At 56.5% G+C, this 104562-nt stretch overlaps 4 protein-coding genes and 1 long non-coding RNA gene across 21 annotated transcripts; 2 read left to right on the top strand and 3 right to left on the bottom strand.

Annotated features, from left to right (window-relative positions):
• Window positions 1-3150: 3150 nt before the first annotated feature.
• On the top strand, window positions 3151-46635 carry ASCC2 (activating signal cointegrator 1 complex subunit 2). Of its 13 annotated transcripts, XM_070065792.1 has the most exons (21): window positions 3232-3289; window positions 6626-6700; window positions 8754-8851; window positions 15864-16022; window positions 16391-16561; window positions 18872-19001; window positions 24190-24257; window positions 25124-25234; window positions 27367-27479; window positions 32047-32121; window positions 32284-32391; window positions 32599-32667; window positions 32816-32890; window positions 33998-34190; window positions 36123-36337; window positions 37455-37574; window positions 42894-42987; window positions 43068-43189; window positions 43789-43891; window positions 44873-44952; window positions 46210-46635. In XM_070065792.1, the coding sequence occupies exons 3-21, from the start codon at window positions 8771-8773 to the stop codon at window positions 46379-46381; spliced, it is 2259 nt and encodes a 752-aa protein (XP_069921893.1). In that variant the 5' UTR covers window positions 3232-3289; window positions 6626-6700; window positions 8754-8770; the 3' UTR covers window positions 46382-46635. The 13 variants fall into 13 exon arrangements, with proteins under 13 accessions (XP_069921898.1, XP_069921888.1, XP_069921889.1 ...); XM_070065797.1 differs by lacking the exon at window positions 6626-6700 and having other exon boundaries at window positions 3151-3289; window positions 15937-16022; XM_070065787.1 differs by lacking the exon at window positions 6626-6700 and having other exon boundaries at window positions 3151-3289.
• LOC138847378 (uncharacterized) lies at window positions 20349-21162 on the bottom strand. Its single transcript, XR_011385143.1, has 2 exons — window positions 21061-21162; window positions 20349-20760 (listed from the first exon to the last, which is right to left on the bottom strand). It is a non-coding gene; the product is annotated as an uncharacterized lncRNA (long non-coding RNA).
• Window positions 46636-68159: 21524 nt separating the features above from the next.
• On the bottom strand, window positions 68160-70532 carry UQCR10 (ubiquinol-cytochrome c reductase, complex III subunit X). The gene is made up of 2 exons (XM_002721165.5): window positions 70125-70532; window positions 68160-68432 (listed from the first exon to the last, which is right to left on the bottom strand). The coding sequence occupies exons 1-2, from the start codon at window positions 70272-70274 to the stop codon at window positions 68388-68390; spliced, it is 195 nt and encodes a 64-aa protein (XP_002721211.1). The 5' UTR covers window positions 70275-70532; the 3' UTR covers window positions 68160-68387.
• A 38-nt stretch (window positions 70533-70570) lies between these two features.
• On the top strand, window positions 70571-94083 carry ZMAT5 (zinc finger matrin-type 5). Of its 5 annotated transcripts, XM_008274688.4 has the most exons (7): window positions 70605-70720; window positions 74211-74351; window positions 83197-83329; window positions 86018-86080; window positions 87876-87956; window positions 89621-89732; window positions 93884-94083. In XM_008274688.4, exons 3-7 carry the CDS (start codon window positions 83203-83205, stop codon window positions 94011-94013), a joined length of 513 nt encoding a protein of 170 aa, XP_008272910.1. In that variant the 5' UTR covers window positions 70605-70720; window positions 74211-74351; window positions 83197-83202; the 3' UTR covers window positions 94014-94083. The 5 variants fall into 5 exon arrangements, with proteins under 5 accessions (XP_002721210.1, XP_017206178.1, XP_069921887.1 ...); XM_002721164.5 differs by lacking the exon at window positions 74211-74351 and having other exon boundaries at window positions 70571-70720; XM_070065786.1 differs by lacking the exon at window positions 86018-86080 and having other exon boundaries at window positions 70598-70720.
• A 142-nt stretch (window positions 94084-94225) lies between these two features.
• On the bottom strand, window positions 94226-103903 carry CABP7 (calcium binding protein 7). Its single transcript, XM_051826692.2, has 5 exons — window positions 103646-103903; window positions 96880-97023; window positions 96137-96249; window positions 95728-95881; window positions 94226-95561 (listed from the first exon to the last, which is right to left on the bottom strand). The coding sequence occupies exons 1-5, from the start codon at window positions 103752-103754 to the stop codon at window positions 95434-95436; spliced, it is 648 nt and encodes a 215-aa protein (XP_051682652.1). The 5' UTR covers window positions 103755-103903; the 3' UTR covers window positions 94226-95433.
• Window positions 103904-104562: the final 659 nt, after the last annotated feature.

Here is a 104562-nt window from a genome sequence, read left to right as displayed (position 1 = left end):
TGAAAAAGTGAGATAAAAAATGTATGTTGCCATAAACTGCCAATTGTGCAGTAACTGGTTACTCAGCAGGGTATAACTCATCTAGGATCCAAACCCTCTCATCCCATCTCGGATTTAAAGCCCATCTCCTCTGCTTTCTTGGTACCCTGCATCTATCACATTGCCTTGTAGAGGTTGGTTTTCTTGTGTCCCTAGAGGACAGGCACTGCACTAAGCACTGCTGTAGCCTAAGACGGGTGGCAGGAGTTGGCACCACGGAGGTGTTGGCTGGATACTATTTCATGATCCCCAGGGTTGTGTTGTGTGCTCCAGAATGAGCTTCCATAACACCCTAGGGATAATGAGGGTCGTTGTTTTTGAACTCTTACTGTATGCTAGGTGCTGGGATGAAAGCAGGGATGAATATTCCTTTTTTTTTTAAATTTAAAAAGAATGTACTTATTTTCATTTTATTTGAAAGACAGAGAGAGATCTTCTATTTGCTGGTTCACTCTGCAAATGCCTGCAACAGCCAGGGTTACTTCAGGCCAAAACCAGGGGCCCAAAACTCAATGGATGGAAGATTCTATCTCTTTTTCTCTCTCTTTCTCTCTCTCTCTCTCTTAAATAAAAATAAAAATAAATAAATAGATTAAAATTTAAGATGGCTATACTCAGTCTTCCTGATTCAAAACAAAACAAAAAATTCAAACCATTTTGTTGCATGCCTAAAGAAAAAGTTCATGGGGCAGTATTGTTGTGTTAAGCCACTGGCTGATGCCAAAATCCCATATGTGTGCTGGTTCGAGTCCCGGATGCTCCACTTCTGATCCAGCTCCTTGCTAAGGCACCTGGGAAAGCAGCAGAAGATGGCCAAGTCCTTGGGCCCCTTCATCGATATGGACAACACAGATGAAGTTCCAGACTCCTAGCTTCAGCCTGGCCCAGTCCTGGCCATCGGCCATTTGGGGAGTGAACCAGCGGATGGACACTCTCTTTGTAACTCTGCCTTTCAAAGAAATAAATCTTTTTTTTTAAATTGCACAATCTGATGAATTTTCAAAAGCACATTAATGTAGGCACCACTGAGACGAATGGAGGGAGTATCCCCAGCCTCACTGCAGCCCCTCCCAGTTCACTAGCTTCAGAGGAACCTACCTTGTCAACTCCATCACCACTCATTCATTAGTTTTGCCTGTTCTAGAACTTCCTATAAATGAACTCACAATCCACACTTGTTCATCTGCCTTCTTTCACAACATTATGCTTATGCTTCTTGACTGTGTAAAACTTCCATTTGGGGGCTGGCCTTGCGGCATTGGGCTAAGCTGGCAGCTGCGATGCAGCATCCCCTATGAGCGATGGTTCAAGTCCCGGCTGCTCCACTTGCGATCCAGCTCTCTGCTAAAGCAGCAAAAGATGGCCCAGGTGCTTGGGCCCCTGCCACCCACGTGGGAGGCCTGCAAGAAGCTCCTGGCTTCAGCCTGGCCCAGCCCCAGTGGGTTGTGGCCATCTGGAGAATGAACCAGCAAATGAATGGTCTCTCTGTCTCTCCCTCTCTCTAACTCTTTCAAATAAATAAATAAATCTTTTACAAAAATTCCATTTTGGATGAATTGTGTATAACGATGTCTTCGGAGATGGTATCCCGGGCTGACAGGGGCTTGCTCTCGGTCTCACAGGGCACAGTGTTGCTTTAGCCTGCACCCTCCCCTGCCTCTGCCCTTGGGGTGTCTGATGGGTGTCTGGTCATATCTACAGTCGTGGGAGCTGAGGCCTGTCCCTCCCCACCCTGGTGCCTCCCCGACATGGTACCAGACGCTGGTCTCTTGGACCGGCTCCCTTGATCCCCCCTTTCTCCCTTTCCAATCCCTCAGCCCTGTACCACAGCAACCTCAGTGTTTGGCGTCTGCCGGGCATCGGGGCACAAGGAGGCCTTGGGGATGTGGAACGGCTGCTCTGCAGAGTTGACCCCCAGCCAGGGGGCTGCCATCCTCCCCCCAGGCCTCCACAGACACCCCTGGAAGGGGAAGCCCCTTAGGAGTGGGAGGTGAGAGGGGGAGGGGCCTTTTCTTTCTTTTTGTAACATGTTAGGAGTTAATGTTGCCAAGAGGAGTAGTTTCCATCTTCACTTCGTGCAGACACCTGAATTTAGGACCAATGTACCTGGGACTAGCAGGCCAGGAGCGGCAGAGCCCGCGGGCCTGGCCACTTTACACCCACTGTCCTCCCCCGTGGGGGCCCAGCACCTGAGACAGAACCACAGCCTGCTCACCCATCCCACGATCCCCAAGGCTGGTCCATGCCAACACGACCTTTGGGCCCCAAACATCAGAAGGTTTATGTTCTGCCCTGAACCTCGGCCCACGCAGAACCTGGGAGCCAGAGAAGGGTCACCAGCTCCTGCCCGGGCCCGGACCCCTGGGGCTCAGAGGTGCTGACCCCACCCCAGGTCAAAGAAGGGGCAAGAAGACGGCTGGGGTGGGGATAGGGGTGAAGGGATTCATTCATTATTCTAGTCCTGCTTTAGTCCTTTGTAATTTGTGATAATTATGCTTTTCTTTTTAATACAAAAAATGTATAAAAATAAAAACTTGGGCCAGCACCGTGGCTCACTAGGCTAATCCTCCGCCTTGTGGCGCCGGCACACTGGGTTCTAGTGTGTCGGGCGCCGGATTCTGTCCTGGTTGCCCCTCTTCCAGTCCAGCTCTCTGCTGTGGCCAGGGAGTGCAGTGGAGGATGGCCCAAGTGCTTGGGCCCTGCACCCCATGGGAGACCAGGAGAAGCACCTGGCTCCTGGCTTCAGATCAGCGCGATGCGCTGGCCGCGGCAGCCACTGGAGGGTGAACCAACGGCAAAAGGAAGACCTTTCTCTCTGTCTCTCTCACTGTCCACTCTGCCTGTCAAAAAAAAAGGAAAGAAAAAAAAAACCTTGAAAAGGCAAAAAAAAAAAAAAAAAAAAGAGAGAGAGAATGGGAGGGCGGTGGAAGCCTGGGATTCAGAGACGCTGGCTCGGGCATTGCACTTGGGTTTTCCAAAAGGTGGAAACCACACCACCCGCCCTGGGCTGCTCTTCGGAGCGGGCAGGGGGCGTGGCTACAGCCGGATGGCCTCCGTGGACTCGGAGTCTTAAGGATGGGGGCGTGGCCCAGAGCCCGGCTTCACGGGGCCGTTGGGACCGGGGGGCGGGGCCGGGCCACGGCTTCCTGTCTGCGCCTGCGGAATCGCCGTTTGACCCCGGAAGTGCGGCCGCTCCGGCAGCTGTCTCCGTGGACGGCGGCGGCACGTCGCCGGTGGTGGAGCCGGCTAGGTGAGTGCGTGGCTGGGCCCTGCCGGAGCCGCAGCCGTGTGTCAGACGGCCCCGGCTCTCCCACCCGCAGCCTCCACGGCGGGGCCTAAGCTGACGCTGCTCCTGGGGCCGCGAGCCGCCCCCCCGAGGCTGATCTGCTGTAACCTGGAGTCCTGGGTTCGAGGTTCGGCCTCAAGGTAGTCCTGGACGAGTCCTGGTACCCCCGCCCCGCTTCATCGTTTCAGTTTACTCGGGGGTCACTCATTTGTTCAACAAATAACGCGTTTCTCGCATGTCTGCTAGACCCAGCCACAGATGTAGGCCCTTGAGGGATACTTAACCGAGCACAGACAGACAAGACTCCGCCCTCTCGGAGCTTATACGTGGGAGGAGACGAGGACATGCACAGGGTAGTTGAAGATGACAGGTGACTGGGCGAGTGCCTGCTTTACATAGAGGGGTCAGAAGGAGAGAAGAGTGATGACAGAAACAGGCAGCAGGGGCCCCGGGGGACGCTCCCAGGCCATCCTGTCCCCAGCGCTTGTGTCCTGAGCGCTGCTCCCAAACGGAGCCCTTTCTGACTTTGACTTCCGCTGCCCCACCGTGCACACGGGACACAGCCGTGGGCTGTGATTCTTGTCCTAGTCTTCTGGAATCTAAGGTCTAGTCTTTGCCGAGTCCGTGGAAGAGTTGAAAAGTCCAGTCTCCCTTGACATCTGTCTCCTCGGGGCGTTCTCTGCGAAAAGCTGCCGTACCCCCAAGAGCGTTACCCAGGCAGCATCCATCATGGCGCTGAGGTTTCGTATGTGTGTGGCTGTATTCGACTTGCGTGAAGGCTGTCAGCTCTGCTCTGTTGTTTGCTCACCTTAGTACTCGCTGGGCTTCAGCGACTGCCGCACACCAGGTGCTCGGGGGCCTTTGCATGAGATGAGTAACGCGGTGTTTGCGCTCCAGGAGCTCATTAGCGGCCAGGTTCTGGTCATCTCCTTCTGATCTTGACTCTTCCCTGTTTAAATGGCTCCTTTTCTGCCGTCAGGTGAAAGGCCAGACTCTTAAAGACTGGGAGCCTTTGCTCTTGCTCTCTCCCTGGTGGCTGTCTTCAGCATACGGGTTTTAAGTCGCCTTTGCTCTTGCTTGGGTTGCCCGTATTTTCCTCCCGTCTTTCAGCACCCAGATGGAGGGATCTCCGACTCTCCTCCTCCGTGACATCCTCCCATTGCCGGCTGTGCACCCGTCACAGCTCTAGCCCCAAGCGGTAGTCATTTCCAAGGCCAAGAGCCCAGAACGCACTGAGGCAGCGTTTGCTGAGTAAATGAGGAAAGCCCGAAGCACTCTGCCTGTGGCTGCAGCTTGAATTGACTACACCTGGGCATTTAAGAGTTCTTCTGATTGTGTGGAATGCTTAGCGTTGATTACTTTGCAAGGCAGCTGGGAGATCATGTGCAGATGAGAGAGTCGAGGGTTAGAGAGGTTAAGAAACTGCCTAAGTATGGTAGCAAAGAAGAGCCAGCATTTGAGTCTAGGTTGAAGGACTGTAAAGCTGTTTTCCTTTCTCTCCTTTAAATATTCATGCTATTTATTTGAAAGGCAGAGCCACAGAGAGAGGTAAAGAAGAAAAAGAGATCTTCCTTGCACTGGTTCCCTCCCCAAATGGCCACAACAGTTGGGGCTAGTTCCATGCTGAAGCCAGGAGCACATAACTCCATCCGTGTCTCCCATGTGGGTGCCAGGAACCCATGTGTTTGGCCCATCCTCTGCTGCTTTCCCAGGCACAGTAGCAGGGAGCTGGGCTGGGAATGGAGCAGCTGGGGCTGCAGCCAGTGCTCTCCTATGGGGTGCTGGTGTTGCAGGCGGCGACTTAACCCACTGTGCCACAGCATCGGCCTCCGCAGGGCTTTTTTTTTTTTTTTTTTTTTTAAATTTTTGATAGGCAGAGTGGACAGTGAGAGAGAGAGAGAGAAAGGTCTTCCTTTGCCGTTGGTTCACCCTCCAATGGCCGCCGCGGCCAGCGCGCTGCGGCCGGCGCACCGCGCTGATCCGATGGCAGGAGCCAGGAGCCAGGTGCTTTTCCTGGTCTCCCATGGGGTGCAGGGCCCAAGCACCTGGGCCATCCTCCACTGCACTCCCTGGCCACAGCAGAGGGCTGGCCTGGAAGAGGGGCAACCGGGACAGAATCCGGCGCCCCGACCGGGACTAGAACCCGGTGTGCCGGCGCCGCTAGGCGGAGGATTAGCCTATTGAGCCGCGGCGCCGGCCCAGGGCTTTTTAACCACTTCACCAACCTGGTCCTGAGTTGCCCTTATGGGCTCTGGCTCGTAAGAATGAAGTTCTTCTAAAATTAGGTGCTGTCTCTACCTGTGTAGGCCAAGCCTCTGGGGCCCCGGGTTTCAAGGGCGGAGAGCTGCCTCTTTCCCCATCCTAGGGCCATGCTCCTCACACTGCTGTTTCTGTCTTTGGTGGGTGAGCCTGGGAAGAACTGGGCCTGTGAGTCTTTTAGCCTTCTGCACTTGGGTGCAGGCCACTGGTGTTTCCAGCTGTCCTCATAGCATTGCTGCGGGGTTAGGACTACTTTTTTTTTTTTTTTTTTTAAGCATGTTCAGCACATGAGTCCCAGGTACCACGGCAAAAGAGCTGAGCTTTGGTTTCAAATTGGTCACTACTATACCTGTCTTGAGCAAACCAGGGCCCCTCTTTAGGCATCTGAGCATTTTAATCCTGGTCATCCTCAGGTTCTTGTGAGAGGTCGGTAAGAGTCTCTGGAGTGAAAGTGACATACACTCCCAGGCAGGCGCTGCCCGCCGTGGGTCTGTGTATCTGCTCTCTCCTGTGGTCTCTGCACTCCGCAAAGCTGAAAGAAAACATCTTGCCGCATGCCCTTTGTTACTTTGCCTTGTGATTTTTTTTTCTTTCAGGCTGTACCATGTGTCTGACGCACACATGGAATGCTAGAGCTGAGACCAGCCTGGGGCTAAGCAGACTGATCTCTCTTTTCATCCTGCTACGGCGGGGGTCTGCACGGTCTTTAAAACAGACCAGGATCCACCCTCCTTGTGTACCCATTTACTTCTTGCCTTTGGTCATCTGTTTTGGACCTCTGTTTCCTTTCCTTTCTTTCTTTGTACTTTCAAAAAGATTTATCTTATTTACTTGAAAGAGTGACAGAAAGAGAGGGAGAGACACAAAAGAGATCTTCCATCCACTGGTTCACTCCCCAAATGGCCACAGTGCTAGGCCTGGGTCAGGCTAAAGCCAGGAGTGGTCTCCCATGTGGTAACAGGGGCTCAGGTCCTTGGGCCCTCCTGGTCTCCCATGTGGTAACAGGGGCTCAGGTCCTTGGGCCATCTTCTGCTTTTCCAGGAACTTGAGCAGGGAGCTGGATTGGAAGTGGAGCAGCTGGAACTTGAACTGGCTCTCTGAAATGGGATGCCCCATGTGAGCCTGTTTTCTCTCTGATAAAGTGAGGATGATAACAGAACCACCCTGGGCATTCCACAGACAAAGCAAGTTCCTGCATGGGAAGGCACCTGGAAGAACACGCAGCTTCTCCTGAGTGTGTTGCGGCTGCTTCTGTTGTCCTCATCCGTCTCCTCCTGTCACCAGGGCCCGGCCTGACACTTGAGATAGGGACACCCAGGAGCTCACTGTTAACCATGGCCTCGGATGTCTGTGAGGGCTCAGGAGCTGAAGCTTTCTTGTCCTGACTTTAATCTGTCCTAGTGCTGTCACCAAGTCTGTGCCAGCCTTTTATGATATGTCATTTGAGCAGCCTAGTTCACTTCTGGTTTTTTTTTTTTTGTTTTTTGTTTTTTGTTTTTTTAAGATTTATTTATTTATTTGAAAGAGTTACACAGAGAGAAGGAGAGGCAGAGAGAGAGAGAGGTCTTCCATCTGTGGTTTACTCCCCAACTGGCTGTAATGGCTGGAGCTGTACTGATCCGGAGCCAGGAGCCAAGAGCTTCCTCAGGGTCTCCCACATGGGTGCAAGGGGCCCAAACATTTGGGCCATCTTCCACTGCTTTCCCAGGCCATAGCTGAGAGCTGGATTGGAAATGGAGCAGCTGGGATCAAACTGGCCCCCATGTGGGATGCTAGCACTGCAGGCGGTGGCTTTACCCACTATGCCATGGCAGCTAGTTCACTTCTGTTTCATGACTTAGCCAGGATGTGTGTCCCTCTGATAGGTCACGCCTGTCTTTGGAAAGAACACTGGACAGGAGGATGGGAGACGGATCTGCCACTCAGTGGCTCTGAGGCCAGTTTGGGCTTCTGAGGAGGGAGCTTGCACTGACAGGTTTCTGTGAATTCTCTCTTCCTCCCAGGCGCTGCCTGTCACCCAAGTCATCCTCTAAAGCCTAGAGAGGTTGTCCTCTACAAGTGGAGACAGGTCCTTTACGCCAACCCTCGAAAGACTTAAAACCCGATGAGTGATGAGAAGAGTGTCCTCTTCTTTTTCTTTCCTTTCTTTTCTTTTTTTTTTAAGATTTATTTTTTTAAGATTTATTTATCTAAATAAATTTTAGATTAATTATTTGTTGTGGTATAGTGGGTTTAGCTGCTGCCTGCAGGTCTAGCATCCCATGTGGGTGCCAGTTCGAGTCCGGGCTGCTCCACTTTCAAATCCAGCTCTCTGCTAGTGTGTCTGGGAAGGCAGCTGAGGATGACCCAGGGCCTTGGGCCCCTGTACCCATGTGGGAGACCTGGAGGAGGCTCCTGGCCCAGTCCCAGCCATTTCTCTGCTCTCTGCCTCTCCGCCTCTCCTTCTCTCTCTAACTTTGCCTTTCAAATACATAAAATCTTTTTAAAAATTTTTATATATTTGAAAGGCACAGCTATGGAGATCTTGTATCTGCTGGCTTACTCCCCAAATGGCTACAGTGGCTGGGGTTGGATTAGGCTGAAGCCAGGAGCCTGGAGCTCCATCCCATGGGTAACAGGGGCCCAAACACTTGAACCGTCCATCATCTGCCACCCTCCTGCGTGCATCAGCACGAAGCTAAATTGGAAGTGGAGCAGCCAGGTCTCAAACCGATGTCCACACGGGATGCTGGTGTGGCAGGGCAGCAGCTTAACCTGCTGAGCTACGACACCAGCTTGAAGCATGTCCTCTTCAGTCATCATTAGACATTTGATCAGGCCACTCGTGTCACAGGCCTATGCTGGTCACAGGAAAGGTAGCAAGAGAGGGGAGCCCCAGGCACCGTCCTCAGCTCACAGGCTGCAGAGCACATGGGTTGGGGGCATAATAGGGAGGGTGTAGGTACCTTTACCAGTTCTTCTCAAAGGGGGCGGACGTACATCCAGAAACCAGCTGGGAAGCATTTCCTCTGCAGCGGAGAGCCTCTGCTGTGGGCACAGAAGTGACAGGCCCACAGCACGAAGGCCCGCAGTCGAAGCTTCTCTCCTGGCCCTGGGGTGGGCCCAGGGCCGGCGCTGCCCGCAGGAGTCTGTGTGTCTGCTCTCTTCTTCCCGTCCCTATTCCTTTCAGGAGGCTCACGCAGCACAATGCCAGCTCTGCCCCTGGACCAGCTCCAGCTCACCCACCAGGACCCGAAGACAGGAAAGCCGAGGACTTCACCAGCACTGGTGAGCCGGTGCCTGGAGGCCATTCAGCCCGATGGTATCAGTCTTGCAATTTCCAAAAGCAAAAAAGGAAATTCCTTCTTTATCTGTCCCGAGAACTGAGCTGAGGGCCACAGTAGCCGAGGCCCAGGGTAGAAATTTCCCTCTGAGCGACAGCTTGAACTTGAGCAGTGTTTTCCATGTCACCACATCACACCCCACACCTTCCCCCACAAAGCATTTAATTTTGAATCAGTCTGATGGCAGCTGTGACTCAGCCTGAGCTGGGCTAGAAATGGATCCGGCCCAAAGCTGGGTTTGTGGACTGGAGACCGCAGGGGTGTTCAGGTTTCAGGTAGGGACTCTCAGAGCCAGCCGCACATCAGTGGGAACGCTGCCATCAGAGCAGGGCCATCTTTTATCTCAACCTGGATAAGCAGCAGCAAGGAGAGAGACTCCGGCAGGCTTGGGAGACTGAAAACTAAGGAGGCTGTGAACGTGCAGGTTCCCAGCTGCAGAGAGAGATCAGGGCCGTGGAGAGGTGCCAGCCCTGCTGAGGAAGGAGACAGACGCTGGGATCAGAGTCCCCGAAGCCACTTGTTGCTTTCCCAAGAATATGAGCTTACTTGAGCAGGGTGGGAGGAAGGATTTTCGAGGGGCTTGGGTGAAGTCGTGGGAAACAGGCACTTGCTGTTTTATTTCCTGCCTTCTGGGTGGTTTCTTATTACTTCCTAATTTATTTATTTATTTATTTATTTTTTTTTTTTTGCTAGGCAGAGTCAGAGAGAGAGAGGAACAGAGAGAAAGGTCTTTCCTCTACTGGTTTACTGGTTTACTCCTCTAATGGCTGCCATGGCTGGTGCTGTGCCGATCCGAAGCCAGGAGCCGGTACTTCCTCCCAGTCTCCCATGCCGGTGCAGGGACCCAAGCACTTGGGCCATCCTCTGCTGCCCTCCAGGGCCACAGCAGAGAGCTGGACTGGAAGAGGAGCAACTGGGACCAGTACCCGGCGCCCCAACCAGGACTAGAACCCAGGGTGCCGGCACCTCAGGCGGAGGATTAGCCAAGTGAGCCACAGCACAGGCCCCTAAATACTCTTCTAATAATAGTACCTAATATTTGTAAAGTATGTGCCCTGGGCCCGCCCATTCTAAACACATCACCTGGGTTGTCTCGTGTAAGCTGCATCACAGCCTCGTGCAAAGGTATTTTGATTGTTCTCATTTTACAGACGAGGAAACAGCAAGTTCAAGGTCACAGAACTGCAAAGTTGTGGGAGCCAGGCTGGTAACCCATGCCCTTGACCTTTCTGCTGCTGTCAAGCCTCTTGTTTCCTTTTATTACCTTCTTGCGTGTGGAGGATATTGATCAGAAAGTCCAGAGCGGTTCTGTTGAGCATGGCAGCCATTCACCTCGTGTAGCTACTGCAGCCTTGTGCGCCAGCTCCAATGACAGTGTAGTGCTTGAAATGAGGAGCAATTGGCTTTTTAAAAATTGAATATAGTTAATGTGCATCAAACTAGCCCCATGTGGTGAACACCTGCCGTGCTGGCCAGCACAGAGAGAGAGCAGTTCCATTTTCTTAGACAGTCCTGCCAGACAGCACCTGGAGAGACTGGCTCCTTGGGTGGTGGTTTCCGTTTTTCCACCTCATTCCTCCCCCACGTGCTGAACGAGCACCTCTGTTGTTCGACTGTGGACTCTGTGAGGCCAGACACCTACCTGGTCCCTTCTCACCACTTCTGGCACGCAGTACTAAGCATTCAGTATGTGAGCCACGGACCACAGCCAGGCCTTGTGCTAGATGCGGAGCTACTGAGAGAAAAGACGTGGCCCTGCCCTTGAGGGGCCCATGGCACGAGAGAAAAGCAGTGTGATTAGGGTTGTGATAGGATGAAGGCCAGGCTGTGAGTCCAGAGCTCAGGCCACTGATCAGACCAATGAGGTGTGTGGGGATAGAGGGGTCTGAGGGCCACTGGGAGGGCTTCCTGGAGGAGGGGGTTCTGACTTGGGTATCGAAAGGTTAAGTAAGCACTAGCCAGGCAGAGCCATGGGAGGAGGGATGTGGCTGGAAGACCTGGCTGTACAGTCCTGGAGTCCTGAGAGAGCCCGATCTTCCAGGAACCACGTCACTGGAGGTGGCAGCAGTGTGGCAGGGTTACTGCCTGCAGGCTTTGTGTTCATCTCCCCTGCACCTGGCTATGTACCTTTGGACAAGTTACTTAAACCTCTCTAAGCCTCAGAATCCAAAAACGGAGAGAGTAGGACCACCTTTGTCGGACGGTGGTGAGGATCAAGTGAGACGTCTGGATCAGTGCTGTGCCTGGAATGTGGGGAGCTCTCAGTGCGTGGTAGTTGAGATGTAGTGCTGACAGTGGCAGTGGCAGCGGCACTGAGTGGGGGTGAGCTGAGAGAGGCAGCTTCCTGATGAAGAGTGCATTACCCTGCAGGCCATGAGATGGCCTCAAAGACGGTCCCAACGTATGTACCCATCACATTTGTCCCTCTGCTCTCAGTGTGAGACAGAAAGACCTCAGCCGAGAGGCAGTCGCTATGCTGCCTTTGCAGGGTGATGGACAGAGTTAATGTTTGCTGACGAGGCACTATTCTAATAGCACATACTTGAAGACATAAAAGAAGTGAAACAGTTGGAGAACAGTGGGAACCGGATTCTTATCAAGATAAATAGAAGTTTGATGGGCAAAGAATGTTCTAGTAGCTTCACAAAGCAGACCTAAGCCAGGCTTAGATTCTAGGAAGTGTGGGTTGGGCTAGGGCAAGAGAGGGAGCCTGCCGCTCCTCTGCCCTGAAATCTCTCATGCCCTTTATTACCTCCAGAATAAAGTCCCCTCTCTTCAACCTGGCATTCAATGCCCTTCAGAGATGTGGGAGGATCTGGTCATTTGTTACCTCCATTCATTGTTTTGTCCAGGCAGCAAATGCAGTCTGGAGAGTCTGCTTGGCGCCTCCCAGGACCCACAGCTAGTGGGGTGACCATTGAGGACGAGCCATCCCTTTAATATAACTGTTGAATTAAAGTGTACAGTTGTATTGGTCTTGACATGATTGAGCATTTGTACTGCTCTCAAGAGTTTCCTTGTACCCTTCCTTAATCCGTCGCTTCCTCTCTCCTGGTCCCCAGCAACCATTGATCTGAAAGCACTGTTGATGCATTTCAGCCAGTGCTTAGAGTGCATGCAGGTGCAGTGGGGGAGGGGGACGCGCAGATGAATTTCTGATCGACTTGGAGTGGGCATCTGGGAGGGTTCCTGAGGACCTGAGTTTGCGGCTGGGGCCAGAACTAAGACCAGGCTAGCACATGGGTACCACGGATCTCTAAGTAGGTCCGCATCCTGTCTCAGCTGCCTCTCTAACCCTGTGACCTTGGGAAAGTTCCTGAATCATATTTTGTCTTTGTTTCCTCCTCTGTAAAATGGGGAGAATATTATCTCCCTTATAAATAGATGCTGTGGATAGGAAAGAAATAGGCTGTGAGATGTGCCTCTGTACTCTATAGCCTGTGGCACAGGGCGCGTTCTCAGTGACTCAAGGCTTTCATTATCACCATGCCAGCATTCTCCAAATCTGCTTCCCACCAGTGCTATCTGTATTCCTTTTATAAAAATTTTTTTTTACTGGAGCCAGCACTGTTGTGTAGTAGGTTAAGCTTCTGCCTGCGGTGCCGGCATCCCATATGGACACCAGTTTGAGTCCCAGATGCTCCACTTCCAGTCCAGCTTCCTGCTAATGGCCTGGAAAAGCAGTGGAAGATGACCCAAGTGCTTGGACCTGGAAGAAGCTCCTGGCTTTGGATTGGTCTAGTTCCAGCCATTGCAGCCATTTGGGAAGTGAACTAGTGGGTGGAAGACTTCTCTCTCTGTCTCTCCCTCTCCCGCTCTCTCTCTTTTTTACTCTCTCTCTGCCTCTCAAATAAATCTTCAAAAATATTTATTTTAGGCCAGTACCATGGCTCAATAGGCTAATCCTCCGCCTGTGGCGCCAGCACACTGGGTTCTAGTCGCGGTCGGGGCGCCAGATTCTGTCCTGGTTGCTCCTCTTCCAGTCCAGCTCTCTGCTGTGGCCTGGGAGTGCAGTGGAGGGTGGCCGGAGTGCAGTGGAGGGTTGCCCAAGTGCTTGGGCCCTGCACCCGCATGGGAGACCAGGAGAAGCACCTGGCTCCTGGCTTCGGATCAGCGTGGTGCACAGACTGCAGCGCACCGGCTGCAGTGGCCATTGGGGGGTGAACCAATGGAAAAGGAAGACCTTTCTTTCTGTCTCTCTCTCTCTCACTGTCCACTCTGCCTGTTAAAAATATATATATATATATTTGAAGGGCAGAGTGATAGAGATATGTTCCATCCACTGGTTCACTTTTCATATTCCCTCAATAGCCAAGGCTGGGCCAGGCCAAAACCAGGAGTCTGGAACTCCACTGGGTCTCCTGTGTGGATAGCTTGGACCCAAGTACTTGAACCATTATCTGCTGCCTCCCAGGATGCATTAAGCAGGAAGCTGAATCAGAAACAGAGGAGCTGGAACTTGAACCGACACTCCTGTGTGAGATGTGGACATCCCAGTAAGTGGCTTAACCCACTGCACCACAATACTTGCTGTGCATTTTTTTTTTTTTTTTTTTTTGACAGGCAGAGTGGACAGTGAGAGAGAGACAGAGAGAAAGGTCTTCCTTTGCCGTTGGTTCACCCTCCAATGGCCGCCGCAGCCAGCGCGCTGCAGCCGGCGCACCACGCTGATCCGATGGCAGGAGCCAGGAGCCAGGTGCTTTTCCTGGTCTCCCATGGGGTGCAGGGCCCAAGCACCTGGGCCATCCTCCACTGCACTCCCTGGCCACAGCAGAGGGCTGGCCTGGAAGAGGGGCAACCAGGACAGAATCCGGCGCCCCGACCGGGACTAGAACCTGGTGTGCTGGCGCCGCTAGGCGGAGGATTAGCCTAGTGAGCCGCGGCACCGGCTTTTTTTTTTTTTTTTTTTTTTTTGACAGGCAGAGTGGACAGTGAGAGAGAGACAGAAAGGTCTTCCTTTGCCGTTGATTCACCCCCCAATGGCCGCTGCGGCCGGCGTGCTGCAGCCGGTGCACTGCGCTGATCCGATGGCAGGAGCCAGATACTTATCCTGGTCTCCCATGGGGTGCAGGGCCCAAGCACTTGGGCCATCCTCCACTGCACTCCCTGGCCACAGCAGAGAGCTGGCCTGGAAGAGGGGCAACCGGGACAGAATGCTGTACTCTTTGTAAGCGCCCATTTTTATGCCTCCACAAAATGCCGTTTCTTCCATCTGAAAGCCCTCATCCTCCAAGGCTCGGCTCAGATGCTGCCTGCCCTGGGGAGAAGCCTCTGGTCCTCCGGGCGCTGGTAGTTCCCTTCACTCCCACAGTCCCTCTGCCTCTGTATGCTCACTGGGTGGCTGGCAGGTTCATCTGCCTCTACCGAGTGGGAGCCCTGGGAGAACCTGGGTGCTTTTCTTCCTGTGCCCTGACACCTCACCGGGGGGGTCCCCAGTAAATGGTTTATAGGATGGCAGAATCTCGGGGGGGTGTATCCTTCTGTGTCTGCTGGGGGACGAGTAGCCTGGCCCGTGGTGACCTAAGACGTAGGATGGAAGAGGGAAGGGAGCTTGGAAACCGCGGAGGTGAACTTGGGCTCTAGACTATTGTTCTGCCCTTGTTTCAGTGGCACAAGTCCTTTCTCAATAGCTTTGTACCTGGAACCCCACTAAATAGATCTGATTGAAAGGGGAGGGGTCCCATAGACCCACGTGCTAGGTGGCACCAAGGAATCCTTAAGGAACCCAGCGACTTCACAGTTTGAAAACTTGCATTCAGCAGCAGGAAGGCATAGCTGGTCCTTGCGGAAGCTGACCCAGCCATCGCAGTTTTTCTGAGCCCCTGGAAGTGGGTGGGCTGTGGTTGGTAACAGCTGAGCCATTGCCTGGCCTTCCTCCTATGACCACTTCCCCCAGAGACAGCAGCCCTATGTAGTCAGAGGAGAAAGCTGAGCTCATCTTCCCCTCTCTATGGTGAACAAAGTAAGGTTTGTTTGTGGCCAGGTGAGGGCTGGAAGAGAGACCTTGTGATACTAAACCGAGACCTGCCGTTAGATGATTAGAATCTTTTCTTTAAAGAGAAAAAAAGATGAGGTTTGTTTCTAACCCTCTGGTTATAAAAAGAATGTAGCACAGTGATATGAATGTGGGGACTTCAGAAAGCTCATGCAAAATGGAATTAAGGAAAAGGTTTATTTGATGCAAAAAAACAGAGATCCACGCATAGTTTTTTTCTCCTAATGTGCATTTTCCATGAGCTATGAGGCAATGATATAAGGATGAAAACATAGCCCCCCCCCCCAAAAAAAAAAAAAAAAAAAAAGCTTCACCTGAGTCTGTTTTAATGGAGACGCCTAGGAAAGGTCTACCTGGACACCCCACAGATGGTGAGTAGGTCCCTCTGGGTGGACAGGGACAGGGAGTGTGGCCCCCAAGGAACTCTTTCTTTGTAGCACAGTCAGCTTTTGAAAGAAAAGACTCGCATGCCTCGCTTGTGTAATTAAAATTGATTTAAAGAGTAATTCCTGTTCATTTTTGAAAAATTACAAAACATGGTCAAGCCACAATCCCATCCTCGCCAACTGCTGCCAGAAATAATCGTATTAGCTTTGGGGTATCATTTCCCCAGCTTCTTGGTTTAAATCTGTACCAGTGTATGAATGGACATACTTTTTGGGGAAAACAAAGCAAGACAGAAATTGATTGTATTAAGCAGAGAGTTCTGTGTCCTGCTTTTGCTTCCCTTGACCTTTCTCCATGTCAGTAAATCCTCTCCAAAAACATGGTTTTAATGACTGCCTCGTGTTGCCTGGACGCAGCCGTGCCCCTTTGTTAGATACGCTTGGTTCTTTATGCCTGAAAGCTCCCTGGAGGGTCCCCGGTTGGAACAGCCAAGTGTTGTCATTGCTGTGGGTTGGCAAATGGGCCCTCGCTGACTAACCTCTGCCACGTTAACACGTGGTTTTTGGATCCGTAGCACCCCGAGCAGAAGGCAGACCGGTATTTTGTGTTATACAAACCGCCCCCTAAAGACAACATTCCCGCCCTAGTGGAGGAGTACCTGGAACGCGCCACCTTCGTAGCCAATGACCTCGACTGGCTCCTGGCCTTGCCTCACGATAAATTCTGGTGCCAGGTAACATTCTATCAAATTCACACTAAGACAAAGCACATGACATGCCGTTGGTTGCTGCTGCTGTTTTTCTTCCCCTAGCAGATGCTTTTTTTGTCTTCTACTTACACTGGATCCTTAACAGCAAATTGTGGTTTGGATTGCTGCTGTGTCTTGTATCACAGTCTTCATGCTGTGTACACACCTTCCAGAGTGTCACCTGTAGAACCTTGTGTTTAGCCCTCACTCATTCATGCCTCCTTGGTCTCTTGGGGTTGGATTGTTTGCAGTAGGCCAGCGCTGATGATGGGCCATGAGCCCCCTGCGCAGTGTACTTGCAAGACCTTGGGCCTTAGGGATAAATCCTCGCCCTCTTCTGTCGCCTGGCTTAGGTTATCTTCGATGAGACCCTGCAGAAGTGCCTGGATTCCTACCTGCGCTATGTCCCTCGGAAGTTTGACGAGTGGGTGGCCCCAACCCCTGAGGTTGTTGACATGGAGAGGCACCTCCACCGGAGTGTATTTCTCACCTTCCTCCGCATGTCTACTCACAAGGAATCCAAAGTAAGCCCAGTCCCGTGATAGGTCACCACTGACACCTGATACCTCTGGGCCAGACTTTCCACCCCTGGGAAGGAAGGCTCTGGCGCATTGAGTTGCCTCTTTGTCTCCTGTCCACCTTTATCCCCACCGTTGGGGAAGAAATCGGTGCCACCTCCCTTGTCCTCTAATCCACTGAGCCGGGCTGTGTTACACCCAGTGTTTTCATCAGTGGGAGCCCAGAGCCCTTTGCCAGGTGACGCGTGACTCTGCCTTTGCTTGTGCGTCAGAGGGTGAAGACATTGATTTTGACTTTCTAAAGGAACGTGTGTGCTCTTTTAAAAAATCTGTGCTGCTTTCTTGTTTCCTGATTGTCAAAATAATAATGCTGTTATTAAACAACTCAAGCATTGTAGAAATATTACATAGTGAATGTCACCCACAAAATCCCCTGTCCCCAAAGCAAACCTGTGAAGTCCATGTTCCTTCGTTCAGGGCATTTTTTTTTCCCTATCAGTGTGTGCTTGTGTGTGTGTGTGTGTGTGTGTGTATTTGAAAAATAGAATTTTGCTTTCTTAAGGAAAGAAAAATAGTATGGAATTTTTTTTTAAGGATTTATTTATTTATTTGAAAGATAGTTGGGGCCGGTGCTGTGGCATAGTGGTAAAACCGCTGCCTGCAGTGCTGGCTTCCCATATTGGTGCTGGTTCAGATCCTGGCTGTTCCACTTCTGATCCAGCTCTCTGCTATGGCCTGGGAAAGCAGTAGAAGATGGCCTAAGTCCTTGGGCCCCTGCACCCACGTGGGAGACCTGAAAGAGCTCCTGGCTCCAGATCAGTGCAGCTCTGGCTCTTATGGCCAAGTGGGGAGTGAACCATCGGATGGAAGACCTCTCTCTCTCTCTCTCTGCCTCTCCTCTCTGTAACTCTTTAAAATCCCCATATGGGATTCCGGCACTGCAGGTGGCAGCTCTAACCGCTATACCACAACACCAGCCCTGGAAATTTTCAAATATACACATGTACAGAATTTTCATATACAAAGTACAGTGAATCTCATGTCCCCAGCTTCAGTAATTACCAACATTTTGCCAGTCTTGTTTTTATTTCCCCTCCTGAGTTTTCTCATTTTTCATGGAGGATCTTGAAACACTGTCAGACATCTTGCCAGTTTACCTGTAAGTATTTCAGAGTAAATCCCCCGCCCCCTGTGATAGAGCGCTTGTGCTGCTTTTTACGGTAAAATGGAGACTGGGGCGAGTGTTTGGACTCGGATTAAGGTACCCTGGGTTTGATTCCCAGCTCCAGCTCCTGCCTGCAGCTTCCTGCTGATGCGCACCCTGGGAGGCAGTGGTGATGGCTCAAGTAATTAGGTTCCTGCCATTGAAATGGATTGGATTCTGGGCTCCTGGCTTTGGCCCCCAAAGGATCCATAGCAGGCCTTTGGGGAGTGAACCAGCAGATGGGAGTGGGCTCTCTCTCTCATATAAATTTTTTTAAAGATTTATTTATTTATTTGAGTTACACAAAGAGAGGAGAGGCAGAGAGAGAGAGAAAGGTCTTCCATCCTCTGGTTCACTCCCTAATTGGCTGCAATGGCTGGAGCTATGCCAATCTGAAGCCAGGAGCCAGGAGCTTCCTCTGGGTCTCCCACACACTTGGGCATACCTCCACTGCTCTCCCAGGCCATAGCAGAGAGCTGGATCGGAAGTGAAGCAGCCGGGACTTGAACCAGTGCCCATATGGGCTGCTGGCACTGCAGGCGGCGGCTTTACCCACTACGCCACAGCGCCGGCCCCATTTTTTTTTTTTTTTTTTTTTTTTTTGACAGAGTGGACAGTGGGAGAGAGAGAGAAAGGTCTTCCTTTTGCCATTGGTTCACCCTCTAATGGCCACCGCGGCTGGCGCACTATGGCTGGTGCACCGCGCTAATCCGAAGCCAGGAGCCAGGTGCTTCCCCTGGTCTCCCGTGGGGTGCAGGGCCCAAGCACTTGGGCCATCCTCCACTGCACTCCCGGGCCACAGCAGAGAGCTGGCCTTTAAGAGGGGCAACCGGGACAGAATCTGGCGACCTTTCCGGGACTAGAACCCGGTGTGCCAACGCTGCAGGCAGAGGGTTAGCTTATTGAGCCGCGGCACTGGCCCCCAATTTTAAAAATTAAAAAACTTGGGCCAGGTCTGTCCATGAGGGTCAGACATGTCCATGTGTGGATAGAACATCAGTGACAGCCGGTCCATGGTCGGTGGGCCCACGGGTTTTCATGGGTTTGCTGTTACTTTGCAATGTCCGAGCATTCCAAAAGTCTCCATCCTCTCTCTCTGCACTTTTCCTTAGGATCACTTCATTTCCCCCTCTGCGTTTGGAGAAATCCTCTACAATAACTTCCTCTTTGACATCCCAAAGATCCTGGACCTCTGCGTGCTCTTTGGAAAAGGCAACTCTCCACTGCTTCAGAAGATGATAGGTGTGTGTGACGCACAGAGACGGCCCCCGCGTGCCAGCCTGGAGGTCACAAAGGCTGGTGCTTAGATAGCACAGGGAGAGTCAGAGCAGTGCGGACAGGCAGTGCTGGGAGCTTCACAGATAGGTGAGCGTCTGCGCAAGCAGCTGGTGGCCAAGGGGGGGGGGCAGACGGAATGTGTGTCAGGGTTCTCCGAGGAGCTGGGGCTCTCAGTACTAGGCCGTGTGTCAAACAGTGAAAGCCTGGGGAGGTTTACTTTGGCCAGGAGACTCTGTGCTGGGTCCCGGCATGCCAAGCCTGCCATGTAACGATATTCCCGTTGGATCCTCACGGCAGCCCGGTAAGCACTGCCATCGTCCCTGTTTACAGAGAAGGAAAGCGACTTGCTGAGGACACATGGCTCACAGCGGTCAAGCTGGGGTGCAGGGCCGTGGTGCCCTCCCTCTCAGTCCCCTGCCCTGTGCCACTCTGCTTCCTCAGCCGTGTCACGGTCTGCGCTGTTGCAGAGCGCAGATGGGGACAGAGTTCAGAGAGTTCTCTTGGGCTGTGAAAGGAATGGATCCCATCAGGAGGCAGAGGGCTGGAAGGGTCAGTCAAAGCTGGGAACAGTGTTGGGATGCTCCAGAGGGAGTGCCCCAGAGGATTCCTCTGGGAATTGTAGCCATGGCATTGAACTTGGTACAGAGGAGTGTTCACCCTGGACACCCTTGCCGGCCCTTCTCCCCCTGAGATTACAGGGCACGGCCTCCTACATACCTGGCTACAAAGCCAAGTTACTCCTCTAGTGAGCTGCCTGCCTTCTGTCTGTCCATCCATTTACCTTTTTGCCCCTCATAACATAGTCTGTGTTAATTTTGTAACTTTTGGAAGGATAGAAAAGGTAAAGAATCAGGAAAGCCAAATTCTTGGAAGAGACAACTGCTTGTTTAATATTTCTTTCCAGTCTTTGTGTATTTTTTTGTAAGCATAGTAGATCGTAGTGTGTATGAAAATTTGCATCTGGCCTTTTCACTGGAACAGCCTCTGGTTTCTCACTTAAATCTAATTACTGCCTGATCACCAGTTAATCTTTGTAAATGTTCCCAGGGAAAGACTTGAATAATTTTACTGCAGACTGGGAGAGAGTGGGCTGAGTGGGCAGCAGAAGGCATGATTAGTGAGAGGAACAGTTGCTGGTCTGGTCAGAGGGAAGTGTTCCAGGAGGGGGAGGGGGAAGCTTGAGTCAGATTGGGAAGAACTCCATGCCAGGCTGTAGCCCTAGGGAGCAAGTGGATTGCTCAGGGGCTGAGAGAGCAGGCTCTAGATTTGAGCTGCCCAATTTACGCCCCAGCTCTGTTCTTGGCCATGTCATTTTTTTTTTAAAGATTTATTTATTTGAAAGGGTTACACAGAGAGAAGGAGAGGCAGAGAGAGAGAGAGAGAGATATCTTCCATCTGCGAATTCACTCCCCAATTGGCTGCAACAGCTGGAGCTGAGCCGATCTGAAGCCAGGAGCCAGGAGCTTCTTCCGGGTCTCCCTCATGGGTACAGGGGCCCAAGGACCTGGGCCATCTTCTACTGCTTTCCCAGGCCATAGCAGAGAGCTGGATTGGAAGTGGACTTGAACCGGCGCCCATATGGGATGCTGGCACTGCAGGCAGTGGCTTTACCTGCTACGCCATAGCGCTGGCCCCAGGCCATGTCATCTTGATCAAGTTGAAGAACCACTCTAAGCCTTGGTCTGTCATCTGGAGAATGGGCGGACTCATGACATACAATCCTCTGAGAACAAATGTGGGGAGCAAATAGTTGGTGAGTCGTGTGCTGCACATGGTGCCTGGCAGTCATAAGCCCTTGGTGAGCAGAGCCCTCACTGTGAGGAGGCCTTGGAGCAGGGGGAGGAGCCGTCTGCCAACAAGGTTAATCTGGCAGCCTGTAGGTGGGAGGGCTGAGCCAGGAGGGTGCACCTGCGTGGGTGTGAAGGTGACAGCCCAGTGGTGCTGCTGGAGTGGAAAAGGACATCGAGGAGGCAGATAAACAAACACAGGCCTGGGAGCTGTCGGCTGGGCGGGAAGGGCTTACCAGTTCTAGGGAGAACTGCGGTCGGTTGCAGAGAGCAGGCCTTCAGGAGCTGGGGGAGTGGACTGTGAGTAGGGTGAGGTCAGCCTTGGATCTGCTGGGTGTGAGATAGCTGTACGTGCCCAGAGGGAGATGACGTGGCCAGGGTGGAGTGAGAAAGCTCCGCCTGCTGCCTGGGTTCGAATCTTTTGGTTCACTGACAACTTTAGAAATCTTCTCTCCAGAAAATGTGCTCGTTGTGGATTTGGAGTGCTCTCAGGCCTCCAGCTCGAGAATGCTGAACTGCCTTGTAAGGGAGTGGACCAGGCATCAGGAGCCCCTCTGTCTCTCTCTCTCTCTCTCTCTCTCTATATATATATATATATATGAATAAGCTGGGGCTAGGTTGGGGTGGTGTGGTATGGAGAAGGAGCCTCCAGTTCCTGTCTCTCTCCTCTCAGTCTCTGCTTCTCTCTCTCTCCCTCACACACATACCCCAGCTCTCTTTCCAACTCTTGAGCAGTAAGCACAAGGCGCAGTCTCCCCTTTCTATACTGCAGAAACTTTGGGCAAAGCCGTCACCACTTGGAGGGCTGACCAGGGAGAGGGGCAGGCATTGTAGTGCAGTGGTGTAAGCTGCTGCTTGGGACACCCACATCTCATCTCAGAGTGGCTGGTTTGAATCCTGGCTACTTCAAACTTCCAATCCATATTCCTGCTGATGCACCTGGGAGGCAGCAGGTAATGGCCCAAGAACGTGGGTCCCTGCCCCCCGTGAAGGAGGACCAGATGGAATTCCTGGCTCCTGGTTCTGGCCTGGGCTAGTAGACATTTAGAGAATGAATCTGTGGATGGAAGATCTCTCTGTGTTTCTTCCTCTGTGTATGTTAGTCTGCCTTTCAAATAAATAAATAAATCTTCAGACACAAAGGACAAGGGAGAGAAAATGGGAGGAAAAGAACTGGTTGTTCATCCTGTGGGCGGAAGCCCCAACCTTTCCCTGCCCTCCTCTCCTTGAAGCTTCGAGGCTGGTTCGGTGGGTCCGCGGAATAATTCTGAAAGCACAGCCTTTCGGGTCGGGTCTCTTGCAGCTGTTCTGCACATCAGGAGTGAATTGGGTTCTTGGCCCTTTCAGGAACTGCTCTGATCTGCGTGGCAGTGTCTCCCCTCCCCGCTAGGTTTCTCAACTGCGTTCACTTGAGGAGGGACATTTCAAAGGATGCCATTGCTCTCTCTCACCTTTTTATTATTTTAAGAGATCAAAAGTTAGATCTGCAGTCATTGGATGAAGGAGAGGGAAGGGACTCGGAAGACCCCAAGGGTGGATTGTGTCTGTGTGAGGCTTGTAGAACCTCAGTGGTGCGTAGGACTTGGCACTGGCAGGATTGTGAGAGTCCCCCCCGCGTGCCAGGTGGTCCAGGTTCCACGGTGAGCACTCTGTAGCCCTGGGAGTTGTGGGAGGAGACCTTTGCTAACCCCTGGGTGGAGGAGGGGGCACCTGCCCTGTGGTGGAGTTAGCTCTGAGAGGTCATTGAGGCAGATGAAAGGCATAGCGCTTGTTGTCTGAGGTTGAGGATGCAGCGGGGGCTGGGGGGCAGCAGCAGGACTGCAGTTTAGGGAATGGGAGGAGGGTAGCCCAGGATGCTGGCAAGAGCCAGGTCTCGGAGGGCCCTTTGTGCCGTGGTCAAGAGTTTGGACTGGACCGTGGGGATTTATGAGGAAGAGCAGAGGTTGCTGGGGAGATAATTCAGTCAGTCCTTGCCTGTCAGAAGGGAGTGGGTGCAGATGGGCCGGGCGCCTCTTCACAGGTTGTAGGATTGGCAGAGATAGAAGGCACTGAGCCAGCCCGGCTTGGTAGAACTCAGCTTTCTGGAATCAGGGACTGAAGTGGCATCCAGAAAAGTATTTACAGAAAGTCTAGTCACTCATAATTTGCTTCCTCTTCCAGCCCCATCTTGCTTTTAATTCCCATTCATTTTCAAATTCCCCAGCATCAGGCAAGGGCTGCAGAGTTACCCTAAAGGAGCAAGGCTGGACCTGTCCAAAGCCAGAGGACGCTGGCGCTCTGAGCATGCTCACCATCAGTCTGCCTGTGATGCCTTGGAACCCAGGCCGCAGGCGGGGTGCTGGTACAGCAGGTTAAGCCTCCGCTTGGGATGCCCATATTCCATGCGGGAGTGCCAGTTCGAGTTCCTGCTGCTCTTTTTGCCACCCACGCCTGAGACTCTGATGGAGTTCCAGGCTCCTGGCCGTGGCCTGGCCTACCCCTGCCTGCTGCAGGTATTTGGGGAATGAGCCAGTGGCTAGATCTCTCTCTCTCTCTTTCCATTGCTGTGCCTTTCAAGTAGATGAAAAAAGCATTAATAAAAAAGAGCCCTAGCCTTTGAAGGGTGTTGGCGTTTCACACTGTCGTGTCCTCCAGATATCTCTGATTCTCTCCCTTCTTCCCTCCCTGGCCACGTGGGCAGCTGGAACACTTGGTTTCTGCTCCAGTTACCACGTGTTCTCTCTGCACCCTCACAGCAGCAGCCCTTGGAGTGGCCTTCGTCTCTTACAGGAACAACAGCAAACGTGGGGTAACTCCAACTCCAGGTCCCTCTCAGGCCTCTCCCCCCGGGGTGGGATGGGTTTGCATGGCTAGCGTGCTCAAAAGCAGAGAGTGAAAATATTTCCAGAGAAAGTGCTCTGCTCCCTAGAGTGTCCTCACATTTTTGAAGGCGGGACCTGGCCAGAATTCTGGATTGTTGCATCCAGATTTCTGGAGCAAAGAGATCGTGTCTCCTCATTTTCCTGGATGACTGACTCGCACTCCCAAAGCCGATGCTGTCATCCGAGGCGTGGTGCCGAGTGTGGCCACTCCCCCGAGACATCAGGGTGAGCCGGTTTGACCAGAGCAGGGCTTCTAAGTCATTCACTAGACAGAGGTGCTTAAAAAGGTTAAATTGTATTGAGCGAGGCCCCTCCCCAACCCGGGGGAAGTTTCTAGGCTGGGCCAAAGCTCAGTGCAAGCAGGGCCTGAAGCCAGGACTTGCCCCAAGTCTAGCTGTAGACAGGCTTAGGAAAAAGAGGAAAGGCCATGAACGCGCTGGCGGCTGTTGTAATGTGTCCTCTCCACCCAGCCTTCCCAATGCTTAGCTTTCTCCTCTCTTTCAGGAAACATCTTTACCCAGCAGCCGAGTTACTACAATGACCTGGATGAAACCATGCCCACCATCCTCCAGGTACCGGCCCTCAGCCCTGCCCAGGGGAGAGAGACGCACACACAGGATGGTTCTCCTTGACTTCCTGGAAGAGCCAGGGAGAAGTGTTTGTGTCTCCACATCTCCATCTCCCCAGTGTCTCTGTAGGCCTTGCCCTCCTTGAACAGGACTGAAATCTAAGATTGTGGCCTGCATTTTGTGTTGTCTGCCGACAGCCATGTACCTTTATGCTGCCCCTCTAAGAGACCCGTGTTTCTCAAATGAGAGAGCTTTACAGTTTTACAAAATCGTTTCCTGAAATACTGGTGCTCATTTGTGGGAATTTTGGGAAACATTAAAAAGCAGATAGAGGCATATTACTATTCCCCCATAATCTCACCACAGAAAGATGTCCACCCTTCAGAGTCCCTTTCGGGAAAGTTCCATGGTAGCCTACCCAGAGATGGTGCCGTCAGTTCAGTACTTCATGATTTTATGTAGGGTTCTGTTTCCCCCCTCACTATTGATTTGTGTTAAATATGGTACCCATAAATCACCATCTACAGGGTTTCAAACGCCTGCTGTGTATCCTGACGGCATATCTTAAACGTCCATTGCCATACGCTTGCCCAGACCGTCCAGGCAGGTAATATCTGCAGGATTTTTAGTAGCCTGTCACACATGACAGCACAATCCTGTACAAAGGATGTTTGTTCCGTCACTTCCACTTCACAGTGTCTGCTCCCACCACCCTCTGAGAGGGTCCTTGTCTCGGCTGATACCCAGGGGTGTGGATGCATATCCCAAAGATTACAGGGCAGTTTGGGGGTCACCCAGCCTTGGCTACAGGCTCTGATTCCTAGCCTTGTTCAGCAGGATATGGGAGAGTCCACTCTTGCTTCTCACAGGTCTTCAGCAATATCCTCCAGCACTGTGGTCTACAGGGGGAGGGGGCCAGCACCACGCCCCAGAAGCTGGAGGAGAGGGGCCGGCTGACGCCCAGCGACATGCCTCTCCTGGTGAGCTTGCCCTCTACCCAGCTCCAGCCAGCACCTCACTGCCCTGGGGCGAGGCAGCAGCTGCTGCTCCCATCACCACCCTGTCCCTGACTCGGCGAGAGCCATGGCTTCCCTTCACAGATGTGGAGCACAGGCAGGAGCTCGCGTTTCTCCCTGGGGGCTTCATTATGGGCCAGCAGAAAGAAGAGGGAATAGAACTCAGCCGGCGGGGTCTCAGCCTCACTTACGTCAGCTCTGTGGGCTCATTCGTGTGTTGTTCATGGAGCCAGTCATTCATTCAGTGGTTTTATATTGAGCCCCCAGCACATGCGAGGCCTCAGGCATGAGGCAGTCGGCAAGAGCAGACATGGCACTAGCTCTTAGGGAACTTAAAAAGCTATTTCAGTAAGTCTATGGAAAATGGAATTCAGTATCTTCAAAAAGTTCATAGAAAATGCACAATATAAAAAAATGCATGGATTTTAATTTTTTTTTTGCACCAAAATAAACTTAAAAAAAAAAGTATTTGGGGCCAGAGCTGTGGCACAGCAGGTAAAGCTGCCACCTGCAATGCCCTATATCCCAGTGGGGCGCCAGTTGAACTCCTGGCTTCTCCACTTCCAGTCCACCTCCCTGCTAATGTACTTTGGAAAGCAGCAGAGAGTGGCCCAAGTGCTTGGGCTCCTACTCCCACATGGGAGACCTGGAAGAAGTTCCTGGCTGTTGGCTTAAGACCAGCCCAGGTCTGGCCATTGCGGCCATTTCAGGAATGAACCAGCAGATGGTAGATCTCTCGATCTCCCCTTCCCTCTGTAACTCTGCCTTTCAAATAAAATAAAATCTTTAAAAAATATTTTATGTATTTTGAGAGTCATAGAGACAGACACAGAGATCCCTCTCATTTGCTGATTCACTCCCTCAATGCCCATGATGGCCAAGACTGGGCCAGAACAAAGCCAAGAGCCAGGAACTTAATCAGGGTCTCCCACGGGGGTGGCAGCCATCACCACTGCCTCCCAGAGACTGCATTAGCAGAAAGCTTGAGTCGGGAGCCGGGACTCAAACTCAGGTACTCTGATATGGGATGTAGACTTCTTAACCATGAGGCTCAGTGCCCACCCCAGATAAACTTTTTTTTTTTAAGATTTATTTTATTTATTTGAAATACAGAGTTACCGAGAGAGGTAGAGCCAGAGAGAGAGAGAGGTCTTCCATTTGAAGATTCACTCCCCAGATGACCACATCAGCCAGAGCTGAGCTGATCTGAAGCCAGGAGCCAGGAGCTTCTTCCAGGTCTCCCACATAGGTGCAGGGGCCCAAGGACTTGGGCCATCTTCTACTGCTTTCCCAGGCCTTAGCAGAGAGCTGGATAGGAAGTGGAGCAGCTGGGTCTCGAACCAGCACCCATATGGGATGCCGGCACTGCAGTACTTCTAGAGTTTTAACCCATTATGCCACAACGCTGGCCCCCAGATAAAACTTTTAATTCCATTTTCCATGAGCTTTTGAGAATCACCTGCTTAGAGTCTAATGGGGCTGATGGACAGAAGACAAACATTGAAGGAGCCTGGGTGTGTGTCAGGCACTGTGCTAAGCACTGGAGGTAGAACAGGAAGAAGGCTGCTGCTGCAGGCTGCCTCTGTCGAGCTTGGGACTTCTGGGAAGATAGCCGTCGGAGAAGCTTTACACAAGGGCCCACGCTTCCCCGTGCTGTGGAAGCGAATCGTGTTACCCCCTAAGCCTCCGTTTCCCTGCCTGCCACAGCCACCCCGCCTACACTGCCCCATTGCCGTGAGACTCAGGAAGGTGAGTGACGAAGTACCCCATTTCCACATGCCCTCTTCAGAGTGTGCGCTTAGTATTCTTGTCTTCACGGGCACGTTCCTTTTCTGTGTGTTGTCTTCAGATTCTGAGGCACTTTTCTTCCCGCTTAGAAGGGAGATCTTATTATAACCACAAGTCACCGCCACGGAGCTGTAGTGGTGAGATGTGAGGCTTGGAAGGCGGAGTGGCTTACCCTGGTCGCCCTCTTAGAGGTGGGCCAGCCACTGCCCAGGACCCTCAGGGTTCACATCCCCTTCGCTGTTGGAGGTCTGACCTCTGCAGAGCTGTCCTGGGGTAGAGAATAATGTAGTGTCTTCTGTGGGCCACAGGAACTCAAGGACATTGTTCTCTACCTTTGCGATACCTGCACTACACTCTGGGCCTTTCTGGACATCTTCCCTTTGGCTTGCCAAACCTTCCAGAAACACGACTTCTGCTACAGGTACGCAGTATTTCTGGCTGTTGAAAGTGGGGGGTGTGGTTCTCGTGTTCATTCAGATATTTAGTGCTGAGAATGTGCCAGTGCCTGGGGACACAGCGGTGAGGACAGCAGAGCTCCTGATTGTGTGGATCTGCGTGTCAGCAGCGTTCCCATTTTTGGCTAAGAACAGGACCAAGAGTGGAAAACCAAAGCAGTGCAGCCAAGACAGACCAGTTTGAACTCTGCTGTGTTTCAAAGCACCTACCGGGGGCAGGAGTTTGGTGCAGCTGTTCAGCTGTCACTTGGGATGCCCACATCTCCTATGGGAGTGCCTGCTGCTAATGCCCATCCTGGGAGGCGGTGGCTCAAGTATTTGGGTCCCTGCCACCTACATTCCCATTCAGCCTGACCCAGCCTGCTGTGACAGGCATTTGGAGAGTAAACCAGTGAATGGAAGATCTCACTTACTCTGTGTGTGTGTGTGTGTGCGTGTGTGTGTTTTTGCCTTTAAAATTAAAAAATGAAAAAAAATTTTTTTTCAAAGTCCCTCAGGGCAGACTCAGTGGGGACAGTCAATAGGAAGTGGCCTGAGGACTTCAGCCCAGAGCAGGACACACGTAAGGAAACAGCAGAGGTGCTCCTAACACAGGGCTGGGAGGTGACCCTTAAAAGTGATCCTGAGGAACAAACAGGAATCTTCCAGGCCAAGAAAGGGTGCAGTGATAGGAAAGCAGGTGAAGCGATGCATGCAAAGCTCAGGCCGTGTCCTGGGGAGGGCCAGGGAATGGAGCGTGACAGGAGCCAGTGGCGGGGGACTCCAGGGCCAGTGACAACAAAAGCCTGGGTGAATCAGTGGAAGTCAGACCGAGGGCTTTGTGAGGAGCCACAAATGTGCTGGCAGGGGTGGGCTTTGATTCTGGAGGCTTTTGTCCAGAAGAGTCAGAGATCCTGCAGGGATGAAGAAAGGCAGGGAGGAGACCCCCTTTGCCCACTAAGCACCGTGAGCCAGCCTCTCCTCTTCAGCAGTAAGACAGGGTGCCTAGGCGTGGACATTCCCAGGCCAGTGTGAAGGCGCCGGCAAGCCTGCACGTTGCCTGGCAACAGCAGACGCTGGCCCGTTCCCAGTGGTCTCTGGCTGTCACTCTTGCCAGACGTCTCTCACCACCATTTGCACGCAGAGCTTCTGGGAGCTGCCCAGCACTGTCCACTCACCCGGCCGGCGCTTCATTCTGTCACTTACCCATTCAACAAAAACATTCATCTGGTGTGGATGCGTGCCAGAGACGGCTGCTGGTACTGACCCCTCCGTGTTCTGAGCTTGTGAAAGGCAGCTGTTAGGATCGACCATGCTTCCAGAGGGGGTTAGGATTTGGTACTGGTCAGCAGTCTCCCCAGAAGAAAGGGGTTACAATGGGACTGGAGCTGGCCACTCTTTTAAAAGGGCGCCTTCTGTCAGGCTAAAAGTTGCACGTGCCTATTGGAAATTTGGAAACTGCAGAGAAGTAGGCAGTTAAAATCACCAGGAGAGAGCGTACTGTTCTTAGAACGTTGTGCTCTGCTCTGTTTTTACTTGCCCTAAGCATTTTCCCATTTTGTCAAGGTATCTCCCCAGGTGTAACACGGATGAGTTGAAGGGCCTTTGGAGTTGGGGGTACCTTCCTGTAAGGGACAGTGCAGGTGGGAGAGGCTCTACCCATCTCAGTGAGGAAGAAAAAGAGGAGACACTTATCTTTTTAAAGATCAATTTATTTACTTAGAGAGGAAGAGACAGATCGTCCATCTGCCATTGTATTCCCCAAGTGGCCACACTGACCGGAGCTGGGTCAGGCCACAGCCAAGGTCTCCCACATGGGTGGCAGAGGCCCAAGGACTTGGACCTCCCTCTGTTGCCTCCCAGGAACATTACTAGGAAGCGAATCAGAAGCTGAGTAGCCGACCCTGGAACCAGCACTCTGGTAGGGATGCATGTGTCCCAAGCTGTGGCTAATCTGCTGTACCCAGCACCCACCTGGGAGATACTTTTGACTGAAAGTAACTCTGCCTTTGACCCACAAACAGCCTGGGGCTGGCCCAGCCTGTTCCAACTGTGCTGGAGGCCGGAAACGCCCCGCTGAGCAAATGGAGCAGCCCCAGTCCCTGTGAACTCTTCCCGATCCGTCTCAGAACCCATCCCGTCTTCCGCTCAGAATTGCTCACTGCACTGGAGTGCGTTTCTTTCTGTTCCTTTACTTTATGAATGAATAATACACGCACATGGTTCAGAACTCAAGATGTATAAAACATACCGGTGAGAAGTCTCCCTCTCCTCCTTCCACTTCCCCACTTCTGTTCACACACCACCATTGTCAGTTTTTGGGTAGAATTTTCCAGGGCATATGCATAGCCACATGCAGCTATAAGCAAACATGTACATTGGATGTCTCTCCCCTTTTAAAAAAATGAATGCTGGCATATTATGCATGCAATATGTAAAAGAATATTTTACTTTTTAACAATGATGCTATGTCAGTGTCTAAAGTACCCTATGTCTTGGGGTCAGATTCCTCTGTACACATGGAGTATCAGATCCCAGAGGTAGCCTTGTAGGGTTCTGTTAATTGTTTGCTGTTACAAATAATTTCTGCACAGAACAACTTTGTACTCATCATTTTATACCTTCGCAAGTGTATCTGTAGAATAACTCCCAGAAGTAAGATCTCAGGGACAGATGGTATGTGTGCTTTTAATTTTCGTAGATCTTGCCAAGTCACCCTCCATAGGGGTTGTTCCAATTTACCCTCCCACCAGCAATGTATCCTGGCAACCACTGAACATTTCTGGGCCAGACTGCCCTCTCTGTCCTCTTCTGGTACCATGCCGAGTAAGGCCTGCCTCTTTTGGCCTGGTTGTCCTCTGCTCTGTATAGCCCCACAATGGAGTAGACGTTGCCAGAAGCACACTGATCGGTAGGTATTTCCAAAGCGCACACTCTGCACCGTCCCAGGTACTTAAGCTGTCATCCGGGCTCTGGAAGCTCAAGATGCTTGGAGGCAGAGTGACACTCGGAAAAGGGACAGCTGCATTTCATCTGCTAGGGCATGCGGTTCCAGAGAGGAGGAGTCCCGGCCCGGGAACAGGAGGCGGAGGGGAGAGACTGGGGAGGTTTGAGCCTGTGAGGAAGGCGGGGCGGGGTGGGGGTGGTCTGGGAGGATGCTGAGGGCCTGTAGGACTGGGATGGAGTTGGAATTTGAGTTCAGAATGGCTGGGAGTGAGGACCCTGGGGTGAGAAGGTGGCTGTGCTGTGCCAGGTATGGTGTGCCTGAGAAGAGCTGGAGTTGATTGTGTTGGACCTGTTATTTTGTTTGGTCTTGTTTCATTGGCATAGTTTTACTTACTTGAAAATGACAGTATTTTTCATTTTATAAAACTCATGGAAAACCATGCTAACTGGCTTAACTCATAAAACCAGTGTAGAAAATAAGCTGCACGTAGATCATGTGAACATCTGGGGCCTGTTTGAACAAACACAAATACCATGTGATGTTTGTATGTTAACATTTTTGAAATGCCAAATCATGTCAAAATTAAAGCTTTTCCTTTATAACTCATAGCAGAAGGAACAAAGGTTATTATATAAATGACTAATTCAGTACACATAAAACTAACAGTGTTTGAGCAAAAGAATACTCTGTCTCACACCAGAGGCGTGGGTGACCTGCTGGCTGCTCTCTTCGAAGGATCTGGTCTGGGCCTGTGCCACGGCTCACTAGGCTAATCCTCCGCCTGCGGCACCGGCACCCAGGTTCTAGTCTTGGTTGCGGTGCCGGATTCTGTCCCGGTTGCTCCTCTTCCAGTCCAGCTCTCTGCTGTGGCCCGGGAAAGCAGTGGAGAATGGCCCAAGTGCTTGGACCCTGCACCTGCATGGGAGACCAGGAGAAGCACCTGGCTCCTGGCTTTGGATCAGCGTGGTGCGCCAGCCGCAGCAGCCATTGGGGGGTGAACCAATGGAAGGAAGACCTTTCTCTCACTGTCCACTCTGTCAAAAAAAAAAAAAAAAGAAGGATCCATCTGAATTGGGGGAAGCCTTGCTTCCCCTGGGGCTGTCCCTGGGAGCAGCCACAGCAAGTCAATCTGGGGAATCTGGGGAATCTAGGGAATCTAGGGCGGGTTCTGGGAGCAAACCGTGTGTGAGGGGAGGTGTTTGGCGTGGTGGTTAACACGCTGCTTGGGACCCCACAGCCCATGTAGGACTGGCTGGGTTCGAGTCCTAGCTCCTTTCTGATTCCTGCGTCCTACTGCTGCACACCCTGAGAGGCAGCAAATGACAGCTTAAGTAGGTGAGTCTTTGCCACCCGTGTGGGAGACACAGACTGAATCCTGGGCTCCTTGCTTCAGCCTGGTCAGGCCCAGCTGTTATGTCATTTAGGGAGTAAACTAGTAGATGGAATGTGTGTGTGTGTGTGTGTCTCAAGTAAAAATAAACTAATTGAAAGAAAACTGTTGTGGGAACAAGAAGTATGCCCTCTGCTCCCTATGTTTGCTTTGGTTTTCTCGTGAAGTGTGGCCCTTGTGAACTGACCTAGATTTTCACTCATGCGTGCCTGCACAGACTAGCTTCCTTTTATGAAGTGGCCATTCCCGAAATGGAGTCTGCAATCAAGAAGAGGAGGCTTGAAGACAGCAGGTGAGGTGGGGACAAAACTGAAAATGCCGTTGTGGGAAAGAAGGGCCTAAGCCCCAGACAAGGGGTGGCACCTGGGACGGCAGGTGCAGGTGCCTGGGAGGAAGTTCTCTTGGTGCCTTTTGTCTCTTAGACCTCTTTGTTTTTTCTCTCCGGCCCTCAAAGGCTGCTGGGAGACCTGTGGCAGAGGCTCTCCCATTCCAAGAAGAAGCTGATGGAGATTTTCCACACCATTCTGAATCAGATCTGCCTGCTTCCCATCCTTGAAAGCAGGTAAGCTCTCGGGAGCTGCCTTCCAGTGCCTGGGCCCAGCAGGGGCGTCTCACCCCTTCCAGGGTTGACTGAGCAGAGACGGGAAACAGAAAAATGCCTCTTGCCTTGCATTGGCCAGACCCTCACGCAGGGACAGAGTTGGCGTGGGAGGGAGCTTTGGACCATCTTGTGTCACCTGGGCTCATCTTCCCTGGTGTCCTGTTCCAGCTGTGACAACATTCAGGGCTTCATCGAAGAGTTTCTTCAGATCTTCAGCTCCTTGCTGCAAGAGAAGAGGTGAGTGTGGCGGAGCCGTGGGACAGGCCTGTGTCCTCCCACTCGTGCTAGAAGACCTTACATAATGGAGCCCCTGCCACTCACCACAGCCCTGAGACTGAGGAGCTGGCCCCAGCCCTGTCCCTCCTGTCTGTTCTCTGCCCTGCAGGTTCCTGCGGGACTATGATGCACTCTTCCCTGTGGCTGAAGACATCAGCTTGCTGCAGCAGGCCTCGTCAGTCTTGTATCCTTCTACCGCGGCCCACTGGGGCAGAGATGGCCTGCGGGGGCCCCAGAGGGGCAGAGTCAGGGCCGACCCACTACTGTCTGTAGACGCCCACCTGGATCCCGAGCCCCCTTGTTCTAGGAGATGACTGCTCCAATGCTCAGGGCAAGGAGTCCTGCATTCTGTAGCGTCTGGGCCTCTGTGACCTTGGCCTTGGCCCTGCCTTCCTGGACAGGAAGATAGGTGGTTAGGTAGAATCTCATGTGGGGAGAACTCAGAGGGGGAGGGTGTCAGACCAAAGCGATGTCCAAGCCGAGAACAGAGCGTGCTCCTCTGAGGAGCCCCAGATGTGGTGTGCAGAGCCAGGGGTGCAGCCCTGGAGGAGGAGCAGGTGAACTGGGGGCCAGTGGACCTCACTTGGCCCTGGGGTGACCCTCACGGAGGAGCCGGGGCTCGGGCCTGCAAGTGCAGGGGTGTGTGGGAGGCTGTAAAGTCTGAACCAGGAGGGGACCTGCAGGTGTGTCCTTTTACCAGCTCTGGCACAGGAAGGAGATGCACTGCCCTGGAGCCTTCTGGGAGGCCCAGGGGCCTGAGAGGAGGCTGCTGCTGGCATCCCAGGGTAGATGGTGAGGGTTTGGACTAGAAGTGGAGTGAGGGAGCTGGAGGCGACTCAGAGTCTGGCTTGGCAGTGCCCAGAGTGGTAGAGAAAGAGGCCCGTGAGCTACCTGGGTGCTGGGGGTAGATTGTTCAGTCTTCCTCCAGGACATCCCTTGGGCCCCCAGCCTTTTTGCAAAATGTCCTCTAGTGGATGGGCAGAGCCCAGTGCCACCGTCCTGTCAGGCCCTCTTCCCTGGTGGTCTCTGCACAAGAGGAACCACTGACTCATCCAAGCACCGTGTTCTAGGTCACTGTCATTGCAGCTTCCAGCCTTGCTCTGCTGAGTGGCAGGTGCTGGGTTGTGAGGCTGTACCCATGATGCCCCTTGGTACAGCCCAGGAGGCCCCTGGCAGGAGCTTTGGCATCAGATGCTGGGGGGTGGGGACGGAGAAATTGTGTAGCCTCAGAGCTGGGGTGGAGAAGGCCATGGGAGATGAGCGCACGAGACCCCTTAACCTGCCCTCTTAGGGACGAGACGCGGACGGCCTACATCCTCCAGGCAGTGGAGAGCGCGTGGGAAGGGGTGGACAGACGGAAAGCCACAGACACTAAAGACCCATCGGTGACCAAGGACCTCAATGGGGATTCTCATGGGGTCTCAGTGACAGCGGAACCAATCAGTGAAAGACCATCATACCCAGAGAACTCGGAGGAAGAGGAGGTGTGTGTCTGGGGTGCCTTCCCCGGCCCCATGTGAAAGGGTGGGTGTGGGTGTGGGAAACCTCCCTTCTTTGGTCCTGCACTCATGGAAAGGAGTTTTGGGGAACTGACAGATTTGAGCTGCTGGTCAAATCTGTGGGTCTCAAGCCAGGGGCATTCCAGGCCAGGCAGGAGGAGAAAGCAAGGGCTTACGGCATCAAAGCCTCAGCTTCCCCTGGAAGATGACAAGGAGGAAGTCTTTCCCGGGGAATCCTTCCCTGAACAGATAGAAGCGAGTCCCCTTGCTTGCTGCTGGAGCTGTGCCGGGTCCCACTGCGTGGCCTCCCAGGGGCCCTCTGTGGGCCTGCAGGGCCCCGTAGAACAAGTGTGGAACCCTGGATCTGGCGCTTTTCTCTCCAGCTTTTCCAGAACAGGCTGAGTCTCTGGCTGTCCTAATTGGCCACTGAGCCCAGGACTCTCCCTTTGTGTTGGGAGGCAGCAGGATGGAGAAACAAAAACCACCCAGCAGGGGTTGGTGTTGTGGCATAGTGGGTAAAGCCATTGCCTGAGCGCCGGCATCCCATTACGGCTGCTAGTTCAAGTCCCAGCGGCTCCACTTCCAGTCCAGCTTTCTGCTATGTTCTGGGACAGCAGTAGAAGATGGCTCAAGTGGTTGGGCCCCTGCACCCGCATGGGAGACCTGGAAGAAGCTCCTGGCTCCAGACTGGCCCAGGTGCAGCTGTTGTGGCCATTGGGGAGTGAACCAGTAGATGGACTGACTCTCTCTCTCTCTCTCTCTCTCTGCCTTTCAAATAAATAAATCATTTTTTAAAAAAAGAAAATCGTGCAGTAGGGCACTCATAGGTGGACCGTAGATCTGCTCACCAGCTCTGAGGCCTTGGAGGCGTCACTCCCATCAGCCTGTTCCTAGTGAGTAAGGTGGGGATAGACAGAACCTCCATGGGGCTGTTGGAATGCTCAGAGCCACCACCTGGAGTCTCTGAGCTGGTCTTTTTTTTTTTTTTTTTTTTTAAGATTTACTTATTATTTCAAAGGCAGAGTTACAGAGAAGGAACAACGGAGATCTTCCATCTGCTGGTTCACTTCCAAGTTTTCACAATGGGTCAGGTGCCTAGAACTCCATCCGGGTCTCCCACGTGGGTAGCAGGGGCCCAAGTATTTGGGCCATCTTCTGCTGCTTTCCCACACACATCAGCAGGGAGCTGGATTTCAAGTGGCACAGCCAGGACTCGAACTGGTGCCCATACGAGATGCTGGCATCGCAGGGGGCGGTTTAACCTGCATCACAATGCCGGCCCCCACTGCTTTTCACACCCCAGCCCCCTGACTCTCACAGGGCCTTGGAGAATGACAGCCCCTCTACCTTTCTCCACTCTCTTCCCCATTTGGCTTCTTAGTCTGAGGCATGAGAGCTTTGGGCTGTTTCGATTTGTCAGTTTCCTTAAGCAAAAGGCCTAGCAAAATTAAGCCACACTGGGCAGTACAGAAAATGAATCCCCCTCCCTGAAAAGAAACTCGGTGAAGGGGAGCATCTCCATGCAGTCCCCAGGGTCAGCCAGCTTGGTGGACCTGTGGGCCTGGACGAGCATCTTGGTCAGCAGAAACCTCAGCCATTCTCTGCGTGCCTGGTCTCCACCAGGGACGGTGCTTGGTGGCTGCTGGCTGTCGTCTCGTTGAATCCCACAGGTGGGTGGTGGAGTGCCCGTTTTAGGGGAAACACCCTGCCCACGGGCAGGCAGTAGGAGGCTCAGCTGCTGAGCCCCTTTCCACAGAGGGGGAAATGGAGGGTCCTGGAGACCTGAGTCACTTGACCAAGGTCCCACAGGCAGGGAGGGCAGGGCTGGGTCCCTGGGTGCTGAGTCCAGCACTGTTTGGGGCCTGCTGCCCTGCCCCCGCCCAGCTCAGCCTTCCCTTCCCTCTACTCCCACTGCAGTGCCTGGGAGCAGCCGCTGCCCTGGCGCCCGCTGTGAGCGGCGTGGAGCTGGACTCGCTCGTCTCCCAGGTGAAGGACCTGCTGCCAGACCTCGGCGAGGGCTTCATCCTGGCCTGCCTGGAGCACTACCACTACGACCCAGAGCAGGTGATCAACAACATCCTGGAGCAGCGGCTGGCCCCCGCCCTCAGCCAGCTGGACCGCAGCCTGGACAGGTGGGAGAGACCAGGGGAGGAAGCTCCCGGGGCAGGCTACTTCCAGGACAGGCTCCTCTTGCCTCCTCCTGCTCTTGCTTCCCTGTGGCCCAAGACTCAGCTTGCTGTCTCCTCCCCACAGCCACGTTCCCAGGCATTTACACTAATGCCTGCTTTGGGGAAGGTTCTCACATGCAAAGCCCCCCCCCCCCCCCCCCCGCACCTTGTGGGCAGGCCAGGGGACGTGACAGAGGGTTGCTGAGTTGCTGAACCTTTCAGCCTCTGCTGTCACCACTTTGCTAATAGATCCTGGAGGGAGGCCAGCCAAGGCCTCCAACTTCCCGACTTCCTTCACACCTGCGCCCCCCCCCCCCCCCCCGCCTTTTAAAGATTTACTTACTTGAAAGGCAAGAGTTCCACAGAGATTGATTGATCTTCTAGCTGTAGTATTTGGTTCACTACTGAAATGGTCACAATGGCTAGGGCTGCGCCAGGCCGAAGGCAGGAGCCTGAACTCCCTCCGGGTCTCCCACAAGGGTACGGGGCCCTATGCACTCACGTCATCTTATGCTCTTTCCCAGGCACATGAGCAGGGAGCTGGCTTGGAAGTGGAGCAGCCGGGACTTGAACTGGTGCTCCTACAGGATGCTGGCATTGCAGGCAGCACCTTAACCTGCTGTACCACAATGCCAGCCCCACACCTGCCCTTTTGGAGTTTGGCCCACTGCTGCCCTGAAGGCCCCATAGGACACCAGGAACAAGTACACGAATGGGCGTTAGTTCCATGAACAAACGATGCTTACCAAGTGAATGAGCACGGTCAGCTCTGCGCCTGTTTGAGACACTGAGGCACAGAGATGGAGTGATCTCTGGCTCCCTACCCCAGGGGGCTGCTGTGGGCAGTAAGGGGGGGTGGGAGGAGCTTAAAGAAACAGAACCCGCGTGAGTGGCACACAGGCCAAGAGGAGCTTCCTCTGAGGTTTGGCTGCCCACCCCACTGGGGCCAGCTGGGGCAGTGCCTCGTCTTCCCCCTAAGGTTTTTAGATCATGTCCTGCGTGTGGCTGCTGAGAGGAAGTGGAAAATCTAATGGCGGGCAGGGAGTGGGGGGCCCGCATTGATTTCCGTGCCACCTCCCAGACAGGTAAAGCCAGACCCCACGCCCCTGCTCACCTCTCGTCACAACGTCTTCCAGAACGACGAGTTTGATGTGTTCAGCAGGGACTCTGTGGACCTGAGCCGGGTGCACAAGGGCAGAAGGTGAGTTCCCGATGCGACGGCGCTAGAAGGGTGGAGAGGAAGCAAGCGAAGCCCGTTAGGAGAGCTGGCCACGGGGCTCAGCTCGCGGCTTCCCAGCAGGGGCGCAGGAGCTCGCATGATTGTGCTCCTGTGGCCAGCAGAAGGCCAGGGGGGGCCAAAACGAGCCTTCTGCCGGCTTCTCCGGCCCTTTGATGTGTGGCCGTCAAGTCTCCAGGTGGTAGAGCGAGGCGGGGCCTCCCACTCTTTGTCCCAATTTTCCCCGGGCTGTGACAAAAGGAGAAATTGAAGGACTTGCACCAAGCGAGCTTTCTAGCAGGCGAAACTACCCCACTTCCAGGCCTTTCTCCTTGTTTTGGGCGTATGTCCTCTCTACTGTGATGGCATTGAGAAGTCCATTCACGATTTATTCATTCATTCCACAAATATTTGCTTGGTGCTTACAGTATTCCAGGCCCAGGATTAATTAGGTTCTGGGCCGTAGTGAAACAGCCTGGCCCCTGCCCACGTGGAGTGTGCATTAATCAACTGGTCAAACAAGCTATTGCAGCTGTAACAAACGTGACAAGGTGGGGTCTCGTAGATTCTACGCAGACAGGAAGGCTCATAGAAGACGCCAGGAGTTGAAGGATGAGGAGGGGTTCGTTCTGCCAGGGAGGGGGAGGAGGCCTCCCAAGCAGAGCAACAGCAGGAGACGCGCCCCTCTGGAAAAGGTCCCCTGCGATGGGAGAAAGCGCCTGCCAAAACAAGGCGGTGGCAGCATCACGCCAGGCCCCCGGAGTTACGGTGTGGTGTTGGGTCATGGGATCCGGAAACCTGGGCCCCTCTGGCCAAGTGTGGCCTGCCCGCTCCCCCATTACATAGACGGGGGGCCCCAGCCCCGTTCTCGCAGAAGGAGCTCCAGTGGTAGAGGTACAAGCCACTGCTTCAGCGAGGGCTCCCTGGTGTTGCCCTTCCCTAGGGCTGGCCAAGGGCTTAGGGAGCAGCCTCAGGGCAGCCGTAAAGCCATCAGGCTGGCTGGACAGGAAGTGCTTGCAGACTGCTTAGTCACACACATTGCAGCCTTGCCAGGTTCCAGGCCAGAGATGTTATCCTGCATCCACGGGCGCTCTTCCTGGCCAGCATGACCTTCCACAGCTCCTGCTGCAGGCACTGGGCAAACCAGGGCTCCCCTCCCCCTCCAGCCCCGGGAACCTGATTGAGCTTGGGCATCTCTGGACCTGGCCTTTTCATTGACCTTGATCTGTGGGCTTACCCATGGAATTTTAAGGGACCGCTCCCAGCTGTCCTGGTCAGCACAGGGACTGGCACTGAGCCAGCCAGGTGTCCGGGAGCTGTGCCCCTGCTCTGGGCACTCAGGCCTGCCAGGCAGAGAGACTGGGTGGCAAATGTTTACTGAACTCACTGTGTTGTGCAGTCGGGGGCAGACGATTGCAAAGAGGCAAAGCCTTCATTCGTGTGTTCATTATCTGCCTATTAATTCAGCAAATATTTATTAAGCGGTTTACTAGCACCAGATACTAGGCTAGACACCAGAGGAACAAGGTGAGCCAGACACCTGGGCCATGCCCTCAGAGGGCACAGAGAGACCGTGGGAAAGCCGGAGCCCATGAAATGGGCAGTGACAGACTGGCAGGCTGCTGGGATACTTGTCCTGTTAGGGGCAGGGCGGAGGGGCTCAGGGCCCATCACGCCGGAGCTGAGGTGTGTGTGTTGTAGGATCAGGGAGGGCACACAGTACGGAAATCTGTTCTTGGCGTGACCAGGAGCTGCAGCGCAAGGCCCAGAGGGCAGGTTACCTGAGCAGCAGCCTGGCCCCATCCTCTCAGCCTCTGCTTGGCGGTGGTCAGTGTGGTTCCCTTGAGGCTGCAGGAGGGCTCTGACGGTTTCAGCTTGGGCTTCTCGAAATGACCGTGCCAAGAGCAAGTCTAGAGCCGAGCTTCCTGGATTGCTCCAAGACGAGGAAACCCTTCTGGGCTCCCCTTCCGTCTCACAGGGGAGAACTGAGTTACAGGGCCAAGGCCTGGGGCTCGAGTGTGGAGTTGGAAAGACCTACATGATGCGGGTTGGTTAGGGGTGAGCTGGAGGGCAGACACCAAGCACATGTACTGCAGGTGTCATGGCCAAGGAAGGAGGAAGCAGTGTGCATACAGTGGGGGAGGGGGTCCCCCAACTCCTTGGTACTGGTGCATGGTGTGCCCCCTCATCCCCCAAAGGAAAGCTTCTGGGCCAAAAACATCAGTGCTTCCTGTCTGCCTCTTGGTGAGTCACAGAGCACATTAGAGACCCTGGTAGGTCCTGCAGCATGAGCAGCAGGATCCACTCTGCCTGTGGCCACGCAGCTCAGGAAGTGGCCCGGTTCTGCCCCTCTGGATCCCCTGACTTCCCACCTGGAGCAGGAAGGGCTCCTTCCTCCTGAGGGTCAGAAGCGGGAGTCGCCTTCCGGAGGGGCAGTTTGAGTTGGGTCTTGAACAGCCTTGAGGGCACGAGGAGAGGGAAGGTGGTGAGATTGCAGGGGAACTGCTTGTTCTCAGGACTCCCTGTCGTTCCCAGGAGGCCGAGGAGGTGTCCACCCCTGAGAGCTAGTCTCAAAGCCCCAGTCACGTGTCCAGGCCCAGCTGAAGCCCAGGCCCTCGTATCCGTCTGCACCTGCCTAGATGGGCTGCCCAGGGGCCAGGCTCCGCTGTCCCTACCCATGCCCTCTCCCAGAGTGCAGCCGGGGTGGGTGGAGTTTGCCAGGCTTCTCCTTCTGGGCCTGCCAGGGAGCCACAGACCCAGAGGCCACACAGCGTGAGATGGTTGCCCCACTGCCCAGCACCAGCCACCACAGGTTGTGGCAGGAGGGACAGTGATGCTTCGCGTTTGTCTTTGGTCGCCGGCACTCAGGAGGCCCTCAGGCACTGTGTGTTGAATGCATGGGTGTGCCCCTCACAGTGGCACCAACCACCTGGACACGCCGGGGCCCCTTTCACTTCCTGGTCGATACGAAGGATCCCTGTGGCTGAGGTTTCTCCTGGGCCAAAGCCCATGCACCATCCTCTGTGCCACGCCCTGGCGCTCCTGCACTCCAGCAGCCCCTGCCGCTGGAGGCTGTGGGGCCCCTCCCTGCAGAGCCCCCACTCCGTTTCCAGGGCACACGCCTCCTTTCTGCACATTTCATGTTGGCTGTCATTTTCCTGTCTGTCGCCCCCACTCCGCTGTTAATTGATGAGGGCAGATCCATATGTTACCCATTTCTCAATCTCCCTGCCTCAGCCTGCATCCCCTTAACAAAGACTGTTGCAGAGGGGCCACATCCTGGCCTGCCAGCAGGGGGTCTGCTGTCCCGACCTGTCCCCGGCTGACAGCCAGACAGACCCAGACACCTGCCCCTCCCTCCACCAAGAGCCAGAGAACACAGGAGTTTTATGGTAGCTGCAGATGACTTTGTGGTTTTTTTTTCTCCTTCTCTACCCTTGATGCCTCCCAGAGCCCCGACTTCACAGCTAAGCTGGATTTTCTGGCCTGGTATCTCATCCCAATTTCCCCCGCAGGGCTAGAAACTACATCCCATGGGCCTGTGTACGCGCCTGACAAGCCACGTTTTTCTGTAGGTTTGCAAAGCCCGAGTCGGGAGGCTTGAATCCCCACCGAGGCTGTGCTACAGCCTGCGGGGACCCCGGGCCTGTTCCTTTCCCCGCCACTGCACCCATGTTCCCTCACCTGGGACATGATGGGAGTTAGATTTCCAGACTTCTTGGTCCAGGGAAATCTTCCATGGGAGCATGAACTGTGGGACAGAGAGGGCTGCTGTGGTGAAAGGGGTGAGGGGACGAGGCCAGGACCCGTGTGCCCCACACCCCCGAGGTCCCTGGGGCTCCCCCGGCTCGGTAGGAAAGACCGCGGTTAAGATACCTGCCTCCCGCCGGCGCCGCGGCTCACTAGGCTAATCCTCCGCCTTGCGGCTCCAGCACACCGGGTTCTAGTCCCAGTCGGGGCTCCGGATTCTGTCCCGGTTGCCCCTCTTCCAGGCCAGCTCTCTGCTGTGGCCAGGGAGTGCAGTGGAGGATGGCCCAGATCCTTGGGCCCTGCACCCCATGGGAGACCAGGAGAAGTACCTGGTTCCTGCCATCGGATCGGCGTGGTGCGCTGGTTGCAGCGCGGCGGCCATTGGAGGGTGAACCAACAGCAAAGGAAGACCTTTCTCTCTGTCTCTCTCACTGTCCACTCCTGCCTGTCAAAAAAAAAAAAAAAAAAAAAAAAAAACCTGCCTCCCATGTCGGCTGAATACTGGACCCTGGCTTTTTTCATTTTTTCAATTCTTGTTTGATTTTTATCATTTTATTTGAGGGAGAGAAAGATCTTCCTTCTGCTGATTCACTCCCCCAAATGCCTACAACAGCCAGGGCCGGGCCGGGCCAGGCCAAGCCAAAGTCAGGAGCCCAGAACACAACCTGGGACTCCCCCGTGGATGACAGGGACTCAGGTACGTGAGCCACCACCTGCTGCCTCTCAGGGCGCACGTTAGCAGGAAGCTGGCTCAGAAGCAGAGCGGCCGAGACTCCACCCGGCACTCGGCACATCTTAGCCGCTGTGCCAGAGACCCAGCTTCTGGCTCGAGCTTCCTGCTAATGCAGACCGTGGGAGGGTCTGGCATGGGCTCAGGTCATGGGCTTCCTGCCACCCATGTGGGAGATCGGGGTTGAATTCCTGGTATCTGGTTGCAGCGCAGCCCAGTGCTTGCTATTGCAGGCATTTGGGGAGTTAACTAGTTGATGGGAGCATGCACGCTTGCTCTCTCACTCTCAGCCTGTTTCTTAAAATAATAATAGATGCTAATTTAAAAAGAAAAGATGAGTGCAACAACGCCGGGCCTTCCTGGGAATCGCCATAGGCATCTGGCAAGGAGCTAACGTGCCCTGGGTCCCACTGTCCACATTGTCCTGTGGCTCGCTTTTTCCCGTGGATGGAAGTCTGAGAATCCCTTCCCTGAGCACAGATGCACAGTGTCAGGGTGCAGCACTGTCACCTGGCCGCTTCACTCCTGATGGATGCTGGTCCCTTTCCATTTTTCACTCTGAAAGGAAAGTCCCTGATCAGCCTCTTGGTGTCCTCAGCCAGCGTGTCTCTGGCACAGTCGCCTTGAGAGGGAACTTCCTGGTGGGAAGGTCTGGATCCTGGCAGCAGTTGCTGGGATAACCTCCAGAGTGCTGGAGGTGTTCACGTGGGCACCAGCAGCCGGTGCCAGTCTGAGGGTGCGAGCAGTGCGCTGGGGTCTCTCCAGGCCTCTGCAGCCCACTGCCTTCCCAGCCTCATGGTTTCCCTTCCTCCCTCCCGGCACAGGAAGCAGGAGAACACGCGGAGCCTGGTCAACGACAAGCGGGCGGTGGCAGCGCAGCGGCGGCGCTACGAGCAGTACAGCGTGGTGGTGGAGGAGGTAGGCGCCCAGGCCGGGCCTCTGCTGGGCAGGAAGGCCTCCCACCCCGAGCCCTCTGACCCGGGCTGCTGCTTCTGCAGGTGCCCCTGCAGCCGGGGGACTACCAAGGTGACGACTACGAGGACGAGTACGACGACACCTATGACGGCAACCAGGTGGGCGCCAACGATGCAGACTCGGATGATGAGCTCATCAGCCGCAGGTGAGGCTGCTCCTGCCTCCTAGCCCAGTGCTCCTCCACCCCCGGCTCTCCCCGAGTGCGGTAGCAGGTATTTAATTTTAGGCAGTAGCTGTAACTTAAAATTATTTCATTTATACATAAGGCAGACAGAGAACTTCTATGCACTGATTCACTATCCAAATGCTTGCGAAGCTAGGGCTGGGCCAGGCTGAAGCCAGGAGCCTGGAGCTCATTCTGGGCCTCCCGGGGAATATATTAGCAGGGAGCTGGATCAGAAGCAGAGCTGAACGCGAAGCCAGGGGCGCCGATGTGGGTCGCAGGCAGCCCAAGCGGCATCTTAACCACGGCACCAAACTCCTGCCCATTTTGCATTTTTCTTCTCAAGTGCAGAAAGCTGTTCCCAGCGGAGATTCCCGGTACACATCAAAGCAGAGCTGCCTGCCTGACGGGGAGACTGGGGCCCTCCAGCCCCAGCTCAGCTCCCTCCTGCGCCCACATCAGACCTCACTGCTCTCAAAGAACCTGGAGGCGGAAGCCAAACCAGCTTGAGAAACACTCTGCTGTCTCCTGAGCCCAGCCTCACCCTTGTCTTTGATCTCTCTCTCTCTCCAAACCTGCAGGCCCTTCACCACCCCTCAGGTGCTGAGAACCAGGGTGCCCGGAGAAGGGCAGGAGGAAGACGATGAGGACGATGAAGAGGAGGCTGAGAACGAGGCCCCCAAGGTACCCCTTCCTTCGGCAGAGGGCAGGGGGTGGCTGCAGTTCTGCAGGGTGAATCCCGGCTCTGCCGGGGCAAGGGGACCCTTCCCACTGGCAGAGCACCTGGCCCGGAGCTCGCCCCCACTGCCCACCGAGGGCCCAGGGGACAGATGAGAGGCCGGGTCTCTGAGGAGCCTGGGGGCAGGGCAGCCGACACTGCTGTGCCCAGGGTGGCGTTGTTAAAATCACAGGAGACCCAGGGCCCTCGGGGTCATCTGGACTGGTGGGTTTGCAAATTCTGTTTTTGAGCAGCTAAACTTTAAGTGAAAATCTTAACTAAAACCTCAACATATAAAACAGATAAAAGTGTAACCACTCATGCTAAATGAGGCAGCAGCCTGGGACCTGAGGTCCCTTATGCTTTCCCACCAGGGTGAGACCAGGTCGGCCACGTACCTGAACGGCAGGGCCTGGGGGGAAGCAAATGCCCCGCGCTGGGGGCTCCCTTCTTCCAGATTTGTGTGTACATCTACCAGTCTGTACCTGTTACAAAGACTGCCGGCCACTGTCGCGACAGCTCCCGAACCCCCCTCCACTCCCACCCCGCCCTGGGCCTGGCTTCTTGTTCTGTTGTTGGCACAGAGAGCTCTCCCCTGCTGCCGGTGCCAGAGTGGGGCTCGGCCTCCGCTCCAGCTCCAGGGCCGAGCACCTGGCCTCCAGGCCGGCTCTGGTGGCTCTCCTGGCCCCGTGGCCTCTCTTGTAGCCGTCCTGGCCTGCCCCTTGCTCCCATTTCTCCTCATCTTGCTATACTTAGGGTTCCTTCAGCTGCCTCCCCCCAGCAAAGAGGTGGGCCGGGGGCTTCTGAAGGGAACCTCAGACCACAGCAAGCCCAGCTGCATCCTGGGATATTACCCCACAAGTGCTATGGGGGCAGCCTCAGAAACCCTTCGAGCCTGGTGTCTCCACAGCTCCTAAATCCATGTTTTGTCTGCCCACCTTCCACAGCCCGACCATTTTGTGCAAGATCCTGCAGTGCTGAGGGAGAAGGCAGAAGCCAGGCGCATGGCCTTCCTCGCCAGGAAGGGGTGAGCATTCAGGGAGCTGTTTATGCTGGGGGTGGGGAAGGCCCAGCCCCCCTCTCAGAAAACCCACATGGATCTCAGTGCTGCGTGCGTGCGTGTGGGCTCTCCCTGCAGCCCTGTGAAGTGACGGTTGTCATTGTCCTCAGTGTACAGATGAGGCGAGTCAGGGCCAGAGATGCTGGGTAAGCTGCTGCGGTCACACAGCAAGTGGGTGGTGGAGCAGAGACTGAGCCCCGCTCTCTGTCTGTACTCGTAACCGTTACTTGCAAGGGGTTTATCACCCAGCATCAGAGCCCAGGGTGTGCAGAGCTGGCTGGGGCAGGCAGAGTGTGAAGTGGGAGAGGGGCAGGCACTGTGGCACAGTGGGTGAAGCCACTGCTTGGGATACCTGCACCCCATATCCGAGTGCCTGAGATCCAGCTTCCTGCTAATGCACCCGGAAGGCAGGTGATGCCCAAGTGCCTGGGTTCCTCCACCCAGACGGAGTTCCTGCCTCCTGGCTTTGGCCCGACCTAGCCCGGGTGTTGTGGGTACTTGGGGAGTGAACCAGCACATGGAGGATCTGTGTCTGTGCTTTCAAATGAATAAAACTTTTAAAGAACAAATGTAGGAGAGCCCAGACAGACCCCCTTTGTGTCTGAGAGGCACAGCAGGGACAGGAGCACTTAGGGTGGGAGGGCAGAAGGGCACGCGGCCGTAGGCCTGGTCAGGGAGAGGGATCCTCGGGGCAGAGCCCGGCACCTCCCCAGCGGGAAGTGGGTCAGAGGGACCGTGGATCTCCCTGCACTTAAGGCCAAGCCGGGAGCAGCAACCCAGTCCCCTGTCCTGGCCCTGGGACTCAGGCAGCGCTGCCTCCTGTGTGGGCAAGGCCTGAGGGAGAAGGAAGGCTTTTGGGTGTCACTCAGAAAGCAAGGGGGAGCCACCGAAGGTTGTTAAGCAGGGAGGGGACCAAACGGTCCCCGCCTGCTGAGTGCAGGGCTCTGCCTGCAAGGGTCTTGTGAGCACCCTGGCCTTGGAGGCCACCAGGCAAGGCCGTGGGGTCTTCCCTCGAGCACGTGGCCCTGCACAGCCCAGACAGACAGGGGACCCATCCCCGGAACCCCTCCTCCACTCCCGCAGGCTGCTCCCCAGCTGAGCCCCGGCCTTGGGGCTCCACGTCTCCTCCCATCCAAAGCTAGGACATGGGTGACCCGCCCAGGCTGTGGGTTCTTCCCACCAGACGGTCTTCCTGCTGATGGGTTCTGGTGGTGTCTCGCTCAGGTACCGGCATGACAGCTCTGCCGCAGTGGCCGGCAGCCCGCGGGGCCACGGGCAGAGCCGTGAGACAACGCAGGAGCGCAGGAAGAAGGAAGCCAACAAGGCGACGAGAGCCAACCACAACCGCAGAACCATGGCCGACCGCAAGAGGAGCAAAGGCATGATCCCCTCCTGAGGCCGCTGCGCCGGGGCCCAGCGCCTGGGAAGGCCGCCTCACTGCCTACCAGCCCGCTGTGAGCGCTCCTTGCAGAACACACAGTGCCTTAACCGCAGCGAGCAGGCACCTTCCCCTAGCTGTGCAGGCGGGAGAGGGGCGGGGACGGAGCCCTGAGGCCCCCAACCTCCTGCAGGAGACACCACTTCCCGGTCAACAGGAAACCTGTATATTCACAAACAAAGACCTGCAAATAAAGTTTTTGACCCTTTCAACCAGTGACGCAGGATGTACCCATGACCAATCTGGGGCCGGGGCCAGGGCGGGATGGTCCCTGTGCTCGCCTCTTGCCTGTAGCCCCTTCTCGAGTTGCTCTGTCTCGCGTGTGGCCCTCAGAACATCACCCCCTCTCAGCCTCCAGCCGCTGCCTGTGGATGAAGACCTGGAGGGTCTTTGACGACCCAACCCCAGCAGGGAGGTGCTATCCTCGGCCCGGCAGGACAGATGAGCAAGGTGCGGCACGGAGGGCAAAGCTGCCTGCCTGCCCAGGCTGTGGCCAGGAAGTGACAGCACAGAGTGGACACTCAGCCTGACCCCTGGCCTCCATGGGGTGCCAGAGCCCCGGGGGTGATGTCATGTCTCAGCTGCTCCAGAATGCAGTGCGACGTGCGTGCTCAGACACTTCATTAAATCCCCCAAACCCAGTGAGGTGGCCTGCCACGCCCTGGTGAAGCAGGTGGGACCCATCTGGCTTTCTCGAAGGCCCCTCCCAGGCAGGGCCACCCAGTTCCTCGAGGGCAGGGACTGGCAGGCCTCCCCAAATGCTGCCAGTCAGCAGCGGTTCAACAGTGGGGCGTCCACAGGGCTGACGTAGCCCAGGCTGTCCTGGACGGAGGCCATCGGCCAAGGCCGTGCCCGGCCAGACCTTGACAGGTCCCCCGGCTGCTCCTGTGGCTTCTCTGCACGTGGTTAGCGGAGAGGGAAGCTCGGGCAGACAGCCACTTGATGAATCGGTCGAGTTCGGAGAGCGCACACAAGTGAAAATCAATAGCCATCCCTCCGTGTCTCGCCGGAGCCAGGTGTGTTTGAGATGCAGGGCAGGTACGGGGCTGTTGTCCTCGCCTGAGCTGAGAGCAGGCCCAGGGCTGCTGTCCTCACCGGCAGCAGGAAGACCCTGGTTCCTCCCGGCCAGCCCCGTGGCAGGGGTCCTTGGTCTTCTCTGCCCAAGTTCAGACCAGCACTTGTCTCGAGCTGGGTCAGGGGAGGGGGTGCCCCATGCACCTTCTCTGGGTCATCGGTGCCCACCCACCCCCACCCCACCCCCCCCAGCCACCTAGAACCACGTTCAGGCCTCACATGCGCCTCCTGGCTGCATGGATTTAAGATGGCTTTTCTCATTTTCCATAATACAGTGCCAGTGCAACCTAGTCTCCCTTTAACAGTTAGCCTGGTGTTCACGAGCACACCCCTCACCTCTGGGGGCCTCAGCCTGCTGGACCCCATGAATGGTTTCCACGTGGTGCCGGTTAACCCTTAGTGTGAGGTCTCAAGAGTGAAGATTGGCATCGTGGTGCACAGGGTGAAGCTGCAGCCTGCCACGCCAGCATCCCATGGTTCAGGTGCCGGCTGCTCCACTTCTGGTCCAGCTCCCCACTAATGCACCTGGGAGAGCAGTGCAGGATGACTCAAGTACTTGGCCCTGCCAGAGACCTGGATGAGTTCCTGGCCCCTGGCGTTTTCAAAGGCAAGAGCCCTGCCCCGTCGCTGGGTCCGCCTGTCACCTCTCCTGTGCAGATGCTTGCTGAGGGCCTTCTCTGGACCCCTAGCAGAGACCACGACTGTCACATTTCCTGGGAAGCCCTTAAGGCCTCGTGTCTCCTAGAGGCCCGGGCTTGAGTGTCTTGTTGCTGGTGTGTGAGTGGCAGCAGTCGTGGCCTGTATATTGAAGCCAGACTTCCGTGCCTCCCAGAGGTGGAGGGGCAGAGCTGATGGTTGTTTATGAAAAGAGCCTGAGAGGCTGGCGCCGCGGCTCACTAGGCTTATCCTCCGCCTTGCGGCGCCGGCACACCGGGTTCTAGTCCCGGTCGGGGCGCCGGATTCTGTCCTGGTTGCCCCTCTTCCAGGCCAGCTCTCTGCTGTGGCCAGGGAGTGCAGTGGAGGATGGCCCAAGTGCTTGGGCCCTGCACCCCATGGGAGACCAGGAGAAGTACCTGGCTCCTGCCTTCGGATCAGCGCGGTGCACCGGCCGCAGCGGCCATTGTAGGGTGAACCAACGGCAAAGGAAGACCTTTCTCTCTCTCTCTCTCTCACTGTCCACTCTGCCTGTCAAAAACAAAAACAAAAACAAACAAACAAACAAAAAAAGAGCCTGAGAGGCCCTTTGCGCTGGAGGAGGCACAAAACCTGCCCAGAGCCCATGACAGATTAGCAGCAGAGCCTTAGACACATGCTGCCCAAGTCGTCCCTGCACCAGCCAGGTGCAGTCAGAGAGGATGTGATTGGCCAGAACCTGCGTGTCCCTGTCACTCCAGGAGCTCAGGTCTTATAATGCAAGGAGAGAAAAGTACACAAAAAAATGCTGAGGGAGGCTACCATTGTCACTCTGCTTTTCAAATAAGAATCTTTTTAATTGGAAAAGCCGGGTGTTGTGGCACAGCAAGATTAAACTGCCGCTCGTGTCCCTTACCAAGTGCCTGGTTTGAGTCCCGGCTACTCCACTTACGACCCAGCTTCCTGCCAGTGTGCCTGGGAAGGCAGCAGGTGAGGACTCAAATACCTGAGTCCCTGCTACCCACATGGAGACACAGATGGAGCTCCTGGCCTCTGGCTTTGGCCTGGCCCAGCCCTGGCTGTTGCAGACACTTGGGGAGTGGACCAGTGGATGGAAGATCTCTATTGTTTCTCGGCCTTTCACATAAGAAAAAAAAAAAAGTGCAGGTTGGGAGGGTGTTGTATAGCCCTTTAAAATGGCAACGACAGGTGCCAGTGTTGTGGCTCAGAGGGTTAAGCCATGGCCTGCAATGATGGCAGTCCATATGGACACCAGTTCAAGTCCTGGCTTCTCCTCTCCTGATCCAGCTTCCTGCTATGTGCCTAGGAAGGCAGCTTGGGCCCTGGCCACCCACGCAGACCCAGAAGGAGATCCATACTCCCATCTTCAGCCTGTCCCCCACCTGGCCTTTGTGGCCATTTGGGAAGTGAACCAATGGATGGAAGATACATCTCTCTGGGTGTGTCTCTCCCTCTAACTCTGCCTTTCAAATACATAAATACTTTAATGGCATCAACAGAGACTTGATAGCAACATGAGAAACAATACAACTTTTTTTAAGATTTATTTGAAAGGCAGAGTTACAGAAAGAGGTAGAGACAAAAAAATTTTCATGAATTTTTGAAAAAATTTAAAAGCAGGGGCCAGCGCTGTGGCATAGCAGGTAAAGCCACCGATTGCAGTGCTGGCATCCCATATGGGCGCCAGTTCGAGTCCCAGCTGCTCCTCTTCCAATCCAGCTCCTGCTAAAGCGCCTGGAAAAGCAGTGGAAGATGACCCAATCCTGGGTCCCTGCCACCCATGTGGGAGACCCTGAAGAAGCTCCTGGCTCCTGACTTCAGACTGGCCCAGCCCTGGCCATTGTGGCCATTGAGGAGTGAACCAGCAGATGGAAAATCTGTCTTGCCCTCCCTTCTCTAACTCTGCCTTTCAAATAAGTAAATAAATCTTCAAAAAAGGAAAAAAACAGAGTGTGGGTGATGACGATAGTGAGCCCGCAATGATTTGTAGCAAGAATAAAGGCACTTAGATAGAACATGGCGTGGCCAGGGGTGCTGCTGTTTGCTTTCCTCGCATTCTCATTGAATCCTTACCAGGTAGGTGTAGAAGAGAAAAACCAAGGTACAGGGAGGGGCCAGGTGACCTGCACAAGGTCACACAGTTAGCAGGTGACCTGAGGAAGTCTCCCATGGTCTCCCAAGGCCCTGGTCTTCACCACTTAACCTGCCATTCCCTCGGTCCCCCAGCCTGCATCCCTGTTGCTGTTGTTACAATGAAAGAAAATTTAGCAGGTAAAGTCACTGCAGAATGAGAGGCTAAGAAACCCCATTTCAGGGCCAGAGTCGTGGTGTCGTGGGTAACACTGCCTCCTGAGATACCCATATCCCACATGGGTGGCTATTCACACATCCCGGCTACTCCACTTCTGATCCAGCTCCCAGCTAACGGCCTCAGAAAATGCAGAAGGTGGCCCAAGTGCTTGGGCCCCTGCCACCCACATGAGAGACCTGGAAGAAACTCCTGGCCCTGGCCTGGCCCAGCCCCGGGCATGTGGCCATCCAGCGGATGGAAGATATTTCTGTGTCTTCCTTTCTTTGTAAATCTTTCACATAAATAAATGTTTAAAAAGCAAGCAATCCCGTTTCTCAGGCCAGGCTGGTGGGACTCCAGTTATGCCTCTGTTAGACCATTTGGTACTAACGTCCCACTGATCTCAGCTCTTCCATTTTTCCCCAGTTTTCATATCCACTTCTCCTGTGTGTCCAGTCTCCTGTTGAGCCCACCAAAGAATTCCTCACTTTTGTCTCTAGGGGGAAGGGGAGAAGGTTGGGCGTTCTCAGCTGAGTTGGTGACTGCACAGCCAGCCAACAAGCATGGAAGCCTGGGAAGAAGTCCCAGAGGAAGGGCCGCAGGGCACACCAGGCCGTGGTCCAGGCGCTGGCCCGGAGCAGCAACTGTCAGTGTCCACTGCCTATGCCAGTGCGCCTATCCAGCTCACAGGCACCGGGGACATCTGGGTGCCAGGCAGCTGTGAGAAAGACCTGTCCCCGCCTTCCTGGGGCCCAGAGTGCACGGGGCCTATGAACTCTAGGGTACGCGGCAAAGTGGGGCATCCTCAGCTATCACTTGGGTGTCCACACTTCCACTGAAGAGCCGGGGGTCAAGTCCCACTTCCACTTCCTATCCAGTTTCCTGCCAGGGTGCACCCTGGGAGGCAGCAGGTGATGGCCCGGGTGCTTGGGTCCCTCCCACCCACGTGGGAGAACAGGATGGAGTCCCTGGCCCAGCTTCAGCTGTTGTGTTTGAGGACTAAACTAGCAAATGAATATGTGTATGTGTGTGTGTGTGCGTGTGTGTGTGTGTCTGTGTCTTCTCTCTCCCCCACCCCAGCCTTTCAAATAACTGAAACCAAATAAACTATAAAAACAGTATTTGAAGAAAATGATTGGTAATAATTGTGCGGAGTGCTAATAAACAAACAAGTGAAAGAGAGGTCAATAGAAATAGGCAGAGAACAAAGACTTTCCAGAAGGTAAGTGGTCAGCCAAGCCAGGGCAGTGGGGTTCAGCGGGGCTCGGCCGGGGTGGGGTGGGATAGGGACAGCCAGCAGGAAGAGTGGAAGATGAGAGATGGAGTGTGGCGATGCGGCCCTTCTTAGAAGCAGCTGGGTGTTAGAGGCAGAGAGGTCAGAGGTGAGGAGGGCGTGTGCAGCCAGGGGGCGCCAGAGCTCTGGGGGACCCACTTGGGGGGCGTAACCCAGAGAGGGAGGGATGGCGCCAGGGCCCAGAGGGAGGCTCCCAGACCTCCAGCCTCACCAAGCTCTGTCCCGCAGGGAGGGAGCTTGTTGCCACGCGGCAGCCTGAGCCAGTAGGGGGATGGGAATTCATTCTGTCTAAAGGTTACGCCTCCATCTCCAGCCCCACGTGGGTGGGGTTGTGGAGGATGTGGGGGAGGATGGGGGTGGGGGAGAGGGTGTCCTTAAACTGAGCACGAAATCCTACTTTGCTCACCCTGGAAATTCTCTTCCAACAATCCATAATCACCAAGAGAATTTACAGACTGGCAGAACGCACAGAACCTTAAGGGGCATTTAGTTTAATTTTCTCAACCTATGCAACCCCTCCCCCACCAGCCCCCCACCAGCCCCACCTCAGGCCCTGGGGGCTTCAGCCCATCTCCCCTGCCATGAAGATTTCCCCTGGGTTTATTTATTTTTTAAGACTTATTTGAGGCCGGCGCGGTGGCTCACTAGGCTAATCCTCCGCCTTGCGGCGCCGGCACACCAGGTTCTAGTCCTGGTCGGGGTGCCGGATTCTGTCCCGGTTGCCCCTCTTCCAGTCCAGCTCTCTGCTATGGCCCAGGAGTGCAGTGGAGGATGGCCCAAGTGCTTGGGCCCCTGCACCTGCGTGGGAGACCTGGAAGAAGCTCCTGGCTTCGGATTGGCATAGCTCCAACCATTTCAATCAACTGGGGAGTGAACCAACAGATTGAAGGCCTCTCCCTCTTTTTCCTCTACTCTCTATGTAATGCTGACTTTGAAATAAATAAATCTTAAAAAAAAAAAAAAGACAAGCTGTACCTGAGTTAATGTGAAGATTGTAATTGATAGTAGTTTCCCATAGGCCTTAGGTCAGCTTGACCCAAGTAACCATGTATTCCGCCTCCCTTTCTCATGGTTTTTGCCTTTATAAACCCTGTTGCTTTGAGCTTCGGGATCGAGCTCCCCACCGCCGGCAATAAAGGACAGTCAGTTTGTCAATGTGTGGTGCTCCTCTGTTTGCACTCACTCAGGTACAACACTGTGAGAAATGGGGACGATCATTCCCATTCCCACCCCCACCCCCACCCCCACCCCCGCCTCATGGGCACAGGGAACGGTCAAGGTCAGGTGACTCGGGATGGGGGTGAGGAGGTTCCTCTGAAATCGGTGAATCCGGTTGACATGGGAGAGAGATGGAAATTGCCTGGCTCCATCCCAGATTTGGGGACAAAGGCGAGAAAGAAGGGACAGGCATTGGGGGTGGCAGTAGAGTTGCCACTTGGGATACCTGCAGCTCCTATCAGAGCTCCTGGGTTCCAGTCCTGGCTGTTCTGCTTCTCACCCAGGGCCCTGCTAATGTGCACGCTGGGAGGGAGCTCAAGCGCTTGGGTCCCTGCCACCCCTGTAGGTGACCTAGATTGAGTTCCGGGCTGTTGGCTTCAGCTTGGCCCAAGCCTGGCTGTCTGGGGCATTTGGGGAGTGAACCAGCAGATGGGAGACTTCTGTCTCTGTTTCTCTTTCTCTGCCTTTCAAATAAAATAAACAACAACAAAAATCATCGTTTAAAAAGGAGGAAGGGAAGAGAGCAGGCTGATGGGCAGGCCGGCTGCTCCGCCCTCAGGCCAGTTCCCACCTCTGCTGTCCTTGAACCGCCCTGGCAGAAAACTGCACAAACCACCTGCTACCCCCAGGGGGCGCAGGTTCTCGGGTGGGCAGCTTTGGACAGAGTGTCCCCAGGACAGTCAGGGGGTGGCTCCAACTCTAGGACTTTTGCTTCCCTGGTTCCTTCAAGGAACAGCCTCTCCCCGGGGCCCCTGCCTCCAGGCGAGCCTAGGAACCGTGTAGCCGATACTGCTTTGTTGTTTTAGGTTTTTTAAATGTATTTATTGGAGGTAGGGGCGGGGCAGGCTGGCTGATGCCCACAATGGCTTGGGCTGGGCCTGGGCTGAAGCCAGGCACCAGGAACTCCATCCAGGTCTCCCACGTGGCTGGCAGGGGCCCAGTGTCTTGAGCCATCACTACTGCCTCCCAGGGTCTCCACTAGCAGGAAGCTGCAGTCAGGAGATGCTCCGATGCGGGACGTGGCGTTGGCACTTCTGCGCTGACTTCCTGTCCCCTGCGTCTCTTTGGAGGAGAACTTGCTTAGAGGAAGATGAGGCTGAACTCCCCGGTGTCACATGCCGGAACGGGCAGGGTCCAGCCTCCAGGGCTGATGGGCTCTGACGCGGGACATCAGCAACAGCTGAGGGCCAGCTCCCTCGTCAGTGGGAGGGGAGGTAACTGGTAACACCTGGACAACAGCCACCCCGCTCGGGACAGGCTGCAGAGAAAGGCGCAGGTGCGCCCACTACGTGCGATGGCCAGACCAGACCTTTTCCCGGGGCGGTCTGGGACGCCTGACAGTTGGTGGCCTACTCGGCCCTTGTCTTTCATTCAGAGCAGGGCTCGGGGATCAGAGCTGAGCTCTGTGGCTGTGAGCAAAGGGGCTTCACCTTTGAAAGAGGGAGAGACACAGAGAGATCGTCTACCCGCTGCTTCACCCCCAGATGGATGCAACAGCCGGAGCTGCGCCAGGCCAAAGCCAGGAGCTTTTTCTGGGTCTCGCCAGTGGGTGACAGGGGCCCAAATACTGGAGCCATCCTCCACTGCTTTTCCTAGGCACATTAGCAGGGAGCTGGATTGGAAGTGGAGCAGCCGGGATTTGAACCAGCACCTATATGGGAGGCTGGCATCCCAGCTGGCGGCCTCGCCGGCTGTGCCACAATGCCAGCCCCTGAATACGTCAATTTCCAATCCAGGCTCTCATCTCCCCGGTAAGCCATGCCCATTGTGTGCACACTGGAACAGAATTTATTGAACCGCGAGGGAACAGAGGGAACATTCACGCCGAGTGTGGGCTGTGCCACACAGAGGAATGCCCAACGTGAGTGGGCCAAAGCGTTGCCCGGAAATCAGGGGGAAAAAAAAACCAAAACAACAACAACAACACAACACAGTACCTTTGAGCACAGGAGAGCGTCCCTCTGTGGAAAGAGAGAAAAACAGGGGCCGTACTCCCTCCTTCCTGCTGCCTATTTTTATAAGGAAGGGGGCAACACCCCCAAATTGGATATACAGCTGGGGTGGGGTCTGAGCATGCGCCCTGGTCCCAGGTGGGACAGGTGCATCCTGGGGAGGTGGGCGTATCAAGCCGACAGTTAAAGAGATAGGGTTAACTTTGCAGGGATACAAGAGTTCCACCTGCCTAAACTTTTTTTTTTTTTTTTTTTTTTTTTTTTTTTTTTTACAAGCAGAGTGGACAGTGAGAGAGAGAGAAAGGTCTTCCTTTGCCATTGGTTCACCCTCCAATGGCCGCCAGCCCACCGCGCTGATCCGAAGTCAGGAGCCAGGTGCTTATCCTGGTCTCCCATGCGGGTGCAGGGCCCAAGCACCTGGGCCATCCTCCACTGCACTCCCTGGCCACAGCAGAGAGCTGGACAGGAAGAAGGGCAACCAGGACAGAATCCGGCGCCCCGACCGGGACTAGAACCCCGTGTGCTGGCACCGCAAGGTGAAGGATTAGCCTATTGAGCTGTGGCACCAGCCCCACCTGCTTGAACTTTAACTAGCTAGTTACACTGTATCACAATCACCTCTGACTGGGCGAGGCCAAAACCAGGAGCCAGAAGCCAAGTTTCCTCTGGGTCTCCCCACATCGGTGCACATCGGTGCAGGGGCCCAAGCATCTGGGCCATCTTTTCCCAGGCACTTCAGCAGGGAGCTGGAGCAGAAGTGGAGCAGCCGGGACTTGAACCGGCGCTCTCCTATAGGATGCCAGTGTCACAGGCAGCAGCTTACCCCGCTCGCCACAGTGCCGGCCCTACAGTTGCTTTGTTTGTAAACTGGTGATGCTGGCAGGGTGACTGGAACAGGGTGTGTACTGCCCCTGCCTGCTGGGACACAGCCAAAAGGGGAGGGTTGGGGTGCACAGAAAGCCAGGTGGGGTGCTGGTGGGAGGCACCTGTCACGCCCTCCTGGGTCCCTGTGAGCAGAGCCCTCGCAAGCTCACTCTCTTGGCATAACTGCCCTGGACCCCTTCAGGACTGTTCTTCCAGAAGCCTCTGGGCTCTTGATGGCCAGAACACTCAGAAGCCAGACCGACAAGCATAGTCCAGCCTGGGGCGTGTGTGACAGGTGCCCTAGAGGTTACCTCCCTGGATCCTCTAAATGAAACCAGGCCTTAGGTAAGATGACAAGCCTCATCTGCGCATGCAGTCTCTCACTCAGCTTGCAAAGATCTCCGGATAGAATCAAAACCCAGGTTTGCCAGCCTCCAAGGTCCATGCTGTCAGCCCCTTGTATTTCCTCCCTCCCTCCAGCTCGGCACTGGCACTGGCAGCCTTGATACTGCACAGCTGGGGGGGCTCAGCATGGAAAAGAGCGCCTATCACCTCCTTGGTTCTACACGCCCTACCTCTGCTGATACAACCTATAACTCAGGTCAGTCTATGGACAGAGGGGCCAGCGAAGGAGAGGAGAGGCGAAGTTGGATCTTTCCCCCACCGCCAATCTCTGCTCTGCCACAGCCTTCCATGTCCAGCAGTGGAGGGGAGAGATGCGCTTCCAGGGCTCAGTCTGAAGGAACTCAGGCGTCACATGGAACCGAACAAACGGCAGCCCTAGGACAGGAGGCGGCTCGGCTCTCGCAGCTGGAGGCCTGTGAGGAGGGAGTGGGCTGGGCGGGGGAAGCCAAGAGAGGGCTCCGTTACACGGTGGAAAGGTGCATGGGAGAGATAAGAGCTGCCCAAGGAAGACAGGAGGCTGCGGGGCTTACAACAGCGTCAGAGGCGTTGGAAACAAGATTGTCAAGGGGCACAATGGAGAACACCAGGGCCGCAGGGGCAGGGGGAGGGAGGGAGCAGGGTTTGAAAGCAGCGGGGATAAGGCAGGGGTGGCACGTGCGTGAGTCAGCCCCGCACAGCCATCCCCTCTCCATCCCCTCTCGGAGTCCTGAGGATCAAATGTGCTAATGAGACGCTGGCCCCTGAAGGCGGTGCAGGGAGCCCCATCAATCCATTCGCCGCTGGCCCCTGAAGACGGCGCAGGGAGCCCCATCAATCCTTTCGCCGCCGCGTCTGCGTAACAAGTTCACCCTTAATCGACCCAGGCTGAGCACCTCACAAGCTCCATCCCGACACCCTCTGCCTCCCCCCGCCCCGAGCTATTATTATCATAACTCGCCCAAGGTCTCCCAGCTGGAGCACAGTGGAGCTGGGATTGAGTCTCAGGTGTGGCCAGGTCCCAGCATCCACGCCCAGGCGCAAGGTGCTGGCGAGGAGCGGCTGGGCGAGGCAGGCCCCTGCTCGGCAGGGTTAGAGGAGCCTGGGTTTTCAGTGTTAGGCAAAGGAACTGGGAGTTGATCTTGTGGGTAATGGGGAGCCGTGGAGGGCGCTTGAGCAGGGGAGCTGATCTGGCAGCTTTGCAAGGCAAGGCTCTGAGTGGGTGTCTGAAGGGGGTAAAAGCCAGGAGCTGCAGGAAGGCGGCCAGCTGGGCAGCTCCCAGCCAGCACTTCCTCCACATTCCTTCGTGACCTTGTCCTTGGTGCTGGCTGCGGTCTGCCCTTGGCATTCAGTCTATCTCCAAGCCCAAGTGCGTCAGGCCAAGGCGCCAAGGAGGAGAGGGAAAAGGATGCTTCCATGGCTATCCTCCGGAGCCGAGACTCCCCACTGCACTCTCACTGGCTGTGTTACCCTGGGCAAGGCACGGACCCTCTCTGAGCCTCCTTGCAGTGCACACCTCGGAACGGGGGCGCCGCGGCTCCGAGCACCCTGGCCCTGGGCGGGTGCCCAGAGCGGCAGCTATTTTTGTGTGCGCTCGTCTGTGGGCGCCGGTTGCCTGCCCTGGTACAGACTGTCCGTCCTCCCCGATCGCTCAGCAGCTGCCACAACCTTCGTCTTGCCCAAGGAATTTGTATTCCTTCCACCGCGCCCGCGCGGCTCGGGCGCTTAAAATTCATTGATTTCTGTCCTTTCCTTGGAAGACTTCAAACTCATTTGTAGGACGATCCTCGGGCCTTGTTTTGGGAAGGAAGGGCTGGGTTCCGGGAAAGGAATCTGGGGCTTTTTTTTTTTTTTTTTTAATAAGGTGCATGGCTCCCTGCCCTGATGACAAAAGGCAGTAATGTGCCCGGCGCCCGGCGTCGATCGCACAAGTAAGCAAAGAAAAACCGCCGAGAACCCCCTGTGCAGAAGGCACCGCGGTTAGGACCTGAGTGCTTTTCCTGCCAGCATTATTTTTTTTTTTTAACAAAAAGGAACACACACATTGATTTTCTAAGAAAACAGAATCATAGCTGTTTATTCGGTAATGGATACCGTGCACGCCTTCCCATGGCTTCCCTGCAATCAGTATGCTGCGCCTCAGCCCACCTGCTCCCTGGTGAACATTCTGGTTGTTTCTAATTATTCGCTATTAAACGATGGTGAAGAGTCTCGGGGCTAACCATTTACCCACATGACGATTCCTTCCTCAGGATAAATTCTTGGGGGTAGAATTACCAGGTCAGGTTTCCTTTGGCTGATGTTACTGAGTTGGTTCTCCCGCCAGCAGCACTGGGAGTAAGCATTTCTTGCATTTTCGTTCGCACTGGGTATGACAACAATATAAAGGGGTGGGTGTCTGGCACGGCGGTTGAGACGGTTGAGACGCTGCTTGGGACGCCACACCCACACCTGAGTGCCTGCTTCCAGTCCCGGCTCCTCTGCTCTGTTCAGCCTGCTGCCAGCATGCGCCTTGGGAGGCGGCAGGAGAGGGGGTCAAGTGCTTGGGTCCCTGATACCCACTTCAGAGACCGGGATGGAGTTCCCGGCTCCTGGCTCTGGCCTGGCCCAGCTCTGGCTGTTAGGGGCATTGGGGAGTGAACCAGTGGACGCAAGTTAAAAATAGTAGGGGCCGGCGCTGCGGCGTAGCAGGTAAAGCCGCTGCCTGCAGTGCCAGCATTCCCCATGAGCGCTGGTTTGAGACTCAGCTGCTCCACTTCCGATCCAGCTCTCTGCTGTGGTCTGGGAAAGCAGCGGAAGATGACCCAAGTCCTTGGGCCCCTGCTCTCACGTGGGAGACCTGGAAGAAGCTCCTGCCTCCTGGCTTTGGGTTGGCGCAGCTCCAGCTGTTGCAGCCATTTGGGGAGTGAACGAGCGGATGGAAGACCTCTCTCTCTGCCTTTCAAATAAATAAATCTTTAAAAAAATAATTTTTTTTTGACAGGCAGAGTTAGAGAGAGAGAGACAGAGAGAAAGGTCTTCCTTTTCTGTTGGTTCACCCCCCAGATGGCTGCCGCGGCCGGCGCACTGCGCTGATCCGAAGCCGGGAGCCAGGTGCTTCTCCTGGTCTCCCATGGTGTGCAGGGCCCAAGCACTTGGGCCATCCTCCACTGCACTCCCGGGCCATAGCAGAGAGCTGGCCTGGAAGAGGGGCAACCGGGACAGAATCCGACGCCCCGCCCGGGACTAGAACCTGGTGTGCCGGCGCCGCAAGGTGGAGGATTAGCCTAGTGAGCCGCGGCGCCGGCCCAAATAAATAGAATTTAAAAAGAAACCAGCTAAGGGACACAGCCACAAGGGTTTGCTCAGAGCTCCACTGAACACCACTTTCTCAGATTTCTGGGACCTTCTGGAACTTTCTTTATGAGGTCCTCCAGCTTCCGGCTTTTCCTGACACCTGTGCTGGGGAGCAGGCGGGAGGCCTGGGGTTTCTACCTCTAAACACCGTCCTAGCTCCTGACCCCAGGAGACGCCTCAGGCTGGGCTTGAGAGAAGGGAGCTTCCTCTGGCAAGAGCTTCCTGGTGGCCGTCTGGGGAAGGTGCTGACCCTCGCTTCCCCAGCTGCGTGGCAGACAGACCCCTCCTGGGGGCTCTGCAGGGTCCCAGCTCTCACCTGGCAGAGCCCCCCCCCCCCACCCGGGACAAGTCCTCGCCTGCACTGCCGGGAGCTCAGGGCTGCAGCCGGGGCTGGGGGCTCACAGCCCTGGGCAGTGAGCAGCCCCCTTTTAATTTACTTACAGCCTTCCTTAGGAGAATAACACAGGCTTGATGTAGAGATCTGAGGGAAACACAATGAAGCCGAAATATGACTCACATGTAGTAGACACGGGTGGGAGCATTTCCGATTAAAGATGTATTTGTATCATTTATTTGAAAGGCAGAGTGACAGAGAGAGAGAGAGAAGATCTTCTATCCTCTGGTTCACTCTCCAAGTGGCCACTTCGGAGGCTGGGCCAGGACTAAACCAGCAGCCTGGACTCCATCGGGGTCTCCCATGTGGGAGACAGGGACCAAAGCACTTGGGCCATCTGCTGCTGCCTTCCCAGGAGCATGAGCAGGGAGCTGGGTCAGAAGCGGAGCAGCACTCCAATACGGAGCACTGCAAACAAGTGGTGGTTAATCTGCTGCACCACTGCACTGGCCTATTCTTACACGTTACACAAGCTGGAGGCGGGGCACATTTGCACAGTGGGTAAAGTCCCAGCTGTTCCATTCCGATCCAGCTCTCTGCTATGGATGGCCTGGAAAGGCAGTGGAAGATGGCCCAAGGGCTCGGGTCCCTGAACCCATGTGGGAGACCTGGAAGAAGCTCCTGGCTCCTGGCTTCGGATCGTCCCAGCTCCAGCCATTGTGGCCATCTGGGGAGTGAACCAGTGGATGGAAGACCTGTCTCTCTCTCTCTGTCTCTCTCTAACTTTGCCTTTCAAAAAGATAGTATTTTTCTAAATGGATAAAAAGGATGCTCTATGTGGTTTTTGGCTTTTTAAAAAAACATTTATTTATATATTTGAAAGAGTTACAGAGAGGATGAGGCAGAGAGAAAGGGAGAGATCTCCCATTTGCTGGTTCACCCTCCAAATGACTGCAAAGGCAGGGCGGAGCCAGGCAGAATCCAGAAGCCAGGAGCTTCGTCAGGGTCTCCTACGTGAACACAGGGGCCCAAGGACTTCCGCCATCTTCTGCTGCTTTCCCAGGCATGTTAGCAGGGAGATGGATAAGAAGTGGAGCAGCTGGGACTTGAACCAGCGGCCACAAGGGTTGCAGGCGGAGACTTTACCTGCTATGCCACAGCTCCGGCCCCTGCTCTATGTGGTTTTATGACAAGCATTTTTCACTTAGCTTTATATTTTGACTGTTTTCTTGTGTGAACATTTGCTTTAACCATTTCTCACTTAATTGCCTTCTGTTTTATAAAAAAATTTTTAAAATAAATTCCTTTTTTCTTTTTAGATTTTTAAATTTATTTTGAAAGGAAAAGAGGCAAAGACACACAAATAGAGACAGAAGATCTCCCATCCCCTCGTTCACCCTCTAACACCTGGGACTGAGCCAGGCCATGTCTCCAAGGTGGGAGGCAGGGCCCCGAGCACTTGGGCCATCCTCCGCTGCCTCCCTCCCAGGGTGAGGAACTGAAGTGGAGCCGGGGCTTGCAGCAGGCATTCCTATGTGAGACGTAAGTGTCTCTTTCAAGTGGCAACTCAGCCACAGCACCAAATGCCTGCCCTGATGAAATGTTTTACTAGATCAGTATCTGCTGATTGTGAGAAAAAAAAAATCAATATCTCTTGTACACAGTGGAAGTCCTTTGAAATCCCATTCCTCACAGATAACCACGGTGAACAGCTCAACACACATCCTGTGGTATTTTGTTCGTGCACAAATCAATGTGCATGTATTGACATAGATAGGATCAAACTAAACTAAACACACTAGTTTTTTCCACCCAATCTTTTTTTCCGCTGTTGTAAACTGAATCACCTCTTTTTTAATGTCTACACAGGTTCCTACATTATGAATCTTCCCTGTTTAGTTAACCACTTCCCTATTGTAAGACTAAATTCTTTTAATTCCAAAGAATGTCCCAATACCTGTGTGCATGTACGTGTGCAGGTGCACACATGATTTCGAAGATCATTATCCAGAAGTGGACTTGCAGAGCCGAGAGGAATGAATGAACATTTAAAACAGATATTGCCGTTGTCTATTTTAAAGGCAGAGTGGCACACGGAGAGGGAGAAAGAGGCAGAGAGAGAGTTTTTTTCCATCTGCTGTTTCATGCTCCAGATGGTTGCAACAATCAGGGCTGGGCCAGCCTGAAGCCAGGAGCCAGGAACTCCATCCTGGTCTTCCACGTGGGTGCCAGGGACCCAAACACTTGGGCCATGGTCTGCTGCCTTCCTAGGCACACTAGCAGGGAGCAGGACACAAACCCTGGATGCCCAAGTTGCAAGTGGCCGTTTAACCTGCCATGCCACACTGCTGGCCCCTCCTGAGTGTTCTTTTGCTTACTGATTTGGAAGAGGGCTTCCACGTTAGTGAGGCTGGCTGAACCGTGACGACATGAGGAGGTGAGGTACTTAGGCCCCAAGGGGCAAACCCTCCTGCACGGGGTCCGTGCCCGTACAGGAGAGACCCCTGTCCACCTTGTGAAGACACAGTGAGAAATGTGCCTTGGGGCTGGCGGGTTACGCTGCCCCCTTGCAGCGCCTGCATCCCAATTCAAGTGGCTGGGAAAGCCTTGGGGGACCCACAGAGGGCGTTCCAGGCTCCTGGCTTTGGCCTGGGCCAGTCCTGATTGTTGTAGCCATTCGGGGAGTGAACCACCAGAGGGAAGATCTAACTCAGCCTTTCAAAAAAAAAAATAAATCTTAAAAACAAACAAATAAAAGTAGGGCCTTTACTAGACAGAGTCTGCCAGCAGCTCAACCTTGGACTTCTCGGCCTCCAGAACTGAGAAATGAATTTGTTTTGTGGAAGATTTTCAGGGGCCAGTCCTGTGGCATAGAAGGTTAAGCCTCTGCCTGCAGCACCAGCATCCCATATGGGCGCCGGTTCAAGACCCAGCTGCTCCACTTCCCATCCAGCTCCCTGCTAATGGCCTGGGAAGGCAGTGGAAGATGGCTCAAGTGCTTGGGCCCCTGCACCCACATGGGAGACTTGGAGGAAGCTCCTGGCCCCTGGCTTTCGATAGGGCCAGCTCTGGCCATTGCAGCCTTCTGGGGAGTGAACCAGCAGATGGAAGACCTCTCTCTCTGTGTGTGTCTGTAACTCTACCTCTCAAATAAATAACTACATGTTTACAAAATGTTTATTTATTGATTTGATAAGAAGAGTTAGAGGGAGACAGGTCTCCCGGGTCCTCCCGTGCAGCTGCAGGGGCCCAGGCTGGGCTGGACGTGGAGCAGCCAGGACTCACAGCAGCACCCACGTGGGTGCTGGTGCCACAGGTGGAGGCTTAACCTTCTACGCCACAGTGCTGGCCCCATAAACAGAACTTTTAAAGAGTGTATTTATTTGAAAGGCACAGTGACAGAGAGGGAGGGGGAGACAGAGAGAGAGATTGACCTGCTGCTTCACTCCCCCAAGGGCTGTGACACCCCCAAGGGTTAACCCACTCAAAGCCTGGAGCCAGGAACTCCACTGGTCTCTCAGGTAGGTGGCAGAGGGCTCGAGCCCTGGGCCCATCATCTGCTGCCTTCCAAGGGCATTAGCAATGAGCTTGACCGGAAGAGGGACCACCAGAACTCGCGCCATACCGACAGGGATGCTTGTGTTGCAGGCACCGGCTTCACCTGCCGCACCACAATGCGGGATTTTAAAGATTTGCAATTTAGGTTCTTGATACACTTGTACAAAACACCTCCCAGGAAGACGTGAGTGACCTCACACACTGCGGCCAGCCCTCCATCTGCACCATTTGTTCATGATTTTGACAAGGTTAGATGCCACTTTTTAGCTCGGCCACTTAGGTGACATGTCCGTCGCCTAGGGTTACTGTCATAGATGACCAGAGCCGGGTTTCTGTTTCTGCAAACAGAAACTCCTCTCCTAGCAGTTCCAGAGGCCAGCCATCCAAAGTCATGGGGTCGGTGGGACACACTCTCTGGAGAATCCTTCCTTGCTTCTGGTACTCGCTGGCAACGTCTTGCCTGTGACAACCTAACTCGTCTGATGCTGCGTCATATGGGCTTCATACGTCACCACCCCATGGTCTGATTTCTTAACTACTTACCTCTGCAAAGACCCTATTTCCAATGTGGGTCAGATTCTGAGGCAAACTTTATTCAATCCAATGCAATAGGTAAAAGGGGGTTTATAATTATTATTTTCAATTCAGATCTTATTTTTCAGGATTTATTTATTTGAAAGACAGAACAATACAAAGAGATCTTTCATCTACTGGTTCACTCCCCAAATGGCTGCAACCTTCAGGTCTGGGCCAGGCTGAAGCCAGGAGCTAAGAACTCCAAAAGGGTCTCCCATGGGAGTGGCAGGGCCCAAGCCCTGTGCCACCTTTCGATGCCTTCTCAGGCACATTGGTGGGGAGCTGGATTGGAAGCAGAGCAACGGAGTTGAACTAGCAATTCGACTGTAGGTGCATAAGCAGTGGCACCTTAATCTACTGTACCACGAGGCTGCTCCCTGGTACACATGGTGCTCACACACACACACACACACACACAGTTACAACAGCCTGGACATGCAGATGACCAGTAGTGGGGCATCTGAGCCGTAGCCACCTGCTGGCTGGGGTGAGCCTGGGAACAGGCAGCTGATCAAGCTGACCCTGCTGCCCCGAGTTTGTCATCACCCACTGCGGGTGATGACGTAACTGCGAGAACGCCCTGCTCTACCGCTCACCGGCACACCTTACTTCCGGGGTAAAAGGTCACGTTAAGTGACCACCATGAACCCCCGAGATGTATCCCCTACGTCAGTAGTGGGGGAACGTCTGGACTGCATAAGGCCCTCAAAATTATCTAGTCTCTCATTGCAAGGCAACCGCAGGTGGGTCGACTAAAATTCACTAAACCTACAGCAGGCTCAGGTTTAAGCTGGTAATTTTGTATGGCCCACGAATGATGTTATAAATATCCTAATAGCCCTTGGCAGAAAAAAAGCTTCCCCACTCCTGCTCCGTGTGAAGCCAACACCACTCTGAAGGATATTAGGATAGCCTCTACTAGGGCTCGGGTCTTGATCAGGCCCCCAGAGCTGTGCCATCATTTTAAAAATTAGTTTCATTTATTTTTAAAAGATTTTTAAAATTTATTTGAGAGGTAGAGTTACAGACAGTGAGACAGACAGAAAGGTCTTCCTTCTGCTGGTTCACCCCCCAGATGGCTGCAACAGCCGGAGCTGCGCCAATCCAAAGCCAAGAGCCAGGTGCTTCCTCCTGGTCTCCCACGCAGGTGCAGGGGCCCAAGGACTTGGCCCATCTTCTACTGCTTTCCCAGGCCATAGCAGAGAGCTGGATCGGAAGGGGGCAGCCAGGACTAGAACTGGTGCCCATATGGGATGCCAGCACTGCAGGCGGATTAACCTACTGCGCCATGGAGCTGGTCCCAAAATTATTTTTAATCAACAGACAGAAAGATCTTCCACCCACTGGTTCATCCCCCCTCCCCAACACCTACAACAGCCAGGGCCGGGCCAGGTTGAAGCCAGGAGCCTGGCATTCCATGCAGGTCTCCCATGTGGGTGGCAGGGACCCAATTACTTGAGCCATCACCTACTGCCTCTCAGGGTGCACTGGCAGGAAGGCAGCTCAGAAACACGGGGACCAGGTCTCACACCAGGGACGCCCCCATGGGATGCGGGCATCGCAAGCAGCGACTTGAGCACTGAACCAATGCCCACCCCGGGCGGCCTTGGGCAGACGGAAATCTCTAGACCTCTACTTCATTTCTAGGGTCTCTCCCGTCTCTGCGTGGGTTTCCTGACCTGAGCCGTCCCTCTCCAGGAGGATTCTGGATGATCCAGAATCCCTGCTCTGCCGTGCCAGGCTCCAGGTCCGAGAGAGCAAGGAGGTGGAACTCATCTTCAAGGCAGGACTGCTCCACCCCTGCTCAGGGCTTCCTTAAAGCTGTGGACCCGCCCAGCTGCGTCAGGCTCCCAGCCAGGCCCTCTGCGCCCCCTCCCAGCCACTTCCTTTTTTTTTTTTTTTTTTTTGACAGGCAGAGTGGACAGTGAGAGAGAGAGAGAGAGAGAAAGGTCTTCCTTTGCCATTGGTCCCAGCCACTTCTAACCCAACCGCCCACAGCTGCCCCAGCAAGCATTCACGACCTAACCCGGAGCTTGCTGTTCCCTCACGTGACAGTTGCACAGTTCCTCACAGTGGATTTTGGTAAAGCCCAGACTGCCAGGGCTGGCATTGTGCCAAAGCGGCCAAAGCTGCCGCCTGGGACACCTGCATCCCACAAGGGCGCTGGTTCGAGTCCTGGCTGCTCCTCTTCTGATCGAGCTCGCTGCTAATAGCCTGGGAGAGCAATGGCAGACGGCACAGGTGCTTGGGCTGCTGTCACCAGGTGAGACCCAGAAGCTCCTGGCTTCAGGCTGGCTGCTGTGGCCACCTGGGGAGTGAACCAGCAGATGGACAATCTGTCTTTCAAATAAATAAAAAAAAATCTTAAAAAAGCAAAGCCCCCATGTAGAAGCTACTTGTATTATTATTTCCATTTTACTGAGAAGGAAACTGAAGGTCTGCAAGGTCGAGTGCCTTGCCCTCGGCCTGCAAAGCTGGAACCGGTGGTGAGGATTCATCTGAGTGAACGCTGGTAGGGGTCAGGGTTCAGAGAGGCAGACGGCCTATCAAGACACTCAGCCCGGGCCAGTGCTGTGGTGCACGAAGCTCGTTAAAGCTCTGGCCTCAAGTGCCGGCATCCCACATGGGCGCCGATGCTAGTCCCAGCTGCTCCTCTTCCAATCCAGCTCTCTGCTGTGTGCCTGGGAAAGTAGTGGAAGATGAGCCAAGTCTTGGGCCCCTGCACCTGCGTGGGAGACCCGGAGGAAGCTCCTGGCTTCGGATTGGCGCAGCTCCGGCCATTGGTGCCATCTGGGGAGTGAACCAGTGGATGGAACACCTCTCTCTCTATCTCTGCCTCTCTCTATAACTCTTTCAAATAAATAAAATAAATCTTTTTTTTTTTTTTAAACAGGCAGAGTGGACAGTGAGTGAGAGAGAGAGACAGAGAGAAAGGTCTTCCTTTTCTGTTGGTTCACCCCCCCAACGGCTGCTGCAGCCAGCGCACTGCACTGATCCGAAGCCAGGAGCCAGGTGCTTCTTCCTGGTCTCCCATGGGGTGCAGGGCCAAGTACCTGGGCCATCCTCCACTGCACTCCCTGGCCACAGCAGAGGGCTGGCCTGGAAGAGGGGCAACCGGGACAGAATCCGGTGCCCCGACCGGGACTAGAACCCGGTGTGCCGGCGCCGCAAGGCTGAGGATTAGCCTAGTGAGCCGCGGCACCGGCCTAAAAAAAAAAAAAAAACAACACACTCAGCCAGTTAAAGGCAGAAAGGAGACTATGGCCTAGGTTCGTGGGTGGCTCAAGACCTTTCTACCAGGGTTTCCACAGCTGGGGCCACAGTGCTTCCCCATGGCCGAGACAGCGTGCCTGTGTGATGTAAGAATGGAATTAGGGCCGGCGTTGTGGCGTGGCAGGTGAAGCCACCATCCGCGGTGCCAGCGTCACATGGAAGAGCTGCTCTGCTTCCATCCAGATCCCTGCGGGTGCACCTGCAGGTGTGGTGGAGAAAGGCCCAAGTCCCTGGGCCCCTGCACCTGAATGGGGGACCCAGAGGGGGCTCCTGGCTTCAGTCTGGCCCAGCTCTGGCCGTTGCGGCCATTTGGGGAGTGGCCCGGGAGATGGAAGAGCTCTCTGTCTCTCCCTCTCTCTCTGTGGCTCTGCCTTTCAAATAAATCTTTAAAAAGAAAAAAAAAATCCTGAATTATCATTTAGAAGCCAAAGCTAAAGGTAACATCTCCAATCCTAGCTTGTTTTGAAAACCACAGTTCTTCAGAAGTTAATGGAGGGGCCGGCACTGTGGTATAGTGGGTTAAGCCACTGCCTGTGATGCCGGCATCCCATATGGCTGCCGGTTCGAGACCTGGCTGCTCCACTTCCGATCCAGCTCTCTGCTGCGGCCTGGGAAAGCAGCAGAAGATGGCCCAAGTCCTTGGGCCCCTGCACCCAGGTGGGAGACCTGGAAGAAGCTCCTGGCTCCTGCCTTCAGATTGGCGCAGCTCCAGCTGTTGCAGCCAACTGGGGAGTGAACCAGCAGATGGAAGACCTCTCTCTCTGTCTCTACCTCTCTCTGTAACTCTTTCAAATAAATAAAATAAATATTTTTAAAAAATAAAGTTACCTTAAAAAAAAAGTTAATGGAAAACTCCCAGTGCCAGTGGACGCCCTTCAGGGGTCACACAGTGGAGATGGGAACATTAACAAAGCCGACCCCAGAAGCACGTCTCAAGGACAATTCACATTTATTTGCTGATGACTTTGACTAAATAAACTCCATACGTGGCAGAAATTAAAGAGTCTGTTAGGGAGCTGACATCATTTCTTGCCAACAGCTAAGGGTGGTCCAGGAAGAGTTCACTTGCTCTCCATCTTCAAGCAGTGGCCTTTGGTTCGGGGGCCAGAGTCGGCGGAGGGCAGCCCTGGTCCTTCCGGCCCTGAGGGGCCTCCCGGGAACTACTCCTTGTTCTCATACTTGTGCTTGATGTGTTTCCACAGCTTCTGCATTTTAAAGACAAGAGCCATGAGCTGGATGCCCCGCCTCTCACAGTTCCCAAGTACCCCCAGGACCCAGCCGGAGAGAGCCACATGCCATGTCCTGGTTATGGGGCGGGGGTCTGGCACAGCAGCCGAGATGCGGGTTACGACACCTGCATCCCATATCCGAGCACCTGGGGTCGTGCCCGGCTCTGCACCCAGTTCCAGCTTCCTGCTGATGTGTGCCCTGGGAGGCAATGGGCGATGACACAAGTGCTCGGGTCCCTGTTACCCATATGGGAGACCCAGAGGGAGTTCCTGGCCCCTGGCTTTGGCCTGACCCATTCCTGGCTGTTACAGATGTCTGGGGAGTGACCCAGCTTTCAAATAAAACACACACATACATAAAACAAAAAGAGTGCACGTGTGGCAGGCAAACTCAAGGCAATACTCAGCTTTAGCACAATTCCTAACATTTATAACAGCTTCACATCAAAAACACAAGGGAACAACGGGACAGGGCGCTCCTGACCAGGCTTTTCCTGGTACAGCCTTAATTAGTTCTTTTATTCTCTCTCTCTTTTTTTTACAGGCAGAGTTAGACAGTGAGAGAGAGAGAGACAGAGAGAGAGGTCTTCCTTTCTGTTGGTTCACCCCCCAAATGGCTGCTATCATCGGAGCTACACTGATCCGAAGCCAGCAGCCAGGTGCTTCTCCTGGTCTCCCATGGGGTGCAGGGCCCAAGCACTTGGGCCATCCTCCACTGCACTCCCAGGCCACAGCAGAGAGCTGGCCTGGAAGAGGGGCAACCGGGACAGAATCCGGCGCCCCGACCGGGACTAGAACCCGGTGTGCCGGCGCCGCAAGGCGGAGGATTAGCCTAGCCGCGGCGCCGGCCCTTAATTAGTTTTAAATTAAAAATTTCACTTTCATTTTATTTGAAACAGAAACCCAGACGGGGGTCTTCCATCTCCTGGTTCACTCACTACCCCCAACAGCCAGGGTGGGCCAGGAACTCAGCTCTCCCACATGGGTGGCGGGGACCCAACCACGGGGAGCCGTCATCCGCTGCCTTCCAGGGGGGTGCATCAGCAGGGAGGTGGGTGGGGAGCAGAGCAGCCGGGGTGCAAACAGGGCATCCAAGCGACTCAGGCGCTGAGCACGCCTGCCCGGTAACAGCCAGGAAGCGCACACGGCACCTAGCCCAGTGTCTGGTACACAGCAGATTTAAAAAGTACCGCTACTCCCTACCTCACGCTTCGTTCCCTGTTCACTACACGTAACGCATACTTTGGGGCTGGGGCATTCAACAGCAAGCCGCTCCCTGGAATCCGGTGTCTACGATGTCCCTTCCACAACGGCCGCCTGCTTATCTGCCCTGGGACCCTTGAGAGGCAGGAGCCAAGTTCCAGCCTGGACTCACCCCTGCCTTCCCGGCGGCGTGGCCCCAGTTAAGTCCTTGACTCTCATTAAGGGTTCAGTGTTGCAAACGGACCGGGGGGAAACCTATGAAACACCCACAACCCCTGCAAAGTGGGACCTGCTAACGCCGTTTAACGTGCTAGGATCCACGCGAGCCGTGAGGGCGGTCGGCCGACTCAAGACAGCAAACCCCCAGGTGTATCCCCTTCCTGGTGAAAGTAGACTGAGTCCCGCCCAACCTCCATTCCCAGCCCCCTCCCCAAGCCCAAGGTCAGGGACGGCTCGGGCCCTCACCCCCTGGTTGATGTGCTCGTAGATCGCGTCCGCGCCTTGATCGAAGGCGCGCTCGAAGAACAGGGCGCCCACGACGATGGTGAGAGCAAAGGTGGAAGTCCGACGGAACAGCAAGGAGTACAACCTCGAAGAGATCGTAGGGCCCGCCATGTTTCCTCAGTGCCGACCTTGCGCCACCGCGCCTGCGCCGAGGCCGACCTCTCGCTCCAAGGGTGCTCGGCGCGCAATACCTTACGGGACTTGTAGTTCCCGTGAATCGCAGTGCTCGTTTTTTCTAAACGAGGTAACATAACTTACCCATAAGAAAAAAAATACCACAAGGTCAATAGCACGACAGACAAAGTAATTTAATAAGAGTTATTACCCAATCTTTATTCTGGCTCATTTCTTACTATTTGAATACGTCGGACTACGACTCCCAGAAACCCTAGCGCTTCCTCCTCCCCCTCCCCGCGGGCTTCTCTCAATTTAGATTCCCGAAGCTTTCTGGGAAGCGCGGGCGGATACTCAAGGAAGGACTACGAATCCCAGCTAGCAGTGCGCGGCGCGAGGGCGCAGGAGGAGGAGTCCGGGGCCGCTCGGCCCCTCGGAGCCAGGTACCTTTGGCGGGACGTCGAGGGGCGAGTCTGAGTGTCCAACCCGCTCCAACCCCGTTCCCCCCCAGAAAGACTTGGCCTCACGCTTAGACGTGCGCGTGCCCCGCCGCGGGATGCAGCGTTTCCTGAGACGGGGCGTGGACAGAGGGGCTAGGGGATTTGGGGGTCCGATGTCTCAGCCGGGATTCCAGGCCTAGAGCTGGTTTCAGAGTGGGAAGAGAGCGTTCTGCCTGTGCTTCCTGGTGCTCTGAGCCCTGAACCTCTCGGCCTGGGGTCCTGGCCCGCCCCTCCCCTCCTGGGAATGGAGCCAGGGCTGTGGATGCCGGGGGCGTTCCGAGAGCTTCCTCGGTGGAGGGGGGACCAGCGGTGAACAATTTCCTGCTCTCTGGGTTGGGGGCGGGAACGACGAAGTAGTGCTTGGAAGAAGGGAGGACAGGTTGGTTGGGGAGGTGGCCGCTGTGAGGGTGACACGTGCGGGGACCTGAGTGAGGAGTGGGCAGACAGGAGAGTGTGGGCGCTTCCGTGGGGAGGGGGCTGCGGGCCTGGCGTGTTTCAAGGAGAGAAGTAGAGTGGATTAGGAAGAGGTGGGCTGAGGTCAGCTCAAGTCTGAACTCGTAGCCCTCATAAAAGTAGATATCTAAAAGATTTATTTATTTGAAAGGCAGAGAGGTCTTCCATCTGCTGGTTCACTCCCCAGATGGCCGCAATGGCCGGGGCTGTGCCGATCTGAAGCCAGGAGCCAGGAGCTTCTTCCTGGTCTCCAAAGTGAGTGCAGGGCCCAAGCACTTGGGCCATCTGCTACTGCTTTCCCAGGCCATAGCAGAGAGCTGGATTGGAAGTGGAGCAGACAGGACTCGAACCGGCGCCCGTATGGGATGCCGGCACTGCAGGCGTCAGCTTCACCCACTATGCCAACAGCGCTGGCCCCTATTATATATTTTTTTAAATTTTTTAATTGCACTAGGAAGCCCTGAAGGCTTTTAAGCAGCGAAGTGACAAGATCTAATTTACATTTTAATGTCATCCTGCTGGCTTCTCTTTGGAGAACAAAGGGATGGAAGAGGGGGAGTGGTTTGGATCAGTAGAGGGAGGAAGGGAATTTAGGTTAGGGTGTGGATTAGCGGAGTGATCAGGTTTGGGAGGTAGGAGAGACTGGCGAAGGATGTGTGGGGTAGACAATGACATTTAAGGTGGTTCTTTAAATTTATTTGAGAGACAGACACAGAGGTCTTCCATCCATCCACTGGTTTATCTATAAGTGTCTGCAACAGCCAGGCCAGGGCCAAGCTGGGGCCAGGAACCCAGAACCAGTCTACCATGTGGGTGGCAGGGAGCCAACTACTTGAGCCATCATCTGCCACCTCAACGTGAATGTTAGCAGGAAGCAGGAGCTGAAGCTTGGAAGCGGAGCCAGGACATGAATCCAGGCACTTCTGGGCCATCGGGATAGTGTGGCATTTGAAAAGGGGGTGGGGGCTGGCTTGGTGAGGGGGATGAGCCACTGCTTCCTCCCCCAACATCTCGCAGTAGAGTGCTGGCGCAAGTCCCCATTGCTCTGCTTCTGATCCAGCTTCCTGCCAACGTGACCAGGAAGGCAACAGAGGATGGCCCAAGTACTTAAGCCCCTGAACCCAGGGGGCAGTTCCTGACTCCTGGTTTTGGCCTGGTCCAGAGCTGGTTGTTACAGGCATGTGGGGAATGAACCAGCAGATAAGAGATTTCTCTCTGCCTTCTTTGTTTCTGTGCCTTTCAAACAAATAAATAAAATAAATCTTTTTAAAAAATAAATGAAAGACTGGATTCCAGGCCTGCCCCTGCCTCTGACTGTGTGGCCTTGATGAGGTCTAGATTCTCTGGACTCTAGGTGTGTGTGTGTATATATAATTTTATTTATTAGAGAACCAAAGAGAGAGAGAGAGATCTTCCATCCACTGGTTCACCTCGCAGCTGCCTGCAGCAGCCTAGCCTGGGCTGACCCCAGAGCTGGGAGCCACAGTCCGATGAGCCGCATTTTAATTCATCCAAAAAGAGCAACAGTGATGTCTACCTAGGGGAGCGGGAGGGACGTGTGAGCTGTTCTAATCCATGACTGCGATTATTTGCCAGGCGTCTTGGTGGCCTCTCGGGGCAGGCAGTTGTGAGGCCCCAGGGAGAGACCCTGGGTCTTGTAGGCACGCAGGTGATCTGGCCGACAGGAGGTTCAGAGGAGGGGCATCCTGTCCGGGATGAGTAGGGAAGACCACTGGGAGTCTTATTGTATTTTTTAGAAGTAATTCTCATTAATTTAAGAGCCTCATTTGCTTGAAGCCATCAATTTAGAGATCATTATTCTATACGTAAATCTAGGAAAATAAGAAAAAGGACCTTAACGTTGTGGATAGTTTTAATTAATATTTGAACAAAAATTCCTTTATCTAAATGAAGCTAAATTCCTTTAAACACACGGCTCTATTTACAGCTTGATTACATTCCCTTGAAAGTTTTAACTCCAATTATAAATTTAATATATTTGATTTTCTTTGTAAGTACTTCAGTTACATGGCCTAACAAGCATAATTTCCCCAGGATATCTAAACAGTTACTAGAAAATCCAATCAATTAAATGGATACACATACTGAATTCCAAAGTCTTGTGAAAAATTAAATGCCGTAGTCCTCCCTTTTCTGAGTTTTCACTATCCACAGTTTCAGTTATTGGTGATCGACTATGTTCCAGAAATATCGCATAGAAAATCCCAGAAGTAAGGCCGGCGCCGTGGCTCACTAGGCTAATCCTCTGTCTTGCGGCGCCAGCACCCCGGGTTCTAGTCCCGGTTGGGGCGCCGGATTCTGTCCCGGTTGCCCCTCTTCCAGGCCAGCTCTCTGCTGTGGCCAGGGAGTGCAGGAGGGTGAACCAACGGCAAAACGAAGACCTTTCTCTCTGTCTTTCTCTCTCACTGTCCACTCTGCCTGTCAAAAAAAAAAAAAAAAAAAAAATTAAAAAAAAAAAAAAAGAAAATCCCAGAAGTAAATCATTGATAAGTTGCAGGTTGTGCGCTGATCTAGTAGCGTGATGAAATCCCAGGCTGTGGTGCTGTGTCCTGCCTGGGACATGAGTGACCCATGTGTTCAGCGTTTCCACGCTGTGTACACTGCCTGCCCGTTAGTCACTCAGTGGCTGTCTTGCTTACCAAAGAGGGTGTTCAGAGTGCCAGTGCTGAAATCAGAATATGGGGTGCGCCCCTTCATAATTTTTGCAGCACCCCAGGTGAGCCCAATACATAGCCAGTGATTTCCACCACTAACCTCTCAACCTAAAAATCGGGAGTCTAAGGCTAATTACTGACATTGCAGCAGTCAGCTAACTATAGATTAAAGCTTCTGTATTTTAAATCAGAATCATAATGCCCGTCAGATAGTCAGCATACTAAATTCCTTTCAGTGCCAAGTGTACAAAACTCAGGAGCATCAGTACAGCGAGTTTGATTTATTCTCTCACCTCTGTTTTCAGTTCTGAACTTTTCCTGGAGTGTGACAAGACAATCAGTAAAAAAAAAAAAAAAAAAAACAAAAAAACACACACACACACACACACACAGTTGTATCCATACTAATGCATTATGCTTAGCCTCAAGTTGGAGTGACCATTTCGGTAAGCTAAGTTTATGTATAATCCGACTGATTTCTTTCTTACAAAAAGATTTTTTACTTATTTATTTGAAAGGCAGAGCTACAGAGAGAGGGAGAAGCAGAGGACAGAGCTTCCATCCACTAGCTCACTCCCCAGATGGCTGCAACAGCCAGGGCTGGGGCAGCCTGAAGCCACGAGCCAGGAACTCCGTCTGGGTTTCCTACTTGGGTGGAGGCCTTCCCACGCAGTTATCAGGAAGCTGGATTGGAAGCAGAGCAGCCGGGGACACTGTGTCATCCCAGGATGACTGTGCTCAGAGAGGCTGCCCCGGGCTCACAGGGAAATGTGTTCCTCCGAGCTCTCCTTTCTTAAGGGGGGTTTACTAGAGGGTTCGAGATTAATTGCTTGAAATGCAGATTTCTGGTGCCCCCTCCAGATCTACCAACTCAGGATTTCTGGAGACCTGCCCCAGGAGACTTCATTAAAAAAAAAACCTTTTTTAAATTTTTGTTTATTTATTTGAAAAGTAGAGCCAGAGAAAGAGAATTTCCATCCACTCTTTATTCCCCAAATGGCAGAGCTGGGCCAGGCTGAAACCAGGGGTCTGTAACTTAATCTGGGTCTCCCATGTGGTGGCAGGGATCCAAGCACTGGAACCTGCTGCCTTCCAGGGTGTGCATTAGCAGGAAGCTGGATTGGAAGCAGAGGCAGGACTTGAACCCACGCGCTCCCATATGGGGTGCTGCATTCCAGTCAGCAGGTTGGCCACTGTTGCACAACCCCCCTCGTTTCTGGTCAGGTTTCTCCTCGGGGGCCATGGGAGATGTCGAGCAGCGGTGACCTTAGGAGGGCTGCTCTGCTGCTGCCCAGGGCAGGGTGAGCTGAGGAGGCCTCGGCGGATCTGGGGGGTGAGCCTGGCTTGGCTGTAGTACAGGTCAGGTGCTTTGTGGAGCCTGCGGGGGGCGGGGGGAGAGGGATGGGGGGAGTCGGAGATGCTTCTGATTGGGATATCTGTTCAGACGTCTCCTCGGACTATTTTTACCTTTCCTATCTGCAAACTGTGGCCTCCTGGGACCTGGAACCAGCTGATGAGAAGCGGCCTCTCCAGCCTGGAGCCCAGGCTCAAGCTCAGCTGACCTTCACTGGGCCTTGAGGTTGGGCTGGGGCTGGTTGTAAGCAGGCTGTTCAGCCAGGGCCGGGGGAAAGGCCCGCTCTCCGCTTTGCCCACCGCCCCTCGCTGGTCACTCAGAACCAGGCCCCCTGGACCATCCACGGAGGAAAGGGGATAGGATTTGGCTCTGCCTGACACACTTTCCACTTTAAAATTTTTATTTACTTAAGAGACAGATCCTACCTGCTGGTTCGCTACTCAAATGCCTGCAATGGCTGAGGCCACACAAGGGTACCTGCCCCCCTAGACTAGCTTTGCGCTAGATTTGGAATCAGGACTTCTCTTTTAAAAATATTGAAAGGAAGAGTTATACAAAGAGGGAGAGACAGAAATCTCCCACCCACTGGTTTACTTCCCAAATGGCTGCAACGGCCGGTGCTAGGCCAGGCTGAAGCCAGGAGCCTGGACCTCCATTTGGATCTCCCAGGTAGGTGGAAGATGGCCCAGATCCACCTTCCACTGCTTTCCCAGGCACATTAACACTTCTGATCCAGCTCAGAGTGGAGCTCCTGGATTTGAACCAGTGCACATGTAGGGTGCCGACGTCACAGGTGGCAGCCTAACCCGCTGTGCTACGTGCCATCCCAGACTTCTGCAGATCTGACCCCATCCCAGACCTGCTGAGTTAGAAATTGCCATGGGTGGAGATAAGATGCTGTGTCTCACCCCGAGAAGGGAGGGGAGCAGACGTAGGAACAAGGCTCGAATGAGAAAGCTGTGTGGGCGCTGCAAAGCACTGGGCCTCTGAGGGGTGTCCCTGATGCACGGGCCCCAGTCGGGAAAGGCATCTGCATTTCTCTGGACCCCCGCTGTATCTGTGTCCTGGCTGTCTGTGGGCCACCCTCCCAGGGCATCGACTCCAGATGGCAGGCATATGCGGTGCTGGGACCTTGCCATGCTCCTAGTGGGCATGCAGTAAAGCCATCCTCTGGCTGTGGTTGATTGTTTACCTGGAGTCTGGTGGCACTGTAATTAGAAGAAATGACAGGTGAGCTTGAGGGCAGCGGGTGGTGCGCGCGAGTCCGGGATAATTACAGTGTGCATCCCAGCCCCAGCCAAGGCCGAGCTCTCGGGCTTATTTTAGCCTCATGCCAAAGCCAGCTCCGTATCCACGGTGCACATGATGAAAGAAACCAAGAATATTGATGAGGTACAGTTGTCTGCCTGCTGCAGCCACCCCCCCCCCCCATCAGGACCGTGGGATAGGGAGAAAATGGGCTCTGGAGTCAGGCAGACCCCAAGGGGATGCCAGCCCTGGGGTGCCCTGTTTGTGGGGCCTTGGGCTCCAAGAGATGGTGTGGGGGGGTCCTCGGCCCCGCGGGCCCACGGGCAGCTCTCAGGGCGATGAGATGCTATTGTGAGGATTGTTATTAACACAATGATTCTTAAGGTTGGTGTCTCTCCTTGCCATGGCTAGGAGCGAATGAGTATTCCAAGCCCGTTTTCTCATTTGCAAAGTGATCCCTTGGATAGCTACGCAGTGTCTCCATGAGGGTTACGTAAGGGAATGAGAGCTAAGTGCCTGTAACATGCAGGAGTCAAACCTGAAGCCAATCCCCGCACTCCACCCTGCCCGCAGTCTCGTCTCTTCCCCTCTCCCATCCCCCAGTGTCGCGTCTATTTGGTCACCTTTTCTTTGAGCCCAGAGGACTGAAGTCAGGTACCGTGAGACAGCCAGGTGAGGCTTAAGTCAGTGGATGGGGTTCAGCAGGGAGTCCCAAAGCTGACCGGGCCAGGCTCTGCTGAAGACACAGGTCCTGTGGGAGGCGCGGTGGTGGCAGTGAGAGGCCTGCCTTTAGGGCTTCTGCATCATTCCCTGTGTCTGTCCTTGTCCTGTACCCAGACTGGGGAGAGGAGGGCCCGGGAGGCCTGGGTGGCCTGGCTTCTGCAGGATACGTGCTGCTTCATTCCACAGGCAGCTATGGGGCACTGGAGTGGACCAGGACCTGTTCAGACAGAGCCCTCTGCCCTTGCGGGACCTGCATCTCAGTGGGGGCAGGCCGGCCCGTAGGACAGGAAGTCAGCACGCGGGAGAGACCGAGGAGGTTGTGAGGGAAAGTGCAAGCACCCACAACCTTGACTTGTGCTGCGCTTGCTTTGTTTTTCGGTTGTTTTGTTTCTAATTCAAGAGACACAGCTCCCATCTGCTGGCTCCTCCCCAGATGCCTGCAATAGCCAGGCCTGAGCAGGGCCAGAGCCAGAAAGCTGTGAACTCAATCCAGGTCTCCCATGTGGGCGGCAAGGACCCGACTACTCGAGCCATCACCTGCTGCCCCTTAGGGGCTGCGTTGGCAGGAAGCTAGAACTGGGAGCTGGAGTTGGCAGTCGAACCCAGGCACTAGGCTGAGTGCTTGCCCCTCGTTGCAGGTGTTTTTTTTTGAGAGGAGCAGGGGTGGTGCTGTGGCGTAGCGGGTAAAGCCACCGCCTGCAGTGCCGGCATCTCACATGGGTGCCGGTTCGAGTTGCAGTTGTCCCTCTTCCGATCCAGCTCTGTGCTATGGCCTGGGAAATCAGTAGAAGATAGCCCAGGTCCTTGGGCCCCTGCACCTGTGTGGGAGACCTGGCAGACGCTCCTGGCTCCTGGCTTCAGATTGGCTCAGCTCCCACTTTGGCGGCCATCTGGGGAGTGAACCAGCAGATGGAAGACCTCTCTCTCTGCCACTGCCTCTCTGTAGCTCTGCCTTTCAAATAAATAAATATTTAAAACAGCACCAACCCCTCGTTGCAATTCTAAATTGGGTGATTTCAGGGTGTTGTAATTCACTGACAGGAGGAGGGAGGGAGCTATGTGGATAGTAGAAATAACAGTAAAATTTCCCATTCTTTGAGTGCTAACTATATGTTAGGCACCTTAATATGCTATAGTCAATGCTCCTTATCCATGGGTTCCATATCCGCAGATTGAACCAAGCATGGATAGAAAACACACACACAGGGCCGGTGCTGCGGCTCAATAGGCTGCGGCGCCAGCACACCGGGTTCTAGCGCCTGTTAGGGCGCCGGATTCTGTCCCGGTTGCTCCTCTTCCAGGCCAGCTCTCTGCTGTGGCCCGGGAAAGCAATGGAGGATGGCCCAAGTCCTTGGGCCCTGCACCCACATGGGAGACCAGGAGAAGCACCTGGCTCCTGGCTTCGGATCAGCGCGGTGCGCCGGCCGCAGCGGCCATTGCGGGGCTGAACTAACAGAGAGGAAGACCTTTCTCTTTGTCTCTCTCACTGTCCACTCTGCCTGTTTAAAAAAAAAAAAAAAACACAAGTTATATTTGTTCTGAACATGCACAGACTTTTTTCTTGTTCTTATTTCCTAAATAATATAATACAGCAATCATTTACATTGTATCAGATATTATAAGTTATCTAGAGATGATGTAAAGTGTGTGGGAGGATGTGTGTGTGTGTTGTAGGCAAATGCTGTGCCATCTGGAATACCCTCGAGGTGGGTGTCCACGGGGGGTCCTAGCACCCCCTCTCCCTGGATGCATGGGGAAGACTGCCTAGGCAGCCGTAGGAGCCTTGTTTGCTGGCTAAGGACAGACTCAGGGAGATGGAATGGTTTCCAGAGGTCACCCAGCTTCTAAGTGGCACAGCGGAATTCATGTCCAGACCTGTGGGATCTCAGAGGGGTGGCCTGCTAGGCTTGCCCGCCACCCCTTGGCCACGAGGAGCCAGCCCTGTCACCTGGCGGAGCCCTGGGGAGCCGGCAGATGCTCTTGCAGCTGTGGACCTGGCTCCTGGGAGTGGGTGGGTGGCACCGCCTGTGGTCCTCGCGGAGCGGAGGGGGGACCAGATGGTTCCGTGTTCCAGACAGGGCCCCGCTTGCATGCTGCCGAGCGCGCCACCGTCAGAGGATGAGGATGAATCACAGCCGAGAGGGCCCCTGAGTCAGCACCCCATGCTGGAGTCTGGGCACCGGCTAGAGATGCTCCAGCTGTCCCCTCCCTCCCCTGTCCCTGACCCCCAGCCCGGGGCTGCCAAGTGCAGTGGTGCGGGTTGTGCCTTGAGCAAGGACGCCTGGGCTGAGGGCTGAGTAGGAGCTGAAACCTAGCCAGCGTTCTGCTTGCCAGCTCGTTGTGTGTGGCGGGGTGCTGTGTCTCTCCAGAGGAGTCTGCAGGGCCCTTTCTGTGTCGTGCACAAAGGCCCAGCGCCGCGGCAGGCGGGTCAGGAGCCTGGGCTGTGCAGGAGGTGCTCCGTGAGCATGCATGCCCCGTGCCGCCCGCCTTCTCCCTGGCCTGAGCCCTGAGCGTGGGTCTGCGACGGTGGGTGAGAGGCACCATGGCAAGTGCCTTCTCACTTACAGAGGCCTTTGACAATCATCTGGTCCTACTGCTTCACACGTGGGGGACCTGAGGCCACAGCCTCCCCTGGCAGCACTGGGACCGAGATCAGGGTCTGTCAACCCACCTAGGATGGTCACGCCCTTCCCACCTGCCATGTTAGGGGTGGGCAGGAGGGCGTGGGCGGGGAGCTGAGGTTGAGCAGGCGAGGATGTGGATGAAGCCGTCACTGGTTTCCCCACACACAGGTCACATGGTCTGACCTCCTGTGGGTTGGTGTTTGACGGTGACCATGGGCTTTCCCGATAGAGCTGAGCCCCAGGCACCCTGGGACCTGCTCTGCCCATCCTACGTGTGTGACCTGGGGCACACCTCTGAGCCCCAGCTTCCTCATTTGTACGTGGGATCATAGGATGTACCTCTTTGGGTTCACAAAGGCCGGCATGGTCCCAGGGGTGTCACGAGTGACTGTTAAACTGTATCAGCAGACTTTGGTTAAGGGATTAGGAGTGGGAGATCCACAGCCCTGCCGCTGAGATTGGAAGCCCAGCTTGGCTGCTTCCTGTAGCCACATGACCTTGACCATGGCATTTCAGTTGAGTCCCAGTGACCTCACCTGAAAAAGTGCCATGGGCTCCATCCCCAGGCTGTCTTGAGGCAATGTGGGCAGACATGAGGCTTCACGGTCAAGACGCCTGCGTCCCGCGATGGGGTGCCCATGTGACTCCAGCTGTCAGCCCGGACCCTGCGAGACAATGCGGATAGCTCCAGAGATTGGGTTCCTGCCTCCTGTGTGGGAGGCCTGGACTGGGTTCCCAGCTCCTGGCTCAGGCCCCAGCCCAGTCCCAGTTGTCATTTAAGGAGTTGAGGAGTGAACCATTGGGTGGGAGTGCTGTTCTCTCTCTCTCTCTTTGCCTCTCAATAATAATTTTTTTAAATTTATTTGACAAAGTTAGACAGTGAGAGAGAAAGAAACAGAGAGAAAGGTCTTCCTTCCATTGGTTCACCCCCCAAATGGCCGCTACGGCCGGAGCTACGCTGATTTGAAGCCAGGAGCCAGGTGCTTCCTCCTGGTCTCCCATGCGGGCACAAGGCCCAAACACTTGGGCCATCCTCCACTACCTTCCCGGGCCACAGCAGAGAGCTGGAATGGAAGAGGAGCAACCGGGACTAGAACCTTGTGCTCCTATGGGATGCTGGCACCGCAGGCAGAGGATTAACCAAGTAAGCCACAGCGCTGGCCCAAAAAAAAATAAATTTTTAATGAGACGATGTGTGTAAAGCTTCCAGCCCAGTGCTAGCACGTGGTAGACGCTCTGATAATAGGTCCCGTTTCTTGAACACGTGCCCAGTGCTGGACATCGTCAGTGTCATTTTTACCATTTGCATATGCAGACTTCCCTGCAGTACTCTCCTCATCAGAGGCCCAGAGAGGGGAGGTGCTTCTCGGGGCCTGTGTGAGTTGGTCCAGCCACGGCTGCCTCACAGCCCCCGTTCTGTGTCGCTCTCCCCAAGGGACCCCCCACCTCTGCCCCTCCCCTTCTCATCCCTCTCCAGAGCCCGCAGCTCCCCGGAGCTTCGGGCTCCGTGAATGGCTTGGTTAAGCACTCGGCTGTTAAACGTTCGTCTCTTACAATTTCAATCCAATCCCTATAAGTTTATTGGCAAGACAGGGTGTATTAGATCTGCCAAATTTAATATATCAAGTCTGCGTGTCTGGGACACAGTTTCTCAGCAGTCACAGGAGCAGAGAGGTTTTATACGTTTTCATTTCGAATGACTGGCTGTTCCTGATCCCGTTACAGCCCCGACTTAACGGCAGCTGTCCCCGTCTGCCGCAGGAGTGACTTTCTCCATAAACCCTTGACTGCCCGGGCTGCTTGTTTGTCTCTGCATCTCTCCCCGGTTTTTTCCTCCCGAGATGCACCCCTGCCTTGTGACCTTGGGGGGCTCACTGCCCTCCCTCCCCTGGGCCCCAGGAGCCTGCCGTCTGAAGGGAAGGATCAGAGCACGGGACGAGGGGCAGGTCTGGGCTCAGCCTCTGCAGATCCCACGTGGTGGCCCCAAGTACTCTGGTTCTTCCCGTGGTCTGGGGGCCCTAAACAGGAAGACCTGAGGGCTGGCCGTGAGAGTCATTGCCACCCACCTTGCACTGCAGAGTCCCTGGCTCAGGGTTGGTGGCTTGGTCACCATGGCTAAGGGGTCTTAAATGTTCTCGTTTCCCCCTGAGACTGGCTGAGGACCTGCTGCCCGAGAGTGTAGAAGCCTCCTAGGGAAGATGTTGGCGATGGCTTTCAGAGGCCTCCGACGTCTCTAAGCCCTGAGCTGCTGTGGGAGACAGACACCCAGCAAAATGACACCCAGCAGTGGTCCTGGGTTTGTGTTCAGTCACCAGCTGTGTGCCCTTTGGCAAATCACGTCCCTTGGCTCAACCTGTTGTCCCAAAAGGAAAATAGGAAATAATTCATTTATTGTACAAATACTTGACTGCCTACTGTATACCAAACACTGTTTTTGTTATTGATCTAGTTTTTTGTTGTTTTGTTTTTTTAAATACTTATTTATTTCAAAGGTAGAGCAACAGAGAGAGAGATTGAGCTTCCATTTAGTGGTTCACTCCCCAAATGGCTGCAACAGCAAGGGTGGGGCCAGGCCAAAGCCTGGATCCTGGAACTCCATCCTGGTCTCCCACATTGGGTGGCAGGGGCCCAAGCACTTGGGCCATGTCCACTGCCTTTCCAGGTGCATTAGCAGGGAGCTGGGTTAGAAGTGGAGCGTCCAGGACTTGAACCGGCTCTCTGATGTGAGATGCAGGCATCACAGGCAGCAGCTTAACCCGCTGCGCCACAGCGGCGGCCCTGGGTTCTGCAGTAGAAATCAAGTTTTCACGGTAGATTACCGAGATGGTAGCATCAGAGCAGAGATCGAAGGAGTCAAGTGAGCAAGTGTGGCAGGTATCTGTGGGGAACACCAGGCCGAGGGAACAGCAGGTGCAAATGCAGGGAGGTGGCTGTGCGCCTGGCACAGGCGAGGAGCAGAGAGGAAGCTGGTGTGGCTGGCACAGGGAGAACATGGGTCGCGCAGGTCAGAGGTGTGGCCTGGACCGGGGAGTCCACCAGAGGACCGGAAGTGGTGCTTCTCCAACCTAGCTGCCTATTAGAATTCCCCGTGAGCCTTAAAACACACCAGTGTCAACCTCCACCCCCTCCACCATTCTGCTTCAGCTGGGTGGGGGCTGGGCACCAGGCGTTTCTCTGGAATAAGGCATCCCGGGCCCTGTGGCCTGCCGGGAAAGTTCATCCTGGAGGCGGGGGGGGGGGGGAAGGGCGGGAGCCTTGGTGGAGGCTGGCCCCCTGTGGGCGCCGCTGGCTTGGCGCATGACCTTCTCCGTGCGGTCTGACCCAGTGCTTTGCGGCTCCCAGGCAGCCATGGGGAAGCGATACTTCTGCGACTACTGCGACCGCTCCTTCCAGGACAACCTCCACAATCGAAAGAAGCACCTGAACGGGCTGCAGCACCTCAAGGCCAAGAAGCTGTGGTACGACATGTTCCGAGGTGGGTGCGTGCCAGCCCCGACTCTGCCCCGTCCTCAGACGGAGGACATCTGGCTCTCCCAGCCTGGGCCTGGGCTCTGTAGGGATCAAAAGAGGAGGAGGCCTGGCTGCTGCCGCGGGGGCACACGGGCCCCTGGAGGGGCTGGCGGCCTTGACCGAAGCCCACCTGGGAGGACCAGACGGGAAGGAGGCCTCACCAAGTGCGCGATGTTTGAGGGCTTGCACGGAATCCGGCCGCCCTGAGCAAGGCAGCAGGTGTTCCTGGGGAGAATGGTAGGGGCTCACAGCAGGGAGTGGATCCCTTCAGGTCTGTGGAGGCCACAGCGTGGAGCGTGCATTGTCAAGAGCAGTGGCTGGCACAGCCAGGCCCACCTTTGACATTGGCAGGTGACTGGCTGTTGAATGACTGGCTGGAGGGAGGGAGGGAAAGAAAGGAAGAGGGAGGGCCCTTCTGGGAAAGGCTTCTGGGAGCAGGTGTGGCCGGGTGAATGAGCTGAGGTCAGCAGCACCCAGCGTGGGGCCTGTGGAGGGACAGTGTGTTGCTGCACGGCCTGCTGTCACTAGGCAGTAAGGGGCCAGAGTGTGGCCCAGCAGGAGGAGCCTTGCAGGGACAAGGGTAGTGGGGCCACAGGGACCTGGAGCCCCTGGAATGAGCCGGGTGGGCCAATGCATCTCAGGCTGGAGAGCAGGATTCCAGGACAGGGCCCAGGGCCCAGGAGGAGGGCACTGAGTCCCCCAGCCAAGAAGAGAGAAGGGGAGGCCGAGAGTCCCCCGGTCTGAGACTCAGAATTCGCGAGAAGGGAGTGGGCCTGTGTTGAGGACAAGTGCGGGCCCCAGAACCGGCGGCCCGAGCATCAGCCCTGAGACGTCTGTCTAACCCTGCTGTGTGTGAAACAGCCGTCCCAACAGCGCCTCCTCCTGGGGATGTGACAAAGGCTCAGCCATCTCCTTGCTGTTTGCCAGCGAAGGGGTTGCTCAATAGGAATAATGTCCGTGGGTGCCCAGAGGGATTGGCCGCAGGCCCTTTGTCCCGCGTCTCAGCGCTCATTCATTCAGCCAGTGCTAGGCGAGCGTGTCCTCGGCCTCCAGACAAGCTCTGAGATTCCAAGGTGAAGACAGCAGGGCCTCCTTCCTAAGCGACTTGGTGCGGGTGTCACGGTGGACTCTGATGGAGCCCCTCCTACCCAGGGCTCCGTGCTCTGCTGGCCTCCCCCTCCCAGCCCTGACCCCAGCACTCCCAGCTTGCGTACTGTGCCCTGTGTGAGCCTGGCCTCCCTGCCCCAAGACAGGGCCCCATGTCAGAGCCCAGCTCCAGCAGAGTTCTGGGGACGCCCTTCCCGACCCCAGGGGCCAGGTCAGGCCCTCCGCCGCGGGCACCGTGTTTACCCAGTTTATATCCACGTAGGGTGGTGTGGCTGCTGGACTGGAAGGCAGGGCCCGCTCGGACTTGTTCTCCACTTCAATCCTCGTCCTGGCGTGGTGCCTGGCACACAGGGCGTGCTCTGTGAATGTTTGGTAGCTAAACGTCTAAATGAGTGAGCAAACAAACGCGGGGCAGCAGGGGCAGCTGTTAATTTAGGGAGATGAAGCGAGAAGGGCCAACAGGGTGAGATCACAGGGAGCCTTAAATAGCAGGTGCAGGTGCGCAGGCTCCTTTGGGCAGGGCCTGGGCTTCTCAATCCTGGGTGCCCTTCAGAGCTTTGAGTGATTCTGACACTGTCTCCCTCCAACAGAGTACAGCTGGAAGGGGCCCAGAGAGGCCTGCGTGTCCATGTCCTTGAACAGCTGCCCGGCAATTCTCAAGTGTGGCAGGGGTGAAGACCCCCCCACCCCAGCCAGATGCTGGGCAGCCCAGCCAGGGCCCCTTGTATAGGACTCAGGCCCAGCCCCCTGCCCACCTCAGCCGTCCTAGCCTCAGGGCCCTGGCAACACCTCTGTGCCCTCCCAGCCCATGGTGCCCTTTACAGCAAGACTGGACCCTGCGACTGGGCACCAGGATTCCTGTGTTTTTTAAAGATTTATTTATTTGAAAGGAAAGTTGCTGAGAGAGAGAGAGAGAGATCTTCCATCCTTTGATTCACTCTCCAAATGGCTGCAACAATGGGGACTGGACCAGGCCAAAGCCAGAAGCCAGGAGCTTCATCCTGGTTTCCTGTGAGTGTGTAGGGGCGCAAGCACTCGGGCCATCTTCTGCTGCTTTCCCAGGCACATTAGCAGGGAGCTAGTCGGAAGTGGAGCCAGATCTATGGTGCTGAAATCTTTTTTAAAAACTCCCCAGGTTGGGACAGACATTATGGTGCAGGGGGTTAAACCTCTGTCTGTGATGCTGGCATCCCGTATGGGCGCCAGTTTGAGCCTGGCTGGAGTGCCAGGCTCCAGGCTGCAGGGTTTGGGCTGGCCCAACCCCAGCATTGTGGCCATCTGGGAAGTGCACCAGTGGATGGACGATCTCTGTCTCTCCCTCTCCCTTTGGCAAGTGCTGGGTGGGGCAGGAAGGGTTGGAGGCACCTGAGACCGGAATCCCTCTGTCCAGCCTCCCCACCTGTGGTTGTGCCCAGCTATACTCCCCCATAGGCAGGGAGCTCTTTGGTCTAAGCCTGTATCCCTCTGAAGTCCATGCCCCCGCGTGTTCCACCTCCCACTTCCCTCAGGCAAGCTGATCAAACCCCACCCCTCCCTCCTCTCACAGATGCAGCCGCCATCTTGCTGGACGAGCAGAACAAGCGGCCCTGCAGGAAGTTCCTGCTCACAGGTAAGGCACTTGGCTCAGCTCAGGTCCCCTCGGGGACCAGCAGTGCCCCGTGGGGCCTGCGTGGACCTCTGCAGAGTGACTGACCTAGCCCTGGCCACCATCCCCAGCCCACCCTGCAGCCTGAGCTTCGGCTCACTGGTCACTTGGGCCTTCCCTCAGGTCATGCCTTGACACTTTCAGGCCTGGTCCTTAGCTATTCCAACCTAGGAAGTGGTTTTATTGGCTCACCTAGAACCAGCAAGCACTGGAGGTTGCAGGTGAAGCCAAGGGACGCTGCTGGCTGTACTGCCTGGCTGACCAAATGGGCCTGACAGCCCGACCTCCTGCAGGGCCTCCTAGAGAGGCAGGGCTGAAGATCTGGGGGAGTTCAGGTTCCAAAACGAGGACGCTAGATTTTTATTTGCTCGATACGCGGCTAACAGAGATCCACGTGGGGCAGGCATTTGGCCTGGCTGTGAGGTTGAGACACCCACATCGCACGTCAGAGTCCCAGGTTCCTTTCCCAGCCCTGGCTCCTGACTCCAGCTTCCTGCCGGCGCAGGCCCTGGGAGGCAGCACCTGATGGTTCAAGTGCTTGGGTCCCTGTCATCCAGGTAGAATTTCAAGGTCCCAGCTTTGGCCTGGCCCAGCCCCGGCTGTTGTAGGTATTTGGGGGTAAACCAGATGATGGATGATTTCTGTCTCTGCCTCTCTGCCATTTAAATACATAAAAATGAATAAATAAATAAACTGTTGAAGGAAACATAAGGTAAAGCCAGGAGAATGAATAACCAGTCTCCTCCGTGCTTGCCCTCAAGGTCTTGTGTACCCCTTTGGGTTTGACTCTGAGCTTCCTGGCAGCCAAGACAAACAGGAAAACCATGAAGAGTCACGAGGTTTGTAAGGGAGCTTAGCACTGGGAGCGGTCTTACTGATGAGTCAGGGAAGGCTGGGTGGGCGGAGACACTGCCGCCCCCACCACAGACATCAGCTCTGCAGGTCAGGGGCTTCCTCACAGACCTGACCTTGACGTAGATACGCCGCAGCTAGGCTGCGCTCACCAGGACCCCGCATCTCCCTCCATCCCAAGAAATGCTTTGGTCTCCTGGGTTGAGACTGGGGAGCTGCCTGGCCTTTGGCTCCTCCTCTGCCCCTCTGCACGGCTGCCACTGCTCCGGCACTTCCTGAGGAGCGGCCCACTGCTCACACAGGCCGTGCGCCGGCGCACCAGGTGGAGGCTCAGCAGGTGCTGTGGCCCGGACTGGAGGAGGGAATGAAAGCCCTTCAGGAACGCACCTGTGCTTTATTGAGGGGGGAAGGGTTGGTCCTGAAGGCCATGCCTTTGGAGCCCACTCGAGACAGGCCTCAGTTATCTGACCTCCAGCACGGACAGCCGCCAGCAAGGCTGGTGAGCAGGGCGTGATGGGGTGGGCAGCCTGCTGGCCGCTGAGCAGGGCAGGGCCAGAGAAAGTCCAACTTTTTAAAAAGCATTTATTTCTAAGAGAGAGAGAAAGAGAGAGAGAGAGAGATTCCATCCTCTGGCTCACTCCCCAAATGCCTGCAACAGCCAGGACTGGACCAGGTCAAAACCAGGAGCCTGGAACTCCATCCGGGTCTCCCACATGGGTGGCAGAGGCCCAAGCACTTGGGCCATCATCTGTGCTTCCCAGGTGCACTAGGAGAGGGGTGTTTTTCCGTTTGTTCAGGAAAGGGTTTGCTACTCCTTAGGTTCTAAAGCCCAACCTTAAAACTCTGGGACCCGTCATCACGGTGCCCCCCAGCCCTGCACGCTGAGTAGCTCTGTCTTCCTCCGCAGGCCAGTGTGACTTCGGCTCCAACTGCAGATTTTCCCACATGTCGGAGCGAGACCTGCAGGAGCTGAGCATCCGGGTGGAGGGTGAGTCTTGCGGTACCCTGGCATGGCGGGAGTGGGGGACTGGGGAGGTGAGGAATTTGAGACGGGGGGTGGGGGTGGGGGTGGGCTGTCACGTCCCCACCTCTTCCTCATTAGTAGTCGCCATGTGGGGCCAGCCAGGGGGAGCCCTGAGCCCTTGGTTTGGGTGGGTATTGGCTTGCTCTACACACGGGCAGAGAAGGAAGCAGGCTGGGTGCCCTGGAAGTGGGCACACTGGCCTGGCTGTGGTTTGCGGGCGCCTGCCTTCCCACTCTCCCTCTCTTCCTCCCCACCTCAATCAGGCGACTCTCTGAGTCCCTGCAAGGCTCTGGAGACACAAGGACGAAGAAGGCCCTGCCTGTCCTCACAGCCTGGGGCTTTCAGGGAAGAGCAAGTGCAGCTTCCATGGTACCTGGCCCATGTGCCTCTGGGAAATTCACTTCTCACTCCCCAAAGAACAAGGAACCAGGAAGCTTCCTCTTAGAAACTTGACTGACCTCCTGCCGCCCCTCATTGGACAGGTGCTGCTGAGGCCAGCACCCAGGCAAAGGGGCCTCGTGTGAGCGCCCCCAGCGAGTTAGGGGTGGACCGCGGTCTCCCAGAGTGCCACAGCTCCCCCCTCTTGTCAGGTGGCCTTGGCAGCCAATGAGGGCCTGGGGAAGCGAGGCCTTGGCCCTTGTCCCCAGTGTGCCTCCCTCCCTACTGCGCAGTTGGACCCCAGGAGTTCTGTGCCCTGCCTTGGGGAGCTGATGGTGCTGTGGCTGCTGCCCTGGCACCAACGCAGGGTTTCCAGGAGCTTTCCCAGGGCGAGGTGAGGCCCCATGGGGCCGGCCAGCGAGTCCTGGCAGCAGCGGCGTCTCTCTCTTCGCTGGCTGAGGACTCTCGGGGAACAGTTGGCCCATGGTGGTGGGAACGGCTCAAGCCAGAGGACCGAGAGCCAGAGGCAGCATCTGGGGGAGACGGGAAGAAGTCAGAGCAGGTTGGGAGCAGAGATTGTGCCGGGCGGCAGCTGTGGCAGCCTCACCCTGCCAGCGTCCTGTGACATGCCCGCTTGGGAAGAGGAAGCGAGGGGACCCTGGGCAGCGCTAGCCCCGCACCAGGCCCCGAGCGAGCATGGGCCCACGGGTACGGCTGTTTTCCTCTGGCCCAAGCCTCCAGCCCAGACACCCAGAATTGCTGAGCCCGTCAGATGTGCACACTCTGCTGGCATGAACTCTGCTCGTTGCTTGGTTTTGAGTGAGCGTTCATAGGACGTCGTATGAAAATGGCAGCCAGGTACACGGAGGCTCATCACCCTGCCAGGAGCCAGGCCCAGGCCCATCCCTGCTCTAGAGTCCACACTACCTCCCTGAACCTACTCGCCCCCCAACCCCAACCCCACCACGCCACGTCAGGTTCCTTGCTCCCATGGTTGTCCTCCGGCTCCCCAAAGCTGAGGAGACAGCCCTAAGCATTGTCTGCATTTGAAGGCAGGCGGAGTGAGGCCCGGAGCGCTGGGCTGTGATGCACAGAGAGCCTGGGGAGCTGGGGGCTTGGTGGGGACAAGCTGGTGGCCCTGCCAGAGGTGGCTGCAAGGTCTCGGCTGCTGGCCCTGCTGCTTCAGGGGAGGACGGGGTTCAGCAGCAGGAGTGTACCCCTCCCCACCTTTGTCTCTCTGTCCCCTGCAGAGGAGAGGCGGGCCAGGGAGTGGCCTCTGGACCCGCCTGAGCTCCCAGAGGGCCATCTGGAGGACTGGCTGGAGAAGAGAGCCAAGCAGCTGAGCTCCGCTCCGAGCAGCAGGTACAGACCCTGGGCCCCTTCATCCACAGCCCCAGGAGGGAGACCCTGGCCACCTGCCTTCCCAGAGCTCAGGAGTCTCCGTCATCTGCTCCCAGTACTGGGGGTAGACACAGCCCCTCCCCCTGAGGGTGAGGCCACGTTGGAGGCCCGTGCGTTCCCAGGCCCTGACCAGCTGTGGTCACAGGCCTGCTCACAGGCCCCACCCCTTCCTGTAGAGGCTCAGCCCCTCACTGGAGTCTGTGCTGGCTGAAGGTGTGAGGCCAAGTGGATCTGACTCCGTGTCACCAAGTCCACTGCTGGAGGGAGGGGCTTGAGTGATGGCTACCATGCCCCCAGTGTGCCAGTCACGATGGACCTGCCCCCACTGTCCCCTCTAGGACCCTGCTGGAAGGGAAACTGAGGCCACAGGAGGGGTGCAACTTGCCGAGGGCACACAGGCAGGGGGAGTCAGAACCAGGACCACACAGGGGTGTGTTAAGGTCATTGTCCCCCATGCCTCCCCAAGGAAGGGCTCTGGGGTGGGCCCAGCACTCAGGATGCTCAGACATGGATGGGGAGCTCTCAGAACTTGTGAGGGTCGGCACCCTTGGGCAGGTGCAGCCCACACCAGGGTCAGCACACCATGGCGCAGGCTCAGGCTGGGGTGGCTGCAGGCCACATAGGTCATAGCCTGAGCCAAAGCAGGGCTCTGGCTCTGCCACCAAGTGTTGAAGGAGACGGGGGCAGGAAAGGGGCTCAAGGACGTGGTCTCAGCTGCCCGGGCTACCTCCTGGCCCATCTCAGAACGGGCAGCTGCCTCTGTGCCATGGCCTAACGGGAGAGGGGCCTGGCCTCGGCTGGGGGGTAAGGCTTTCCCTCGGGGCTCTGCCGGTCAGTGAAGGCCAAGTTCCTTGCTTTCTGTGAGTGCTGGGTGAAAAGAGGTGAAGATCCTTTCAAATTACGTTGTCTTGTCATTTACCTTTGCTTTACGTCTGTGCCTGCTTTTTGTTCCCCGCCCCCTTAACTACCTGTGGTCCGGACAACGACCCACATGTTCGAGTGATGTCCCTTCCTCGTGGTCCATTGAAGGAGATGTGGCTTTGGGCACGTGGGTGCCTGCTTGAGACCATCCAGGGATCCCGTCCCTGCTCTCCTGAGCCCCGTCCGTGCAGCCTTTCCCCTGCACCCTCCTTGGACCCCCCCCCCCCCCGCATGGGTCCCCTTGGGCCTCTGCCCTCACAGTAGCACTCCCCTCCCTGCTCTGGCTCCACGTGCTTCTCCACTGGAGTGAGTGACAGCCCCGGGTACCGCTCGGGGCTGTGCGGAGGGCTCGGGGCACCCTGTGCATGTGCCCCAGCACTGATGCAGTGTGCTGTGAATATGAGACCCCAAGCACTAGGGGATCAGGTGGGGAGACTGAGGCAGAACGAGTGGCCCCAAGTCACAGGTCGAGGTGGCGACCACCCGATTTGGCACCTGTGGTGTGCTTCCTGCCCTTGGCCTGAGCTTGCAGGAGGTCGGCGCCCCCGTTTTGCCACTGAGCTCATCTGGGCCACGCACGGGCTGCCTTGGCCGTCACTTGGAGGGGAGCGAGGCCCCTGCTCCGTGTCAGGATCCTGGGCCGCCTCTCACCACATTCAGGAGTGGCCAAGGGGCCCACCAGCCACGGACTGGAAGTAGCAGGGGCTTTGTGGAGTGGAGCCCGCAATGGGACCCCATGCAAGGCTCTGAGGGCCTCCCCTGCCCCCGCCCCCAGGCTGCTCTCCCTCTGGGCACCCAATGTGGGCCTTCCGGGGACCTGCTCTTGGCAGTCACTTCTCTGCGCCCACCGCCTGTCCACCTGCCTCCTGAGGGCTTGGAGCCAAAGCGAATGCCTCTCAGGCCACGCAGGCCCATCTGGTCTTGAGAAAAAGGGGCTGTTGCAAGGGGACGTGGCCATTTATTCTTGACCTTGCCATGGCTGCCCAGGTCGCAGGGCCTCCGGGAGCCTCCTGCTGCCTTCCCCGCCCGCAGGCAGCACTTTCTTACCTCTCACCTCCGACCTCTGTGTCCCTCGCGGTGGACCCTGGGCTGTTGTAAGTGTGGGGGTGTGGAGCTCCTGTTTCCCCAGCCTGGCGGTGCAGGCTCATCCCCCACCCCGCCGCGCCCCACCGGGCAGACTGACCCTGAGGGATCTGCCAGGAGCAGGCGGCGGGAGGGAGAGGCGGCCTCAGACACGCAGCCTAATCCCCTGGGCGGCCGGTGCTTGTCCCTGCGTCCTGTTGGCTCTTCAGATTGTCACTTTATCCCTCTTAATCTCCCCCTGGCGCCCCCCCTGGCCCAGGGCCACTGTTCCAGTCCAGGCACCACCTAAGTCTCTATTTCCTCTGGATGAGGACCACGGCTAGGATAGTGCCAGGGAGGACGCCTGTCCCTGTGTACCAGGCAGACAGCCCACGCCACAGGCAGAGCCCGCCACGCGCGGACCTGTGCACCTGTTCGCCCTGTGCGGGGGCCAGAGAGCTGGGCTGTGGGGCTGTGGAGGGCCCTGGAAAGGTGCCCGGGTCCGTGAGCAAACCCCAGGGATGAGGGAATGCCTGCATCCTGTCGGAGGGCCTCAGGGTGGGCAGGGACACTGGGCTGAGCCTTGGACTCAGTAGCTAGGTCCCCACTGCCCACGAATCTGCCCGTTCTTTTGCTGGATGAAGGGCCCGAGGCTCAGAGAAAGGGGCTCACCCGGATCACAGCCTCCCTGGGGGAGCGCAGGCTTGGCGGGCGGCCGGGGCGCTCCCTCCCGGCAACCGCACAGCCTCCCCTACTCCCACCCTTCTCTGCGGGAGAAGGAGTTTATGAAGCCTCCCCAGAGCCATCAATCACGCCAAGGGCTGCTCTCCGCGCCCTCCAGCCGGCAGCAATCCATCTGGCCAGGGATGTCCCCGTCCTCACACGCAGCGGGAGCCCCAGGGGCAGCCTCGGGCGCCCTGAAGTCCTCGATTCTCTACAGGGGTTCAGGCCCAGCTAGGGGAGGCTGGGTGGGTGCGGCGAGGTAAAGTTCAGGGCTCAGAGCGCGCCCAGGGCTGCCAGGGCCTCACCTGCCCCGAAGGCTGGGTTGGGGGGGCCAGGCGGGATGCAGCTGGGGGCTGCTGGAGCAGGGGGACCTGAAGCGGGGGCAAGTGTCTGCAGCCCCTGGCTAGGCTGCACCCCAGCCCTTGCGTCACTTGGACTCAATGACCCACTCCTCGCAGCACGGTGGTCTCATGTGTGCATGGGGTTCACGTGAGGATTCCTGAGACCTCTCGAGGCCATGGTGTGTGGCCCGGGGCAGTGCTGGTCTGCAGGAGCTCCCGGCACTGCTGTGGGTCACTCAGCACCCGCTGCGGGGGGCCAGAGAGACCCTAGCCCTACCCACTCTCTACCCTCTGTCTCCCATGGGGGAGGGGGACAGATGAGCCCCCTGGGGGAGTTGAGAGTTCATAGCCTGGGAGACACCACACTCTGGAGAGGAGCGGGGCCGAGTGTGGAGCAGGTTAGGAGGCGAGGGGGAGGCTGCCTCTGTCCCACCAGGCCTGGGTCAGCTCCCACAGGGAGCCCAGGGTTGGGCTTTAAATGGGCCCTGAGCTCTGGGGGCAGGGACTCGGGCACTGAGGAGAGCAGCATGAGAAATGAGGCTGTTTAGCAAAAATTTTAGATAATATTTTTTTCTGATATCAAAGGCTTGCGTGCTTGTAAAACTTTTGAAAAGTATAAAGTAAAAAAAAAAAATCACTCATCATTGCACCACTCAGATAGAACCACTGCTAACATTTCGCCATGACTTCCAGGTTTTTTTTTTTTTTTCTTTATGCCTTTATATATGTTATATATCTTTAAACAAAAATAGTATCATGCTATATACATTATTTTATAAGCTGCTTTTTTCCCTACTCACATGGCATGTCTGTTCGTCAGTGCGTACACGCCTGCCTCGGTTTGCTGCAGGCTGGTAACATTGCTGTGCGCGTGTATGTGTGTCGGTGCCCACAGCGGGACACCAGGGCTACTTCCGTCCCCTCAAGGCCGCCTCCACCCCCACCATGGCCTGGGGCTCAGTCCTGGGGGAGGGGCTGCTGCCTCAAAGGCTCTGTGTCCAGGAGGGTCAGGCAGGCCGCGCCAGGCCGCCCCGCAGTAACACTCTCCTCTCCTCCTCTCTCTAGGGCTGAACCCATCAGAGCCACCGTCTTCCAGTACCCCATGGGCTGGCCTCCGGTCCAGGAACTGCCCCCCTCCCTGCGGGCACCCCCACCCGGCGGGTGGCCCCTGCAGCCCAGAGTGCAGTGGGGCTAGCCCCTTCCCCTGCCTGCGCCCCCCACTCCCTGCTGGCTGTCATCCGTCAGAATAAAGACATGGGTCAGGACTGGAGAGGCTGAACCCTTCCTGCTGCGCCCACGGAGCCCCAGACCACTCGAGGCCGCGGCCCGGTCCAGGTTCTGTGCGGCTGTCGGCAACCCCCCCGACGTCATCAGAGGGCGGCTGAGACACTTCTGGAGGTTGATGAAGACGTGTGTCCCGTGTGGTCTGGCCGTGTGAGCCCCACTCTCCAGCCCCCGGCTGAGGACAGCAGGGCTGGAACAGACGGGAGCCTGTCCAGGGGCCGGGGGGTGCAAACTCCCGCCCCTCTCTCGGGGGCAGCAGAGACTCAGCCTGGCTGGGCACAGGGTGCCCCAGTGTGGCTGTGCCCGTCGCCCGGGAGAGATGTGGCCCCAGCCCCGGGGGGAGGAGCCCAAGGACCACCTGCCACCCACGCAGCCCCCACGTCTGCCTGTGCCAGGCAGGTGGAACAGGCTGGGAGCTGGGTCTCCGGTCTTGAGGTGCAGAGCCGTGGGGGGACCTGGAGGGTAGGCCCTGGGCTTGGGCGAGGGCCTGGCTGGGCTGCGTGGCACTGCCAGTGCTGGGCTGTGCCAGTTTCTCCACCCAGGGGCCCCCGAGCTTCCACCCCAACAGCCCGGGTCCTGTGCCAGCGGTGAGGTGGCCCTGCACGGCTGGGCCTCTGGTGGAGGGCCCCCTCAGGTGTCCGTGTGCCCTTCCTGACCCACTGCGGAAGCAGGAACTGAGGCCCGATTCCAGGCTTCCTGAGCCTCAGTCTCCTCACCTGGGAAATGGGCTGGGTGTGGCCCGAGCAGGCATGTGGAGGAGGAGGATGGCTGCATGTGGGTCTAAGGAAGGGACCTGGGAGGAGACCAGGGGCCCCCTCAGGCCACGGCAGGGATCAGGGCCAAAGACCCTGGCCTCATGCCCTCCAGGAGAGGGGGCGTTGCCCTCACTTCCTCCGCCTTGCCCTCAGCCTTGGGCAAGCCTCAGGGCCTGGGCTGGGGTTGGCTGTGCAGTCCTGGGCAGGCAGCTGCCCTCTCTGAGCACAGGGTACCCCCTCTCGCCTAGAGGACGCCGGTGGGGACAAGGCCCTCTGTTTCCCAGGAGCCCCTGGAGAGCAGGAGGGGTTAGCGCTACATACAGGCCAGGGTGGAACATGGGCAGGGTGTGGGGGCACTAGGGGCCGTCCCCAGACCCCCACAAGGCCTTCCACGGCCAGGCCATGGCTCCGTGCAAGGCCCATGGGGCCAGTGGGGTGGGGGCCCCAGACATCTGGGCCCCGAAGGACACACAGAGGGTGGCCCAGGAGGCCGGCTGCAGAGGGGGCTGCGGGTGGAGGTGGGCACGGAGCGGGCCCGGGGAACCGCATGTGCCAGGAGGGGCGCCCAGGAGACGCCTACTTCATGCCGCTGCGCAGCACCTGGTTGGCCGCGATGAGCATGACGCTGATGATGAAGGCGATGGCGAAGGCGCAGATGAGGCTCTTGCGCACGCACGTCTGGCGGATCTGCTGGTTGGAGCAGGCTGTGGCCGCCACCGGGAGAGCCAGGGAGAGACACAGGGGACAGGGAAGCCATGGGATCAGGGGCCGGCATGTAGGACACCCCCCTCCCCCGGGGGAGGCTTGGGACAGGAGGGGAGGGTCCACCAGCCCCCGCTGCGTCCCCCGGCCCCGGGGTCAGCCACTCACTCTCCACGTCCACGGGGCACTCCTCGGCCGTGCCCAGGTGGCTCTCCTCCTCTGTCATGATGATGTTCTCGATGTCCTTCATGGACAGGTGCTCACAGAAGGTGTCGTACAGCAGCCGCTTCAGCTCGTCCACTGTCAGCTTCTGCATGTCGCACTTGGGTGGGGTCGGGGGAGACACGGCGCTCCAGCCACCACCACTGCGCCACAGGCCCCACCCGCACCCTGCAGCCGCATGAGCCAGACCTGCTTGCTCCCCGTCCCGAGAGTCCTTGACCTCCCCCCGCCTCCCCCAGTGAGCTCATGGCCCTGCGGGAGGCCAGATGTGCAGTAGACAGGAACCTGATGTGGCCATGACCCCGGAAGGGCCCCACGGAGTGCACAGCCCTGGTCCCAGCCAGCCAGGGCATACCTTCCAGAAGACGGTATCAAAGTCAGTGCCGTGGAACTTCTCTGGGATCCCTGAGGTGGACAGCTTGGGTCCCAGGAGGGTCACAAACTCTTCAAAGTCCACTTGGCCGTCGCCTGGAGCAGGCACAGGTTCGATCAGTGGCTCACACTCAAACCCAGCCCAGGCAGCACAGCTCAAGGGACCAAAGGGTGGAATCCTGCCCTTCTCTGAGCCTGGAGTCAAGTTCAGGGCACCTTACACCTGCCAGGCACTGCGGTGATGCTGCAGCCCTGCCAGGAAAGGTGGCACTGGCACAGGGAGACCCTCGCACTCCACGCCAAACCACCCATGGCTCCCTAGCTCCATGATGCTGCCCCCGGGGTGAGTGTGGCACCCAACAGCCTCTCTGCCATACAGCTAGGAACTGACACCCAGGACACTGCAGCGGCCCAGCCTGTCGTCTGCTCTCTGCATGGGCGCGGGGAGGCCACGGAGGGGACCTGGCATTACCAGTCCTCTTTAGGAATCCTTCCATAATAAAATGCAAATATTAATGATTTGGAGTGGGAGGAACTCTGATTACACCCTTTCTGGACTTTAAAACTTTCTCAGAACAGAGGGGAGCAGTCTCTGAGCCCTTTGTCTGCCCAAGGCTGTCCCACCCTCTCTGACCTCCGCTCTCCAGACCTGGCTGTAACCTGCCATGGGCTTGGCGGGGGGGGGGGGGGGGGGGGGTGACGAAACAGGCAGGCGGCAGCGCTCACCGTCCATGTCCAGCCGCTGGATGATCACCTCCAGCTCCACCTCGTTGGGCATGTAGCCCAGGGAGCGCATGGCCGTGCCCAGCTCCTGCTTGGAGATGAAGCCATTGCCGTCTCTGTCAAACACCTTGAAGGCCTCTCGGATCTCTGCGGGGGAAGTGGGGAGCACAGCAGGCTGGGACCTCATGTGTGTCTCAACAGCCCCCTTCCTGGACACCCAGGATCCGAGACTCCCCACAGCCTGCAGATCCGCGGAGAGCCAGCCCTCGGTGGCCCGAGACATGCAAGGGCTGCACCCCTGGGTGGGCTGAGCCGGCAGCTCAGGTCACTGCGGCCTGCAGTGACCGCCCTGGGGTCTGAGCGTTCCAGGTTCCCATGGCGGCTCCTGGCGTGCTCACGACGACCCCGTGTGGTGGCCACCATGTTCAGGGAAGACGCAGCGGCTGCCTGAGGCTTCTTCCTGCTCCCTCCTCCATCCCCCCTTCCCATGCATCCCATCCCAAGGCACATCCCAAGAGCTCAGCCCTTCACCCCCAGCCAACAGGCCCCCATGGCAGCGGCGGCTCCAGGCTAATGGGCTGATGGCTCAGCAGATGGCCTCCTGGTTTGGGGGAAGACAGGGGTGAGATGGAGAGGCCCCACCAGGCCCAGGAGGCGTCAGATGTGGGGAACCCTCCCCTTTTGTACACAGGGTGACTGAAGCCTGAGTGGAGTGGCTGGGAGTGGGAGCAGTGCACTGGGCTGGGAGCCTAGTAATAAGCAACCCAATGTATGATCTTGGTCCAGCCTCAGTCTTAGTCCCAGTAAAATGGGCGGAATGATATGGGGACAAAGATGTCGGGGACCTGTTGGGGAGGTCCTAACCCTCCACTCCACCTGTTTCTCTGCTGCCGTTCCAGTGGTCACCACCCGAGCAGGGCCTCTGGGGACTGGGGGAGGCGGGAGCCTCAGTCCACCAGCTCCAGCTGCCTGGGGGTCCCTTGGCCTTGTCCACGCTGTTCTCCTAGGGGGATTCCCGCAGGCAGAGGGGAGCTCCGTGTGTGTGTGTGTGTGTGTGTGTGTGTGTGTTTGGAAGGAGAGGCAGACGGAGTGCTGTCCCACGCTAGACACAGAAACTGAAGCCCTGAGCAGGCAGCCCAGCCAGTGCGAGGTCAGGGCCGTTGTTGGCTAGGCTGGGCCTTGCCTTAGGGGGCTGTGACCTTGAAACTGCCCACAGGATTCTGCGCCTTGGAGTTGTACCCTGGGCTCAGTGGGGGCAAGGACGCCCAGCTAAGCTGCCTGGCCTCACCACAGGCCAGGGGCTGTGGCCCAGAGAGGGCAGCCGTGTGTCCTGGGCCACACAGCAAGGTGGCTGGGGCTGAGGTGCTCACTGTCCTCACCCTTCCTGCCTGGTGCCCACACCCACGGCCTGCAGGCCAGCCCAGCTCGCAGAGAGACCAAGATGGACAACAGCGGTGCTTGGGCCACCTGGGCTCCCGCGCCCTCTGCCTCTGGCCTTTCCCTGGTTGGCTGAGGCAGGGTGTGAGATCCTGGGCTCCTGACCAGTGGCCCCCTGCGGCCACTACAAACCCTGGACTCTGGGAACCGCAGGTCAGCTCCCACTTTCGGGTTCCTGGGCTCTCAGAAGCAGGGCTCCCCATCACCACCAAGCGTGGGCACAGAGCTGCTGCGGGGATCCGGTCGCCGGGGGTGGATGTGGAGGCACACACCCGACATGCATGCAACACACGGGACATGAACGCAACATACAATGCACAACATGCGTGCGGAGCCACAATCCCACACTTGCAACATGTGACACATACGTAATCCAAACACACCGTACAACACAACACATGTACAACACAAATCCAACATACACATACAATAAACACGTGCACACACACACTTAGGTCTCCTGGCCCAGCGCCTGCGGGGGTACCTACTCCCCTTTCTGAACTCCAGCCCAGGATGGGGTGGGGGACCCTCCCAGCATGGAGGGGGGCACCAAGACTGCTCCCCTGCCTGCCCTTTTTTTTTTTTTTTTTTTGGCAGGCAGAGTGGACAGTGAGAGAGAGAGACAGAGAGAAAGATCTGCCGTTGGTTCACCCTCCAATGGCCGCCGCAGCCGGTGCACTGCGCTGATCCGATGGCAGGAGCCAGGTGCTTCTCCTGGTCTCCCATGGGGTGCAGGGCCCAAGCACTTGGGCCATCCTCCACTGCACTCCCGGGCCACAGCAGAGAGCTGGCCTGGAAGAGGGGACAGAATCTGGCGCCCCGACCGGGACTAGAACCCGGTGTGCCGGCGCCGCTAGGTGGAGGATTAGCCTAGTGAGCCGCGGCGCCGGCTCCCTGCCTGCCCTTGAGGCTCCTGTGCCTGGGGCGCTCCACCCCTCACCACCGTGAACTCTGACGCCACCCCTGATTCCAGCTGGGACGGCACTGCATCGAGTCCCAGGCGCCTCCGTGGCTCTTTGCCTGTCCTGGCTGATCTTGGCCCTCCTCGGGGTCCCCACAGCTCCTGCTCTTCCTCCACCCCTTGCCCTGACCGCACTGGATTGAGAACTGTGGGTGCTGGGAGCGCTGGAACCAGGTCAGTCTTGTGCACGGCTGTGTCCCCGTTACCTGGCACTGAGCCTGTCACTCGGGCACAAGAGTGAATGGCTGATGTGGGCAGCAGAGAGAGATGGGAGCTGGGTGGTCCACGCCTCACTCGGTCACCCCGAGCCCACCCACAGTTCCAGGAGCAGAGAGGCCCAGGAGGTTGCCTGCCCCTGTTCTCCAGCCCCCAAGGACCCAGTCCCACCACGCCCTGGGCTAGAGGGGAGAGAGGCCGGCAGGTGCATCTTGGCCTAAGTGGGCAGCCCAGTGGGCCACACAGCCATTTCTCAGGCCCGGCCACCCTCCCAAGGCCACCAGGAAAATCCACAGACTGTGACTCTCACCCATGCAGCTCCTGCCTCGCCTCTCTCCACACACCCGACTCACGCCAGTCTCGCTCCCACGCCTCTGCCTGGGCTTGGAGCCTTGCCCCCGCCCAGCTCCATTCCAGCCCCAGAGGAGGGGAGTGCAGGGAGGCGGCCTGGAGTGGCACACATCCCACCCAGCTCGCCTCCATCCTGGCTGGGTGACCTTGGGCAGGTGTTTGCTCACCTGTACAATGGGGCTGCTGGGATGATGAAGCAAGAACAGCAGGCGAGCGTTTGGCCAGGCCTGGCTCAGAGAGGGACGCCGTAAATCAGAACGTCCCACACGGCAGAGCCAGAAGGAGAGGGAAGACCAGGTGAACTTGGGATGCCAGGCGGGCCTGCCTGCCGCCTGGGACCAGGAGCAGAGCCCCGGGCCTTGACTCCGCTCCATGGCCAAGTCCAAGTCCTTTCCTCACTGAGCCTCGGCGGGGCTCATCTGTGAAATGGGGATGAGACTCCCACCCAGCCCTGGCCTCTGTGGGGGGCTGCCTGAGGGAGGCGGGTGCCACCACTCCCCATCACTGTTGTGCCAGGAACACATCACAGCTGGGCGCTTTTCCCCGAAAGCTTTGCTCCCTTACTGCTGGGGAGGCCGGCGGCAGGCTGACTTCTTCCGTCTTTGCATGGGGACGCCTGGCCCAGGAACTGGCTGGCAGAGCCCCCAGGCTTCCGGGCCCACGACACCATCACCATCAGCCTCACACCCCTAGCCCCTAGCTGCGTGAGGACCTGACGCCCCAGCAGGCCCCAGGAGACGCCTGCGCCCCGAGAGCCAGAGTCTGGAGGTCACTGGAGGGCGAAGCACTCTGCGTCCGTGGTGCCGGCCCCACGCCCCAGCAGCCTGGACTTCCTGAGGGTTGGGCCAGTGCAGAGGTGGCTGCTGGGCTCCCAGGGAAGAGGGGCTGGGAGACCCCTAACCCGCTCTGATCTGAAGGTCCCCACTGGGCAACTCTCCACACGGGCTCCATCCTCGGGCCCCAGAACCCTGTGCCAGGAGCCGCCAGCCTCGCTCTCTCCTGCCTCCTCCCTCCGACTCGAAAGGCAACGGCCCCATCCCAACCTCTGTGCCTCTGGAGGCCTCTGCCGTGCCTGCCGGTGGCGGGGGGCACAGAGGGATCTCGGGGAGTCCCTGCCTCTCCCTCATGCTGGGCTAGCTGAGGCCACATCTCGACCCTGCCACCTGCCATCTGCGGATTCCGAGGGCCCCTTTGCCAGATCTTCTGGCCCAGCCCCTGCGCCCACGGCGGCCCAGCCTCTTGGGCCCGCCACAGTCCAGGCCCTTCCTACCGCAGGCTCCCCCTCCTTGGCTTCTCCCTCTGCTACACCCCAGTCCCCAAACACCCCACGGCCAGGCCCCTTACTTCCACCCCTGTCACCAGCGGCCCTGGGGAGGACAATGCCAACCTCCCTTCTACAGATGGGGAACCCACGGCTCATGGAGGCGAGTGACTGCCCAAGGTCACGCCACGAGCAGGGGCCGCAGACTTGAACCCAGAGCCGCCTGCCTGGGAAGCCCTTACCTTAAGCCTGAGCTGCCCCACTTCCCTTTCTCATCGTCCTCCCCACTCGGACTGACGCCCCCCAGTTCTGTGCAGGCAGCAGGCACGCACTGTCCACAGTGTTGCACCCTTTTCCCAGCACGTGCGGCTCCCCACTGAGGGCTTCGTCCCAGCCAAGGGCCCAGGTCTTACCCAGACTGCCTGGGGCAGGAGCACTCACAGGGCACCGGGAAAGTGGGGGGGACAGAGGTGGTGTTGGTGGGGAACCCATGCCAGGAAGGCCGCTCTCTCCACCCAGCCCTGGCATCTGAGGACCACTGCAGGGGCCTGGAGCAGCAGAGGGTCTGGGGGCCCCTGCAGCCACACTGGGGGTGGTTACAGGAGATCTCTTGCCTTCCTCTACAGCTGTTCATCCGCCAGGAGCTGGGCTGGGGCCACCCCGGCCTGAGCCCGCACCGCCATCCCCACCTGCCCCGGCCCCAGGGAGGGCCCTGCCCTCCAGACGCCCCCTGTGCCAGGGCCCCTCTCTGCTGGCCCGGGGAGAAGGGGACGAGCGCGAAGAGGGAGGGTGTCGGTGTGCTGGTGACTAACACCGCTGGGCTCCTGCCAGCTCGGCTGCTGGGCGGCCCAAGGGGAGCCTGCGGCCTCCGTGCCCCTGCACTGCCCCAGCCGTGCCCTGTTCACCCCGCACCCCGGCCTCCTGTCCGCTTCTCCCCCTCCTCGGGCGAGCACTCCAGGACTGGGGGATTAGGAGAGGGGCTGCTGGCAGCAAGGGGGAGAGAAAGAGGTGGGAGCTGCCTGGCAGGAAGTGATGGACAAGGCCTTCGGAGGGGGCAACTGGCAGATCTGAGGTGGCCCAGAGGCGGCAGGAGGGGACAGAGGGGGGAAACAGCCTGCGTGCCAACCCCTGCTCCCTCCCTGCCCAGGCCCCGGCGCGGAGGCTCTGCCCCTGGACTTGGCCCAGACAGCGGGTTTCCGTGGTTTGGGGGTGAGCGGTGAGGTCCGATGTGCACCAGCGCCCATCCTGCCCACATCAGAGCCCAGACCCTGCCTCTATAGCTCTTCCGGAACTTGGGGGTTCGGGTGAGGAGCAGGTGTCTCCTGGCCAGTGCTGCAGCGAGCCTGGGGCAGCCACCTCCTCTCTCTCCATCTTCTCCATGAACGGGAGCTGCCCCCACCTGGGCTTGGGGATGAGGCAGGTTTTCCCCGTCCGCCTTCCCCTGGGCTCCCACCATCCTCCCTGACTGTGCTGGTCTCCCAGCTGCACCCCCAGAGGCCCTGATGAAGCCCCCAGACCTCAGAGACCCTGGAGACTCCAGGCACCTAGAGAGGGCCACCCTCTGGATAATTGCAGCCCCTCCCCCAATCGCAGACAAACAGATCCCAGGAAGCCCAAACTCCCATCATGGCAGAGTGCCCCCCCCTTCTACTCCATATGGGACCCCAGGAGGGCTGGGGGGAGGGAGAGCCACAGCACCTCCCCCCAACCCAGCAGGGAAGGTGCTGGACAGGCCCCAGGGGTCTGGCTGCTGCCCAGGGTACTCTATGCCCTGCTGGCTGCTCTGCCCTCTCCCAGCCACCTTCCTGCCTCCCCACTCTTGTCTGGGAGGCCGAGGGGCTGGGGCAGGGGGCAGGTTCCGTCCGGGCCTCCCCGCCTTTCCCTTGCAGGCTTGGCTATCGCGACCGAGCCGCCCAATCCGGCCACTTGTTGTCGCCGCCGCTTCCCCAGCTGCCTTCCCAAGCGCTCTGGGCTGGGGGTCCGCGGAGGGCCGCGGGAAAGGGGCGCGGGCTGCAGGTGGGGCTGGGGGCGGCCCCGCGGCGTGCAAGAGCAGGGCAGTCGCCCTCTCCCCTTCTCCAGCTGCCCGAGCAGATTGGATTCTGGAAGCGACACGAGCGGAATGTCAATGCGAGCGCAGAGCCGCGGGCGGGCGCCGCGAAGGGGCTCAGGATGCGGGTGCTCCGGCCCCGCAGGCGCTGGGGGCGCAGCTCGGACCCTCACCCCAGCCCTCCGCTGTGCCGCACTGGCAGCGCGGGTGGCGCGGCCCCGTGACCCCGCTGCGGGGCCCGGCAAGTTTCCGCAGCGCTGGGGACCACGCGGGCAGGGGTGGTAGGGCCGCCCCTCCGCCTCGGCGACCCCCGCCGCCGCGGCGCCCATGGGTGCCGGCTGGTCCTGCCTCCCCGCGCGGCAGCTGGCTCGCCGGGGCCGCCCACCTGGCAGCCGGCACCTGCGGCCAGCCCGGCGCCCCCTGCGCCCCTAGCCCGCATGGCACCTGGGCGCACAGGTAGGAGGGCCGGCGGGCAGGGGTCCCGGCGGGCACTCACCCTCCAGCTCGTCCTCGGGGATGTCCACCGGGCGCTGCTCCGACAGCAGGTTGGGCACGGTGTAGATGCCCCGGTACATCAACGCCGCCGTCACCGGGTGGAACGGCATCTTGGCGGCTCCGTGCCCGCCCGCCCGCCGCAAACTTTGAGGCCGGGGCTCATGGGCCGCCGGCGGCCCCGGGGGCGGCTGGAGCGGGCGGGGCGCGCGGCTGCGGAGGGCGGCGGCGGCGGCGGCGGCGAGGCGGCGGGGGGCGCCCCTCCGGGGGCCTAGCGCCCCCACGCCCCGGGCCGCCCGGCCATGCCGCCCCCTCCCTCGTCGGGCTGCCGGCCGGGGCCCCGCAGGGGCGGCGGGGGCGGCGCCGCGCGGGCCTCCCCGCTCCGAACGCCGCGCGCTGCGCCCGCCGCGCCCGCTCCTCGGTGCCCCGCGCGCCGCTCGCCGCCTGCTCGTCCGCTCGCCGGCGCGGCCGCCCGGCCCGCCGCTCTGGCTCTCGCCGCCGCTCCCGCTCGCTCGCTCGTTCGCTCGCTCACTCGCTCTGTGCCGCGCCGGCTGCGCTCCCCGCCTCCCCCGCCCGCCGCCCGCCCGCCCCCTCCGCGCCACCCCCCCCCCCCGCCCCTTCACGCCGCTGGCCCCTGAGCGGCCGCCGAGGCTCCTTCTCCCCTTCTGCGTCGCCCTCAGACCTCTCGTCTCCTCCCGGCCCCAAGTCCGCAGCCCCCGGGACCAGAGTGGGGACGGGTTGAGGATGGGGCCCTTCCTTGCTACCCCTCTCCATCTCCCCGGAGGTCCCCCTACCAGGAGCTGGGACCCACAGTGGTGAGGTTGGCCCCAGGAGCCTGGGTTGACCAGGAGCCTCGTTGTGTTGGTGCCAGGTGGGGAAACTGAGCTGCGAGCAAAGGACGCTCACCAAGGTCATGGGGTA

Source organism: Oryctolagus cuniculus, chromosome 21 (genome assembly GCF_964237555.1).
Source record: "Oryctolagus cuniculus chromosome 21, mOryCun1.1, whole genome shotgun sequence".
In the NCBI taxonomy this organism is placed as follows: Eukaryota; Metazoa; Chordata; class Mammalia; order Lagomorpha; family Leporidae; genus Oryctolagus; species Oryctolagus cuniculus.
The sequence above is the reverse complement of the archived record's forward strand: the minus strand, read 5'-3'. Positions and strand labels throughout refer to the sequence as shown.

Coding starts and splice junctions, on each gene's coding strand:
- ASCC2 (XM_070065787.1), top strand. CDS start 8,771: ATGCCAGCTCTGCCCCTGGACCAGCTCCAGCTCACCCACCAGGACCCG. Junction 32,668..32,815: donor TCCTTGCTGCAAGAGAAGAG/GTGAGTGTGGCG, acceptor TCTGCCCTGCAG/GTTCCTGCGGGACTATGATG. Junction 43,190..43,788: donor GATGAGCTCATCAGCCGCAG/GTGAGGCTGCTC, acceptor CCAAACCTGCAG/GCCCTTCACCACCCCTCAGG.
- UQCR10 (XM_002721165.5), bottom strand. CDS start 70,274: ATGGCGGGCCCTACGATCTCTTCGAGGTTGTACTCCTTGCTGTTCCGT. Junction 68,433..70,124: donor ACGAGCACATCAACCAGGGG/GTGAGGGCCCGA, acceptor TTTAAAATGCAG/AAGCTGTGGAAACACATCAA.
- ZMAT5 (XM_002721164.5), top strand. CDS start 83,203: ATGGGGAAGCGATACTTCTGCGACTACTGCGACCGCTCCTTCCAGGAC. Junction 83,330..86,017: donor GTGGTACGACATGTTCCGAG/GTGGGTGCGTGC, acceptor CTCCTCTCACAG/ATGCAGCCGCCATCTTGCTG. Junction 89,733..93,883: donor AGCTCCGCTCCGAGCAGCAG/GTACAGACCCTG, acceptor TCCTCTCTCTAG/GGCTGAACCCATCAGAGCCA.
- CABP7 (XM_051826692.2), bottom strand. CDS start 103,754: ATGCCGTTCCACCCGGTGACGGCGGCGTTGATGTACCGGGGCATCTAC. Junction 96,250..96,879: donor CCAGCGGCTGGACATGGACG/GTGAGCGCTGCC, acceptor TGCCTGCTCCAG/GCGACGGCCAAGTGGACTTT. Junction 95,882..96,136: donor TTGATACCGTCTTCTGGAAG/GTATGCCCTGGC, acceptor ACCCCACCCAAG/TGCGACATGCAGAAGCTGAC.